Genomic DNA, 144,179 nt, shown 5'->3' with positions numbered 1-144,179 from the left:
AGATTAAATATAGGTTTGACACTTGGCACAATGTGATTGGGTCACTTAAACCTAGAGCTAATCAAAGGGTGACATGTGGCAAGGGTTTAATGTGTTAACCTAGCTATTTAAGTGTTGTTATGAGAAAATAAAATACAACCAGCAGCCACACTCCTTTGTCACGCCACTTTGAGGGTTTTTATCTCTTCTTCTTCATCTCTTATCAATTCAAAGAGATTAGCCATCAATCTCTTGAATTAAGAACACTAGAAATTATTTCTAGTGTCCTGTTTACATCTCTAATCTCTTAAAAGGCAGAACTTGATTTTCTAATTAATAGAAAAAGCTTTAAAAGCTATTCAAGGGCTGCCATAGGTTTTCTTGGTGTGGACAAGCTAGAGGGACAACATCTGGTGTCCTGAAGACGAATCTCAAAGCGCGACACATTGCGATTGCATCAAGAGGTTAATGTAATCGTTCTTGATTTAATCTAGGGTTCTAAAATTAATCTGATTAATTTTAAAATCTTAAATGGCAAATACAGATCCAAAAACATATTAAAAGAGTTTTAATATGTTGTTTATCATTGAAATCAAATAGATAAAAATAAATCTTGCATGATGCATGTGACCCTAGGTGAAAATTTTTGAATTCAATGGTATAAACTTGTGTTTTTCACGCTTCCGTTCCTTCCATTGGTATCATAGCCACTATATTTTCCATTTAGATTGATGTTTATATGATTTAATTGTGTGTTTGATCATGAGATCAAAAGTTTATTGCTGGTTGCAAAGTCAAGGTGGCGGCACAAATGATGAACACCATGGTGCGCATGGTTAATGCATCACAATGGTGTGCAAAGGTAAATGGATGGTGAATGTGCAATTGTTGTATGATCTAAGATCCATTTTATGTCTAATTAAATTGTTTAATTAGAATTTTAATCACACAATTAAATTATGATTCAAATCAGATTTTTAAAAATTGTTTGAATGTGATTCAAATCTGAATTTTAAAAGTTGTTTGAATGTGATTCAAATCTGAATTTTAAAGTTGTTTGAATCATATTTAAATCTGATTTTTTAAAATTGATTGAATAAAATTCAGATCTGATTTTTTAAAAAAGGTTTGAATGTGATTCAAATCTGATTTTTTAAAAAATGTTTGAATGTGATTCAAATCTGAATTTTTAAAGTTGTTTGAATGTGATTCAAATCTAAATTTTTAAATTTGTTTGAATGAGATTCAAATCTGAATTTTTAAATTTATTTGAATCATATTCAAATCTGGATTTTTAAGTTGAATATGAGATATTCAATTTAATTTAAGTATGTATGTTTTATTTAATTGTTAAATAGTGATATGCATGATGGATGATCATGGACTACAAAAGACCAATGTGATTGGATTTATTTCTTTTATGTTTCTTTGGGATTGTAAATTAATTAATTTATTTTAATTTATTTTGGGCATGTATTATTAAGTTTGTAATAATTTTTGGGTTGTAATTTCATTTATTTAAGTTCTTGTAAATTCGCCTTGGTATGCCAAGGATTACTATGTAATATTGGATTGTAAGAAGTTCAAGGAGGTCAAGAGCATTGGTGGGACCAGTGGGAGGAATTCAAGATCAAGTGTTGATTATGTACTCCTTCAGCAACTCTTGTAAAATGAATGAATGAAATGCACCTAGGAATGCCCTGATTCAATTCTTGGTGGCTCAGAATTGAATCCCTTAGAAAGTCCATGATCATACCATATTTACTGCTTATCCATGAATGCATGAGATGTATAGGAATGTATGCAATTATATGATATATGCATGCTAAATGGATAATGTGCAAAGTGAGACTTTAATAGTAATTAGAATGACCATAAAATCTTCCAAACAAATGATTAAGTTGGATATGCTATAATTAAAGTAATTATAACATAGGCCCTCCATTAGGGCAATTATTTTAAGAAATTTTAAATAGTTGCATGAGATGCAATTAATTTAAGAGATTTTCTTAAGAATAATTGTTAAGCATGAGATGTTGTAAATATGTAAATGGTTTAGTGGCCAATATTGGATGTACCTGAGGACATTAAAATTATTTGCATAATTACTGGCTCAATGGGATCAACTTAACTAATGCAAGATAAGTCAATAATGGATGTACCTGAGATTTTGAGCATTAGGGGCTAGGTAAAGGATTGAACCTCACATGAGATGTGATGGGCAAGGAGTTGCTCACTTATAGTTTATTGTAATTCCAATAATGGATGTACCTGAGGATGATCAATAGAATTATAAGAATTCAATCACCCACTAGAAATCTATCCAACTAGGATTTCCGTTTTCTACTTTGGAAGTGTAGGATTCGCTAAGTTAGTGGGAGGACCAATTTGATTAAAAGACCATAATCATTTTGGTTAATTACATGATACATTTACTAATTAATCTGGTTATTTTCTGCAATTAATTTTATTATAAAAATGAGCACAAAACAACCACCACCATCCAATATCCTTGAAAGCATACTTGATCACAACAGTTTTACAGGACCTAATCATGCGATTGGCTAAGAAATTTGAAACTTGTCCTGAACCTTGAACATATAGGATATGTTCTAGAATCAAATGTTCCTGGTCCCTTACCTCCAGAGGCCACACAAGAGGAACATGATACTTTGGACAAGTGGAAGGAGCATGATATGAGAGCTAAGTGTTACATGCTTGCTTCCATGAGAAATGAGTTACAGAAGCAACATGAGAACATGCAGAGTGCGAGTGAGATCCTCCTTCACCTACAAGAGTTGTATGGTGAGCACAAAGAGAATGCTAGGTATGAGATATCTAGACAGCTATTCCGTATGAGGATGTCTGAGGGACAGAATGTTGGGGATCATGTCCACAAGATGATTCGGCTGATTGAGCAGTTGGAACATCTTGACTTTAACATGGATTTCCAACTACGGACGGATTTGATCCTTCAGTCCCTTCCTGAGTCTTTTGGGAATTTTGTGACAAATTTCCATATGACTAAACAGGAATGCACCTTAGCTGGTTTACTCAACATGCTAGTTATTGCCCAAAAGAATATGCCAGGCAATAAAGGGAAAGAGGTAGCTTTGGTTGCATCTTCTTCTGCTGGAAAGTCCAACAAGAAAAAGGGCAATAAGAAAAAGAAATCTCATATTCCTGGTCCTTCTAAGAAAATAGCTAAACAGAAAAAACAAAGACCAAAGCTGACAAAGGCAAAGGAAAGTGTTTCCATTACCAACAGGAAAGTGTTTCCATTGCCAGTAAGAAAGTGTTTCCACTGCCCAGAGTATAGCAATCTAAATTAATGCAATGCCATGGTGAAAACCAACTCAAGTTCAAAATATATTTGGCACTTAAGGTTATGTCATGTTGCAGAAGATAGGATTACAAAATTGGAGAAAATGGGGATTCTATCCTCATTGGGCTCTGAGCCTACTCCAACTTATGAATCTTGCCTTCAAGGCAAAATGACTAGATCACCCTTTGTTGGACAAGGGCTAAGAGCTGAAAATATTTTGGAATTAATACATAGTGATGTATGTGGTCCATTTAAAGAAATGGCTAGAGGGGGTTTTCATTATTTTATTACCTTTACTGATGATAAATCAAGGTTTGGGTATTTGTATTTGATGAAATACAAACATGAATCTTTTGAAAAGTTCAAAGAATTTAAATCTGAAGTAGAAAATCAAACAGGAAAGAATATTAAAGCTCTTCGATCAGATCATCGAGGTGAATATTTGAGTACTGAATTTGATGAATACTTGAGAGAGCATGGCATTGTTTCTCAGCTGACTCCTCCAGGAACGCCACAGCTGAATGGTGTATCTGAAAGGAGAAATCGTACCCTATTGGATATGGTACGTAGTATGATGAGCTATACTGATATGCCAATCTCCTTTTGGGGATTTGCATTAGAATCAGCTTTGTATATTCTAAATAGGATTCCATCAAAATCAGTTTCTTCCACACCTTATGAGATATGGCATGGAAGAAAACCAAGTCTTAAGCATGTTAAGATTTGGGGTTGTCCAGCTTATATCAAAAAAAAAAAAAAACTGAACACTGATAAATTGGAGACCAGATCAGAAATAGGTCGATTTGTTGGATATCCAAAAGATGGTTTTGGATATTATTTTTATTTGCCTACTTCACAAAAGGTTGTGATAAGTAGAGATGCCACATTTCTTGAACAACAGTTTGTTCAAGAAGGAGGCAAAGGAAGGCAAATAGAGTTAGAATTGGAGAATTCTGACCAACCAACAGATCAGATGGATATAAATCCATCTAGTCAACCTATACCCATTGATGAAACATCTACAGCTGTTCCTCGTAGAACAACCAGGGTATCTCACCCACCAGTGAGATATGGTTTTCTTCATGAAGAAGAACAAGAGTTGTCTACTCATGATGAAGTAGATCAAGGAGATGATCCACTTACCTATGAAGAAGCTATATCAGATATAGACTCTTCAAAATGGATTGATGCTATGAAATCCGAGATTGATTCCATGTATAAGAATCAAGTTTGGGATCTTGTTGACCCACCTAAAGGTATTATACCTATAGGGAACAAATGGGTTTTCAAGAAGAAAATTGGTTCTGATGGAAAGGTAGAGACCTATAAGGCAAGGCTAGTAGTGAAAGGGTTTCGCCAAAGGCAAGGAATCGACTATGAGGAGACTTTCTGCTTTGTTGCCATGCTTAAATCAATTAGGATTTTATTAGCAATAGCTGCGTACTATGATTATGAGATTTGGCAGATGGATGTCAAAATAGCTTTTCTCAATGGATACATTGAAGAAAACATTTTCATGGAACAACCTAAGGGTTTTGAATCCCAAGATGGTTCCAAGGTATGCAAGCTAAAGCGATCTATTTATGGGTTGAAACAAGCTTCGAGGAGTTGGAACATCCATTTTGATGAAGCCATTAAATCCTTTGGTTTTATCAAAAATGAGGATGAGCCATGTGTATATAAGAAGGTTAGTGACAGTGCTATCACTTTCCTTGTCTTATATGTGGATGGCATACTGTTGATGGGTAATGACACAAGTATGTTGACGACTATAAAGGTATGGTTGTCAAATACATTCTCCATGAAATACTTAGGGGAGGCAACCTATATTCTTGGGATTCGCATCTATAGAGATAGAGCGAAAAGAATAATTGGTTTATCCCAAAGTCTATACTTGGAAAAGGTGTTAAAGAGGTTTAACATGCTTGATTCCAAGAGAGGATTGTTACCAGTGAGACATGGTATCCATCTTTCTAAAGAGATATCTCCAAAGACACCTGAAGAAAGAGATAAGATGGCCAGGATTCCATATGCTTCGGCTATTGGAAGTTTAATGTATGCAATGTTGTGTACTAGGCCGGATATCGCATATGTTTTTAGTTTGACTAGCAGGTATCAATCCAATCCAGGTTTGGAACACTGGATAGCTGTCAAGAATATTCTTAAGTACTTGAGAAGAACTAAGGATTTATTCTTGATTTATGGAGATGGAGACTTGCAATTGGATGGTTATACTGATTCTGATTTCCAATCAGATATCGATGATAGAAAGTCTACCTCTGGATATGTGTTCATTTGTAATGGAGGTGCAGTCAGTTGGAAGAGTTCCAAGCGAGCACATTGCAGATTCCACTACGAAGTGAGTATATTCTGCATCGAGATCGCAAAGGAAGTCTGTTTGGATAAAGAAGTTCGTGACAGAACTTACAGTAGTTCCTTCCATTGAGTCGCGGTTCCACTACCTTGTGACAACAATGGAGCGATCATCTGAGCTAAGGAACTAAGGTCTCACCCAAAATCCAAACACATAGAAAGGCACTACCACATTATCAGAGATATAGTTGGGCAAGGCAATATAGCCATGCAAAAAATAGCATCAGCTGAAAATCCAGCTGATCCATTCACTAAGCCTATGTCACAAACTCAGTTAGGCCGACATCTTGAGAAGATAGGTCTAAGATATTGTAATGAATGGCTCTAGTGCTAGTGGGAGATTGTTAGTAGTATGCCCTAGAGCATATCATTTAGTATGTATCTTGTACATATTTTATTAAAAAATGGCATTTCCACTTTTCTGTTTATATAATATATTTATGTGTAATAGAAAAGGTCCATTGATATTTTGTTAGAAATATTATTCTTAAGTTGTTAAGAATATGAGTGACAATATTTCTAGCACAAAGTATCATAAATAGGTTCACAATCGAGGATACTTCATAATAAGGACATGACTTATCCAGAAAGATTGTATTCATGTTTGTTCCCAAGTTATTTATATGAGATATAAATAAGATGGAATGGTGAGTCTCATGCCATATAACAAACATGATAGGCACTCATAAATGATAAGTAGGCCGAACTAGTGACACTTATGACAAGCACATGGAGTTTACTCTTGTCAATGTTTTGTCATAAATCATATCGATGCATATAATCTTTAGACTCGAGATAGCATGCTTATCTTGTATATAGGTAGTTTGAGTTTGATACTGCTTTCATACTTGTACTGTGTATGGGTATATGGGCATGTGTTGGCTCCTACTAGTTATATATGGAGGTAGGTGTTGATCAAGATGGAATCTGTTCCTCTAAGTAAATAGAGATAAAATCCTATGTTCATTTAATTGTTCTTGATGTTTCAAGTTCTGGCCAGACAGATAGATTTATTGAAAAGAGTTTACGATGAGAAAATCTTAATAATCAAGAACTGTAATTAATAGATAACATATTATTGATAGCAAATGGAGTTTGACATAAACCATGACTCCAGCTTGAGTTGGGATTTTGTAACAGAGAGATTCTAGTGCTTGGTAACATATGATTATAGGTTCATTTAAGGTAAGCCTTATTACTAATTGGGTGGCTATGGCATGCTATGCTAGGTGTTAACCATGGTCTATGAGGTTCATAAAATGATTTAGAGAAATCATTTATGGTAAGAAAGAGTTCTGATGATATTAAGAGTTGATATCATGTCTCATTGCCAATTAGTGATGAGCCTAGTAAGTCACACACATACACAAGTTATCACCTAATTAAATATGATTTAATTAATTAATTAAAGAGTTTAAATTGATTAATTAAATAGGTTTGGTTTGCAATTAGGTTGCAAAGTCCCTAGCATGACTTGAAACCAAATCTAGATTATTGGATGTATAATATAAGTTAAATTTATATTTAAAGTGTTTAAATATGAATTTAATTAATGAGAAATTAATTAATAGAGATTAATTAATTTATTTATATTTGATATAAATTAATTAGAAGAAGAAAATAATTATTTTGGGTTAAGAACTCAAAATTAAGACACAGGGGCATTTTGGTCATTTTGCAGTGTGACACGTGGTACCATGAGATGGTGACACATGGCACCATGAGATGGTGACACATGGCATAACACATAAGCTTGCCAAATGTTTTTTTTTTAATCATGTAAGATGATTAAAATCAAGATTAAATATAGGTTTGACACTTGGCACAATGTGATTGGGTCACTTAAACCTAGAGCTAATCAAAGGGTGACATGTGGCAAGGGTTTAATGTGTTAACCTAGCTATTTAAGTGTTGTTATGAGAAAATAAAATACAACCAGCAGCCACACTCCTTTGTCATGCCACTTTGAGGGTTTTTATCTCTTCTTCTTCATCTCTTATCAATTCAAAGAGATTAGCCATCAATCTCTTGAATTAAGAACACTAGAAATTGTTTCTAGTGTCCTGTTTACATCTCTAATCTCTTAAAAGGCAGAACTTGATTTTCTAATTAATAGAAAAAGCTTTAGAAGCTATTCAAGGGCTGCCATAGGTGTTCTTGGTGTGGACAAGCTAGAGGGACAACATCTGGTGTCCTGAAGACGAATCTCAAAGGCGCAGACACGCTGCAGTGCATCAAGAGGTTAGTGTAATCGTTCTTGATTTAATCTAGGGTTCTAAAATTAATCTGATTAATTTTAAAATCTTAAATGGCAAATACAGATCCAAAAACATATTAAAAGAGTTTTAATATGTTGTTTATCATTGAAATCAAATAGATAAAAAAAAATCTTGCATGATGCATGTGACCCTAGGTGAAAATTTTTGAATTCAATGGTATAAACTTGTGTTTTTCACGCTTTCGTTCCTTCAGTTCTTTGCACTTACCTCATATGTGTGACCCTTGCTGCCCCTGATAACTCCACTATTTCCTCTCCTAATGGCTGCCCAAGGGGAGTGAAAATAGACACCAAATAGGCCAACTTTCATGTAGAAATATTGCCAAAATTCTCCCTAGAAATTGACCTTAAAAAATGACCAAATCTGGATTAGTGACTTGGAAGCCTGAAAAACTGACCATTTGGACAGTAGTTAGTGTTTTGACCATAACTTACTGAAAACCGATCCAAATAACCTTAAATTTTTACCATGAATAGTTTAGACATAGATCTACAATTCTTATGAAGACACCAAAGCCCAAAAGTGGCCAGAACCAAGCCAAATAGCTTGCACAATTTCGGGTACCAAAACTGGCCGAAGTGAAAATTACCTAAAAATGACCTAAGCCTACCATTTTAGTGCATTCTATCTAGCATTGGTAAATTGACCATATCTTGGTCTACACAACTCAGAATGACCTGAAATTTTGCCCCGCATGCAATAAGACATAGACCTACAAGTTTGTAGTTTGGACCAAAATGAGAAAACTGAGGGAACTAGGCCGTCCAGCTTGGTCAAAATAGTGTACCGAAATCTGGTAAATTACAATAAAATGCAATACACTTGAAAATGAATTTGGTAACATATACCAACACTAAAGGCCTATAAAATGTGACATATTGGTAACATTAGAATTGACTCACTTATAGTGCATTAGGTTCAACATTATAAGTTGACTAATGAAATGAATTGAAGGGAATAGTACTAAGAAAATTTAGATATCGGATTTTATGGTTGGAAACAAATTCATTGAGTATTGAAACACTTTAAATTGTGTGTTTCTGTTGATAAGGATATTGAGAAGCATAAAGAACATTGAGTCAAGGCCTAGGAGCGACTCAAATCAGGTTTGTGCACAAACTAGTTTTTAACTGATTTTGTTCTGAATATTTCATATGATTAAATGACATATTTTTCTTATGTATTATGTTTAAACAAGCATTGGATTTAATTCAATGATTATTGAAATATTTATAGTTTTTATGAATTTAGCTTTGTGAAATGGTATTTCCACAAGTATTAAGCATTGTTGTGGATTGAATAAATTATATTTTGGAAAACTGTGATATAACATGTTTTGAATTGTGATGGGCAATTTGCATGGAAAAATGCAAATTTATGATTTGAATTTTGATGAGCATAAAAATTATTGGATATTGAAATTGACTTTGAATCGAATTGTATTGTGATTTATGCTCACTAAAAGGATCGTGATATTGTTTTATAACTCACTATAGATGCTTGACTAGGTTATTACCCGTCTCTCTCATTTGTTGAGAAGACAATGGAGTTAGTTGTGTTTTGATTACCATGGTACATGTACAGGCTTAGATTCTCCTCTTATTAGAGGTTAGATCTAAGTATTTTATGTTATGGCCCTTTTGGAAGATTCATTATTGTGATGTGTACTGTGCACAATGATTCGACCTCCCCGACCATAGGGAGTTAGAATCTGATTCGACCTCCCCGACTATAGGGAGTTAGAATCACCCTGAAGATGGCCCTTTCGGATTAGTCTTGCATAGTTAGTGAGATAAAAAATGGTTTTTGAGATAAAGAATGGCTTTTGAGATAAAGAATGGTTTTTGAGATAATGAATGGCTTTTGAGATAAAGAATGGCTTTTGAGATAAAGAATGGCTTTTGAGATAAAGAATGGTTTTTGAGAAAAAGAATGGTTTTTGAATAGTAAAGAATTGTGATTTCAATTATGATTTATGTATATTTGATTTTGTTGGAATTACCTTAAATGTTTGGTCGTGATTTGATAAATTGAATTTTGTGATCAAAAGTCATTTCATACAAATGATTATGTTATTGGCAATGAATAATTTGATTTTTGGAATTTGATGAGTATCCTGATTTCCAAATTATTTGCTGTAATTTTTCTATGGTATATTGAACTATGTTTTAAGTTATAGTTATGTGCCACTGAGTTCACCACTCAGCGATAGCTTTGTATGCTGTCGCAGGTGAAAAGAGCATAGAGCAATTGAGTAAGCTTCTTTGAAGACACATTCAGGTCAGCTCTAGGTATATCATAGGTATACCCATGTACATAGGTTTTGATGTATGCATGTAATAATATGTATGTAAATTGTTTGAGCAGTTGTATAAAAACTCTTGTAAAATATTTTGGTATGTAATTAAATGCAAATCATTATCGCAAGGTGTTTTGCAGTCGCCTGAACGAACCCTCACCGAAGTGGGAAAGAGTGAGGAGTCGCCACCTTAGTTTTAAGGGAAACTAAAGAAAACCATTTGTGAAAATAAATTGAAATGAAACCACTTCAAGACAGAGATTCTAGGTTCGGGGTCCGTAAACGGGTGGGGAAGGTGTTAGGCACCCCACCTCATCCCTTAATAAGGATAAGTAGATTTAACTTTGCATTAGTTAGGAGGGCTTGAATGGACATGTTAATCCTTTTGACTAAAGGAACATTTGATTTTTCACTAAATTTGGATCACCCAGGTACATAAGTAAATGAGACAACCTTAGTGAGTTACTGTTGTATGTTAATTTTATTTGAAAGGAATATTTTATTAAAATTTTAATTTAAGAATCGGATAAGAACTCTTCTCCGAACTCTTTAATATTTATTAAAATTCTGAGTTGAGACCGGATAAGAACTCTCCTCCGATCTCTATTTAATATTTATTAAAATTTTGAGTTGAGACCGGATAAGAACTCTCCTCCGATCTCTATTCAATATTTATTAAAATTTTGAGTTGAGACCGGATAAGAACTCTCCTCCGATCTCTATTTAATATTTATTAAAATTTTGAGTTGAGACCAGATAAGAACTCTCCTCCAATCTCTATTTAATATTTATTAAAATTTTGAGTTGAGACCGGATAAGAACTATCCTCCTATCTCTATTAAGTATTTATTTTAATTTTGAGTTGAGACCGGATAAGAACTCTCCTCCAATCTCTATTAAGTATTTATTTTAAATTTTGAGTTGAGACCGGATAAGAACTCTCCTCCGATCTCTTTTAAGTATTTATTTTAAATTTTGAGTTGAGACCGAATAAGAACTCTCCTCCGATCTCTTTTAAATTAACAGGAGCTTGAATGGGATCTTTCCGATCTCCCGAATTTTAATTCCAGCTACATGTCATAAGGACCTAAAGCTAAGGATTCTGGCGTTCAAAGGTGCTGGGGATAAGGCTTCTTTTAACTAATTGATATTTTGTGACTAAATAAGAGAAGCTGGACTGAATTTTGCTGACCTCCCCTAAGGTCACTTTACCTGTATCCTATCTGTACCCTTTTACTTATCTGAGTTTTGATTTTTATTCCGCCTTATGGCATTATGCTGGATCGCTTCCCATGTTAGCCTAGTGATTCAATTTTGCTATTTCCCTAACGTGTTATTTAGACCCTCTTTTTTTCAAAGAGACACTTTAAACACTGTTACCTACATTTTGTCTAACTGCTTCTACGTAACTCGGGGCTAGATGACTTGCGTTCAGAAATAATAAAGATTAACAAAAGTGTGGGTTAGCCAGCACGGGGGTATACTAGAGCATATCTTTTCTTTGTATTTTTTTTAGCGTGACATGAACTTGAAGAAAACAACAGGCATAAGAAAAAGAACGAAGGAAATACGTGAAACGAGAAGTAGACTTAATAAAATGGCGATATTAACACTGACCTGTAGGGAGTCGAGTCTATTGAACTAACTACAGAATCGCAAAAAGTAGCAAGATTGCAGGTTGGCAGCCGGAGGACTATGGTTTGCCTCGAAATGAAGTATTCTTTGTTAAAATGTAAACAGGTCAAAATAACCAAGCTTGAGTGGAGTTGAGCTTAGAAAATATGAATGGAAATAGAGGATAACAAAGACAGAAAGTGGGAGTGCCACAGGATAATGAACGAACTGAAAATGGAAAATTTGAGTATTCAAGAATCCCTTTTACAAGAAAACACTTCAGAAAACTAGTTTCAAAAGTTTCTTCCTACGAAAACTCAAAAAAAATAGCAGAGTAATAAACTGAATTAAGTTTCAGAGTTATTCCACTATAGCCACTGCCTCTTGTCTATATTTCTTTTTTTTCCGTCCTTTTGAACAGTTTTCAGGCAGGTATTTATAGGAATCAGGTGCTCCCCATGAAGGGTCAGGATTTATTTTGAGGGAGATGGAGGGTCTGGATTTTGAAGGACATGATCGGATGCTTGAGAATTAAAGAGAACCAAAATGAACGGCTGAGATTATTCTTCAGAATATTCGTCCTTTTCTTCTTTCAATCTGACGGTCTCAAATCTTCTTGTTTGGAACGATCCGAGGGCTAAGAGCGAAAGACGCTGGTCTTGTCGTCTTCTCTCTTGATCCAAGGGTTCCGGGTTTGTCCTTACAAGTGAGATCAACGGTGGAGATTGGGATGTACAGGACTGTCATGACATACCCTGGCACCTGTCAGCATTGCGGGTGATTCTTAGGCGTGCGGTGGAGATCTCGTCTGCCACGCTTTAACTACCTCGGCTCTGATTACGGCAGCGGTTATTTGGGATTTGTCTTATTCTTTTTGCCTTCCGATCCCTCCCACGCTTCTATTCCGATCTCTCATGCTGATCTCCCATCTTCCGATCTCTATTATTCCGATCCCTAGAGATCGCCCAAATGATGTAATCCGATCTTTTGGAAATAAAAGTCGATTATCATCTTATTATTATTGCATTGATTATTTTCCAATCTCTGATGTGTTTATCCGATCTGGTTCCTAACTGAACAACCCTTAACTGATCTGCAATTCGAAACATTTATCTTAATATGCCGATCTCTAATTAGTCGTTCTTTTTATGGAATTTGGAGTGTTCGAGAGACGTGTCAGAACAGCTGACGAATCCCGTTAACCGATGCATTGCCTGGGACATCGTGAGCATTAAATGCTCGGACGAGTATAAATAGGGGTAAAGGGTTAGCCATTTGCTCCTGTATGTCATTTTCAGTCTCTTGCTCATAACTTCAAAGTTCTCTCATTTTCTCAAGTTCTTCCGACGCCGATCAGACTCCGGTAAGGGTTTTAATCCTTCTTTTAGCTTTAAGTTCTTTGTTTTCCTTAAAAATGAGCGGCGCTGAAGGTCAGAGAGTGGCAAGCCCACCTTCCATCCATGTTTCATGGTCGTCTGATGAAGTAGAGGTGGTTGGGCCAAGCGCACGACCAGAACCTTCTAGGGTCTCCGTTCCAGCTCGGGGGCGAACCGCACCATTGAGGCTTGTACCTTCCTCAGGGAGGGAGAATCTTCCTATGGACGAGCTGCCATCGATCTTGTAAGAAATCGATCTGCAGTCGTTTAGCCAGGAGTATAACATTGAGCCCGATTCATATGAACTTATCCAGTGTCACGGCGATCACCGAGCCGATCACTTCTTTGAAGAGAATGACATGTTTATGGTATACGAGGAACAGTTAAAGGTCAGTCTTCGGTTCCCTCTGGACGACTTCTTCAAAGAGGTCCTAAAATATCACCGAGTGTGCATTGCCCAAATTCACCCTAACTCTTGGTGGATCTTGGTAGCCTTCCGAGGCCTGTGCCGAGCTAAGGGAATCAGACCTACGGCTAAGGTGTTCGCCGAACTGCACAGGCTAACTCACCGAAAGGACGACGAGCACTGATTTTTTCAGGCGAAGCCTCATAGTGGGCTCTTTACCGATCTGCCCTGCTCCCTTAAGAATTGGAAGAGTCGCTTCTTCATTCTGAAGAGCAAAAATCTGACCTGCTTTGAGGACTTCCCCCGTAGCTGGTGGCACCAGGGGCCCTTGATTCCGAAGCGTATTACCCTGAACAAGGAGGGAAGCCTAATAATGATGGAACTGAAGAATCAAGCTGCCACTTAAAAGTACTCCTGTTTAGATGCGATGACTGCCGAGCTGCATCATTGGACGATGGAGTTGATCACGGGCAAAAATCGCGGGCTTCAGCTCTCTGATCTTGGCATCGGTATTTTCTATTTCTCAGATCTTTGGACCTTAGCGATCTCACTGACCTCTTTTTTGTGCAGGTATGGCGGGTGGTGAAGGTTCCAGGAAGCGGAAGAAAGAAAGAGAGATTTCTCGGAAAATAAAGGAGATGAAGCGTTCGGCACTACTTCAAACACCCGGTCATGAATCTGGGGAGACGCAAGGAGGCCCGCCCCGACCTTCGGGGCCGCCGATCACAGAAGCTGTCCGATCTCCTCCTCAACGGGAAGAGCCGCCTCCACCTCCTCCATTTGCTCCAAATACAGAAGGGGGTCGTTCTCGACCTCCTGCTAGGCCCCCTTCTCATGGCGCCCAAGTGTTGATCGCTTCTCTGGAGAACAACCGGACTGTTCGGGAGAACCTCGATTTTGCCAAAGTCTTGGTGTCTTCCATCTGCCTCCAGGAGGATCGGGACAGACTGTCTCTAGACAATCTTGACGACATCCTGACCCGATCCATGAGTTTGAATGTAGAGTGCCTGGTGAACCAGCACGTAGTCCGGGAAAAGGCTCACCGCCTGGGTAAGAAGGTCGAGAAGAAAAGTCAAGAAGTGGCATCCCTCCGATACCAACTCTCATCCGCTCAGGATTACATATCTCAAATTGAGGGGCGCATGAAGTACTATGAGGATAAGCTGGCCGAACAGACTCATGTTCTGGCTGAAAGGGATTGTGCTCTTAGAGAAGTCCAAGCACTCCGGGCGAACGAGGCTGCTCAGGTCGCTCACCTTGCTGAGGAGCTTAAGGCAAAAGATGAAGAGATGGTGACAGGAATAGCCAGTGCTTATGTGAACGCTCACAAAGATCTCTTGGCCGAGCTCCAGAAGCATTACCCAGAGGAGGACTTCTCTTGGATGGCCGACCTGGCTCCCGGAGGCGAGGAGGAAAGCGAAGAGGAGGCCGAGGATGAGAGAGAAAATGAGCAAAATGTAGATCAGGCTGGGGGTGATCCCCCAGCCGAATGACTTGTACAAATTTTTGATATGAAATGAAGTGGAATGCCCTTTTTTGTTCGATGAATGGTTATGATCGGAAAATTTCTAAATTATTAAACACTTGATTGTCTGAGTATGTTGAAATAATTGAAAATGATTATTAACCTAAGTGTGAGAGATCGGAAAACACAATGAGCATGAGATCGATAAACGGGACTTGGTCAAAATTGGCTTAAACACTTAGGATCGGGGTCATCATTAAACCGGTGTGGAACCTTTAATTATCCTTAAACTTTTGAAAGAGAGATCGGCAATAAAACTGGTAAGAAGAGATCTATTGTCAGTTTATTTCGTTTGCCAACAGAGATCAGGAATATACTTGACAGGTCCGGAGATTCGACAATGGGTTTGAGAGATCGGTAAGGCATTGATTCAATTCTTTGTGAGGAGAGATCGGAAATGTGACTGTCTATTGAAGAGGGATCAGAAATGTGATTAGCTGTCAAAAGGAGACTTAGTACTGGGGGTCAGTTTCAAAGTTTTATTGATTTTGGGGATCGGCCAAAATATGGTGTCGACAGCTGCCCCTCTTTACATAATTTTTATTAAAGGGAGAATTTCCCGTGTAGGAATTATGTAAAGATTCAGACTCATATTTTGGACGATTAGGTTTTCGAAGTTAGGGAGCTAAAGCACACTTAAGTTGGTGACCTAAAAATTGGCAAGAGAAGTTGAACTAAAATCAACTTGGATCAAAGAACCAGAGGTTGATAGCAGGAAATGTAAATTGCAAGTAATTAAAATCAACTTAGATCAAGGAACCAGAGGTTGATAACAGGAAATTTAAATTGCAGGAAATTAAAATCAACTTAGATCAAGGAACCAGAGGTTGATAGTAGGAAATTTAAATTGCTGGAAATTAAAATCAACTTAGATCAAGGAACCAGAGGTTGATAACAGGAAATTTAAATTGCAGGAAATTAAAATCAACTTAGATCAAGGAACCAGAGGTTGATAGCAGAAAATTTAAATTGCAGGAAATTAAAATCAACTTAGATCAAGGAACCAGAGGTTGATAGCAGGAAATTTAAATTGCACGAAATTAAAATCAACTTGGATCAAGGAACCAGAGATTGATAACAGGAAATGTAAATTGCTGGAAATTAAAGTCAACTTAGATCAAGGAACCAGAGGTTGATAACAGGAAATGTAAATTGCTGGAAATTAAAATCAACTTAGATCAAGGAACCAGAGGTTGATAACAGGAAATTTAAATTGCAGGAAATTAGAATCAACTTAGATCAAGGAACCAGAGGTTGATAGCAGGAAATTTAAATTGCAGGAAATTAAAATCAACTTAGATCAAGGAACCAGAGGTTGATAACAGGAAACTTAAATTGCAGGAAATTAAAATCAACTTAGATCAAGGAACCAGAGGTTGATAACAGGAAATTTAAATTGCAGGAAATTAAAATCAACTTAGATCAAGGAACCAGAGGTTGATAACAGGAAATTTAAATTGCAAGAAATTAAAATCAACTTAGATCAAGGAGCTAGAGGTTGATAACAAGAAACTTAAATTGCAGGAAATTAAAATCAACTTAGATCAAGGAACCAGAGGTTGATAACAGGAAATTTAAATTGCACTTACAAAGCAAGCCTAATCCAGACACGAGCAGTTCTTCCCCAATGAAGTGTACTTAACAGAATCCCGAAGGCCGATGATGAATGGAGGACAAGTCGCAAGACTTGACCTATGGCCTCATTTCTTCAAATGCCCCATTTCTGTTTTTGACTTCCCCCGAAAAGCGTCCTTGCGGGTTTTTATTTCCCCTTCGTCTATATGACTAGAAGTGCCCTTCCGGGTTTTCACCTCTAGTTTTTTTTTTTTTTTTTTAAGTCATTCCCTGCAAATCTCATAGTAAAGTACGTGAGGTTATCAATTGTCAAATTTTAATCTTATGGCAAAAATTTTAACTGATTTAAATAGCGCATTAAATAACGAGATTGCAGAAAGATAAATATAAGGGAAAGATAGAAACATGGGGGATGAAGTGTAATTTTATTACGGTTTTAATAAAAACAAAGAAGAAGTTTCAAAGAAGAAGGGTACAAGGATAGCTCTCACATATTCCCTGTGGCTAATTTTGAAATCCCTTAACTGCCATTATTTCAAGTTCTCTGAAGCCTCATGCCGTGACATTTTCCCCTTCATCCTGGTTTCATGCCCCCCATTTCTTATTTCTCCCTTTTTGTTCTCAAGATGCCCTTTTGGGTTTTCACCCCTAGTTTTTTTTTTTTTTTTTTTTTTTTTGGAGAACTCACTTTTTCAGGATGCCCTTTCGGGTTTTCATCCTTCACTCATTTTACAAAAAGTGCCCCTTCGGGGTTTTCGCCTTCTTTCACACATTTTGCTAAGAGCGCCCTTTCGGGTTTTCGCTCCTACCCCCTTTTTTTTTTTTTTTTTTTGCGCTCTTTCAGGACGCCCTTTCGGGTTTTCATCCTTCACTCATTTTACAGAAAGTGCCCCTTCGGGGTTTTCGCCTTCTTTCACACATTTTGCTAGGAGCGCCCTTTCGGGTTTTCGCTCCTACCCCTTTCTTTTTTTTTTTTTTTTTTTTAGGCATATTATTTCTTAACGGTGTCAGCATTCACAGGTCTCGAAAACTCTTCACCGTCCATGTGGGTCAAGATCAAGGCTCCTCCAGAAAATGCCTTTTTAACCACATAGGGCCCCTCGTAGGTTGGTGACCATTTGCCCCAGGGATCGTTTTAATTCGGCAGCACTTTCTTCAGAACTAGGTCCCCGGGTTGGAATTCGCATGGGCGAACGCTTTTATCAAATGCTCTAGCCATCCTCATCTGGTATAACTGCCCATGACATGCTGCTGCTAACCTTTTCTCATCCAAAGAAGTTTAATCGATCCAACCTTGACTGGATCCATTCTGACTCATCAATCCCTGATTCCTTCAGAATCCTTAGGGAAGGAATTTCAACTTCAATAGGTGATACCGCTTCCATCCCGTAAACCAGTGAGTATGGAGTTGCCCCGGTTGAGGTTCTTACAGAAGTTCGGTATGCGTGAAGAGCATAGGGAAGCATATCATGCCAATCCCTATATGTGACTGTCATTTTTCGGATTATCCTCTTGAGGTTTTTGTTTGCAGCTTCCACCGCTCCATTCATTTGGGGACGGTATGGGGAGGAATTGAGGTGTCGGATTTTGTATTGATCACACAATTTCTAAATCCTTGGACCATTCAGATTCTTAGCGTTATCAGTGACGATTTCGTTAGGGAGGCCATGCTGGCAGATGATATTGTTTCTGAGGAATTTGAGAAACGTGTTCTGCGTGATATGGGCGTATGACATGGCTTCGACCCACTTAGAAAAATAGTCGATAGCTACTAGGATAAATCTGTGCCCATTGGATGCCTTAGGGTTGATGGGATCGATCACATCGATGCCCCACATTGCGAAAGGCCATGGTGAGGCGAGGTTGAACAATTTGTGAGGCGGCACATTTATTGGATTGGCATAGATCTGACACTTATGGCATTTCTGGAAATACTCGATGCAATCCTTTTCCATTGTAGTCCAAAAATATCCCCGTCGCATGATTTGCTTAGCCATCATGTGTCCATTGGCATGGGTTGCACAATTTCCCTCATGAGTCTCAAAAAGGATTTTCTTCGCCTCTTTTGCATCCACACATCTCAACAGTTCACCGTTGGACCCTCTCTTGTATAGGGTTTCACCACTGGGGAAGTATCCCAATGCTAATCTCCGAAGCATCCTCTTTTCATTTCGGTTTGCCCCTGAGGGGAATTCTCTGGTTCTACAGTAGACCAAGATGTCATGATACCAAGGTTTACCGTCGGGTTCTTCCTCAATCATGAAGCAATAAGCTGGCTCATTCCTTGCCTTAATCTTCAATATCTGAGCCATCTTCCCTTCTTCGATTTGAGCCATAACGGCTAGAGTAGCTAAAGCATCAGCAAATTGATTCTTGTCTCTACTAAGGTGAGTGAAAGAGATCTCTTCGAATTTCTTAATCAGCTCCAGTAAGTACTTCTGATATGGGATTAGCTTGGGATCCTTGGTTTGCCATTCTCCCTTGACTTGGTATATAATCAGGGCTGAGTCTCCATATACCTCCAACTTCCTGATTTTCATTTTGATTGCAGCCTGTAGACCCCTCACACAAGCTTCATATTCTGCGACGTTGTTGGTGCAGTCAAATCTCAACTTAATGGCTATCGGGAAGTGCTTTCCATCTGGGGATATCAATACAGCTCCAATTCCATTACCGGACAAATTGACAGCTCCGTCGAAATACATTTCCCATACATCGGCTGGCCCCTCTTCTTCGCAATCTACTTCATTAATATGCTCATCAGGGAACTCAAAATCCAGAGCTTCATAATCCTGGATAGGATTTTCAGCTAGGAGGTCAGCGATCACGCTACCTTTCACTGCCTTCCAGGTCATATAGACTATGTCATATTGGGAGAGTATGACCTGCCACTTGGCTATCCTACCTGGCACGAATGGGCTTTCGAATACATATTTGATAGGATCCATCCTGGAGATGAGTTATGTCTTGTGATTTAGCATGTAGTGCTTGAGGCGATTTGCTGTCCAAGCTAACGCGCAGCAAGTCTTTTCTAAGAAAGAGTACCTTGACTCACAATCATTGAACTTCTTGCTCAAGTAATAAATAGCCCTCTCCTTTCGGCCGGTATCATCATGTTGTCCCAAAACGCACCCCATCGAGTTCTGTTGGACCGCCATATACAGGATAAGAGGCCTCCCTGCCACGGGTGGAACCAATACTGGTGGGCTGGTCAAGTATTGCTTAATTTTCTCAAAAGCCTCCTGGCAAACTGAATCCCATTGGGTGGAATTATTCTTTGTCACACCCTACCCCTCTGTAAAGCATAACATGATCCCGTAGTATACCTAATGAATTACTAACTCTGTCTACTGATAACCCATTAAATACACTACAAGGGATTTTAAAAACTTTTCTTACTTCTTTTACAGTGGTGAGCACTATTTACAGGTGTTAAAGACTTTGGTGAACTGAAGTGAAATAACTAACTCATTTGGTTTATTTGGAATTTCTGTAAAAATTTTGGCAGAGTGCCATCTGTATTTTGGACAAAACAGTTATTCAGAAAACCTGTAAAAAGCACTTCAATAATTTTCCAAATCTCAACTCCAATACATTTCTCAACACAACAATTTATCAACTCAATTCCATAGAAATTTTTCAAAGTCTGAGATAAGGAAATATAATACAATTTTCACAAGTCAAATAACTCATAATTAATTTACAACTTCAAGGTACAATTTAAATTTACAACTGCTCAAAACCAAAAACAAAATGTACATACAGTGTCATACATTACAGTACAAAATGCAAAATACTGGTATACTCATTATACTAAGTAATCCTCATTGGATGTATATGCAGCCTAGTCTGCTATACTGTCTCTCTACTGCGCGACAATAAAAGCTATCACGAGACAATGTCTCAGTAGTGCACAACATTAACCAAATACAAATTTAAATCACAATTCATAAATCATGTAAATAGTGGATACTTAAAACCATAGTCAAATTCAAGACAATAAAGGTCGATAAGAATTTAAACTCCATTTCTCAATATCACAATAGATTTTCATAAGTCAGATCATGTTTGAATTCAAAAGACAATATATGTCGATGAGAGTTTAAATCCAATTCACAATCTCAAATTACACATCAATAAATCACACACAGCTTAATCATGATCCATAGTTCAATTCGTCCCAAAAGCCGATGGCTAATGAGGTATTCAATTCGTCCCAAAAGTCGATGACTAATGAGGAATAACATGGCTAGCTAGCAAAAATATGAGTACTCATCAATTCGTCCTCAACAGGCACACACCTCAACACTTCAGCCAGAGAGGGAATTCAATTCGTCCCACTAGACAAGCTAATGAGGAATACAATCAATATACATGATAGCTGTGGTTTCAAACCATTTCCAATGCTTTTAAATCAATAAGTATCCATCAATGTCATTCAAACAATTTTTCACAGTTACAAACCATTCACAATATTTTTCAATCAATAAGTGTCCATCAAACTCATTTCCACAATTTAAAACAATAATATACAAATAGTCAATATTTATTTCAATTGAAAATAATTCAAAAGAAACAGTTGTTGTGCACAAACCTCTGATATTTGTCTCCTGGTCCTGACTCAGTATTTCTTTCCCTTTTGCTGAGTCCTTGTTAACTGAGAAACACAATTTGAAGTGTTTCAGTGCTAAATTAATTTGTCTCTAACGATAATGTTCGATAAACAATTCACTGAATACCTTTATTTGCTAAGTCACCTAATATACCGACCCTCGACGTGTTCTAGGTAATTTAGGTCTTAGTGTCATTAATATGTCATATTCGATAGGGTTTTAGGTTTGGTATGTTTTACCAAAGTCATTTCCTTGTTTAGTGCATTTTAATGCAAATTGCTGGATTCCGGGACACTGGTTTGATCTAGCCGGACGATCTAGTTCCCTCGGTTTTCGGGTCTCGGTCGAAACTACAAACTTGTAGATCTATGTCTTACGGATCATGTGCAAAATTTTAGGTCAATCCGAGTTAAGTAGACCAAGTTATGGTCATTACACTATTGCTGGTCAAATGGTATCAATTAGGTCATTTTTTTGGTCAATTTGGTCAACTTTGGTTCGGCCAGTTTTTGGACCCGAACTTGTGCAAGCTTTTTGACTTGCTTATGGTCATTTCTAGGCTTTGGTGTCTTCATAAGACTTGTAGGTATGGGTCTTAACTATTCATGGTTAAAATTTCAGGTCAATTGGACCTGTTTTGAGTGAGTTATGGCCTAAAGACTCACTGCTGCCCAATTGGTCATTTTTCAGGTCCTAATTGCACCTAATCCGAATTGGTCATTTTCTTAGGTCACCTTGCAAGCAGAATTTTGGTATGTTTTCTCAATGAAAGTTGGCACATTTTGTGCCTAGTTCCACCTCCAATTGGTCTCATACCAATTGAGGTTACACATTTAAACTTATTGGCTAAAATGTACACTGCCCTCTATATGTCTTTCAAATCCCAATTCAAACACACATTTACCTTGCAATTTGTTCACTTCCCTACCAATCTGTTTTGGTACATTACCAAAATCATATTCTACTTTACATTAACATTACTTTGGGCAGATTACAATTACCCTCAACACACCAAATATAATTCACATTCACAAGTTCTAAATACCATTACATACACACCTAACCATTACAAATCTTACATACACTTTACAATATCAATCTACATACATATCCATCAATACTTCTAGGTCAATATTCTGCCTACACTTCCATGACTACATACATTTACTCAAGTTGTCCAAGCTGCCGAAAATTGTCCTCCAACATCAAAGTGCCCTACAAATTAACCAATTCCCATCCAAGTGCATAAATCAACATATATATGTGAAATAATTCACTAGGATATTAAATCACCATGATCAACATTATTTATCATCAATTATATGCATAATAAATCATCAAATGCGTGACCCCATGGCTGTCCAAAAATGGCTATCTCAATAACTATTTAAACTTTAAAATTTCCTTCACCAAACTAACACCCATAACATGAACATAAAGTTTAACAAAGGAATTCTCAAAAGTGTAAACTTACCTTTGATTGTAACTTGCTAAACCTTCACCAAACTTCTCAAATTTGGTGTCAATATCTTCCTTGTGATGTGTAGACAAAGTTTAATGAAGAACCCTAGGTGATTTGGGGTTGAAATGAGGGATTAGATGAGATTGGAGAAAACGTTAATGGTGGATCCCTTTCTCCTTCAATTCGGCTAGGTTAAGCCAAGTGAGGAAGATGACTTTTGAGTGGGAATAATCTGCCCACTTATTTTAATGTTCTTAGTGGTCCACTAAAAAAATTAAATCATATTTTAAGCTAAACTTTCACTTAATCCCACATTAAACCCATGATTTTAGCTATTTACTTTAGGTACCATCAAATTAATTTTTCATTTTATTTTCTAAGTGTAATACTATTTATTTTTAATGGACATTTAGGTCAAAGGACACTTCGGGATGTCAAATGACCATAATGCCCCTGTTCGGGTTACGTTCCCGATTTTTCGATATTACCGGGTTTTATCTGTTTTTCGATTTCTCACTTTTCTTTGTACTAATTATTTAATTTTTCTTTGATCTTTCTAATGATATTTATTCTTCAACAAGGGTCTATTTAAGTCCTAAAAATGTTTTCCAGGGTTCCCTGCAGTCCAGGGCTAGTCAACGGTCCACGCCGTGACTTCCCGGTGCGGTCACCCATCGTTAGGTTTCCCGGCTCGTTTAACTTGGTCACATTTCTTTGCTATCATTTTTCCTTTGTTTTTCTTGTACTTTCTTTTCTTGTATTTCATTATTTTATGTCTCCTCACTCTCATTGAAGTGTGGTTCTAGGCATCCTAGCTGTCCGGTCGGCACTGGTCACCGGAACAGCAGAACGCACTACCGAACTTAGGGGTGTTACAATTCTCCCCCCCTTAAATAAATTTCGTCTCGAAATTTTTACCTGGCATTAGTCTCTGAACAGCTGTGGGTGCTGTCTCCTCATATCCTCTTCACGTTCCCAAGTAGCTTCCTGGCCTGAATGATGGTTCCACAAAGACTTTAACCAGTGTATATGTTTGTTCCTCACCGCTTCACCTCATAAGCGAATTTTTATGAGTTCTTCCTCATATGAGAGGTATGGATTTACTTCAATCTCTTCAATCGATTACATGAGATGGGTCGATTTGTACCTCCTTAACATGGACACATGGAAGACACCGTGTATCCTTGCTAGCTCTGGAGGTAATGCCAACCGATATGCCGGAGGACCCACTCTTTCCGTAACCTCATATGGTCCGATGTAACGAGGACTCGGTTTCCCCCTTTACGCCAAATCTCATAATCCTCTTCCAAGGAGAAACTTTGAGGAATACCTTATCACCCACTGCATACTCAATATCTCTTCTTTTCATATCAACATAGGACTTCCGATCACTCGATGCACCTTTAGTCTATCTCTCGATCAATCGATTTTTTCCTCTGTCACTGGACAATTTACGGCCCAATCATCTTCCTTTCACCTACCTCATCCCAACATAAGGGAGTTCGCACTTTCTACCATACAAAGCTTCATATGGAGGCATCCCAATGCTTGATTGGTAGTCGTTGTTATAAGCAAACTCAATCAAAGGCAAGTGTGTATCCCAACTACCTTCAAATTCAATCACACAAGCCCGTAGCATATCCTCCAATATCTGAATAACCCTCTCGGTGGCCATCATGCGTGGGTGGAATCTTGTCTTTGAAGTTCAATCTAGTTCCTAGGGCTCTCTGAAGACTACCCTAGAATCTAGAAGTGAACCTAGGATCTCTGTCGGACACAATTGATCTGGCACTCCATGCGGTTTACAATCTCATATATGTACAATCGGCCAATCTTTCCGTGCTATAGTCCATCCGAATCGTAAAAGTGAGCAGACTTGGTCAATCACAACTATAACCCATCTTGCATCATGACTACTCTGTGTCCTAGGAAGTCCTGTAACAAAAAACATAGTTAATCGTTCCCAATTCCACTGCATCGACAAAGGATGTAACAAACCAGTGGAACTTGATGTTCGCCTTTTACTTGCTGACAAGTTAGGCATTTGGAAACGAATTCAGCTATATCTCTCTTCATACCCATCCACCAGTAATGTTCTTTCAGCCCTCTGTACATTTTAGTTCCACCAGGGTGCATAGCAAATGGAGACTCATGTGCTTCCTTCAAAATGGTTTGTCTCAATTCCACATCACTAGGAACGCACACTCTGCCCTGATGTAGCAATAAACCATCATCTCTCACAGAGAATTCAGGTTTCTTGCCCTGCTGGACTTCTTTCAGTAGCTTCTGATACTTTTCATCACTCTGAGCAGCCATTCTGATCTGATCAATCAACACTGGCTGTACATGCCAAGCAACTACTGTCTGTCCCTCATCATCAATCTCTAAACTGGCATGCTGTGCTTTCAATTCACATACCATGGACAAAGGAGAAACTCTGAGACTTGCCATAGTCTTGCGACTTAAGGCGTCAGCCACCACATTTGCTTTCCCTGGCTGATAGTCTATTAAGCAATCATAGTCTTTAATGAGTTCTAACCATCTCCTCTGCCTCAAATTCAATTCCTTCTGGGTACCTAAGTACTTCAAGCTCTTGTGATCTGTGAAAATGTAGCATTTCTCCCCATACAAATAGTGTCTCCAGATCTTCAGAGCAAAAACAATAGCTGCTAACTCCAGATCATGTGTTGGGTAATTCCTCTCATGCGGTTTCAGCTGGCGTGATGCATAAGCAATGACATTCCGATCTTGCATCAGTACACAGCCTAGCCCATTGTGAGAAGCATCACTATAAACTGTGTATTCTTTACCCGGAGTAGGTAAAGTGAGAACTGGAGCTTCAGTTAAGCACCTCTTCAACTCATCAAAACTCTGCTGACATTTATCAGTCCACTGAAATTTCACATCTTTCCGAAGCAGCTTGGTCAGTGGAGAAGATAACATAGAAAACCCCTTCACAAACCGACGGTAATATCCAGCTAAACCCAGAAAACTGCGAATTTCTGTGATGTTCCTGGGCGGCTTCCAATTAAGGATAGCTTCTACCTTGCTGGAATCTACCTTGATCCCTTCAGCTGACACAACATGTCCCAAAAAGGAGATTTCTTTCAGCCAAAATTCACACTTTGACAATTTGGCGTATAGCTGTTTCTCCCTTAAGGTTTGCAGCACAATCCGCAGATGTCTGTCATGCTCTTCTGCATTCCTCGAGTATATCAAAATGTCATCAATAAACACCACCACAAATTGATCAAGATATGGTCTGAAGATAGTGTTCATCAGATCCATAAAAGCAGCTGGAGCATTTGTCAACCCGAATGGCATTACTAGGAACTCATAGTGGCCATATCGAGTTCTGAAAGCTTTTTTTGGAATACTCTGCTCTTGCACCTTCAACTGATAGTAACCAGATTGCAAATCAATTTTGGAGAATATAGCTGCACCCTTCAATTGATCAAACAGATCATCAATGCGAGGCAATGGATATCTGTTCTTTATTGTCACCTTATTCAACTGCCGGTAGTCAACACATAAGCGGAGAGTACCATCCTTCTTCTTAACAAACAACACTGGTGCTCCCCAAGGTGACACACTAGGGCGGATGAAGCCCTTTTCAAGTAATTCTTGCAACTGTATCTTCAACTCCTTCAACTCTGCTGGTGCCATTCTGTATGGCGTTATGGAGATTGGATCCACACCAGGCATAACATTAATTTCAAACTGCACTTCTCTTTCCGGAGGTAATCCTGGCAATTCATCAGGAAACACATCTGGAAAGTCATATACTGTAGGGATGTCCTTCAACGCTGGACTCCCCACTTGGGTGTCTACTGAAGGAACGGAAGCGTGAAAAACACAAGATTATACCATTGAATTCAAAAATTTTCACCTAGGGTCACATGCACCATGCAAGATTTATTTTTATCTATTTGATTTCAATGATAAACAACATATTAAAACTCTTTTAATATGTTTTTGGATCTGTATTTGCCATTTAAGATTTTAAAATTAATCAGATTAATTTTAGAACCCTAGATTAAATCAAGAACGATTACACTAACCTCTTGATGCACTGCAGCGTGTCTGCGCCTTTGAGATTCGTCTTCAGGACACGGATGTTGTCCTCTAGCTTGTCCACACCAAGAACACCTATGGCAGCCCTTGAATAGCTTCTAAAGCTTTTTCTATTAATTAGAAATTCAAGTTCGCCTTTTAAAGATTAGAGATGTAAGCAGGACACTAGAAACAATTTCTAGTGTTCTTAATTCAAGAGATTGATGGCTAATCTCTTTGAATTGATGAGAGATGAAGAGGAATAGCTGGAGGCTCAAAGTGGCGTGACATATGAGAGGAGAGGCTGCTGGTTGTGTTTTCTTTTCATAACCCCACTTAAATAGCTAGGTTAACACATTAAACCCTAGCCACATGTCACCTTTTGATTAGCTCTAGGTTTAAGTGACCCAATCACATTGTGCCAAGTGTCAAACCTATATTTAATCTTGATTTTAATCATCTTACATGATTAAAAATATTTGGCAAGCTTATGTGTTATGCCATGTGTCACCATCTCATGGTGCCACGTGTCACAATCGTGAAATGACCAAAATGCCCTGTGTCTTAATTTTGAGTTCTTAACCCAAAATAATTATTTTCTTCTTCTAATTAATTTATATCAAATATAAATTAATTAATTAATCTCTATTAATTAATTTCTCATCAATTAAATTCATATTTAAACACTTTAAATATAAATTTAATTTATACTACACATCCAATAATCTAGATTTGGTTTCAAGTCATGCTAGGGACTTTGCAATTTTATTGCAAACCAAATCTATTTAATTAATCAATTAAACTCTTTAATTAATTAATTAAATCATATTTAAATAGGTGATAACTTGTGTATGTGTGTGACTTACTAGGCTCATCACTAATTGGCAATGAGACATGATATCAACTCTTAATATCATCGAACTCTTTCTTACCATAAATGATTTCTCTAAATCATTTTATGAACCTCATAGACCATGGTTAACACCTAGCATAGCATGCCATGGCCACCCAATTAGTAATAAGATTTACCTTAAATGAACCTATAATCATATGTTACCATGCACTAGAATCTCTCTGTTACAAAATCCCAACTCAAGTGAGTCATGGTTTATGTCAAACTCCATTTGCTATGAATATTATGTTCTCTTTTAATTCCAGTTCTTGATTAAAAGACTTTTCTCATCGAAACTCTTTTCGAATAAATCTATCTGTCTGGCAGAACTTGAAACATCAAGAACAATTAAATGAACATAGGATTTTATCTCTATTTACTTAGAGGAACAGATTCCATCTTGATCAACACCTACCTCCATATATAACTAGTAGGAGCCAACACATGCCCATATACCCATACATAGTACAAGTATGAAAGCAGTATCAAACTCAAACTACCTATATACAAGATAATCTGTGCTATCTCAGTCTAAAGATTATATGCATTGATATGATTTATGACAAAACATTGACAAGAGTAAACTCCATGTGCTTGTCATAAGCGCCACCGTTCGGCCTACTTATCATTTATAAGTGCCTATCATGTTTGTTATATGGCATGAGACTCACCATTCCATCTTATTTATATCTCATATAAATAACTTGGGAACAAACATGAATACAATCTTTCTGGATAAGTCATGTCCTTATTATGAAGTATCCTCGATTGTGAACCTATTTATGATACTTTGTGCTAGAAATATTGTCACTCATATTCTTAACAACTTAAGAATAATATTTCTAACAAAATATCAATGGACCTTTTCTATTACACATAAATATATTATGTAAACGGAAAAGTGGAAATGCCTTTTATTAATAAAATTATGTACAAGATACATACTAAATGATATGCTCTAGGGCATACTACTAACATCTACCACATGTGCCAAGTATGCTTCACACCCCTTTCTGATCATTTTTCTGGCTAGTGCAGCCGAAATGAGGTTTGATGGCAATAGCTGCCTCTCCCCTTGTATCACCACATCACTGTACTGAGGAAGGCCAAAAGTGACTGTCTTCAGCCTACAGTCAATCATGGCATGATGCCTAGCCAACCAATCCATGCCCAAGATGATATCATAATCTCTGAAGGGCATTTCAATGAAATCAGACAGAAAAGTGTGTCCTTGGATCACCAAAGGACAATCTCCATACATTCTATTAACCCTGACCTCCTGTCCTAACGGACTCGTTACTAGCACCTCAAAGTCCATTTTTGTACATGGAACAGCAATGCAATCAATGATGCTAGCACTCACATAAGAATGGGTAGAACCCGGATCAAATAACACAAACACATTCTGGTTAAAAGTTGAGAAGGTACCAGCCACAACATCAGATGTCTCTGCCTCTTCTCTCTGTCTCATGGCATAGACTCTGACTGGAGCACTATCTTGCTCTGATTGTTTTACTGTGCCTTGGCTGCCTGCTGGGTTACCTCTACCCCTGCCTCTACCTCTGCTAGGTGGTTGTGAGCTTCTGGTGACAGGGCTCTGAACTGACCCTTCTGCAGTAGTAGGAGGTGGTCCAACTCTGCGACTACTGGTGCAGTCCTTGGCAAAGTGTCCTGTGCCTCCACAGTTATAACAGGCTCCAATAGCCTTGTAGCAGATCCCACCATGATTTCTTCCACATGTTTCACATTGGCGGGGAGGATAGGAACCTCTGGTACTTTGCTGTCCAGATAGGGGAGGTCTCTGTCCTGAATATCTTCCCCTACCAGATTTCTTGCCACCTCTGCCATGTCCCCCATAGTTCTTCCTCTTTCCAGTATAACCACTGGAACTCTGTTCTGCTGATTTTCCCTCTTTCTCTGTCTTCTCTGATCTCTTTTTCTCTGGAGCAGTCTCAAACTCAACTCTTTCCAACTCTAGGGCTTGAGAAACAAGTTCAGAGAAGTTAGTGTGTTTGAAGCCGAGCACTTGTACTCTGATACTGGGCTTCAAGCCAGTTTCAAACCTCTTGCATCTTTCCCTGCTGGTAGCAAGCAAACTTACTGCATAATGGCTCAGGCGGGAAAATTCTCTTTCATACTCAGCCACTGATCTGTTCCCCTGTTTCAAACTTAGGAACTCTTGCGACACGGTCTACATAAGCATCAGGGATATATTTCTGCCTGAATTCCCTGAGGAAGTCATTCCATGTTAGCACTGCAGGCTCTACCAGACTGTGGGGAATGGTTTTCCACCAGTCATAAGCATCCCCCTGTAGTAAGGACACTGAGTATTCAAATCTAAGCTCTTCTGTACAATGTAGCTTCTTGAACACCCTATCCATCCTCTCTAACCATTGTTCAGCTTCTAGAGGATCTACTGTCCCCTTAAACTCTGTAGCCCCATACTTCATTAATTTGTCATACTGCCTTGTAGTAGACTGTGGTTGTACCACTGGTGTCTGTATTGGGACTTGAATAGGCACATTACCAGCCATTTGTTGGAATATTGCGACCATCTCACGAGCGAATCGAGCAGAAATCATGATGCAGGGGTCGTGTCTTGAACCACTGACATTTTGTAGGCCTAGGGCATCCCCTTGCACCTCAGCCTCAATAGATTGATCGACTGAACGATCACCCTCTTCCATAGTCAATGCGAGGATTCTGTATCTCCTGAACAAATAACATAAGGAGATTTCCTCCCGTTAGTGCATATTTATAATGTAATGTACTGTATGTATCAAAAATGATATTGAGCAGTTGTACTATGAAGAAAGAACATTCAAATAACAGGTGAAAACAGAATTCAAAAACCAGGCTCTGATACCACCAAAACATGTCACACCCTACCCCTCTGTAAAGCATAACATGATCCCGTAGTATACCTAATGAATTACCAACTCCGTCTACTGATAACCCATTAAATACACTACAAGGGATTTTAAAAACTTTTCTTCCTTCTTTTACAGTGGTGAGCACTATTTACAGGTGTTAAAGACTTTGGTGAACTGAAGTGAAATAACTAACTCATTTGGTTTATTTGGAATTTCTGTAAAAATTTTGGCAGAGTGCCATCTGTATTTTGGACAAAACAGTTCTTCAGAAAATCTGTAAAAAGCACTTCAATAATTTTCCAAATCTTAACTCCAATACATTTCTCAACACAACAATTTATCAACTCAATTCCATAGAAATTTTTCAAAGTCTGAGATAAGGAAATATAATACAATTTTCACAAGTCAAATAACTCATAATTAATTTACAACTTCAAGGTACAATTTGAATTTACAATCGCTCAAAACTAAAAACAAAATGTACATACAAATGTCATACATTGCAAGATAAAATGCAAAATACCGTATACTCATTATACTGTAATCCCTCATTGGATGTATATGCAGCCTAGTCTCGCTCTCTGTCTCTCTCTACTGCGATAAAGAATAAAGCTATCGCTGAGACAATGTCTCAGTGGTGCACAACATTAACCAAATACAAATTTAAATCACAATTCATAAATCATGTAAATAGTGGATACTTAAAACCATAGTCAAATTCAAGACAATAAAGGTCAATAAGAATTTAAACTCCATTTCTCAATATCACAATAGATTTTCATAAGTCAGATCATGTTTGAATTCAAAAGACAATATATGTCGATGAGAGTTTAAATCCAATTCACAATCTCAAATTACACATCAATAAATCACACACAGCTTAATCATGATCCATAGTTCAATTCGTCCCAAAAGCCGATGGCTAATGAGGTATTCAATTCGTCCCAAAAGTCGATGACTAATGAGGAATAACATGGCTAGCTAGCAAAAATATGAGTACTCATCCAATTCGTCCTCAACAGGCACACACCTCAACACTTCAGCCAGAGAGGGAATTCAATTCGTCCCACTAGACAAGCTAATGAGGAATACAATCAATATACATGATAGCTGTGGTTTCAAACCATTTCCAATGCTTTTAAATCAATAAGTATCCATCAATGTCATTCAAACAATTTTTCACAGTTACAAACCATTCACAATATTTTTCAATCAATAAGTGTCCATCAAACTCATTTCCACAATTTAAAACAATAATATACAAATAGTCAATATTTATTTCAATTGAAAATAATTCAAAAGAAACAGTTGTTGTGCACAAACCTCTGATATTTGTCTCCTGGTCCTGACTCAGTATTTCTTTCCCTTTTGCTGAGTCCTTGTTAACTGAGAAACACAATTTGAAGTGTTTCAGTGCTAAATTAATTTGCCTCTAACGATAATGTTCGATAAACAATTCACTGAATACCTTTATTTGCTAAGTCACTTAATATACCGAATCGACGCGTGTTCTAGGTAATTTAGGTCTTAGTGTCATTAATATGTCATATTCGATAGGGTTTTAGGTTTGGTATGTTTTACCAAAGTCATTTCCTTGTTTAGTGCATTTTAATGCAAATTGCTGGATTCCGGGACACTGGTTTGATCTAGCCGGACGATCTAGTTCCCTCGGTTTTCGGGTCTCGGTCGAAACTACAAACTTGTAGATCTATGTCTTACGGACCGCGGTGCAAAATTTTAGGTCAATCCGAGTTAAGTAGACCAAGTTATGGTCATTACACTATTGCTGGTCAAATGGTATCAATTAGGTCATTTTTTTGGTCAATTTGGTCAACTTTGGTTCGGCCAGTTTTTGGACCCGAACTTGTGCAAGCTTTTTGACTTGCTTATGGTCATTTCTAGGCTTTGGTGTCTTCATAAGACTTGTAGGTATGGGTCTTAACTATTCATGGTTAAAATTTCAGGTCAATTGGACTTGTTTTGAGTGAGTTATGGCCTAAAGACTCACTGCTGCCCAATTGGTCATTTTTCAGGTCCTAATTGCACCTAATCCGAATTGGTCATTTTCTTAGGTCACCTTGCAAGCAGAATTTTGGTATGTTTTCTCAATGAAAGTTGGCACATTTTGTGCCTAGTTCCACCTCCAATTGGTCTCATACCAATTGAGGTTACACATTTAAACTTATTGGCTAAAATGTACACTGCCCTCTATATGTCTTTTAAATCCCAATTCAAACACACATTTACCTTGCAATTTGTTCACTTCCCTACCAATCTGTTTTGGTACATTACCAAAATCATATTCTACTTTACATTAACATTACTTTGGGCAGATTACAATTACCCTCAACACACCAAATATAATTCACATTCACAAGTTCTAAATACCATTACATACACACCTAACCATTACAAATCTTACATACACTTTACAATATCAATCTACATACATATCCATCAATACTTCTAGGTCAATATTCTGCCTACACTTCCATGACTACATACATTTACTCAAGTTTTCCAAGCTGCCGAAAATTGTCCTCCAACATCAAAGTGCCCTACAAATTAACCAATTCCCATCCAAGTGCATAAATCAACATATATATGTGAAATAATTCACTAGGATATTAAATCACCATGATCAACATTATTTCTCATCAATTATATGCATAATAAATCATCAAATGCGTGACCCCATGGCTGTCCAAAAATGGCTATCTCAATAACTATTTAAACTTTAAAATTTCCTTCACCAAACTAACACCCATAACATGAACATAAAGTTTAACAAAGGAATTCTCAAAAGTGTAAACTTACCTTTGATTGTAACTTGCTAAACCTTCACCAAACTTCTCAAATTTGGTGTCAATATCTTCCTTGTGATGTGTAGACAAAGTTTAATGAAGAACCCTAGGTGATTTGGGGTTGAAATGAGGGATTAGATGAGCTTGGAGAAAACGTTAATGGTGGATCCCTTTCTCCTTCAATTCGGCTAGGTTAAGCCAAGTGAGGAAGATGACTTTTGAGTGGGAATAATCTGCCCACTTATAAGTATATTTAACCATTTTAATGTTCTTAGTGGTCCACTAAAAAAATTAAATCATATTTTAAGCTAAACTTTCACTTAATCCCACATTAAACCCATGATTTTAGCTAGTTACTTTAGGTACCACCAAATTAATTTTTCATTTTATTTTCTAAGTGTAATACTATTTATTTTTAATGGACATTTAGGTCAAAGGACACTTTGGGATGTCAAATGACCATAATGCCCCTGTTTGGGTTACGTTCCTGATTTTTTGGTATTACCGGGTTTTGTCTCTTTTTCGATTTCTCACTTTTCTTTGTACTAATTATTTAATTTTTCTTTGATCTTTCTAATGATATTTATTCTTCAACAAGGGTCTATTTAATTCCTAAAAATGTTTTCCAGGGTTCCCCGCAGTCCAGGGCTAGTCAACGGTCCACGCCGTGACTTCAGTCTTGATCACCCATCGTTAGGTTTCATTTCGTTTAACTTGGTCACATTTCTTTGCTATCATTTTTCCTTTGTTTTTCTTGTACTTTCTTTTCTTGTATTTCATTATTTTATGTCTCCTCACTCTCATTGAAGTGTGGTTCTAGGCATCCTAGTTTTCCGGTCGGCACTGGTCACCGGAACAGCAGAACGCACTACCGAACTTAGGGGTGTTACATTCTTTCGGAGTAGTCTGAAAATAGGCTCAGCTTTGGCAGTGAGATTAGAAATAAATCTCGAAATGTAGTTCAACTTTCCCAGGAAACTGCGCACCTCCCTTTCTGTTTTTGGGGATGGCATTTCTTGAATAGCTCGAACCTTTTCTGGATCAACCTCTATTCACCTCTCGCTTACTATGAATCCCAACAACTTTCCCGATCTAGCTCCGAATATGTATTTGGCAGGGTTCAGTTTCAACTGGTATTTCCTGAGCCTTTCGAATACCCTCCTCATCACCTGTACGTGGTTTTCTTTTCCTCTGGATTTAATGATCATATCATCCACATACACTTCCACCTCTTTATGTTAGTAGTATGCCCTAGAGCATATCATTTAGTATGTATCTTGTACATATTTTTAATAATAAAAGGCATTTCCACTTTTCCGTTTACATAATATATTTATGTGTAATAGAAAAGGTCCATTGATATTTTGTTAGAAATATTATTCTTAAGTTGTTAAGAATATGAGTGACAATATTTCTAGCACAAAGTATCATAAATAGGTTCACAATCGAGGATACTTCATAAGAAGGACATGACTTATCCAGAAAGATTGTATTCATGTTTGTTCCCAAGTTATTTATATGAGATATAAATAAGATGGAATGGTGAGTCTCATGCCATATAACAAACTTGATAGGCACTTATAAATGATAAGTAGGCCGAACCAGTGACACTTATGACAAGCACATGGAGTTTACTCTTGTCAATGTTTCGTCATAAATCATATCAGTGCATATAATCTTTAGACCTGAGATAGCATAGTTATCTTGTATATAGGTAGTTTGAGTTTGATACTGCTTTCATACTTGTACTATGTATGGGTATATGGGCATGTGTTGGCTCTTGCTAGTTATATATGGAGGTAAGTGTTGATCAAGAAGGAATCTGTTCCTCTAAGTAAATAGAGATAAAATCCTATGTTCATTTAATTGTTCTTGATGTTTCAAGTTCCTGGCCCGGACAGATAGATTTATTCAGAAAAGAGTTTCTGATGAGAAAAATCTTTTAATCAAGAACTGGAATTAAAAGAGAACATAATATTCATAGCAAATGGAGTTTGACATAAACCATGACTCCAGCTTGAGTTGGGATTTTGTAACAGAGAGATTCTAGTGCATGGTAACATATGATTATAGGTTCATTTAAGGTAAATCTTATTACTAATTGGGTGGCCATGGCATGCTATGCTAGGTGTTAACCATGGTCTATGAGGTTCATAAAATGATTTAGAGAAATCATTTATGGTAAGAAAGAGTTCTGATGATATTAAGAGTTGATATCATGTCTCATTGCCAATTAGTGATGAGTCTAGTAAGTCACACACATACACAAGTTATCACCTATTTAAATATGATTTAATTAATTAATTAAAGAGTTTAATTGATTAATTAAATAGATTTGGTTTGCAATTAAATTGCAAAGTCCCTAGCATGACTTGAAACCAAATCTAGATTATTAGATGTGTAGTATAAATTAAATTTATATTTAAAGTGTTTAAATATGAATTTAATTGATGAGAAATTAATTAATAGAGATTAATTAATTAATTTATATTTGATATAAATTAATTAGAAGAAGAAAATAATTATTTTGGGTTAAGAACTCAAAATTAAGACACAGGGGCATTTTGGTCATTTCACAGTGTGACACGTGGCACCATGAGACATAAGCTTGCCAAATGTTTTTTTTTTTAATCATGTAAGATGATTAAAATCAAGATTAAATATAGGTTTGACACTTGGCACAATGTGATTGGGTCACTTAAACCTAGAGCTAATCAAAAGGTGACATGTGGCTAGGGTTTAATGTGTTAACCTAGCTATTTAAGTGTGGTTATGAAAAGAAAACATAACCAGCAGCCTCTCCTCTCATTTGTCACGCCATTTTGAGCCTCTCCAGCTATTTCTCTTCATCTCTCATCAATTCAAAGAGATTAGCCATCAATCTCTTGAATTAAGAACGCTAGAAATTGTTTCTAGTGTCCTGTTTACATCTCTAATCTCTTAAAAAGCAGAACTTGAATTTCTAATTAATAGAAAAGGCTTTAGAAGCTGTTCAAGGGCTGCCATAGGTGTTCTTGGTGTGGACAAGCTAGAGGGACAACATCTGGTGTCCTGAAGATGAATCTCAAAGGCGCAGACACGCTGCAGCACATCAAGAGGTTAGTGTAATCGTTCTTAATTTAATCTAGGGTTCTAAAATTAATCTGATTAATTTTAAAATCTTAAATGGCAAATACAGATCCAAAAACATATTAAAAGAGTTTTAATATGTTGTTTATCATTGAAATCAAATAGATAAAAATAAATCTTGCATGGTGCATGTGACCCTAGGTGAAAATTTTTGAATTCAATGGTATAATCTTGTGTTTTTCACGCTTCCGTTCCTTCACTTTATGCATCATATCGTGGAATAATGTGAACATTGCGCGCTGGTAGGTAGCACCAGCATTCTTCAACCCAAAAGGCATGACCCGATAGCAAAATACTCCCCATTGAGTGATAAAAGCGGTTTTTTCTTTGTCTTCCTCATCCATTGGGATTTGATTGTACCCAGATGCCCCATCAATGCATGAGCACCTGCACAATCCCGCAACATTGTCTACTAACACATCAATGTGGGGGAGAGGGAAATCATCTTTTAGACTTGCTTTATTAAGATCCCTCTAGTCAACGCACACCCTGACTCACCCGTCCTTCTTCATTACCGGGACGACGTTAGCCACCCATTGGGGATATTTGACCACTTCCAGGAACCCAGCATCATATTGTTTCTTGACTTCATCCCGAACTTTGAGCAGTGTGTCGGGATTCATTATCCTTAATCTCGCTTACGGACTGCCCCTAATTAGGGGAATTTTGTGTGTCACTATCTGAGGGTCCAAACCCACCATATCATCATAGCTCCAGGAAAATACGTCGAGGAATTCTTTAAGCAGACTGATCATATCTCCCAATTCTTCACTCTCCACTGCCTTAAGTTCCCTTTTTACTTCTTCTGTGCCTAAATTTATGGTGTGCATTTCGTCTCCACAAGGCACTAGGGAGGGTTCATCCTTTTCATTGCTTTTTTCTATAAGGTCTTCCTCAGAATCACTTGAAGTAATGGCAGTTATGGGGATTTCAAAATTAACCAGAGGAATTTCTGAGTCTATTGGATTATTAGGTGTTAGATGAAAGGTCTCGAAATTGAGTACAGGGATGTCCTCTGCCGTCCAGTTGTCTAGTTCTTGCCCCTCAGCTATTGGAGAGACCAGAGCCTCATACAGGGAATCCATGGATGGTTCTTCAGGGGACTCTTTCCTTTCATCCCCAAATTCTATCATGTTCACACCATTGCCTGCATTATGGTTGGGCAATGGGTCTGAGGTAACATTGGGGAGGGAACCATTTCCCTCAATTTTCAGCCACCCGTTTTGGATTAAAGCGTGCACTCTCCCCCTGAGTGCACCGCAGTTGTCAGTTGAATGCCCTTGTGCCCCTCCATGGTACTCACAACGGGCAGTGGCATCATACCACCTGGGGTATGGCGGCTAGATCGGGTCTAGGGGAACTAGTACAATTTGGTTTATACCGACAAGGTATCGGTATATTTCATTGAGAGGGAGGGGAAGAGGTGGATCAGGGTTTCTTGGGGGTGTTGGGTTGTTTTGTGGTGGTCTTGGTTGAGCAGGAGGAGGAGGTGGTCTTGGTTGGTAGTTTGTAGGTGAAGGGTATTGTGGGCGTGGGTGTGGATAATTTGGAAAAGGCGGTGGAATGTTTGCGATGGTTTGGCCATGAGGGGAAGGATATGATTGGTAGTTATTTTGGTGAAGTGGGGAGTAATTACTCTGTCGGGTGATGGAATGCACATCACCCTCCTTCTTCTTGCCAAAATTTGTAGTCTTCCTTGCAGGGTTTTCAGCTGACTCCTGCAGTCGTCCCAACCTTAAATTGCCCTCAATTCTCTCACCTGCCTGGATGATGTCTGAAAAGCTGTTGGAAGTATTCCCGATCATTAAGTTGAAGAAAGGGGCCTTCAATGTCTCAATGAACAAAGAGCACAGCTCATTGTCAGTCACCAGAGGGTGTACTTCTGCCGCCTTTTCTCTCCATCTCTGGGCATACTCCTTGAAGCTTTCCCTGTCCCTCTGCACCATGTTTTGAAGATCCCTCCTTGTGGGGGCCACATCGCAGTTAAATTTGTACTGCTTTAAGAAGGCATCAGCTAAATCCTTCCAGGAGCACAGTTTGCTCCTGTCCAACTGAATACACCACCTCAAAGCTGCCCCGGAGAGGCTCTCATGAAAGAAGTGGACCAGCAGTCTGTCATCCTCTGTCAGAGCAGACATCTTGGCGATATAGGTGGCCAAGTGAATGCGAGGATCTGAATTCCCTGTGTACTTGTCGAAATCAGGGACCTTGAACTTGGGTGGCACCACCACATCGGGAAGCAATCTAAGTGATGCCACATCAACTGAGCCATACATATTCAGCCCCTCGATTGCCCTTAATCTCTCCTCTAGAGCAGATAATTTCTCGCTTTCTTTTGTCTTATTTTCCCCTTCCACTGCATGATATGCTCCCCCGGCCGAGAACTGAGGGGTGGAGTAAACTGGAGGGATTAGGATTGAAGGGTGAGGCTCGGCATTTGAGATAGCCGGGTAATAAGAGAAAGGCAGGTCATTATTCATGGCGACCGGATTGACAGTGACTGTCGGGTCTGGGATAGGTGATTGAAAGGTGAAAGAAGTTGTAGCTTGATGGGGATCCATCGTTGTAGGTGGTGGAGGAGGTAGTGGTAAGCTAGGTTCTGAGGTAGGTTTATTTTGGGACATTTCCCTCATTAACCTCATAAGTTCTGAGACCTAGTCTTTAAGTTCAGATACTTGCCCTTGTAGGTTCTGTACTTGTTCCTGGTCTTCCATTATCTTCTTTGTCCGGGATCTTGTTAAGTACACTCTCTTGGGTTGAACCGTGTGCTTGGTCAGACTTGCCTTGTTTGAAGCAATGTTGGCTTCCTGTAGGGAGTCAAAAAAAAAGGATTTTTAATGAGTTTTGAATTTTGTAAAGAAACTAAAAGTCCTGGTCTGGACGAAGGATACAATGGCATTTGGAAGCCAGAATGAAATCTGCGAAAGGATAATTGCATCAACTTTATCATGGCATCGTTCGATAGTCTGACTGTGAATGACTGGATTGAATGCGCGTTTATGATACCTGTCCATATAGCGCATTCAATTTTTCATATAACCCTAGCGAGGGAGTTCCTACGGGAGTCATATTATTCATTCATAAATTTGCTAAACAATGGTCCAAAAATCATTTCATTAACTGAATAATTTGTACACCGTATTCTTTTACATTGGCCTAGGCTCTGGAAGGTTTTTTATAATGAGATGACATTTTCTGAGATACTCATATAACCTTTCTTCTTGTTTGGCAGGGTTGAATGCTTTTAGAGCATACTCGGATTTAGATAGGAGTTCTTGCTTTCCCTGTGCTATCGTTCTCTCCAACTGGTCAACATTCTCTTTCAGCTCTTGATAGAGAGCAGCTTGTCTTTCTTTCTCCTTCCTTTCCTTAGCACATTCTTTCAAGATATCGTTGATGAGTAGTGCCTGTTCTTTTAATTCGAGCTTCTTCTTTTTGTTTTCCTGTTTATACTCTTCAACGAGTATCTCTTGGTATTTCATTTTTTTCCTGAAGCTTATTATTCTGTGCTTCTACTTCTTTCATTACAGCGTGGAGAGAGTTTTTTTCCTTTTCCCACCGTATCTCTTGCTCTTCAAAACCCATCTTTTCGGCCCTTGCCTCTTCCCTGAGCCTTCTTACTTTCCTCTTGAGAATCTGCTGTTTGTCCTCCAACTGTTTATTTGTTCTTGTAGTTGTGAGTTCTCGGTATTTGCCTTTTGTAGCGAGTCAACCAGGCGATCATCAGCTTCTTCTAATAGGACGTCTTGGCGCGGATCGCTGTCTTCGAATTCTGTAGTTGAGTGTTCTCGGTCCCTGCCAGCCCTCCATTCAAGATAATCGCGTGTGGCACTTGGACCTTTAGGCGACCTCTCCATCAGAGAGATGTTTTCCCAGGATCTGCGAGCCATTTTCAACCCTTCCTCTTCCTTGAGCTCATGGTAGAAATGACCTTGGTGATATTCTTCAATGTCGATTCTGGTCTGTGTTGAGCCAAACTGCCTCATTACCAATGCCGGAGTGTAACTTGTGTATCCGGTTACTCCGATCAGGGACACTGACTGATTACCTCCCGTGTTGATCAAAACGGATTGGCCTGACGCCCACAGCTTCCTCCAACAATAATCATGGCTATTGAAACTCAAAATCTATTCCCACCACTGCTGTTCATTCTTTGGACTGATTATTAACCGGGTCATCTTCTCGATGGGAGGCTGGTCAAGGTACCAAGTCAATCCCTTTGTCTCCACAGGGCATATGTGACTGATAATCCAGAGATATAACAGTTGAGAACAACACTTGATGGACCCTTTACCCTGTTGTCTGCAGTAGGTAAGGGTTAATAAGGTCTCCGCAAGAATTGCCGGTATCGGATTGACCTCCTGCCTTTCTACCGCCCAGACTACTTCCACCGTGCTGCAGGTTATGATTCCTAATGGTCCCGGGAACAAAATCAGGCCATAGATTCCTAATGCGAGTGCTACTGAAGCTTGATCCCACTGTTTCTCTTGGAGGTATTGATCTAACCGCTTCTCGAGGTAGTTCCAATACCATCCATGCGTGTTCCCTTTGACCGTTTCTTTTGACTTTGCCTCCTCCGAAGGAATACCCAACAAATGTGTTAATCGTTTCCAGGTCTGCCTATGCTTAAGGTGTAGGTAGATCCTGTAACATCCTCACTTTAGCTAGTCCGTACAGTCTACTGTTCCGGTGATCGGTGTCGGTCCGGACAGCTAGAATGTATGGAAAAATATTTAAACTAAAGTGAGGGACTATAATTAACTCAAATATTAATAAGAAAAATTTAGCAAAAATTTTAGAAATAAAATACAACCAAATTAAATGAGCCGGTGCCCTAGCGATGGGTAACCTAGTGAGAAGTTGCGGTTCTCGCAACTAGGAGCCCTAGACCCGGGGGAAAAATTATAAAATAATTTTTGGGACTCCAGAGAAGGGTTATTGAGGTTCTTATGGCATTAGAATGCCAAGAAAATACTTAGAAAAATTTTTCAATTCCAGACAGACAATTTTGGCCCGTTAAGCCAAACGGAGGGCATTTTGGTCATTTCGCCTTCAGAGGTGATTTTTGACCGACTTGTCCAGTTAAGTAAATAATTATTATGACATAAAATGTGAATAAATATTACTAAAAGTTGAATTGAAAATGAGTAGAAAAGAAAAGAAAAAAAAATGAATTAAATGGGAATTTATGACATCACATGATGTCATTAGTGTGCCTTCACCCACTCAAGTGTTGACACATGGCATAAATATGTTTAAAAAGACAAAATGGGCTGAAAAATGAGAGAAAGAAATCAGATTTCCATTTCGTCTTCTTCCTGGCCGTCACCCACTTTTCCCTAACCTCCATGGACAAGCTTTTTCAAGCTTGATTTTCCCTAGCTTCCACACCATAAAAGCCCTAGTTGTCTTCACAAAAAATTCACCTCACACCTTGAGGAAGCTTTGGGCAGCAAAATCTTGAAGAAAAATTAAAGTTTTGGTTGGCTTGGATTTGAGCTAAAAGAGGTTAGTGACCAAAACCTTAAATTTAAATTCAATTCCATGTTTAAGCATTATTTTGGTGATTAAATGACAAAGAAACTTGATGAAAGACATTGGTATGCCATCCCTTATTTTTGGCAGCCATGGTTAGGGTTTGATGGTGTTGAGTTTAATGAAGTTAAAAGGGTATTGGGGCTGCCCACAATGTGTATTTGCTAAGTAGATTGAAGAAATAAAGTGAAAATGCAAGTTTGATAATGTTGAGTTAGGGTTTGGAGGGGGGAAAATGAGACTTTGATCTTGTGATGATAGAAGTAGGTTTTAATGGTCAATTAGTGACCATTTGGTTTGGTTTGAACCAGAAATGAAGTGAATTGGGTTGTGGGATTTGAGGTTGGAGTGGCTGCCTTGGGTGACCTGCAGGTGTGGCTGTGAGTCCAGCCTGTTTGGACAGCCATAACTTGAATTGTAGAGGTTCAATTGGTGTTTGGCCAATTGGACATAAAACTAGACACATAATGGCACAACTTTGATGAAGAAACCATGCCCAGAAAACCAAACCAACTTGACCAAAAGCTTGCCCTAATTCGGGTGACCTGCACTCTGCCTGGGCAAAATGACCAAATGAACAGTGTTTGGTCATTTGGCCATAACTCAATGTAGAAAGGTCCAATTGACCTGAAATTTTACCAGCAACAAGGTGACATATAGACCAACAACTTTCATGAAGAAACCTGACCCAAATTATGATCATAACCTAGTCAAATTGCCAACCAAACTTGAGACACCAAATCTGGCAGAATCAGTTTTGCCCAGAATTTTGAATCTTCCCAATCAGTCCATTTATTTTGTTTAGTCAATAACTTGAGTTACAAAACTCCAAATTGATTGATTCACAAAAAGAAATTCATCTAGACAAAATAAGGAACAACTTTCATGTTGATCACTTTTCCAAAATACCACTGTAAAGGTGACTAATGGAACAGTAAAGTTAAAGCATGAAAACTGAAAATTTTGTCTAATTATCATTAAGCTTAGAGATGGTGTTGGCAACCAATACCAACAAGTTTAAAATGTAAAATGTGGTATGTTGATGATATTTAACCTAATTTACCTATTGTCAATGCAAAAGTCAACATTTTGGTTGACTAATGAAATGAATAGTAATCATTAAAATTTCAATTTCAAAGAATTACACAAATTAAAAGTGTTAAATGCCCTAGTAGTCCTAATGTGATTGGCTTGGATAGGTTGGCATGCCAATAGGGTTCTCATAGCGATCGCATATGGCTTCATGCCGTTCGTATTTCATGGCATCCCATGCCATTCAGAACATAATAGCCTTTGGCTATGATGAAGTGAGTTGTTATACTTGGGTTTAACCCCGATAATTATTACCTTATTAGTCGCTCATTGCACACCGGAGACACAATGTGACCGATGGTGTGATGGTCCGAGGTACTTAGTACCTGTGCGGTTACCCGCTTATCCATCCGATCAACTAGTATAGGTTAATCTGGAAGTGTTAATAAATCTTACTCAACTTTAATCGAATAATATTGCAATAAATATTTGAAATTTAGTCCACCCAAAAATGTAAACCTACATTCTGCATATTTTATTATATTTTATTTTATTCTATTTTATATTGTCACCACTAAGCAGAATTGCTTAGCGCGTCGCTTTTGCCACGCGCAGGTACTGGAGATTTAGCTGGGGAGTCCAGTAGACCGCATACTGGGTGAGCCATCATATCTGCACACAGAGTTCAGAGTCACCTCACATTGCAGTGCATTTGGTAGGACATTAGGCCATCTGGGATATTTTGATATTTTGTTATTTTGTATTTTGTAAACTTTTGTTATGTACATTATAAACTCATGTACTTATATTTTTGCTGTAATTATCTATGAACTGTGTTCATAATTAAATATGAGTATTTCTCATTGAACTTGGTGAATATGAGTTGAATGTAAATTTTGGAATACTGAATTGATTGAGATTGAGATTGTAATTATATTGGGAGTGTTTTTAAACAGGTGCAGAAGAACTGTTTTCCAAAATATAGCCGGCACTCTGCCGGATTTTCTATAAAATTTGCGGTAAATATAGATTTTTTTTCAAAAATTGTAAATAAATAAATAATAAGGGATAAATTGAAATTAAAACATGAATTGATGTTCCGACACACTGAGTGGCATAACTTGCTCGGCTACATCAGAGACGGGTAAGGGGTGTCACATTTAGTGGTATCAGAGCTTCGGTTTAGGCGTTTCTGGGCCTAGATAGAGTACATACCATTGCATTGCATTTGTAAATGTTGAGGTGACACTGATGCAGTCTGTTTGTCTTCTTATTTTGAATAGGACATGGATCCGCCGCAAAGAGCGCTTGATGAAGAGGTGGAGAGTCATGCTCCACCAAGGGCCGAGTCCGGGCAGGGAGAATCTGCCCACCAAAGAATGAGGCACCCGCTCAACCTCGCCATGCTTATTTCAACAAATGACCGAATTCTATCGGCAAATGATGGGGCAATTCCACCACCACAACCACGACCACAACCTCCACTAGCACCACAAAAATCTCATCCGGAGAAATTACTAAACATGGGGTCAGACTTCTTTGGGAAGAGGAAGGATGATCCCATGGCTGCGGAAAATTGGTTGGACAGAACCATCGAGTATCGAACAAAGCCTAAACCGCACTCGAGCGTAACTCGGTGGGTGCTGTGTCCCTACTTCAAGATGACGCGTATCAGTGGTGGGACACAGGAACCAGTGAGGTGCAACCGGAACGAATTACCTGGGAATTCTTCCTTGCGGAGTTCAGAAGAAGTATATTAGCAAAGTATATATAGAGGACCCAAGAAGGGAAAATATAAGTCTGAGAAATAGAAAGTTGTCAGTATCTTAGTAAGAGCGTGAATTTGTCATACTGAGCAGTTATGGGAGGGAGATAGTTCATACTGAGGCAGAGAGGTGCAGACGGTTTGAGGAATGTCTAAATGATAACATCAAAGTCATGATCACATAAATGGAGAGTACAGATTTTTCTAAAATAGTGGATGCTTCATCAAAAGTGGAAAGAGTTAGAATTAATGAACAAAATAGAAGGGAAAGACAGCAGAAGAGAGGTCCGGTCACCAAAGGCATTCTCTCGCTCCCAAAGAAGAAGAGTAAGGGTCCTCCCGCCAGAGTTCAGACCACCACAGTGGTCGTGGTCGGGCCTCAGGGCCTGCACTACGCTTACACCTAGGAGAGGCCAGTCCACACCATCAATGGGCAGCTCTCCAGGGACGGTGTTTAGGGGACCAGCCCCTGCATCTTCTGCCTGTCAGTACTGTCAGAAGTGGCATAAGGGGGAATGTTGGCGAGTGACTGGTGCATGCTTACGGTGTGGATCAACAGAACATCAGATCAAGAATTGTCCGAAGAGGATTACTACAGTTGCTCCAACACAAACTAATGCACTGCCTCCGCACCACAAAGAGGTAGGAAGCCCGTAAACCCGAGGTAGCCGGTCCATCACTAAGGCCTCGCATCCGAAGCCACCGAGAGGCCGACACTAGAATGCCGGCTAGGGCTTATGCCATCGAGCTCGGGAGGAGCAAGATGCCCTAGATGTCATCAGGTACGCTTTCCTCTACAACACTTCAGACATGCATTGGTGGATCCAGATCCACTCATTCCTACATTTGCATTAAACTACCCATAGAGAGGAGTTTCATGAGAGGAGAGTGATCAAGACATTACGTCACAAATCCACTAGGCCACAGTGTGGTAGTGAATAAGGTGTATAAAGGTTGCCCGTTGAGGATTCAGGGGTATGAATTCTCGGCAGACCTAATTGAATTGCCCTTCCACGAGTTTGACGTGATTTTGGGAATGGACTGGTTGTCACGTCATCAGGCAATAGTTGATTGCAAATTGAAGAGGATTTCTCAAAACTTATGAGGGTAATGAGATCATCATAGGTGAAAGGACAGATTTCTGTCAATGTTATCTCAACCAGCTTGCAAGAAGATTGATGAGAAAGGTCGTGAAGCTTACCTTGCACACGTGGTTGATACTAGGCAAGCTAAGCCAAACTTGTGTGATATACCCACAGAAGAGACTTCCTGCATGTGTTTCGAGGAGTTGCCCGTTTACCACCAGAAAGGGAAGTCGAGTTTGCTATTGAGGTAATGCCGTACAAAGACCTATTTCTATTGCTCCTTATAGTATGGCACCCACTGAATTGAGGGAGTTGAAAACTCAGTTGCAAGAGTTGCTTGATAAGGGTTTCATACGCCCCAGTGTGTCACCGTGGGGAGCTTCGGTGCTATTTGTGAAGAAGAAGGATGGAACCTTGAGATTGTGTGTTGATTAACGGCAGTTGAATAAAGTAACTGTGAAGAATAAATATCCATTGCCTAATCGACGATCCGTTTGATCGGTTGAAAGGAGCCGTGTATTTTCAAAAATTGATCTCGATCGATATCATCACCGAGGGTAAAGGATACAGATGTGTCAAAATCGCATTCGTAACTCGGTATGGGCACTATGAATTTCTAGTGATGCCGTCTGGGTTAACAAATGCACCAAAGAAAGATTTATGGACCTTATGAACCGTATCTTCCATCCATACTTAGATCGGTTTGTAGTGGTCTTTATTGATGATATTCGTGTATTCCAAGACCAGGAAGAACATGATGAACATTTGAGGATTGTTCTACAAACCTGCGAGAAAAGAAGTCAGATGCTAAGTTGTCCAAGTGTGATTTTTGGATGAGTGAGATCTCCTTTCTTGGACACATAGTGTCACCGAGGGGATTAGAGTAGATCCCAAAAAGATAGAAGCGTTGATGGAATGGAAGCCTCCTAGAAATACAACCGAGGTCAAGTTTCTTGGGCTAGCTGGATATTACTGACGATTTGTGAAGGGGTTCTCTCATAGCTCCCAATGACCAAGTTATTGCATAAGAATGTAAAATTTAGCCGAACGACAAGTGCCAAGCCGCTTTGAGAGATTGAAGGCTATGTTGATGAAGCACCAGTGTTAACACACAAGGTCGTGAAAAGACTTTGTGGTCTATAGTGATGCCTCGCATAATGGGCTAGGTGTGTATTGATGCAAGAAGGGAAAGTGGTTGCCTATGCTTCCAGTGATTAAGGCCACATGAACAGAACTACCCTACTCATGACTGAATTAGCAAAGAATAATCTTCGTGATCAAGATATGGAGGCATTATCTATATGGTGAAAAATGCTACATTTATACAGACCACAAGAGTCTAAAATATTTGCCAACCCAGAAGGAGCTCAACCTTAGACAAAGGCGATGGATTGAATTCCTGAAGGATTATGATTGTGTGATAGATTATCATCCTGGGAAGGCAAATGTAGTGGCTGATGCTTTGAGCAGGAAGTCCATCACAGCTTTAAGATCACTAAATGCCTGTCTGTCCTTAGCTCAAGATGGAGCTATTTTGGCTGAGTTGCAAGTGAGGCCAACCCTACTACAAAGAAATACAAGATGGGCAGAGGCGATAATAAACTAATGGCCATTGTGGGAAAAATTTCGAGGAAGGAAAGCGAATATGAGATGAAAGCAAATGGGTGTCTATACTACAGAGGAAGAGTGTGTACCAGATGATGGGGAATCAAGACTAATATTCTGAATGAAGCACACACTAGTGTTTATGCTATGCACCCAGGGAGCACAAAAATGTATAATGATTTGAAGCCTCATTATTGGTGGCCTGGTATGAAGAGGGATATAGCTGACTATGTGACTAAGTGTTTGACATGTCAGCAGGTTAAGGCAGAACATCAAGTTCCATCGGGTTTGTTACAGCCTATAAACATACCTGAATGGAAATGGGACCGGGTCACTATGGATTTTGTTAGTGGTCTACCCCTCACCCAAAGAAAGCATGATGCAGTATGGGTAATAGTGGATAGATTGACGAAGTCAGCACATTTTCTGCCAGTTAGGACTGACTACTCACTGGAGAAGCTAGCAGAATTGTATATCAGTGAGATAGTTAGACTGCATGGAATCCCACTTTCTATCATATCTGATCGAGACCCAAGGTTTACATCAAGATTCTGGAAGAAGTTGCATGAATCCTTGGGTACACAACTCCATTTCAGCACAGCTTTTCATCCTCAAACGGATGGGCAATCAGAAAGAGTAATCCAGGTAAACAACAGAAACCAATTGAACTAATGCAAATATTGAACTGAAATGATAATAATAATATGAAATATATGTCAGGTCCTTGAGGATATGCTGAGGAGTTGTGTCATTGAGTTTGAGGGAAGTTGGGATAGATATCTTCCACTGGCAGAATTTGCATACAACAATAGCTATCAAGCTAGCATCCAAATGGCCCCGTATGAAGCATTGTATGGGAGGAAATGTAGAACTCCAGTGTGCTGGACTGAATTGGGCGAAGATAAGCTGGTAGGGCCAGACCTGGTGAAACAGACTGAGGAAAAAGTGAAAATAATCAAAGCTAACCTGAAGATTGCCTCCGATAGACAGAAGTCTTATGCCGATCTGAAGAGAAAAGAGATAGAGTATACCGTTGGTGATAAAGTGTTTCTCAAAGTCTCACCATGGAAGAAAATATTGAGGTTCGGAAGAAAAGGTAAGTTGAGCCCTAGGTTTATTGGCCCATATGAAGTCATTGAACGTGTGGGACCAGTAGCCTACAGGCTAGCTTTACCACCAGAGCTGGATAAGATCCACAATGTGTTCCACGTGTCTATGCTGAGACGATACCGCTCAGATCCTTCACATGTCATCTCCATGGAAGAAATTGAAGTACAACCGGATTTGACATATGAAGAGGAACCCATACGAATCTCGGCTCTGAAGTAAAAGAGTTGAGGCAAAAGCAGATTCCACTGGTGAAAGTGCTTTGGAAGCACCACAACACCGAGGAGGCAACTTGGGAAAGTGAAGAGATGATGAGGCAACAGTTCCCTCAACTATTTGCATCAGGTAAATTTCGAGGACGAAATTTTTATTAGAGGGGAAGAGTTGTAACATCCTCACTTTAGCTAGTCCGTACAGTCTACTGTTCCGGTGATCGGTGTCGGTCCGGACAGCTAGAATGTATGGAAAAATATTTAAACTAAAGTGAGGGACTATAATTAACTCAAATATTAATAAGAAAAATTTAGCAAAAATTTTAGAAATAAAATACAACCAAATTAAATGAGCCGGTGCCCTAGCGATGGGTAACCTAGTGAGAAGTTGCGGTTCTCGCAACTAGGAGCCCTAGACCCGGGGGAAAAATTATAAAATAATTTTTGGGACTCCAGAGAAGGGTTATTGAGGTTCTTATGGCATTAGAATGCCAAGAAAATACTTAGAAAAATTTTTCAATCGGTACAGACAATTTTGGCCCGTTAAGCCAAACGGAGGGCATTTTGGTCATTTCGCCTTCAGAGGTGATTTTTGACCGACTTGTCCAGTTAAGTAAATAATTATTATGACATAAAATGTGAATAAATATTACTAAAAGTTGAATTGAAAATGAGTAGAAAAGAAAAGAAAAAAAAAATGAATTAAATGGGAATTTATGACATCACATGATGTCATTAGTGTGCCTTCACCCACTCAAGTGTTGACACATGGCATAAATATGTTTAGAAAGACAAAATGAGCTGAAAAATGAGAGAAAGAAATCAGATTTCCATTTCCTCTTCTTCCTTGTCAGAAACCAATTTTCCTAACCTCCATGGACAAGCTTTTTCAAGCTTGATTTTCCTAGCTTCCACACCATAAAAGCCCTAGTTGTCTTCACAAAAAATTCACCTCACACCTTGAGGAAGCTTTGGGCAGCAAAATCTTGAAGAAAAATTAAAGTTTTGGTTGGCTTGGATTTGAGCTAAAAGAGGTTAGTGACCAAAACCTTAAATTTAAATTCAATTCCATGTTTAAGCATTATTTTGGTGATTAAATGACAAAGAAACTTGATGAAAGACATTGGTATGCCATCCCTTATTTTTGGCAGCCATGGTTAGGGTTTGATGGTGTTGAGTTTAATGAAGTTAAAAGGGTATTGGGGCTGCCCACAATGTGTATTTGCTAAGTAGATTGAAGAAATAAAGTGAAAATGCAAGTTTGATAATGTTGAGTTAGGGTTTGGAGGGGGGAAAATGAGACTTTGATCTTGTGATGATAGAAGTAGGTTTTAATGGTCAATTAGTGACCATTTGGTTTGGTTTGAACCAGAAATGAAGTGAATTGGGTTGTGGGATTTGAGGTTGGAGTGGCTGCCTTGGGTGACCTGCAGGTGTGGCTGTGAGTCCAGCCTGTTTGGACAGCCATAACTTGAATTGTAGAGGTTCAATTGGTGTTTGGCCAATTGGACATAAAACTAGACACATAATGGCACAACTTTGATGAAGAAACCATGCCCAGAAAACCAAACCAACTTGACCAAAAGCTTGCCCTAATTCGGGTGACCTGCACTCTGCCTGGGCAAAATGACCAAATGAACAGTGTTTGGTCATTTGGCCATAACTCAATGTAGAAAGGTCCAATTGACCTGAAATTTTACCAGCAACAAGGTGACATATAGACCAACAACTTTCATGAAGAAACCTGACCCAAATTATGATCATAACCTAGTCAAATTGCCAACCAAACTTGAGACACCAAATCTGGCAGAATCAGTTTTGCCCAGAATTTTGAATCTGCCCAATCCGGCCAGTTATGGTGTTTAGGCCATAACTTGAGCTACAAAACTCCAAATGGAGTGATTCAAAAAAAGAAATTCATCTAGACAAAATAAGGAACAACTTTCATGTTGATCACTTTTCCAAAATACCACTGTAAAGGTGACTAATGGAACAGTAAAGTTAAAGCATGAAAACTGAAAATTTTGTCTAATTATCATTAAGCTTAGAGATGGTGTTGGCAACCAATACCAACAAGTTTAAAATGTAAAATGTGGTATGTTGATGATATTTAACCTAATTTACCTATTGTCAATGCAAAAGTCAACATTTTGGTTGACTAATGAAATGAATAGTAATCATTAAAATTTCAATTTCAAAGAATTACACAAATTAAAAGTGTTAAATGCCCTAGTAGTCCTAATGTGATTGGCTTGGATAGGTTGGCATGCCAATAGGGTTCATTAGCGATCGCATATGGCTTCATGCCGTTTCGTATTTCATGGCATCCCATGCCATTCTCAGAACATAATAGCCTTTGGCTATGACAGTGAGTTGTTATACTTGGGTTTAACCCCCGATAATTATTACAGCTTATTAGCTGTTCTGTTGCACACCGGGAGACACAATGTGACCGATGGTGTGATGGTCCGAGGTACTTAGTACCTGTGCGCTTACCCGTTTATCCATCCACCAACTAGTATAGGTTACTCGGGCAGTGTTAATAAATCTTACTCAACTTTAATCGAATAATATTGCAATAAATATTTGAAATTTAGTCCACCCAAAAATGTAAACCTACATTCTGCATATTTTATTATATTTTATTTTATTCTATTTTATATTGTCACCACTAAGCAGATTGCTTAGCGCTACGCTTTGCCACGCGCAGTAATCGAGATTTAGCCGGGAGTCCAGAGACCGCATACCGGGTGAGCCATCATATCGCACACGAGTTCGAGTCACCTCACATTGCAGTGCATTTGGTAGGACATTAGGCCATCTGGGATATTTTGATATTTTGTTATTTTGTATTTTGTAAACTTTTGTTATGTACATTATAAACTCATGTACTTATATTTTTGCTGTAATTATCTATGAACTGTGTTCATAATTAAATATGAGTATTTCTCATTGAACTTGGTGAATATGAGTTGAATGTAAATTTTGGAATACTGAATTGATTGAGATTGAGATTGTAATTATATTGGGAGTGTTTTTAAACAGGTGCAGAAGAACTGTTTTCCAAAATATAGCCGGCACTCTGCCGGATTTTCTATAAAATTTGCGGTAAATATAGATTTTTTTTCAAAAATTGTAAATAAATAAATAATAAGGGATAAATTGAAATTAAAACATGAATTGATGTTCCGACACACTGAGTGGCATAACTTGCTCGGCTACACTATAGACGGGTAAGGGGTGTCACAGATCCGATTCTGTGTTGAGTAAGGAATCTCTAGTAATGCCTGATATTCTTCCATAGTGGGAACTATATCAATGTCATTGAAAGAGAATACCCCGTACTTAGGATTCCAAACTGACAGCATGGCCTTTAATGCCGGGATTTGGACCTTGACTCGCATTAGGGTTGCAATTTTCCCGTATTTCCTTTCAAATCGTGCCTTGACCTGATCGGGAAGCGACCTCCATCCATTAGACAGACCCTCGAGGCTGTTCATTCTGACCTCAATTTTATTCAGATCCCATGAGGGTAGTAAGCTAGCATGTGCCTTGGAAACATTATTTTGCGAGGGTACTGGAGTATGAGTTGATTTGGACCAAAGTTTAGCATTCTGAACTTCTTCTACCGACTGACTTGAGGATGCCATGATAAAAATGATGCCTTATCCTTTTCACAGACTCTTGGTTTGATGATGCCTGCGGAAAAACTCGTTAGCAAGATAAATTTGGGTAATTTTGAATCATACTGTTGGCAGGGTGACACATACACATTTATCAAAGTAGGAAAATGTGTAGGTGTTTCAGTAGAATTCAAGATTACCCTCACAAAAACGAATAAAAGGAAATTAAAGCAGTACAGGGTAAGAGTAAGTATGCCCCTTTTGTCCTAGCATAGGGAGACTCCTGATACCGGATGAGTGCTACCTAATTGGATAGTTCTATCTTATAAGGTAGCGTACTACGGCTTTCAGCTATTGTGATAGTTTAGCTCAAGGTCTAATTTTCTAAAAGCCACAGGTTCCCAAATTGCCCCCATCAGAATAAGAGAGCCCCGTTCTATAACCATGATATTATCGGGAAAATTCCACGAGTATCACAGTGGATAGAACGAGTTTCAATCTGAGCAGAAGCCTTCACGGATACTAACGGGGTAAAACCCACGGGTACCACTACATGACCCCCTCCTACTTTCCTAAAAGGGTAAGAAAGCCCGGGTATAGGACCAAAGTGTATGAGGACATCGTGTGAGTGTTTAGTGTGTGAAGGGACACCTTTACCTCTTCCCAATTCAGGGGGATTTTATTCTTTCCATTTTTTCCTTTTTCCTTTTTTTTTCGAAACGAAGAGCACTGTAGGAGGATAAAACAAACAAAACAAGCAAAACAAGCGGATCAGTTAGTAGGAATAAACAAAAATTAACACGTAAACTATCGCCGGGTGAGCCCACCTAACTATAATTTGATTGGAAAATTAAATCTACTTTTTAGACCTCTAGACCGGGGTTAAATTCGGATATTAATTTCCCCAGTGGAGTCGCTAAGCTGTCGCAAGGTGTTTTGCGGTCGCCTGAACGAACCCTCACCGAAGTGGGAAAGAGTGAGGAGTCGCCACCTTAGTTTTGAGGGAAACTAAAGAAAACCATTTGTGAAAATAAATTGAAATGAAACCACTTCAAGACAGAGATTCTAGGTTCGGGGTCCGTAAACGGGTGGGAAAGGTGTTAGGCACCCCACCTCGTCCCTTAATAAGGGTAAGTAGATTTAACTTTGCATTAGTTAGGAGGACTTGAATGGACATGTTAATCCTTTTGACTAAAGGAACATTTGATTTTTCACTAAATTTGGATCACCCAGATACATAAGTAAATGAGACAACCTTAGTGAGTTACTGTTGTATGTTAATTTTATTTGAAAGGAATATTTTATTAAAATTTTAATTTAAGAATCGGATAAGAACTCTTCTCCGAACTCTTTAATATTTATTAAAATTCTGAGTTGAGACCGGATAAGAACTCTCCTCCGATCTCTATTTAATATTTATTAAAATTTTGAGTTGAGACAGGATAAGAACTCTCCTCCGATCTCTATTCAATATTTATTAAAATTTTGAGTTGAGACCGGATAAGAACTCTCCTCCGATCTCTATTTAATATTTATTAAAATTTTGAGTTGAGACCGGATAAGAACTATCCTCCGATCTCTATTAAGTATCTATTTTAATTTTGAGTTGAGACTGGATAAGAACTCTCCTCCGATCTCTATTAAGTATTTATTTTAAATTTTGAGTTGAGACCGGATAAGAACTCTCCTGAGATCTCTTTTAAGTATTTATTTTAAATTTTGAGTTGAGACCGGATAAGAACTCTCCTCCGATCTCTTTTAAATTAACAGGAGCCTGAATGGGATCTTTCCAAGCTCCTGAATTTTAATTCTAGCTACATGTCATAAGGAACTAAAGCTAAGGATTCTGGCGTTCAAAGGTGCTGGGGATAAGGCTTCTTTTAACTAATTGATATTTTGTGACTAAATAAGAGAAGCTGGATTGAATTTTGCTGACCTCCCCTAAGGTCACTTTACCAGTATCCTATCTGTACCCTTTTACTTATCTGAGTTTTGATTTTTATTCCGCCTTATGGCATTATGCTGGATCGCTTCCCACGTTAGCCTAGTGATTCAATTTTGCTATTTCCCTGACGTGTTATTTAGACCCTCTTTTTTTCAAAGAGACACTTTAAACACTGTTACCTACATTTTGTCTAACTACTTCTACGTAACTCGGGGCTAGATGACTTGCGTTCAGAAATAATAAAGATTAACAAAAGTGTGGGTTAGCCAGCACGGAGGTATACTAGAGCATATCTTTTCTTTGTATTTTTTTTAGCGTGACATGAACTTAAAGAAAACAACAGGCATAAGAAAAAGAACGAAGAAAATACGTGAAACGAGAAGTAGACTTAATAAAATGGCGATATTAACACTGACCTGTAGGGAGTCGAGTCTATTGAACTAACTACAGAATCGCAAAAAGTAGCAAGATTGCAGGTTGGCAGCCGGAGGACTATGGTTTGCCTCGAAATGAAGTATTCTTTGTTAAAATGTAAACAGGTCAAAATAACTAAGCTTGAGTGGAGTTGAGCTTAGACAATATGAATGGAAATAGAGGATAACAAAGACAGAAAGTGGGAGTGCCACAAGATAATGAACGAACTGAAAATGGAAAATTTCAGTATTCAAGAATCCCTTTTGCAAGAAAACACTTCAGAAAACTAGTTTCAAAAGTTTCTTCCTACGAAAACTCAAAAAAAATAGCAGAGTAACAAACTGAATTAAGTTTCAGAGTTATTCCACTATAGCCACTGCCTCTTGTCTATATTTCTTTTTTTTTTTCGTCCTTTTGAACAGTTTTCAGGCAGGTATTTATAGGAATCGGGTGCTTCCCATGAAGGGTCAGGATTTATTTTGAGGGAGATGGAGGGTCTAGATTTTGAAGGACATGATCGGATGCTTGAGAATTAAAGAGAACCAAAATGAACGGCTGAGATTATTCTTCAGAATATTCGTCCTTTTCTTCTTTCAATCTGACGGTCTCAAATCCTCTTGTCCGGAACGATCTGAGGGCTAAGAGCGAAAGACGCTGGTCTTATCGTCTTCTCTCTTGATCCAAGGGTTCCAGGTTTGTCCTTACAAGTGAGATCAATGGTGGAGATTGGGATGTACAGGACTGTCATGACATACCCTGGCACCTGTCAGCATTGCGGGCGATTCTTAGGCGTGCGGTGGAGATCTCGTCTGCCACGCTTTAACTACCTTGGCTCTGATTCTGACGACGGTTATTTGGGATTTGTCTTATTCTTTTTGCCTTCCGATCCCTCCCACGCTCCTATTCCGATCTCTCATGCTGATCTCCCATCTTCCGATCTCTATTATTCCGATCCCTAGAGATCGCCCAACTGATGTAATCCGATCTTTTGGAAATAATAGTCGATTATCATCTTATTATTATTGCATTGATTATTTTCCGATCTCTGATGTGTTTATCCGATCTGGTTCCTAACTGAACAACCCTTAACTGATCCGCAATTCGAAACATTTATCTTAATATGCCGATCTCTAATTAGCCGTTCTTTTTATGGAATTTGGAGTGTTCGAGAGACGTGTCAGAACAGCTGATGAATCCCGTTAACCAATGCATTGCCTGGGACATCGTGAGCATTAAATGCTCAGACGAGTATAAATAGGGGTAAAGGGTTAGCCATTTGCTCCTGTATGTCATTTTCAGTCTCTTGCTCATAACTTCAAAGTTCTCTCATTTTCTCAAGTTCTTCCGACGCCGATCAGACTCCGGTAAGGGTTTTAATCCTTCTTTTAGCTTTAAGTTCTTTGTTTTCCTTAAAAATGAGCGGCGCCGAAGGTCAGAGAGCGGCAAGCCCACCTTCCGTCCATGTTTCATGGTCGTCTGATGAAGTAGAGGTGGTTGGGCCAAGCGCACGACCAGAACCTTCTAGGGTCTCCGTTCCAGCTCGGGGGTGAACCGCACCATCGAGGCTTGTACCTTCCTCAGGGAGGGAGAATCTTCCTATGGACGAGCTGCCATCGATCTTGCAAGAAATCGATCTGCAGTCTTTTAGCCAGGAGTACAACATTGAGCCCGATTCATATGAACTTATCCGGTGTCACGGCGATCACCGAGCCGATCACTTCTTTGAAGAGAATGACATGGTTATGGTATACGAGGAACAGTTAAAGGCCGGTCTTCGGTTCCCTCTGGACGACTTCTTCAAAGAGGTCCTAAAATATCACCGAGTGTGCATTGCCCAAATTCACCCTAACTCGTGGCGGATCTTGGTAGCCTTCCGAGGCCTGTGCCGAGCTAAGGGAATCAGACCTACGGCTAAGGTGTTCGCCGAACTGCACAGGCTAACTCGCCGAAAGGACGACGAGCACTGGTTCTTTCAAGCGAAGCCTCATTGTGGGCTCTTTACCGATCTGCCCTCCTCCCTTAAGAATTGGAAGAGCCACTTCTTCATTCTGAAGAGCAAAAATCCGACCTGCTTTGAGGACTTCCCCCATAGCTGGTGGCACCAGGGGCCCTTGATTCCGAAGCGTATTACCTTGAACAAGGAGGAAAGCCTACTAGTGATGGAACTGAAGAATCAAGCTGCCACTCAAAAGTACTCCTGTTTCCTGTTTAGATGCGGTGACTGTCGAGCTGCATCATTGGACGATGGAGTTGATCACAGGCGAAAATCGCGGGCTTCAGCTCTCTGATCTTGGCATCGGTATTTTCTATTTCTCAGATCTTTGGACCTTAGCGATCTCACTGACCTCTTTTTTGTGCAGGTATGGCAGGTGGTGAAGGTTCCAGGAAGTGGAAGAAAGAAAGAGAGATTTCCCGGAAAATAAAGGAGATGAAGCGTTCGGCACTACTTCAAACACCCGGTCATGAACCTGGGGAGATGCAAGGAGGCCCGCCCCGACCTTCGGGATCGCCAATCACAGAAGCTGTCCGATCTCCTCCTCAATGGGAAGAGCCGCCTCCACCTCCTCCAGTTGCTCCAAGTACAGAAGGGGGTCGTTCTCGACCTCCTGCTAGGCCCCCTTCTCATGGCGCCCAAGTGCTAATCGCTTCTCTGGAGAACAACCGGACTGTTCGGGAGAACCCCGATTTTGCCAAAGTCTTGGGGTCTTCCATCTGCCTCCGGGAGGATCGGGACATACTGTCTCCGGAAAATCTTGATGACATACTGACCCGATCCATGAGTTTGAATGTAGAGTGCCTGGTGAACCAGCACGTAGTCCGGGAAAAGGCTCACCGCCTGGGTAAGGAGGTCGAGAAGAGGAGTCAAGAAGTAGCATCCCTCCAATCCCAACTCTCATCCGCTCAGGATTACATATCTCAAATTGAGGGGCGCATGAAGTACTATGACGATAAGCTGGCCGAACAGACTCATGTTCTGGCTGAAAGGGATCATGCTCTTAGAGAAGTCCAAGCACTCCGGGCCAACGAGGCTGCTCAGGTCACTCACCTTGCTGAGGAGCTTAAGGCAAAAGATGAAGAGATGGTGACAGGAATAGCCGGTGCTTATGTGAACGCTCACAAAGATCTCTTGGCCGAGCTCCAAAAGCGTTACACAGAGGAGGACTTCTCTTAGATGGTCGACCTGGCTCCCGGAGGCGAGGAGGAAAGCGAAGAGGAGGTCGAGGATGAGAGAGAAAATGAGCAAAATGTAGATCAGGCTGGGGGTGATCCCCCAGCCGAATGACTTGTACAAATTTTTGATATGAAATGAAGTGGAATGCCCTTTTTTGTTCGATGAATGGTTATGATCGGAAAATTTCTAAATTATTAAACACTTGATTGTCTGAGTATGTTGAAATAACTGAAAATGATTATTAACCTAAGTGTGAGAGATCGGAAAACACAATGAGCATGAGATCGGTAAACGGGACTTGGTCAAAATTGGCTTAAACACTTAGGATCGGGGTCATCATTAAACCGGTGTGGAACCTTTAATCATCCTTAAACTTTTGAAAGAGAGATCGGCAATAAAACTGGTAAGAAGAGATCTATTGTCAGTTTATTTCGTTTGCCAACAGAGATCAGGAATATACTTGACTGGTCCGGAGATTCGACAATGGGTTTGAGAGATTGGTAAGGCATTGATTCAATTCTTTGTGAGGAGAGATCGGAAATGTGACTGTCTATCAAAGAGGGATCGGAAATATGATTAGCTATCAAAAGGAGACTTAGTACTCGGGGTCAGTTTCAAAGTTTTATTGATTTTGGGGATCGGCCAAAATATGGTGTCGACAATCATTGTAATATAAATTTGAGATTTCATTTACCTGTATAGTTTTGTAATATTAATTTTTGAGTCTCGTAATCAATGAAATATTTCTTTTATGATGAGGTTGGTTTGAAAATGAAATGATTTGATTATTGAGATTGAATTATGAGATGAAATGAAGTTTATTGGAGTTGTATTTGAGAAACATATTGGGAGTATTTTCCTTTGCTGGATTGAAGAACTGTTTTCTCAAAATACAGCCGGCACTCTGCCAAAATTTTAAAAAACTTTTATAACACTAGATTTTAAGCTATGTTTTAAATTTCACGAAAATTGTTTTAAAATCCCTTGTAGTATATCTAATGTGTTATCGATAGGCGAAGTACGGTAATTCATTATGTGTACTACGTGATCATGTGACATCTTATGGAGGAGTAGGGTGTGACACTGCATTTGGCACTAACCATAACCATTCATTACCTTACAATATAAGTTAACTTGGACAGAATATAACAATTTCTCAATGCACCAAATGTAGCTATAATTCACAAAGTCCAAACCCAACAATATATATACATTAACTACCATGGCCAAATTGAAGAAACCTCCATGCACCCATGATTTACACCTCTTTTCCACTTGGTTTTTTCATTAAAGCTTGCACACTCACCTTAAGGAAGCTTTTGGGAGCAAGAAAGGAAGAATTTGGTGAGGTTTAGGGAAAGCTTGCAAGAGGTAAGTGTCCAAATCCCCTCCCTTGCTTTAGTAAACTTCATGTTTAGGTTGAGGTGAGTTGAATGGTGAAGAGAATGGAAGAATTTATTGAGTTATGGTATTGTTCAATTTCGGTAGCCATGAGAACCTATGTTTCTTGAGTTTTTCTTACCTCTAATGGATGGAAAATAATGTTGATTTAGTCATTTTAAAGTTGTAGCAATTTAGTTTCCATGTATATGTACATTGAGTACTTGAATTTGAAGGTTTGGAAAGCAATTTGTATATCTTAATAAATTGCCACTTTTGGCAGCCTTTAAATTCACAAATTAGTGTTTTGTTTCGTGATTTTTCTTGATGAATTATGGTGAAGATGAATTGAGGGCAGTGTATGTGAAGTAATGGTTAGGAGGTATATGTTATAATCAAGTGTTTTCATGTATATATTATGTTGAATTTAACTTTGCAAATTAGGGTTGTATAATGTACATGGAGCACTTGTATATTCTGTCCAAGTGGACATGATTGAGATATGATGAATGGTATAGAAGTGTCATGAATGTATATATGTAGTTTTGGGAGGAGGAGAAGTGTTATTTGGAAGTGTTCTTTGTGTGTAGATTTTGTGTTGTGAAGGCAGTAGGTAAATTAAACCATAAGTGACAATTGGTGACCTGAATTGGTATGAGGCCAATGGGAGGTGAAACTAGACACAAAATAGGCCAACTTTTATGTAGAAATGTTACTAAAATTCTACTTAGAAACTGACCTTAAAAATGACCTAATCCGGAATTGGTAAGTGCAAGCCCAGATTTTTAACCATATGAACAGTAGTCACTAAGATGACCATAACTCACTCAAAACAGGTCCAAATAATCTGAAATTTTTATCATGGAAAGCTTAGACATAGACCTACAATTCTTATGAAGACATGAAAGCCCAAATGTAACGATCGGGAACCAGCCACTAGTGATTAGTTCCCCCATCTTATATATCATTACTTTTGAGCCCAAGACCATCACCGTGCTTTGCCGATGTGGGATTTCCCTAAGGGACCTTTCTCCCCCCCTTTCGGGACTCAGCGTCCTCACTGAGGTTTGCCCCACCATCGCCTAAGAGGACACGCGAGTGGCTCTGATACCACCAAAACATGTCACACCCTACCCCTCTGTAAGGCATAACATGATCCCGTAGTATACCTAATGAATTACCAACTCCGTCTACTGATAACCCATTAAATACACTACAAGGGATTTTAAAAACTTTTCTTACTTCTTTTACAGTGGTGAGCACTATTTACAGGTATTAAAAACTTTGGTGAACTGAAGTGAAACCACTAACTCATTTGGTTTATTTGGAATTTCTGTAAAAATTTTGGCAGAGTGCCATCTGTATTTTGGACAAAACAGTTCTTCAGAAAACCTGTAAAAAGCACTTCAATAATTTTCCCAAATCTCAACTCCAATACATTTCTCAACACAACAATTTATCAACTCAATTCCATAGAAACTTTTCAAAGTCTGAGATAAGGAAATATAATACAACTTTTACAATCCAAAACACTCATAATTAATTTACAACTTCAAGGTACAATTTAATTTACAACTGCTCAAAACCAAAAACAATATGTACATACAGTGTCATACATTATAGTACAAAATGCAAAATACTGGTATACTCATAATACCAAGAAATCCCTCGCCTCTGTAAGGCATAACATGATCCCGTAGTATACCTAATGAATTACCAACTCCGTCTACTGATAACCCATTAAATACACTACAAGGGATTTTAAAAACTTTTCTTACTTCTTTTACAGTGGTGAGCACTATTTACAGGTATTAAAAACTTTGGTGAACTGAAGTGAAACCACTAACTCATTTGGTTTATTTGGAATTTCTGTAAAAATTTTGGCAGAGTGCCATCTGTATTTTGGACAAAACAGTTCTTCAGAAAACCTGTAAAAAGCACTTCAATAATTTTTCCAAATCTCAACTCCAATACATTTCTCAACACAACAATTTATCAACTCAATTCCATAGAAACTTTTCAAAGTCTGAGATAAGGAAATATAATACAACTTTTACAATCCAAAACACTCATAATTAATTTACAACTTCAAGGTACAATTTAATTTACAACTGCTCAAAACCAAAAACAATATGTACATACAGTGTCATACATTACAGTACAAAATGCAAAATACTGGTATACTCATAATACCAGGAAATCCCTCGCTGGATGTATATGCAGCCTAGTCTGCTGCCCTGTCTGTCTCTCTACCTGCGACAGCAATAAAAAGCTATCGCTGAGACAATGTCTCAGTGGTGCACAACATTAACCAAATACAAATTTAAATCACAATTCATAAATCATGTGAATAGTGGATACTTAAAATCATAGTTAAATCCAAGACAATAATTGTCAACAAGAATTTAAATTCCATTTCTCCATATCACAATAATTTTCCATAAGTCAGATCAGGTTTGAATTCAAAAGACAGTATATGTCAATGAGAGTTTAAATCCATTTCACAATCTCACAATACACATCAATAAATCACACACAGCTTAATCATGATCCATAGTTCAATTCGTCCCAAAAGCCGATGGCTAATGAGGTATTCAATTCGTCCCAAAAGTCGATGACTAATGAGGAATAACATGGCTAGCTAGCAAAAATATGAGTACTCATCCAATTCGTCCTCAACAGGCACACACCTCAACACTTGACGGAGATGGAATTCAATTCGTCCCACTAGACAAGCTAATGAGGAATACAATCAATATACATGATAGCTGTGGTTTCAAACCATTTCCAATGCTTTTAAATCAATAAGTATCCATCAATGTCATTCAAACAATTTTTCACAGTTTCAAACCATTCACAATATTTTTCAATCAATAAGTGTCCATCAAACACATTTCCACAATTTAAAACAATAATATACAAATAGTCAATATTTATTTCAATTGAAAATAATTCAAAAGAAACAGTTGTTGTGCACAAACCTCTGATGACTGTCTCCCTGGTCTGGACTCAGTGTTTCTTTCCCTTTTGTTGAGTCCTTGTTAACTGAGAAACATAATTTGAAGTGTTTCAGTACTAAATTAAATTGTCTCTATCGATGGTGTTTGGTAAATAATGCACTGAACTCAATTATTCACTTAATCACCTAATATACCGACCCTCATTGCGTTTTAGGTAAATTAGGTCTTAGTGTCATTAATATGTCATATTCGATAGGGTTTTAGGTTTGGTATGTTTTACCAAAGTCATTTCCTTGTTTAGTGCATTTTAATGCAAATTCTTTGGATTAGGACCTTTGGTTTGACCTAACCGGACGATCTAGTTCCCTCGGTTTCGGGTCTCGGTCGAAACTACAAACTTGTAGATCTAGGTCTTATTGCATGCGGGGAAAAATTTCAGGTCAATCCGAGTTAAGTAGACCAAGTTATGGTCATTATACTATTGCTGGTCAAATGGCATCGATTAGGTCATTTTTTTTGGTCAATTTGGTCAACTTTGGTTCGGCCAGTTTTTGGACCCGAACTTGTGCAAGCTTTTTGACTTGCTTCTGGTCATTTCTGGGTTTTGGTGTCTTCATAAGACTTGTAGGTATGGGGCTTAACTATTCATGGTTAAAATTTCAGGTCAATTGGACCTGTTTTGAGTGAGTGATGGTCTAAATACTCACTGCTGCCCAAATGGTCAGTTTTTAGGTCTCAAGTGTACCTAATCCGAATTGGTCATTTTTCACATCACCTTGCAAGCAGAATTTTGGTATGGTTTCTCAATGAAAGTTGGCACATTTTGTGCCTAGTTTCACCTCAAATTGGTCTCATACCAATTGAGGTTACACATTTCAGGTTATGGGCTAAAATGTACACTGCCCTCAATATGCATTTCACACCCCACTTCAAACACACATATACCTTGCAATTTGGTTCACTTCCCTACCAATCTGTTTTGGTACATTAACCACAGTATAATCTACTTTACATTAACATTATTTTGGGCAGATTACCATTACCCTCAACACACCAAATATAATTCACATTTACAATATCTCAATACCATTACATACACACCTAAACACCACTAATTCTCACATACACTTTACACAATAATTTCATACACATATCCTTCATTCCTTAATGCCACAATTCTGCCAACACTCCCATGAATATACACATTTATTCAAGTGTCCCCAAGGCTGCCGAAATTTGTCCTTCAACATCAAAGTGCCCTACAATTTACCAATTCCCATCCAAGTGCATAAATCACCATATATATTTGAAATAATTCATTAGGATATTAAACCACCATGATCAACATTATTCCTCATCAATTATATGCATAATAATTCATCAAATGCATGACCCCATGGCTGTCCAAAATGGCTATTTCAATAACTAGTTAAACTCTAAAATTTCCTTCACAAAACTAACACCCATAACATGCACACAAAATTTAACAAAGGAATTCTCAAAAATGCAAACTTACCTTTAATTGTAACTCGCTAAACCTTCACCAAACTTCTCAAAATTGGTATCAATATCTTCCTTGTGATGTGTAGACCATTTTTCATAAAGCTACTTAAGGGATTGGAGTTGAAAATGGGGAGATAAGAAAGCTTGCATGAAAACGGCTATGGAGGATTTCTTTTCCTCTTCAATTCGGCATGGGTTATGGAATGAAGAAGATGACCCTTTTGAGTGGGAAGAATCTGCCCACTTATAAGTATTTTTAATCATTTTAATGTTCTTAGTGGACCACTAAACAAATTAAATCATATTTTAAGCAAACTTCCCACTTATTCCACATTTAACCCATGATTTTAGTTATTTTCTTTAGGTACCACTAAACTAATTTTTCATTTTATTTTCTAAGTGTAATACTATTTATTTTTAATGGACATTTAGGTCAAAAGACACTTCGGGATGTCAAATGACCATAATGCCCCTGTTCGGGTGGCATTCCCGATTTTTCGGTATTGCCGAGTTTTGTCTGTTTTTCGATTTCTCACTTTTCTTTGTACTAATTATTTAATTTTTCTTTGATATTTCTAATGATATTTATACTTCAATAAGGGTCCATTTATGTCCTAAAAATGTTTTCCAGGATTCCCCGCAGTCCAGGGCTAGTCAACGGTCCACGCCGTGACTTCCCGGTGCGGTCACCCATCGCTAGGTTTCCCGACTCGTTTAACTTGATCACATTTCTTTGCTATGATTTTTCCTTTGTTTTTCTTGTGTTTTCTTTTCTTGTATTTCATTATTTTATGTCTCCTCACTCATATCGAAGTACGGTTCTAGGCATCCTAGCTGTCCGGACAACACTGGTCACCGGAGCAGCAGAACGCACTACCGAACTTTGGGGTGTTACAATTGCCCAAAACATGTCACACCCTACCCCTCTGTAAGGCATAACATGATCCCGTAGTATACCTAATGAATTACCAACTCCGTCTACTGATAACCCATTAAATACACTAAAAGGGATTTTAAAAACTTTTCTTACTTCTTTTACAGTGGTGAGCACTATTTACAGGTATTAAAAACTTTGGTGAACTGAAGTGAAACCACTAACTCATTTGGTTTATTTGGAATTTCTGTAAAAATTTTGGCAGAGTGCCATCTGTATTTTGGACAAAACAGTTCTTGAAAAACTGTAAAAGCACTTCAATAATTTTCCCAAATCTCAACTCCAATACATTTCTCAACACAACAATTTATCAACTCAATTCCATAGAAACTTTTCAAAGTCTGAGATAAGGAAATATAATACAACTTTTACAATCCAAAACACTCATAATTAATTTACAACTTCAAGGTACAATTTAATTTACAACTGCTCAAAACCAAAAACAATATGTACATACTGATGTCATACATTACTGATACAAAATGCAAAATCTTTGGTATACTCATAATACCGGAAATCCCTCATTGGATGTATATGCACCTAGTCTGCTGCCACTGCTGTCTCTACTGCGCGGCAATAAAGCTATCATTTGAGACAATGTCTCAGTGGTGCACAACATTAACCAAATATAAATTTAAATCACAATTCATAAATCATGTGAATAGTGGATACTTAAAATCATAGTTAAATCCAAGACAATAATTGTCAACAAGAATTTAAATTCCATTTCTCCATATCACAATAATTTTCCATAAGTCAGATCAGTTTGAATTCAAAAGATGATATGTCAATGAGAGTTTAAATCCATTTCACAATCTCACAATACACATCAATAAATCACACACAGCTTAATCATGATCCATAGTTCAATTCGTCCCAAAGCCGATGGCTAATGAGGTATTCAATTCGTCCCAAAAGTCGATGACTAATGAGGAATAACATGGCTAGCTAGCAAAATATGAGTACTCATCCAATTCGTCCTCAACAGCACACACCTCAACAATTCAGCCAGAGAGGGAATTCATTTCGTCTCACTAGACAAGCTATTGAGGAAGTCAATCAATATACATGATAGCTGTTGTTTCAAAACATTTCCAATGCTTTTCAATCAATAAGTATCCATCAATGTCATTCAAACAATTTTTCACAGTTTCAAACCATTCACAATATTTTTCAATCAATAAGTGTCCATCAAACACATTTCCACAATTTAAAACAATAATATACAAATAGTCAAGATTTATTTCAATTGAAAATAATTCAAAAGAAACAGTTGTTGTGCACAAACCTCTGATGACTGTCTCCCGGGTCTGGACTCAGTGTTTCTTTCCCTTTTGTTGAGTCCTTGTTAACTGAGAAACACAATTTGAAGTGTTTCAAGATTAAATTAAATCGCTCTATCGATGGTGTTTGGTAAATAATGCATCGAACTCAATTATTCACTTAATCACCTAATATACCGACCCTCGCTATGCTTTTAGGTAAATTAGGTCTTAGTGTCATTAATATGTCATATTCGATAGGGTTTTAGGTTTGGTATGTTTTACCAAAGTCATTTCCTTGTTTAGTGCATTTTAATGCAAATTCTCGGATTCCGACACTGGTTTGACCTAACCGGACGATCTAGTTCCCTCGGTTTTCGGGTCTCGGTCAAAACTACAAACTTGTAGATCTAGGTCTTATTGCACGCGGGGAAAAATTTCAGGTCAATCCGAGTTAAGTAGACCAAGTTATGGTCATTATACTATTGCTGGTCAAATGGCATCAATTAGGTCATTTTTTTTGGTCAATTTGGTCAACTTTGGTTCGGCCAGTGTTTGGAACCGAACTTGTGCAAGCTTTTTGACTTGCTTCTGGTCATTTCTGGGTTTTGGTGTCTTCATAAGACTTGTAGGTATGGGGCTTAACTATTCATGGTTAAAATTTCAGGTCAATTGGACCTGTTTTGAGTGAGTGATGGTCTAAATACTCACTGCTGCCCAAATGGTCAGTTTTTAGGTCTCAAGTGTACCTAATCCGAATTGGTCATTTTTCACATCACCTTGCAAGCAGAATTTTGGTATGGTTTCTCAATGAAAGTTGGCACATTTTGTGCCTAGTTTCACCTCAAATTGGTCTCATACCAATTGAGGTTACACATTTCAGGTTATGGGCTAAAATGTACACTGCCCTCAATATGCATTTCACACCCCACTTCAAACACACATATACCTTGCAATTTGGTTCACTTCCCTACCAATCTGTTTTGGTACATTAACCACAGTATAATCTACTTTACATTAACATTATTTTGGACAGATTACCATTACCCTCAACACACCAAATATAATTCACATTTACAATATCTCAATACCATTACATACACACCTAAACACCACTAATTCTCACATACACTTTACACAATAATTTCATACACATATCCTTCATTCCTTAATGCCACAATTCTGCCAACACTCCCATGAATATACACATTTATTCAAGTGTCCCCAAGGCTGCCGAAATTTGTCCTTCAACATCAAAGTGCCCTATAATTTACCAATTCCCATCCAAGTGCATAAATCACCATATATATTTGAAATAATTCATTAGGATATTAAACCACCATGATCAACATTATTCCTCATCAATTATATGCATAATAATTCATCAAATGCATGACCCCATGGCTGTCCAAAATGGCTATTTCAATAACTAGTTAAACTCTAAAATTTCCTTCACAAAACTAACACCCATAACATGCACACAAAATTTAACAAAGGAATTCTCAAAAATGCAAATTTACCTTTAATTGTAACTCGCTAAACCTTCACCAAACTTCTCAAAATTGGTATCAATATCTTCCTTGTGATGTGTAGACCATTTTTCATAAAGCTACTTAAGGGATTGGAGTTGAAAATGGGGAGATAAGAAAGCTTGCATGAAAAACGGCTATGGAGGATTTCTTTTCCTCTTCAATTCGGCATGGGTTATGGAATGAAGAAGATGACCCTTTTGAGTGGGAAGAATCTGCCCACTTATAAGTATTTTTAATCATTTTAATGTTCTTAGTGGACCACTAAACAAATTAAATCATATTTTAAGCAAACTTCCCACTTATTCCACATTTAACCCATGATTTTAGTTATTTTCTTTAGGTACCACTAAACTAATTTTTCATTTTATTTTCTAAGTGTAATACTATTTATTTTTAATGGACATTTAGGTCAAAAGACACTTCGGGATGTCAAATGACCATAATGCCCCTGTTCGGGTGGCATTCCCGATTTTTCGGTATTGCCGAGTTTTGTCTGTTTTTCGATTTCTCACTTTTCTTTGTACTAATTATTTAATTTTTCTTTGATATTTCTAATGATATTTATACTTCAATAAGGGTCCATTTATGTCCTAAAAATGTTTTCGGTGGTTCCCGCAGTATGGCTAGTCAACGGTCCACGCCGTGACTTCCTCTGATCACCCATCGCTAGGTTTCCTACTGCTTAACTTGATCACATTTCTTTGCTATGATTTTTCCTTTGTTTTTCTTGTGTTTTCTTTTCTTGTATTTCATTATTTTATGTCTCCTCACTCATATCGAAGTACGGTTCTAGGCATCCAAGCTGTCCGGACAACACTGGTCACCGGAGCAGCAGAACGCACTACCGAACTTTGGGGTGTTACACCAAAAATGGCCATAACCAAGTCAAATTACTTGCCTAAGTTCGGGTACCAAAACTGCCATAACTGAATTTGACCTAAAATTGACCAAATTTTGCACTAAAGATGCAATCTGTCCAGCTTTAGTAAATTGACTATATCTTGGTCTATACAACTCAGAATGACCTGAAATTTGTGCCAAAAGTTCAATAAGACATAGAGCTACAATTTTTCTTCTTTGACCAAAAGCTATAAACCAAGAGAAGTAGGACATTAAGCTAGACCAATCTAGTACACTAAAACTAGAAATTTGACATTTACATACAATGAAACTTGAAGTAATTTGGCAATAAATGCCAACTTGTAAAAAGGGTAAATTGCACTATATTGGTAGCATATTGAATTACAAATTGTGACATGTTGATACTAGAATCAACTTATCCATATTATCTATAAAGGTCAACATTTACATTAACTTGTGAATTACATGATAGCTAGTCAACTCAAAAAAAAAATAAAGAATTAAACAATTAATTTGTAATGCACCCTAGTTTGCCTAGTTGACTAGTTTGGATAGGTTGGCAAGCCAATAGGATTCTGACAGCTATTCTGTAAATGGCTTTATGCCATACTATATTTTTATGGCTTATTATGCTGCACTGTGATTTTAATAGCCTACAGCTATACAGATTGTGTTATTATACTTAGGTTATCGCCTGATTGACTATATAGCTTTTTAGCCACACTGTTTGCACACCAGGAGACACTTTGTGACCGATGGTGTGATGGCTCGAGGTACTAGGTACCCAGTGCCAGTATATCTATTTATCCAGTTTAATCAGTGTATAGGCTGCACGGGCAATTAATTTAAGCATTATTAAATTCAAATATCTAAATTCAGTTTATTGACATATAGCACCACCAAAATTAGTAAAAATGAAAAGTTAGCAAATAAAAGTAGAAATAGCAACTGCAAAGAATATCGATGTCGTAAATTGATAAACAATTCATTTATTTTATTTTAGTGTATATTTCTTTGAATTTGGTACCACTAAGTAGAATTGCTTAGAGCGTTGCTTTTGCTACGCGTAGGTATTGGAGACACAGCTGGGAGCCCAACAGACCTACAACCGGGTGAGACATCAGATCTGCACAGGAGTCTAGAGTCATCTGCACTACACTACATACATGGTAGGACTTAGGATCTTGTGTAATGACTATCAGCTGTATTTTGACATTTTGTTATATAATATGTATATCATAAAACTTTAAGGTTTGTAATAATTTGTACATATTAATCTCCTATGGAGAGTGTTTGGATGAATATAAATTATGATGGATTGTATTTTGAAACTATGAAATTTTGAGATTGAAAAATTAGTTGGAAGGTTGAGATTATCATATTAAACTGTTTTTAACAGGTTTAGAAGAACATTTTGTTCGAAATACAGGCGGCACCTTGCCGGATTTTTATTACCATTTTTTTTTTGAAATACTGATTTTATTAAAGTATGAAAATAGAACCAGTATGATATTAATTTTACATAAAAGACTTCTTAAATCAAATTGAGTTCAGAAAATGAGATAATCACAGACTAGGTGCTTCGGTACGCTGTGTAGCATGCCTTGCTAGGCTATACTGTAGACGGGTGAGGGGTGTTACATGTAATTTCTTAAATACTCTCTCCATTCTCTCAAGCCATTGTTCTGCTTCCAATGGGTCCACTGTACCCTTGAACTCTATTGCCCCATACTTCATTAACTTTTCATACTATCTGGCTGGAGGTGGTGGTTGCACTGGAGGTGCTTGTACAGAAGCTTGGACTAGTATATTGACAACCATTTGTTGAAATATGGCAGCTATTTGTTGAGCGAACTGTGTAGGAAATTGCATGGGTGGGACTAGTACAGCTGACCCACTGGCATTCTGAGGAGCTGGGGCCTCCCCTTGTATCTCAACTACTACAGATTGCTCTACTATGTGATCCCCCTCTTCCATGATGAATCACAAAGAATTCTACTCCCTGAACAACCAACACAAGGAGGTTTCCCTCCATTAGTCCATATTCATGATGTAATGCACTATATGTATCAATTTATGACAATTGAGCTGTAACATCCTCATTTTCGTAGTCCGTATATTCTACTGTTCCGACGGCTAATGTCTGCCCCGGAAAGTCAGAATGTCTAGAACTACACTTCGGTGATAATGAACAGACATATAGTGATGAAATAAATAAGAAGAAAATGCAAGAAAAATCAAAGACAAATGAAAGAGAGAAAATGAAGCTAAGTTAAACGAGCCGACACCGCAGCGATGGGTGACCGCATTGGGAAGGCCGTTGCCGACCCCAGGACTGCAAGGAACCCTCAGAATTTAATTTCGATACGTAAGTAAAGGTCTATTGAAATATAATTGACACTAGAATTATTAAAGAAAAATTAATAAATTAGTACAAAGAAAAACGAAAAATCGAAAAACAGATAAAAATTGGTTTTATCGAAAAATCAGGAATATAACTCGAAGTGAGGTATTTTGGTCATTTGACACCTAGAGTTGCCTTTTGACCTAAATTTCCATTAAAAATAAATGATATTGCACTTAGGAAATGTCATGAAAAATTAAAATGGGATACAATATGTAAACAGTGAAAGAATTTAGCTAAATGTGCAAATTAGGAAACTTTTAAATCATTAAACATTAATTTATTGGTTAGTGCTCCACTAACCTTAAATAAATGGGATATATCAAAATGGAATTGGGCAGAAATCATCATCTTCAAGCTTGGGAAATAACTAGCCAAAATTACCTCCATGGAAGTCCACCATGGCCAAACTCCCTCTATCACCATGCAACCATGATCAAGCCTTCATTTCACCATAGTTTCTTCATCAAAGCTTGCACACACACCTTGAGCAATATGTTGGAAGAAAAAAGAAGAGGATTTGATGAAGTTTTGGTGAAGCTCAAAAAAGGTCAGTGCTAGTTTTTCATCCCTTGCTTCATTAAAGTTTGTATTAAGGTTGAGATGAGTTGGATGGTGAAGAAATTTGAAGAATTCGATGAGTTATTGATATATTCAATTTTGGACAGCCATGAAAGTTTATTGTAGTTGAGTTTGTCTTACCTCTAATGGATGGAAATTAAGGTTGATTAACTTAAATGGAAGTGGTATTAAGTTAATATCCAATGATGTGCATGTTAGTGCTTAAATTAAGGGTTTGAATATGGGTCTTGATGCTTTGGCAAACTGCCATGTTTGGTAGCCTATTAAATCATGAATTTGTGTGTGAATATGTAGTTTATTAATGAAATATGCTAGTATTAAATTGTGGGCAGTATGTGTAAGTGATATTGAAGTATGATTATGTTGAAGTGTATGTGTAATATTGACATTGAGATATATTGAATTTTGGTGGAAGTGAATGTTGAACTTAATGGTGAATTGTGTGCATTGAGCACTTGAATATTCTGCCCAAAATTATTGCTCGAATTGTTTACAATATATATGGAAGTGTTATTGATTGAATATTGAAGCAATGAGGAGGAGAAGGAATATCAAATTAGAAGTGCATGTGCTTTGAGCTGGTTCTGTATTGAAGGCAGTACTTAAATTAGGCCATAAGTGCCAAACTGTGAACCCAATTGGTATGAGGCCAATGGAGGGTGAAACTAGACACTAAATAGGCCAACTTTCATGTAGAAATGTTGCCAAAAATTCTGCCTAGAAAATAACCTTAAAAATGACCAAATTCGGAATAGCAACCTTGTAACCCAGATTTTTGACCATATGAACAGTAGTCCTTGGGATGACCATAACTCACTCAAAAGAGGTCTAATTGACCTGAAATTTTTACCATGGTTAGTTTAGACATAGATCTACAATTCTTATGAAGACAGCAAAGCCTATAAATGGCCAGAACCAAGTCAAATGGCTTGCAAAAGTTCGGGTACAAAAACTGCCGAACCAAAAGTGACCTAAAATTGACCAAATTTTGCACCAAAGGTGCAATCTGTCCATCATTGGTAAATTGACCATATCTTGGTCTACAGAACTCAGAATGACCTGAAATTTTGCCCCGCGTGCAATAAGACATTGACCTACATGTTTGTAGTTTGGACCAAAACCCAAAAACCGAGAGAACTAGGTCGTTCGGCTAGGTCAAAATAGTACACCGAAATTTGATAAATTACAATAAAATGCAATACACTTGGAAATGAAATTGGTAATATATACCAACACTAAAGGGCTATAAAATGTGACATATTGGTAACATTAGAATTGACTCACGTAGAGTGCATCAAGGGTCAACATTATAGGTTGACTAATGAAATGAATTGAAGGGAATAGTACCAAGAGAAATAGGACTTTAAGCTAGACAAATCTAGCACACAAAAATTGAGAAATTAACCAAATTTTGCACCAAAGGTGCAATCTGTCCAGCTTTAGTAAATTGACCATATCTTGGTCTATACAACTCATAATGACCTGAAATTTTACCCCGAGTGCAATAAGACATAGAGCTACAATTTTGCTTCTTTGACCAGAAGCTAAAAACCAAGGGAAATAGGACTTTAAGCTAGACCAATCTAGCACACTAAAATTGAAAATTGGTAATTAGAAGTGATTTGGCAATGAATGCCAACTTGTGAAAAGGGTAAATTGCATTATATTGACAACATATTGAATTGTAAATTGTGACATGTTGATGCTAGAATCAACCTATCCATGATGCATAAAAAGGTCAATAATTTTGTTGACCAGTGAAAGGCATAAAGATGTATAAACCCTATGAATAAAGAATTAAATATGTAACATTGTAATATGCCCTAATTTGCCTAGTTGACTAGTTTGGATAGGTTGGCATGCCAATAGGATTCGGCAATATTGCTCAGAAATGACTTTACGTCATATTGTGTTTTATGGCTTATTATGCCATACTATGATTTTAATAGCCTATGGCTATACAGATTGTTTTATTATACTCGGCTTAATGCCTGATTGATTATATGGCTTTTTAGCCACACTGTTTGCACACCGGGAGATACTTTGTGATTGATGGTGTGACGGCCCGAGGTACTAGGTACCCAGTGCTAGTATATCCGTTTATCCAGTCTAGTCAGTGTATAGGCTATATGGGCAGTCAATTAAAACATTATTCAATTCAAGCAGTTAAGTTAAGTTAAGTATACGAAAATTTCAGTACAATTAAATTTAGCATTGAATGAAATGAGTAAAAGAGATTAGCAACAGAAACATAACAAAGATACAATTTGCAGAACCTTAGAGACTTAAAATATAATACAGTTAGAATAATTGATTCCTGGATATCCGAATTATGAGTTATTTCTTTCTTCATTTGTATATATTATTTCTTGTTATACTATTGCATCACTAAGCAGAAATGCTTAGCGCGATGGAATTGCTTCCTCGCGCAGGTACTGAAGGTAAAACCAGTAGACTGTTGACTGAGATTTTTGGAGTCCAGATCTGCAGCAGTGTCAGAAGAGTTCAAGATTATCACCTCCTCAGCAATGCATGTAGTTAGGGCTCATAATTATACATGTTATGTATTTTGTTTATTCTAAGTATATTGTAATTTCATTTGTATATCCTGTACTTGACAAATTTATATACTTAATGGGAAAATTATATAAGTTAATGAAATGTAAGAATTCTAATGTCTGAATTGATTGTCTAATCATAATGATTCTGAATGAGATTGAGTTTAAGAAATTTTGAGAAACTGATGAGATATTATTAAGATAAATTGAGCTATGAATTTGAATATGTTGTGAATTGTCTTTGGCAGTTTCAAAAGAACTGTTAGTCCAAATTACAACAGACACTTTGTCAGATTATTATTAAAATTTTTGAAATTTCCAAATTAGTTAGATTTTGATAAAAGTAAAAATAGCCTAAACCTTAAATAAAGTTTTTGAATAAATAAATCAAGAACTGTAATGAAATCAGATAAGATCAGGTGTTCCGACACTCTGTGTGACATGCCTTGCTCGGCTACACTGTAGACGGGTGAGGGGTGTTACATGAGCAGTTGTACTTATTAAAATTTTTCAAATATGCAATTCAAAATTTGTATGAAAACCAAAGCTATGATACCAATTGTAACAGACAGGCTCCAACCACTAGAAGAATTGTCCACTTTGACCATAAGCCTCATGGTTTTATCCCATAGGTGAAATAGAGAACTTCCCAAGAGGTCACTCATCTTAGGATTTCTCTCAAGTGAGCACGCTTAACCCTAGAGTTCTTCCAACTCTCTAGGCCATTCCACCAAAAGGCGCCTCTAGTGATTAGTTCCCCCATTTTATATATTATTACTTTTTACTCTCATTCCGATGTGGGATGAGTTTCACATCTTTCAGGGAGCTTTTTTAGCCCTCGTCCATCCTAAGCGAGGGTCTACCACTTCTATGACGTACCAATCGATCTTTCACGATGGCCTCTCCTCCTCCGTAAGACTCGAGTGTCGTCGCTCGACACACCATACTAGGGGAGCATTCGACTCTGTTATGAGCCCTAAAATACGTCACACCTTATCCCTTGTAAGGTATGACATGTTCCCATCGTATACCTAATGAATTACCAAACTACACTTACTGATAATCTATTAAATATACTATGAGAGATTTTAAACAAAACATAGCATTTTATTTTATTTTCGTTTTGCAGAAAACTGCATGGTTGTGGTGGTTAAAACTTTAACAAAACTCATATTTATAACCTATTGAAATCATAAAGTAAACCAAGTAAAAGATTTTTCTCCAACCCATTTCACAAGCATAATAAATTCAATTACATATCAAGTAGACATTCATTAGAGGAAATAAACTTATTATTTCAAAAGGTATATTTTGTATAAGTCTTAAAATGAAGTTTAAATATGTACAACTCAAAATGCTAGAGCAATGTAATGCTTTTTAATACAAACTGCTCAATGTCCATACATCCATACATATAGGTACAAAATACATCAAAAGGAATTATAAGGGTATACCTAATGTAAATACCCACAATCAATACAAAAACTGCTCTAAGTCTCTCACTCAGTAACCTTCTCCTTTTCCTTACCTGTGAAAGCATAAATAAGCTATCGCTGAGTATATCACTCAGTGGTGCACAACTAATAACTTTAAAACTTAAGGTAAAACACAACTTGTCAAAATATAAGAAATCATATATTTGCAAAATCATGATAGCATCACAAAACTTTCTAAGTCCATAAGAATCATTTATTGAAATCATATTTCGAATGAGAAATCATACTTCACAAATCGCAATTCACAAATATAAGTGTTGCCAATATCAACACACAGTTTAGATCATGACACAAAATTTCAAGATTAATGTTGTGTTATACACTATGACAAAGCAATCTCAACCTCACTAACCATTATTAATGAGGGAAGGGCTAGCTAGCTAATGAGTGCTCATATAATCTCACCCCACTAAACGTTATTAATGGGGGATATAATCATAATCAAATATCAAATCCCAAGTAGCCATTACTGCTGGGGAGTTCTGAAAGAGACTGTCATGCTAACTGTGGTTTCAAAACAATTTTCAAAAGTTTCCCAATCAATAATCACATTTGCAAACCAATAAACACATTCAAATCATCATAAAACCCATATAGAGGTGGCAACACCCAAATTTTATCAAATGCAAGAGAAAAACCATATCTCATTCAAATTAAACTCATTCAAAGCAAACTCATTCAAATAAACTCATTCCAACCAATTTACAAGTTTAAAAACAAAGAAAAATGTTAGTTGTGTGCAAACCTTCAATAATTTTCCTTTCTCGTTACTTACTTCTCCTTGTCCGTCCCAACTTCGTTTTCTACTGAAAACACACAAGTATACTGTTTTACTACTCATCTCAACTCTTCTCAAAACTCATTTCATAAATGTCTAATGCCTCCCTAAGTTAGATTGGCATTTTTCAAAGAGTTTTGAATTTTTAACATCTTGGTGTCCTAATATTTGAACAAAATTTTTATCTAGTTCCCATCATAATTTGGTGAGGTGTTCTTCATGGAAATTGTTCATATAGTTCTTAACTTTATTTTCATTTTTGAATTACCTAATTTGGAGTTGTGTAGCTCAAGTTATGACCAAAATAATAATTACTATTCACATAAGTTGATTCTAGCATATTTGGTGACTTAACTTTGTCCAATAATTTGATTGAGTTAAGTTCATAATTTGGCCTTACATTCTTCGTGTGAAATGTTCCAATATGTTTTAGGTTTCCATCGGTTTAAGAATCACTTAAATCAGAGTTTTTTAGAGAATGTTATGGCCATACAAAAATTACTATTTACATGACTATTTTAGTTCTGGCAGATTCATTGACTCAACTTTGCTTAGTAATTTGGTTGGGTTAAGTTCATAATTTGGCTTCAAGTTTTGCATATGAAATGTTCTGCTATGTTTTAAGTTTCCATCAGTTTAAGAATCACCTAAATTGAAGTTTTCTAGAGAGATTTATGACTATGCAAATTTTACTATTCATATGGTCAATTTGCATATTTCTAGATTTTGGCAGATTTGTTGACTCAATTTTACTTAGCAATTTGATTGGGTTAAGTTCATAATTTGTCCTTAAGTTCTGCATATGAAATGTTCTAATATGTTTTAGGTTTCCATTGGTTCAAGAATCACCTAAATTGGAGTTTTTTAGAGAGAGTTATGACTATGTAAAATTTACTATTCACGTGGTTCAAATTCTGCAGATTCAGAATTTCACTCCCAGTTTCAAGGTTCATTTAGGGCAGTTTATGGTCATTTTCTGGGTAGGGTATCTTCATAAAAATTCTAGCCCTATGTCTTAAGTTTCATTTTCAATCAGTCTCACACCAATTGGAGTTTTGTAGCTCAACTTATGAGCTTCCAAGCACACTAGACTCAGTGTGCAGAAATTCTGCCTAAGGTTTAATTTTCATTTCTTTAATTACTTCCACTAACCAACCTCAATTCATATTTAATTCACCCAAAATAACCATAATTTAACATTAAACACATCAATGGTACTTTCTAGCACAAAACCCCTAATTTTCTAAAATCCTAGTTTGCAATTTCCCCATCCCTACAACTCCATCAATTCCTTTCATCCAATTAATGTCAATTCTCATTCTAGGAACTTCAATGACCATAACTTGTCATTATAAATACTAATTATACTTCATACAATAAAACCCCAGTTTCCCCATGAACCTTAATATTTCATAATTCAATTTATGCAAATCTCATGCAATCTCACTACCCCAATCATGCATACTACTTCAACTAAGCTTAATTTTATCATCAATTTCATTAATATATATCAAACCCTAAGTTTTTCCTAAGTTAGCCAAAAACCCTAGTTTAGGTTCCATGCCTGATTCTCATGCTTCCTCATGAAATTTTCCCATAATCAAGCTTAATTCAAAACTTGTACAACTAATTTAGCATGCAAACAAACTTACCTCAATTGTGACCTTCCTAGTCTTCAATTTCTTCCAAATCTCTTGTTCTCCTTACTTTTAATCTCTCAATCAAAGATTAATTTGATATTCTCTACCAATTAGATGGAAAACTCATGGAGAAAAAGTAAGGAATTGAGTTTTGAGAATGGGTGTCAAAAAAGAAAGAAGGAAGAAGAAGAAAGAAAGAAAGAGAGAGGGAGAGGGAAGGTGGGGTGGCAACTAATAGGGGAAAAGAAGAGGGTTTGTTCCTTTATATATTTACCCCAAATTTTGATTTATTTAATTAATTTTAATTTAGTTGTCCAAAGCCCATTGGTCCTAAAATTTTAATTTTTGTTATAACGGTAATTAAACTTAAGTTTTTATTTCTTTTCTTTTCTTTTAACATTTACACTTAATTTTACCCAAAAATTACTCCATAATTTATCTCATTAATTTTATTTAATTTAATTCACATTTTGGTCAAAAATCAACTCTTGAAGTGAATTGACCAAAATGCCCCTCATCGGGTCATAATCCTTCTTTTTCATAATACCTGATGAGTCCTTAGGTCTTTGGTTCACTCGAATTTTTATTATGCCTATCTCAATTAATTTTCCTTTTATTTTTTATCCTTAAGGTGTCTTTGCATAGTACTAGTCACAGACCAAAAATGATACTATTCAGAGCTCGGAGGTTCGGGATGTTACATTAAAGGTCTATCGAGGATAAAAACATTTATGCAAAAATACAACATATTCATGTTACAAATACGTACACCCTAATGAACAATGAAATAATGCATGTAGATGATCATGAGTTCAAATTAAATAAGTTACATTCATTAAGGTTAATTTTACTCACCTTTTGTAGCTTATCAGACACCTTACTCAAATAGTAGCTAGCTTTGGATCCTTTGCTTTCTGAATCTCTCAAGTCCAATCCTATAACATCGAAAATTAAAGTGTTACTCGAAGCTCTAAAACTCTATATATACATCAAACAAAAACTTCTAGATCTTATTTCGAGCAGTAGCTACTATGACTATCGAAGTCTTGGACTTTGGCTAACGAACCTAGAAATTGTTTAGATTTTCTTGAAGAACTGCATCTTTTTTTTGTCAAACTAATGGTTTTTGGTAACCAAACTTGGGAATTTCTAGAATTCCCAAGTTGAAATCCTACAAAAACTCATCCCTTAATTTTCCTAAAACTCATATCCATGCTTCAAAACACAATTCAACTATCAAAGTACAATTCTAAGATTAAAAAATAAAAAAAATAAAAAAAAACAACTTAAGCAACTCCAATAAACCCACATGCAATCAAATTTGAGGTGAGTAAATGGAGATTTCTCTAAGTTTCCTTTAAAACATCCAAATACAACACATTCCCAAAGACTCACTTAACATGACTTGTTCAAAATCTAACCAAAACATGCTTACCGACTTCTTAAACTTGTCAAGAATAAGTTTAAAGCATATCATTGCAATTTATGTTAAGGTTCCCCTACATGCAACTCTTTTTCCCAAAACCAAAAACTTAAAACCATACAAAAACCATTCAAAAATCAAATGCACTCAAAACCATACTCTTCTAGTCATGAATTCATACCAAAAACATGCAGGAAACTCAATTGAAAAGAGGAAAAATCACCTTTCTCCTATGGAACTAGGTAGAGAGGTTGGAGGAAATCTTCAAGATCCTTTGAATTCTTGAACTTCCTAAACAATCCAAGACTTCTAGCTTTTAAAAGATCAAAACAAAAGAATTCAAGGAGGAAACTCCCATTGCATGCAATAGAGGTTGAGAGAGAAAAGAGAAATTCACTTTTCTTTTTAAATTTAAACTGAAATGACTATTTAGACCCCTACTGTTGAGGAGATTTTCGACTGTCGAAAGCCCAACTTTTAGCTGCAGGAGTCCATACTATCAAAAAAGGGTATTTGAGCAGTAACAGAGACTTCAGCTGTCGAAAGTTTATACTTCGGCTGCTAAAGTTCCTTTTGCCTAAAGTAGCACTTAGAAACTTTTCTTGATCAAATCCTTTAAAACATTTTCATTCTTAAATACATTTTAACACCTATATATTTATTTATTTATTTATTTATATTTGTGGAATCTTGAATTCTGCCTGAATATTCCATCAATAATATACTGAAAAATGGTGGGTGTTACATGTTCCCTCATCCACCTCAAATAACATCTCCCACCAATCCATCCATCAATTGGTTTGTTGATTTGATGCATCTCACTCAATGTTCCTCGAATGTCTAGCCACATGAAGTTGCCAATATTCTTTCCATACCAATTTCTCTATTCAGAAAGGAAGACAACCTAATCTTACATTATAGTAAGGATGGGAATTATAATGTTAATTCCGAGTATTATGTTGCTTGAATCTTTATAATGATTCATCTAGACATTCGAGAGCTGGTCTAGGTCTAATCTCTGCTACTATGACTGTTAAATTTTGGAAAGATTTATGGAATAAACTACCTACCATTTATTTTTTTTTATAATGGAAATTTTTTCATGAAAGACTCCCTTGTGGAGAATTACTATATCATAGAATTTTGGATATTCTAGCAAAATGTAAAACTTACATAGCGATGGAATCTTTACAACATATCTTTTTCTAATGTTCTAAAGTTATGGAAGTGTGGATTCATTCCCATTTTAGGGATGATCTCTTTTACCCCATAGTAATCATTTAGCTGATTATTAGCTTGAGCTTTCTAATGTTATTCAACCTCATGTTGATGCTAAAGCATTGTTACAACTATTAGCCTACATTTTGTGGTACATTTGGAAATGTTGTAATGCCATGGTCTTTGAAAATGTGGTTTAGCCTTTCTAAGATGATCTTACAAAAGCTTCTGCATCTTTGGAAGAATTTCAAATGTCTATGCAATTATCATCCCCCCTGCAGCATACTACAATCCAATATCCATCCACTTGGACTCCACCTTTATTTCCTCATATCAAAAACAAATTTTATGCTATAGTCAATAAGCAATATGGCTTTAGGGCTATTATAGGTATCGCTCATAGCAATTTGGGTCACCCTATTGCTTGGTTTTGCAAAATGATACTTGGCATTATTGATCCTATGGTTTTGGAGTCACTTATTTACCATGAAGCTGCTCTCTTGGCTAGAAACAAATCCTTTCATCTTGTTTGTTTAAAAGGTGGTGTTTAATTAGTGATTCAAGCAACTAAGGATGGATTTATTCAGGGTGATTTTCATGGCATCTTTAATGATATTGCTCATTTATCTTCTGAACTCTCTGATATCACTTTTAATTATGTTCTTAGAGCTTGTAATAGTGTTGCTCATCATTGATGTAGTCACATCATAGAGGCATTTTAGAATCATATTCATTGTATTTTGTTAATATTTAATTACTTATTCTTTTATTTTTTTATGTTTTTAGTTATCTATTAAATTTTATTTGTATTTGTTTTGATCCCATGATTTTTGGCCTTTAGCAAGTATGTTTCAATAATTCAAGAAGGCATGGATGGAATTAGTTTGAGCATTAAAATGCAATTTTGTTGTCACACCTTACCCCTCTGTAAGACATAACATGATCCCGTAGAATATCTAATGAACTACCAAACTTCACCTACCGATAACTCATTAAGTACCCTACAAGGGATTTTAAAACCATTTTCTTACTTTTTGGAAGTGGTGAGCATTTTCTTACATTTAATAGAAGTTTAAAAGCTAGTTAAAATTTTTATCTATTTTTATTTGTTCTCAAATTTTGAAAAATTTCGGCAGAGTGCCGTCTATATTTCAGAACAATAGTTTTTCCAAAACCTGTAAAAACACTTCCTATAATTCTTTTCATCAAAACCCATCACTACTATAACACCATCAACACAATTTTTTCCAACTTCAAAATTCAAAATAGTTCTCATATAAATTGTCTTCAAAATATATCACTAAATAACTTCATTCATTTTTCATTACTGTAAAATCAAATTACATTCATCATCCAAATATACATGAGAAAATCCAAACTAATTTTATTGCAAACTCTATACAAACTGCTTATGACCAGTTTATATATGTATATACATTTACATACATCAAAATAAGTATTATAATCAGGGTATAAATTATACTCGACAAAACTTCAGGTTGTAGCTCCAAGATCCTCAGTAGCTCACTCTGCTACTCCTTTAGTCTCTATATCTGCAAAAGCAATAATAGCCATCGCTGAGTACTATGACTCAGTGGTGCACAATATACTAAAATAATAGTTATGCATAATTCAACTCACATTTATTCAAATACAGTACTGGAAATGAAAGATAGATGCAAAACATGATTTATAAATTTTAGTTCAAACCATTTCATTTAGGAAGTCTCAAAACGAATTTCATAAAAACACACAGTTATATCACGCCATTCGAAAAAATATTCATCTCAATAGCCAGAGGTTTATGAGAAATCACAAGGCTAGCTAGCTCAAATATATGGGTACCCATTCAAATTTCTTCTTCTACTGGCACACACCTCAACACTTCAGCCAGAGAAGGAAAAATTCAAAACTAATTTCCCCCACTAATCATGTTAGTGAGGCATTTAAATATATGGTCATGACATTGTGGTTTCAAAATTGTCTTAGCAATTTACTAAACATTTATTGCCATTCCAAACACATACAAGTAAACTTTCATCAATTTAAGTCAAAAGCATAATAAACATTTCAATACAATTAAGTTATAATTTAATATCACAATTCATTCAAAACAATTTGTAGAAGAAAATTTACAGAAATTTCTATATTGTGCACAAACCTTATACGAGTAGCCTCTTGGTCTTGACTCGATGCCTCGGGTTCTTTCCCAGTATTCTTTTCAACTAAAACACATAGTTTCACAGTGTTTCAGTAGCATAATTTATCATAAGTCCAAAAAGAAACTAAAATATGTTTAACTTAAATATGTTTAACTTGACATTCTTTAAAATTTGTATTTCGGGTTTACTATTATGACACTATTCAAGTTAATTTGTTGACTTTCTAAAGCTTAATAGGTATGGGAATTCTAATTTCACCCATACACCACATTTTGGTTACCTAATTTGTTTGTTTTGGTTGTTTCCTCAAATCTTAAGTCTTTTAGGCACAAATTTCAAATTTTCAGTTTTGGTATCCTGTTTTGCATTGTTCCATTGGTCATATTGCTGTGGTAATTTGACTAAGTTTTCTTCATAGAAGTTATTCCTTATTGTCTTAACTTCATTTCCCTTTTTGAATCACTCCAATTGGAGTTTTGTAGCTCTAGTTATGGCCATTTGAACATAGCTAGTTAGATTTGGTGTTACCTAGAATTCTGGGCAAATTCCTGATTATTGGCAGTTTTTGTGGGTTGATTGTAGGTGGTTTTTCAAACAGGTTATGGTCAAAATTTGGGTTTCTTTTCTTCATGAAAGTTGTAGGGCTATGTCTCATCTTTCTTTTGGTATAAAATTCAGGTCATTTGGACCTTCCTAGGCCAAGTTATGGTCATTTATGTAACTACTGTTCATTTGGTCATTTTTGCACAGGGCAGTGTGCCCAATTTCGGCTTTGGTCTAATTGTTCACTAAGTTATGGTCACTTTCTAGGTATGATTCCTCAATGAAAAATGTGCCATTTTGTGTCTATTTTCATTCTCAATTAGCCTCACACCAATTGGGTTGGTAAATTTTTAGTTTTGGTCCCTGAAAGGGACTTAGGTCAAGCTGCCTACTGATTGACCCTCACCAATCCAAATTGGAATTCATACACATTACAAATGGTCACAATTGACCATTTCTCAACTCAAATAAGGTCAATAACATCAATTGACCAATTCTCGACTTTTTCTCTAATTTTTCACAAGCTCAAAACCCCAGCTACACATAAAGTTCAATCTAATGCAATTTAAAGTGTGTATTTATGTTTTATACACCTAATTCATCTCAAATAACTATTCAAACACCTCAAACTCATTCATTTCAAACACTAGCCCTAGCTGGCTGAATTTCTTGTTTGGTCCCTCAACAATTGTTTTTGTTTGATTTTACACAATTTCTAAATTAACTAAGCTACAAACACAACAAATAAACTAAGATTTTAAAATTCAATTACTTACCTCCACTTGAACTTCAATTTTTCAATTTCTTCCCTTTTCCTAATTTCTTTTTGTAACACCCCTCACCCAACTACAGTATAGCCGAGCAAAGTGTGCTAAATTCGGTGCCGGAGCACCCTATCTTATCTTACTTTATTCCTTTCATAATTTGATCTCATTATATTTTAATATTAATTATTTTTGTGAGAGAAACCAGTGAGTTTCCCTATTTTATTACCAGTTGACGTATTTTACTATTTACCTGTTTGAAAATTTCAATAATATTTTACAAATAAAATCTCATCAATTATTTTCATAACCATCTCATTCATATATCTCAATTTCATATTCATTTCCATGCATTATCTATATATTTCAAATCTGTCTTCAAATCCATACAATCTCATTCATGCTCAAATCACATAAATAAAATTTTCAAATTTCTTTAATTTACATAATTTCATAATTTACATGATATATAAATTAATTACATATGAAAAAGCTAATTTATTAAATTACATTACATTTCTATTAATTACCTGCTCATAATCTACATTATAATACAATATCTAGCATTTTATATTAAATACAAATATGATCTATATGGGCCCTATCTACATGCATTACTGAGGAGGTGACAACCTTGAATACTTCAGGCACTTCTGCAGATCTGGACTCCAAAAATCTTAGTCAGAGTACCTGCGCGAGGAAACAAATCCATCGCGCTAAGCATTGCTGCTTAGTGGTACAATAATAGAACAAGAAAATAAAATATACAAATAAAGAAAGAACGAAGCATAATTTGAATATTTAAGAATCAATTTAATTTAATACAATGTGTCTAATATTAATTATCTTTTGTTCTCATTTGTTTCGCTTTGGAAGCGTTGAATTCCGAAATTCACAGTAATAATGTACAACATACAGAATTAATAAAAATACTCAGTTTATATTTATATGGCAATAGAAGGTAAATTTAAAATATTTAGTTAAGTTATACCTATTTTTGCAACTCTTTTATCATTTTACTTAACAATTTTTATGTGGTTTGGATCATTTCATAATTGTAACTAATTCTTTTGAAGTCTTATTAACTCATTTATTTGATTTCTAATATTTTTAATTACTAATAGTCTTAATTTATTTTAATAAATTACACTGCCCAAGTAACCTACGACACGCTGACTAAACTGGATAACGGGTCGTTGGCACCGACACCATGATTGCCTCGGGCGTCATACCATGGGACCTTGAGCGTCAACCACGTATCACGATCGGTATGGCTAAAAAGCCATGATAACACATAATCGGGCATAAAAGCCATGAATGTTGGCATAAAGCCATGAATACGGGCACAAAGCCATGAATACAGGCATAAAGCCTTTCGCAGTACTGCTAAAACAATACCCTATTGGCATGCCAAACTATCCAATCTGACACACATCTCTAGGCAATACAAGGGCACATAATATCATTAAACATTAATAAATTGTGTTTTATGACTTCATTATTTCATAATAAATTTCAATTATAATTCATACATTCATTTGATCATTTATATGATCACAATTCACATCAATTATCCTTTTTATACCATTGTACTCAAAATACTTCTCCTTTCTACAATAATGAGAACTAATGTCTCATTCATACATTAATATGGTTCATTTATTCATTCTTTATGTTATTCATATTAATCACAATTCTAAACAATGGTTCACATGTACCATTGTATTCAAAACATTTTTACTTTTCTCATTTATACATTCAAGAATCTACTTATGTAATTGCAAATTTTATATTTCAAGTTGAGTTATTAATATTTTATAAATTCCATTTGTGATGGGCATATAAGCCCTAACTATCTATTCATATCAATTAGGTGACTTATTTTTCATGTTTCAAGTAATCCATAAATATTTCATGAATTTCAAATTTATGGCCTTAATTTCTTTTTAACAATTTTGACTAGGATGCATAGTCCACATTTGTCATACAATTCTAAGCATTTAAGCTTAGAATTGGTTCTAGGTCTTCATCTTAATTTACTAATCATTTTGATTACTATTCACCTTACTAGTCAACCAAAATGTTGACTTTTTTATACTTAATGGATATATTAATTCTAATTACACCAAGATCCCACATTTTGAGTTTTACATTTGCTAGTATTAATTGCCAATTGCAATTTAAAGTCCCCTAAATGCATTTCTAATTTCACATTTGAATTTCAAGTTTTGGTGTCACTATTCACCTCATTGGTCAACAAAAATGTTGACTTTTGGATAGAAAATAGGTACATTGGTTTTTACACTCCAAACATACCACATTTTGCATTTAAAACTTGTTGGAAGTGATCACCATTACCATTTCTAAGCCTAACACTAAGTAGCAGAATTTTCAGTTTTTGTACCATAAGTTTACTGTTCTATTAGGGACTGTTAAAGTGGAAATTTGAGGAAATGGTAAACATTAAAGTTGTTCCTTATTTTGTCTAGTTGAATTTCCTTTTTTGAATCACTCCATTTGGAGTTTTGTAGCTCCATATATGGTCTAAAAACCACAGCTGGCCGGATTTCAATTCTGCAGAATTTACCAAATTACAGTACCATGAACGGTGACTGTGACTGCCATTTTGATTAAGTTATGATCATAATTTGGGGTAGGTTTCTTCATGAAAGTTGTTTGTATATGTCTTAACTTGTTTCTGTAAAAATTTCAGGTCAATTGACCATTTCTACAGTGAGTTATGGCACTGTTCATTTGGTCATTTTGCAGTTTCTGGGTGTAGGGTATCCGGATTGGGGCCAACTTTTGGTCCTCTTGCTTTGGTCTTTTGGGCATGGTTTCTTCAGCAAAAATGTGCCATTATAAGTCTAGTTTCATGTCCAATTGGACAAATACCAATTGGACCTACACAGCCAAAGATATGGCAGTCCAAGTGGGCTGGAATCACAGCCATCCTGCTGCACTCACTAGGCAGCATACTCATTCACTTTGCCATGCTATATTTCAGTCCAAATTATGGTCAAATTTCCTCAAATGGTCACTAATTGACCATTACAATGTTCTTTAACAATTTCATAAGCCAAGTCAAATTTTCACCCCCAAACCCTAGCCCAAATTCAAGGTTCACCCATATTACCTTAGTTTAACTCACTAATTCATTATCCACATGTATATATTCTTTAATCATGATCTTTAGTCCACTTTAAGTCCATCAAAACAATCACTCTTATCCCTTCCTTAGGGCTGCCAAAATTCAGGGCATGCATAAACATAAATTTCATTCATTTGGCTTTCAAATTCTTACTCCCTTTTAAGTCTTTAACATGAAAATAAAGAGTTCTAAGTATATATGTGCACTAACCTTTAAGTGGCACTTCTTGGACTTGTATTCTTCTTAGAATTTCTCCTCTTTGTGGCTGCCTAGAGCTTCCTTAGGGTGTGTGGATAAGTTTTAGTGAAGGTGACTTAGGGTTTGGGGGTGAGGAAAGCATGGAAATTGAAGCTTTAGAAAGTTTGTTAATGGAGGAGTGAGGGAGGAGGTGTAAAACGTTTTGAAGAAGAAGGAAAAGGGCTGTTGTTTTTTTCACTTCAATTTTCTGCCCACTTGACTCATTTTAATTGGTTTATGGACATGTGTCACAAGGTGATTTGGTGAGAGTGCTTAGTGACATAAGCATGAGGTCAAAATTACAATTTTAATTCATTTTCTTTTCTTTTCTTTGCTACTCATTTTCAATTCAATTTTTAGCAATATTTATTCACATTTTATGTCATAATAATTATTTACTCAACTGGACAAGTCGGCCAAAAATCGTCTCTGAAGGCGAAATGACCAAAATGCCCTCCATTTGGCTTAACGGGTCAAAATTATGCATGCAGATTGAAAAATTTTTCTAAATATTTTCTTGGCATTCTAATGCCATAGGAACCTCAATGACCCTTTTTTGGAGTCCCAAAAATTATTTTATGAATTTTTCCCCAGGTCTAGGGCTCATCGTTGCGAGAACCGCAACTTCCCTCTGGTTACCCATCGCTTGGGCACCGGCTTGTTTAACTTGGTTGTATTTTATTTCTAAAATTTTTTCTAAATTTTTCTTATTAATATTTGAGTTAATTATGGTTCCTGACTTTAGTTTAAATATTTTTCCGGACGTTCTAGCTGTCCGGACCGACACCGGTCACCGGAACAGTAGAATGTACGGAGTTGCTACCGGGAGGGTGTTACACTTTTCTTCTTCAATAGTTGAACTAAAGTGCTAGAACAAGGTTTAATTTAATGGATTGGGAAAATTATGGCCAAAGTAAGGGTTTTGAGAAGCTTTAATCAAGCTTCCATGGAGGTCTAGTGAGTGAAGGGAGAGAAAGTGAGGGTGGATGTCCAAAAGAAGAAAAAGGAAACAATTTTTTTTTTTGAATATTCAACTTTATTAATTCATAATTATCCCAAAATTTTAATTTTTAAATATTAGATTTAATGCATCATGCTTATGTCATGCATGATGTCATAAACTTTTTTATTTTTGGATTTTTTTCATTTCTTTTCCATTTACTTCTTTAACTTAATTCTTGATCCTAAAATTTTCTTTTCTTCGATTTTATTTGACAGTTAGGCCAAGAGTCAGATCCAGGGGTGAATTGACTAAATTGCCCCTCGCTGGTTCAATTCGATTTGCAAGTTATTCGATATTTCTTCTGGATCCCTGACCTAATTATTTGACCTACTTAACAATTTTTTTTATGATTTTCTTTTTTTCACTGTGTTCGCTGAAGGAAGGGAAGCGTGAAAAACACAAGATTATACCATTGAATTCAAAAATTTTCACCTAGGGTCACATGCATCATGCAAGATTTATTTTTATCTATTTGATTTCAATGATAAACAACATATTAAAACTCTTTTAATATGTTTTTGGATCTTTATTTGCCATTTAAGATTTTAAAATTAATCAGATTAATTTTAGAACCCTAGATTAAATCAAGAACGATTACACTAACCTCTTGATGCAACTGCAGTGGCGTATGCGCCTTTGAGATTCGTCTTCAGGACACCAAATGTTGTCCCTCTAGCTTGTCCACACCAAGAACACCTATGGCAGCCCTTGAATAGCTTCTAAAGCTTTTTCTATTAATTAGAAAATCAAGTTCTGCCTTTTAAGAGATTAGAGATGTAAACAGGACACTAGAAACAATTTCTAGTGTTCTTAATTCAAGAGATTGATGGCTAATCTCTTTAAATTGATGAGAGATGAAGAGAAATAGCTAGAGAGGCTCAAAGTGGCGTGACAAATGAGAGGAGAGGCTGCTAGTTATTTTTTCTTTTCATAACCACACTTAAATAGCTAGGTTAACACACTAAACCCTAGCCACATATCACCTTTTGATTAGCTCTAGGTTTAAGTGACCCAATCACATTGTGCCAAGTGTCAAACCTATATTTAATCTTGATTTTAATCATCTTACATGATTAAAAAACATTTGGCAAGCTTATGTGTAATCCCATGTGTCACCATCTCATGGTGCCACGTGTCACACTGTGAAATGACCAAAATGCCCCTGTGTCTTAATTTTGAGTTCTTAATCTAAAACAATTATTTTCTTCTTCTAATTAATTTATATCAAATATAAATTAATTAATTAATCTCTATTAATTAATTTCTCATCAATTAAATTCATATTTAAACACTTTAAATATAAATTTAATTTATACTACACATCCAATAATCTAGATTTGGTTTCAAGTCATGCTAGGGACTTTGCAATTTAATTGCAAACCAAACCTATTTAATTAATCAATTAAACTCTTTAATTAATTAATTAAATCATATTTAAATAGGTGATAACTTGTGTATGTGTGTGACTTACTAGGCTCATCACTAATTGGCAATGAGACATGATATCAACTCTTAATATAATCAGAACTCTTTCTTACCATAAATGATTTCTCTAAATCATTTTATGAACCTCATAGACCATGGTTAACACCTAGCATAGCATGCCATGGCCACCCAATTAGTAATAAGATTTATCTTAAATGAACCTATAATCATATGTTTCCATGCACTAGAATCTCTCTATTACAAAATCCCAACTCAAAATTTGAGTCATGGTTTATGTCAAACTCCATTTGCTATGAATATTATGTTCTCTTTTAATTCCAGTTCTTGATTAAAAGATTTTCTCATCGAAACTCTTTTACGAATAAATCTATCTGTCCTGGCCAGGAACTTGAAACATCAAGAACAATTAAATAAACATAGGATTTTATCTCTATTTACTTAGAGGAACAGATTCCATCTTGATCAACACCTATCTCCATATATAACTAGTAGGAGCCAACACATGCCCATATACCCATACATAGTACAAGTATGAAAGCAGTATCAAACTCAAACTACCTATATACAAGATAACTGTGCTATCTCAGGTCTAAAGATTAAATGCAAAGATATTATATATGACAAAAAATTGAAAAGAGTAAACTCAAAGTTCTTGTCATAAGTGTCACTTGTTTGACCTACTTATCATTTATAAGTGCCTATCATGTTTGTTATATGGCATGAGACTCACCATTCCATCTTATTTATATCTCATATAAATAACTTGGGAACAAACATGAATACAATCTTTCTGGATAAGTCATGTCCTTAATATGAAGTATCCTCGATTGTGAACCTATTTATGATACTTCGTGCTAGAAATATTGTCACTCATATTCTTAACAACTTAAGAATAATATTTCTAACAAAATATTAATGGACCTTTTCTATTACACATAAATATATTATGTAAACGGAAAAGTGGAAATGCCTTTTATTAATAAAAATATGTACAAGATACATACTAAATGATATGCTCTAGGGCATACTACTAACAATCTCCCACTAGCACTAGAGCCATTCATTACAATATCTTAGACCTATCTTCTCAAGATGTCGGTCTAACTGAGTCTGTGACATAGGCTTAATGAATGGATCAGCTGGATTTTTTAGCTAATGCTATTTTCTGCGTGGCTATATTGCCTTGCCCAACTATATCTCTGATAACGTGGTAGTGCCTTTCTATGTGTTTGGATTTTTGGTGAGACCTTAGTTCCTAAGCCTATATGACTGCTCCATTGTTGTCACAGTGTAGTGGAACTGCAGACTCAATAGAAGGAACTACTGTAAGTTCTGTCACGAACTTCTTTATCCAAACAGCTTCCTTTGCAGCATCTGATGCAGCAATATACTCAGCCTCTGTAGTGGAATCTGCAGTCGTGCTCTGTTTGGAACTCTTCCAACTGACTGCACCTCCATTACAAATGAACACATATCCAGAGGTAGACTTTCTATCATCGATATCTGATTGGAAGTCAGAATCAGTATAACCATCTAATTGCAAGTCTCCACCTCCATAAATCAAGAATAAATCCTTAGTTCTTCTCAAGTACTTAAGGATATTCTTGACTGCTATCCAGTGTTCTAAACCTGGATTGGATTGATACCTGCTAGTCAAACTAACAGCATATGCGATATCTGGCCTAGTACACAACATTGCATACATTAAACTTCCAATAGCCGAAGCATATGGAATCCTGGCCATCTTATCTCTTTCTTCGGGTGTCTTTGGAGACATCTCTTTAGAAAGATGGATACCATGTCTTACTGGTAACAATCCTCTCTTGGAATCAAGCATGTTAAACCTCTTTAACACCTTTTCCAAGTATAGACTTTGGGATAAACCTATTATTCTTTTCGCTCTATCTCTATAGATGCGAATCCCAAGAATATAGGTTGCCTCCCCTAAGTCTTTCATGGAGAATGTATTTGACAACCATACCTTTATAGTTGTCAACATACCTGTGTCATTACCTATCAACAATATGTTATCCACATATAAGACAAGGAAAGTGATAGCTCTGTCACTAACCTTCTTATATACACATGGCTCATCCTCATTTTTGATAAAACCAAAGGATTTAATGGCTTCATCAAAACGGATGTTCCAACTCCTCGAAGCTTGTTTCAACCCATAAATGGATCGCTTTAGCTTGCATACCTTGGAACCATCTTGGGATTCAAATCCCCTAGGTTGTTCCATGAAAATGTTTTCTTCAATGTATCCATTGAGAAAAGCTATTTTGACATCCATCTGCCAAATCTCATAATCATAGTATGCAACTATTGCTAATAAAATCCTAATTGATTTAAGCATGGCAACAGGCGAGAAAGTCTCCTCATAGTCTATTCCTTGCCTTTGGCGAAACCCTTTCACTACTAGCCTTGCCTTATAGGTCTCTACCTTTCCATCAGAACCAATTTTCTTCTTGAAAACCCATTTGTTCCCTATAGGTACAATACCTTCAGGTGGGTCAACAAGATCCCAAACTTGATTCTTATACATGGAATCAATCTCGGATTTCATAGCATCAATCCATTTTGAAGAGTCTATATCTGATATAGCTTCTTCATAGGTAAGTGGATCATCTCCATGATCTACTTCTTCATGAGAGACAACTCTTGTTCTTCTTCATGAAGAAAACCATATCTCACTGGTGGGTGAGATACCCTGGTTGTTCTACGAGGAACAGCTGTAGATGTTTCATCAATGGGTATAGGTTGACTAGATGGATTTATATCCATCTGATCTATTGGTTGGTCAGAATTCTCCAATTCTAACTCTATTTGCCTTCCTTTGCCTCCTTCTTGAACAAACTGTTGTTCAAGAAATGTGGCATCTCTACTTATCACAACCTTTTGTGAAGTAGGCAAATAAAATAATATCCAAAACTATCTTTTGGATATCCAACAAATCGACCTTTTTCTGATCTGGTCTCCAATTTATTAGTGTTCAGCTTTTTGATATAAGCTGGACAACCCCAAATCTTAACATGCTTTAGACTTGATTTTCTTCCATGCCATATCTCATAAGGTGTGGAAGAAACTGATTTTGATGGAATCCTATTCAGATTATACAAAGCTAATTCTAATGCAAATCCCCAAAAGAAGATTGGCATATCAGTATAGCTCATCATACTACGTACCATATCCAATAGGGTACGATTTCTCCTTTCAGATACACCATTCAGTTGTGGCGTTCCTGGAGGAGTCAGCTGAGAAACAATGCCATGCTCTCTCAAGTATTCATCAAATTCAGTACTCAAATATTCACCTCCACGATCTGATCGAAGAGTTTTAATACTTTTTCCTGTTTGATTTTCTACTTCAGATTTAAATTCCTTAAACTTTTCAAAGGATTCATGTTTGTATTTCATCAAATATAAATACCCAAACCTTGATTTATCATCAGTAAAGGTAATAAAATAATGAAAGCCCCCTCTAGCCATTTCTTTAAATGGACCACATACATCACTATGTATTAATTCCAAAATATTTTCAGCTCTTAGCCCTTGTCCAACAAAGGGTGATCTAGTCATTTTGCCTTGAAGGCAAGATTCACAAATTGGAGTAGGCTCAAAGCCCAATGAGGATAGAATCCCCATTTTCTCCAATTTTGCAATCCTATCTTCTGCAACATGACATAACCTTAAGTGCCAAATATATTTTGAACTTGAGTTGGTTTTCACCATGGCATTGTATTCTTTTAGATCACTTGCATTCAATTTGTGTTTGTCATTATTATCCAAATAATAAAGACCATCATTCATATAACCTGAACCAACATATTTATTTCCAAAATAAATATTGCAAACATCATCTGAATGAAATTCATAGCCATTTCTAGTCAAACTAGATATAGAAATGATGTTCTTAAAAGCATCAGTACATATAAAATATTATCCAAACACAAAACATGTCCAAACATGTAAAAGATTTAGATCCTATGGCTAAAGCTTCAACGGTTGAGCCATTGCCAATCAGGACTCTAATATCTTGAGAACGCAAGTCGCTACTATTTGCTAGTTCTGCATATCATTAGAAATGTGAAGCGGCACGATATCTAAAACCCAAGTGTAGATGAACTATGAGTATCATCATGATCTAAATAACAAGATATGGACATACCTTAGAAGGTGTATCCTTCTTGTCCTTCAGAGAAGCAAGATACTGCAGGCGGTTCCTTTTCCGGTGCCCATCCTTTTGGCGGTGGAAACACTTTCCTTGCCTCCATCGACTTTAGTCTTCCTTTTCTGTTTAGCTATTTTCTTGGAAGGACCAGGAATCTGAGGTTTCTTTTTCTTATTGCCCTTCTTCTTATTGGACTTTCCAGCAGAAGAAGATGCAACCAAAGCTACCTTTTTCCTTTATTGCCTGGCATATTCTTTTGGGCAATAACCAGCATGTTGAGTAAACCAGCTAAGGTGCATTCCTGTTTAGTCATATGGAAATTTGTCACAAAATTCCCAAAAGACTCGGGGAAGGGTGAAGGATCAAATCCGTTTGTAGTTGGAAATCCATGTTGAAGTTAAGATGTTCCAACCGCTCAATCAGAATCATCTTGTGGACATGATCCCCAACATTACATCCCTCGGACATCCTCATACGGAATAGTTTGTCTAGATATCTCATACCTAGAATTCTCTTTGTGCTCACCATACAACTCTTGTAGGTGAAGGAGGATCTCACTCGCACTCTGCATGTTCTCATGTTGCTTCTGTAACTCATTACTCATGGAAGCAAGCATGTAACACTTAGCTCTCATATCATGCTCCTTCCACTTGTCCAAAGTTTCATGTTCCTCTTATGTGGCCTCTGGAGGTAAGGGACCAGGAACATTTGAATCTAGAACATATCTTATATGTTCAAGGTTCAGGACAAGTTTCAAATTTCTTAGCCAATCAGACAGATTAAGTCCTGTCAACCTGTTGTGATCAAGTATGCTTGCAAGGATATTGGATGGTGGTGCTTGTTTTGTGCTCATTTTTATCAGAAAATTAACTGCAGAAAATAACCAGATTAATTAGTAAATGTATCATGTAATTAACCAAAATGATTATGGTCTTTTAATCAAATTGGTCCTCCCACTAACTTAGCGAATCCTACACTTCCAAAGTAGAAAACGGAAATCCTAGTTAGATGGATTTCTAGTGGGTGATTGAATTCTTATAATTCTATTGATCATCCTCAGGTACATCCATTATTGGAATTACAATAAACTATAAGTGAGCAACTCCTTGCCCATCACATCTCATGTGAGATTCAATCCTTTACCTAGCCCCTAATGCTCAAAATCTCAGGTACATCCATTATTGACTTATCTTGCATTAGTTAAGTTGATCCCATTGAGCCAGTAATTATGCAAATAATTTTAATGTCCTCAGGTACATCCAATATTGGCCACCAAACCATTTACATATTTACAACATCTCATGCTTAACAATTATTCTTAAGAAAATCTCTTAAATTAATTGCATCTCATGCAACTATTTAAAATTTCTTAAAATAATTGCCCCAATGGAGGGCTTATGTTATAATTACTTTAATTATACCATTTCCAACTTAATCATTTGTTTGGAAGATTTTATAGCCATCCTTATTACTATTAAGGTCTCACTTTGCACATTATCCATTTAGCATGCATATATCATATAATTGCATACATTCCCATACATCTCATGCATTCATGGATAAGCAGTAAATATGGTATGATCATGGACTTTCTAAGGGATTCAATTACGAGCCACCAAGAATTGAATCGGGCATTCCTAGGTGCATTTCATTCATTCATTTTACAAGAGTTGCTGAAGGAGTACATAATCAACACTTGATATTGAATTCCTCCTTTGGTCCCACCAATGCTCTTGACCTCCTTGAACTTCTTGCAATCCAATATTACATAGTAATCCTTGGCATACCAAGGCGAATTTACAAGAACTTAAATAAATGAAATTACAACCCAAAAATATTATAAACTTAATAATACATGCCCAAAATAAATTAAAATAAATTAATTAATTTACAATCCCAAAGAAACATAAAAGAAATAAATCTAATCACATTGGTCTTTTATAGTCCATGATCATCCATCATGCATATCACTATTTAACAATTAAATAAAACATACATACTTAAATTAAATTGAATATCTCATATTTAACTTAAAAATCCAGATTTGAATATGATTCAAATAAATTTAAAAATTCAGATTTGAATCTCATTCAAACAAATTTAAAAATTCAGATTTGAATCACATTCAAACAACTTCAGAAATTCAGATTTGAATCACATTCAAACATTTTTTAAAAAATCAGATTTGAATCACATTCAAATATTTTTTTAAAAATCAGATCTGAATTTTATTGAATCAATTTTAAAAAATCAGATTTGAATCACATTCAAACAACTTTTAAAATTCAGATTTGAATCACATTCAAACAATTTTTAAAATTATGATTTGAATCATAATTTAATTGTGGGATTAAAACTACTAATTAAACACTTTAATTAGTCAAAGAATAGGCCTTAGATCATACAACAATTGCAGAATTAAAAGCCAAACCTTGAACCACCCATGGAACCAATGTTGCCGCCACCAATGGTGGCTTCACCATGTGTACCGCCACACCTCTTGATCCAACCAGCAATGAATCAATCATCTCATGATCAAATCACACAATTAAATCATATAATCAACAATCTAAATGGCAAATATAGTGGCTCTGATACCAATTGAATAATGGAAGCGTGAAAAACACAAGATTATACCATTGAATTCAAAAATTTTCACCTAGGGTCACATGCATCATGCAAGATTTATTTTTATCTATTTGATTTCAATGATAAAAAACATATTAAAACTCTTTTAATATGTTTTTGGATCTGTATTTGCCATTTAAGATTTTAAAATTAATCAAATTAATTTTAGAACCCTAGATTAAATCAAGAACGATTACACTAACCTCTTGATGCACTGCAGCGTGTCTGCGCCTTTGAGATTCGTCTTCAGGACACCAAATGTTGTCCCTCTAGCTTGTCCACACCAAGAACACCTATGGCAGCCCTTGAATAGCTTCTAAAGCTTTTTCTATTAATTAGAAAATCAAGTTCTGCCTTTTAAGAGATTAGAGATGTAAACAGGACACTAGAAACAATTTCTAGTGTTCTTAATTCAAGAGATTGATGGCTAATCTCTTTAAATTGATGAGAGATGAAGAGAAATAGCTGGAGAGGCTCAAAGTGGCGTGACAAATGAGAGGAGAGGCTGCTAGTTATTTTTTCTTTTCATAACCACACTTAAATAGCTAGGTTAACACACTAAACCCTAGCCACATGTCACCTTTTGATTAGCTCTAGGTTTAAGTGACCCAATCACATTGTGCCAAGTGTCAAACCTATATTTAATCTTGATTTTAATCATCTTACATGATTAAAAAACATTTGGCAAGCTTATGTGTAATCCCATGTGTCACCATCTCATGGTGCCACGTGTCACACTGTGAAATGACCAAAATGCCCCTGTGTCTTAATTTTGAGTTCTTAACCCAAAACAATTATTTTCTTCTTCTAATTAATTTATATCAAATATAAATTAATTAATTAATCTCTATTAATTAATTTCTCATCAATTAAATTCATATTTAAACACTTTAAATATCAATTTAATTTATACTACACATCCAATAATCTAGATTTAGTTTCAAGTCATGCTAGGGACTTTGCAATTTAATTGCAAACCAAACCTATTTAATTAATCAATTAAACTCTTTAATTAATTAATTAAATCATATTTAAATAGGTGATAACTTGTGTATGTTTTTCTTCTTTATACTTAACTATTTGGCAATTACTAATTATTTGTTTTCAGGGCTTAACTAAGTGTCTTAGATGTAGTTCTAATTCTCTTAATTGTCTAGACCAACACCGGTCACCGGAACAGTGAAATATACTAGGCTATGCAATTAGGGGTGTTACATTTGCGACCATTTAAAATGACACGGCTCGCGTAATTGGAGACATAAAATTACATGACTTGTGTAACCTTTTAGAGCTAAAACTTCAAAAATTCAAGCAGCAGCCATTTACATGGGGCTAGGCTATGTAAATAACTAAAGCAATTACACGACCCATGCAATTCTCATAGACAGAAAATCAGACCTGATCTCACATAATTCCTTGCTATTCTTGGAGGTTTTCTAAGGCTTATAAGACTCTAAAACAAGGGTTTTTAACTAGATATAAATACTATAAGTCAGGGGGTTCAATCGAGATAAACCTTTTTACATTCAATAGAGCACATTACCTTTGAGAAAGGCGAGAGGAGAAAGGGTTCTACAAGAATTTAAGGGAAGTTCTAGTTGAAGTTCCAAAAGTTTTTTAATGTTGTGATTCTCCATCTGGGTTCTTTCATTTTATTTCTTCTCATGTCCTTTCTTTTTTATTTTATAAACTTAACTATAAAACTCACCATATGTGAGTAGTTCCTTATTCTAGGTTTAGGGATGTAGCACTTTCAATTCAATTATGGATTTGATTTGATCATATTTAATAAATTAGGTATTTTGTTCTTTGATTTAATCTCTTATGTTCTTAATGCATGCTTTGTATTGAGCTCCACTTAGCATTGATTTTAGATATTAATTGAAGGATTGAAAGATAAAGATTGATATTGGAATAAATAGGATTTTGAGCTTAGGATTTTTAATCTAAAGATAGGCTAGAATTCTATGTGGATTTAACAATTAATTAAGATATATAATGGGTTTTAATTAATTTAATCGCTACAAAGTAGGGTTTGAGTTGATTAAAATACAACTTGAATGTTATGAGAAAGGACTTAAGATAATTTAGAATTAATTTCCCTCAAAGTAATAATTTTCCATTTATTGAATGAATTGGATTAGGTTTATAATTGATTGAAGTGTGAACCCCTAGCTCTGGAATGCTTTTATTAATTGATATTCAAGTTTAGTTAATTACTTTTAATTTAATTTCATTTAATTAGATTTAATTGCTACTTTTCGTGAATTCGATAGTTTAGATAATTATAATTATAATTATTATGTAGTTTGGTTCTTAACATAGTCCTCATAGGAACAATACTCTACTCATCACTTTATTATAAGTTTTTAGTGCCATTGTCAAGGATAAGTGCTTGATATTGAACGATTAGTGATTTGATTAATCTAGACATTTTTATTTCTTTTATGGTTTCTTTTTTTTAATCTTTATTTTTATATGTCTAATTTTATTTTTACTTATTTTTCTTGAAAGGTACATTTAGATGTTTCATTAACAAGTCTTCGCAAGTTTTATTCAACACGATGAACCCTTTTATGCTACTTGGGGGAGATTTAATGAATGGATAGGGAGATTTCCTCATCATAATCTTTCAAATCACTCTCTAACTCTTTATTTCTACAATGGTTTGAATAAAGTGATAAGAAATTGGGTAGATTGTGGAGCTTGGGTTACTAGTGGTCACATTTTTCAAGAGGCAATGAGGATGCCATTCACTTGTTGAATGACATGGCAAATTTTGATTACCATTGGTGTTGGGATTCTTCACTATAGGGTTAGAGTCACCAATATCTTTCACACATCTATCAACCTAATATTTCACACCAACAATTTGTGCTTTAAATAGAGGAGGGAGTGGGACTTGAAAATTTTGATAACCCAATGGTGAACAATAAGTTATCACTTTATGAGGAGGACAGATAGTGAGTTTAATGGAAAAAAAATATCTTCATGGGAATTTTAACCTATAGAAGAAGTTAAGCCTCAATTGCAAGAGCAAAATTCCTTCGAAAATGATTTATTGGTATTGTAACACCCCCTTACCCGATCTACAGTGTAGCTAAGTAAAGGAATGTCACATTTTGTGACAAAGCACCTAATCCTATCTTATTCCAATTATGATCAATTTTATTTCATAATAATTTAATAAAAGAAATTTTTAAATGGAAACTGCAAGAATTTCCTCGTATTATTAACATTTGACCTGTCAAAGATTTGACCTGCTAACAATATTCATATCATAAAGTCTCATCTTTATAATAATTTCAACATCACAATTCATATTCTCAATTCTCATCCATTTCTATACATAAATTTCTTTCTCCACATTCATTTCCAAAACATACAAATTTATCATACATCTCAAAATTTAAATTACAAATTTTGTATTTAATTACAATGCATCATGAGCATGCACTACTGTGGCCCATATGGTATCTACCAGAATTATGTGATCAGGTGACAATGATTTCTACTGTAGATCTATGCTAAAATCCTTGTCCAAGTCTACTGGATCTTATCTTCTGAACCTGCGCGAGGAGAAATCATCGCGCTAAGCATTTCTGCTTAGTGTTGCTCTAACATATTGAAAATACCATATACAAAATAAAAATAATTTTATGCTTGTATGAAGTAAGAAAATGCTTATTTAAATATTCATAAATCATTTTAAGAAGAATGGAGAATCTATAACATCTAATCTTTGTAGTCATTTTACAATATTTTATCATATTTTATTCAAAATTATTGTCTTTATGATCACAACTGGAAGCTTCACTCTGGTACTCATTGCAACATATGATTTACGGCATATAGATTGTATAATGGGGCTCATGACACTGACCACTCGGTGGTTCTTGTCGATTTAGTAAAGAATTACAATCTCAGTACAAACCACTCGGTGGCTTTGACTGGTCTAATATGCCCACTTATCCAATAATATCCCATTATTTAGGCTCACTTAGCTCATCTTTCATACATTCTAGATTTGGTACCTTAACTTCCTTAATAAATTTGACTAAGATACAATAGGAATTAGTCTATACCTCCTCATAAGAATTGTAGATCTATGTCTTACGCTTATTTTGGCTTTGGAATCATTCAATTTGCATTTTTGTAGCTTGAGTATAACACCCTCACTTTAGCTAGTCCGTGCATTCGACTGTTCCAATGATTAATGTCTATCCGAACAGTTAGAATGACTAGAACTATATGTAAACTAGAGTAAGGAGTCATAAATAATTCAAATAAGTGTAAAAAAAATTAAGAAAAAATTTTAGAAATAAAATACAATGAAGTTAAATGAGCCGGTGCCCCAGCGATAGGTGACCTAATGGGAAGTTGCTGTCTTCATAGCTAGTAACCCTAAACCCGAGGGAAACCTAGTAAAATAATTTTTGGGATACCAGAGAAGAGTTATGGTGTCCTAGGTAGCATTAGAATGTCAAGAAAAGGTTAGGAGAATTTTTAAGATCGGTACAGACAATTTTAGTCCATTAAGCAAAACGAAGGGCATTTTGGTCATTTCGTCTTCAGAGATGATTTTTGACCAACTTGTCTAATTGAGTAAATAAATTATATGACATAAAATGTAAATAAATATTGCTAAAAATTTAATTGAAAATAAGTAAAAAAGAAAAGAAAGGAAAATGAATTAAAATTGAAATTATGACATCATTATGATGTCATTAAGAAGGCCTCCACCAATCAAAACTTAACATCCACATTTAAATCAAATAAAAAGAGATAAATAAGATAAAAATTAAAAAGCAAATCTGTAACACCCCTCACCCATCTACAGTGTAGTTGAGCAAGGCGTGCTACACGTCATGCCGGAGCACCTAATCTTATATGATTTCATTATAGTTCTTGATTTACTTGTTCAAAAACTTTATCTGAGGTTTAGGCTATTTTTACTTTTATCAAAATCTGACTAATTTACAAAATTCAAAAATTTTAATGATAATCTAGCAGAGTGCCGGCTGTAATTTGGACTAACAATTCTTCTGAACCTGTCAAAAATAATTTCAATATATGCTCAAATTCATAACTCAGATTCAATCTCAAAATTTCTCAAATTCAATCTCATTCAGAATCATTATAATTAGATAATCAATTCAAATATCAAAATTCTTATATTTCATTAACTTATATAATTTGCCAATTAAGTACATAAATTTATCAAGTATTGGATATACAAATGAAATTACAGTTACTAATTCACATTGCAATAGAAGCAGTAATTATAATGTACATATTGGAAAACATGCTTAAAATGAGCCCTATCTACATGCATTGCTGAGGAGGTGACAACCTTGCACTCTTCTGACACTTCTGCAAATCTGGACTCCGAAAATCTCAGTCGATAGTCTACTGGTTTTACCTTCAGTACCTGCGCGAGGAAGCAATTCCATCACGCAAAGCATTTTCTGCTTAGTGGTGCAATAGTATAAAAAGAAATAATATATACAAATAAAGAAAGGAATAAATCATAATTTGGATATCCATGAATCAATTATTATAACTGTATTATATTTTAAGTCTCTATGGTTCTGCAAATTGTATCTTTATTATGTTTTTATTGCTAATCTCTTTTACTCATTTCATTCAATGCTTAATTTAATCGTACTGAAATTTCCATGTACTTAACTTAACTGCCTGAATTGAATAATTTTTTAATTGACTGCCCGTGTAGCCTATACACTGACCAGACCGGATAAACAGATATACTAGCACTGGGAACCTAGTACCTCGGGTCGTCACACCATCGGTCACAAAGTATCTCCCAGTGTGCAAACAATGTGGCTAAAAGGCCATATAATCAATCAGGCATTAAGCTGAGTATAATAACACAATCTGTATAGCCATAGGCTGTTAAAATCATAGTATGGCATAATAAGCCCTAAAACACAATATGATGTGAAGCCATTTACAAAACAGCTGTCAGAATCCTATTGGCATGCCAACCTATCCAAACTAGTCAACTAGGCAAACTAGAGCATATTACAAGATTAAATATTTATTTCTTTCTTTTTAGGGTTTAGTGGTCATTATACAATTCACTGGTCAATGAAAATGTTGACCTTTTCCTACATCGTGCATAAGTTGATTCTAGTATCAACATGTCACAATTCACATTTCAATATGCTGCCAATATAGTGCCATTTACAATTCTCACCAGTTGGCATTTATTGCCAAATTACTTCAAGGCTTCATTGTATGTTAATGTCAAATTCTCAATTTTTGTGTGCTAGATTGGTCTAGCTTAAAGTCCTATTTCTCTTAGTTTTTAGCTTCTGGTCAAACAAGCAAAATTATAGCTCTATGTCTTGTTGCACTCTGGGCAAAATTTCAGGTCATTCTGAGTTGTATAGACCAAGATATGGTCAATTTACTAAAGCTGGACAGATTGTACCTTTAGTGCAAAATTTGATCAATTTTCAGTCACTTTTAATTCTGGCAGTTTTAGTACCCTAACTTGGGCAAGCAATTTGACTTGGTTCTGGTCATTTCTGGGCTTTGGTGTCTTCATAAAAATTGTATCTCTATGTCTTATTGCACTCCGAAAAAAAAATTCAGGTCATTCTGAGTTGTATAGACCATGATATGGTCAATTTACTAAAGCTGGATAAATTGCACCTTTAGTGCAAAATTTAGTCAATTTTAGGTCACTTTTAGTTCTGGCAGTTTTGGTACCCTAACTTGGGCAAGCAATTCGACTTGGTTCTGGTCATTTCTGGGCTTTGGTGTCTTCATAAGAATTGTAGCTCTATGTCTTAGCTATCTATGGTAAAACTTTTAGGTCATTTGGACTTGTTTTGAGTGAGTTATGGTCATCCTAATGACTACTGTTCATATGGTCAAAAATCTGGATTGCAAGGTTACCATTCCGGATTTGGTCATTTTTAAAGTCAGTTTCTAGGCAGAATTTTGGCAACATTTCTACAAAAAAGTTGGCATATTTGGTGTCTAGTTTCACCCCCATTGGCCTCATACCAATTGGGTTCACAATTTTGCACTTATGACCTAATTTAGGTGCTGCCAACATACACAACCTGCATTTGAACATTACACTTCCAATTTTGACAATCCTCCTCCTCCCAATACTTCAACATTTAATCATGGCACTTCTATATATATTGTACAAAATTCCAGCAAGGTATTTTGAATAGAACACTCAAGTGTTTAATGAACACAATACACCATTCAAGTTCAACATTTACTTCCACCAAAATTCAATATACCTCAATATCAATCCTACACATACACTTCCATGGCAATTACACAAACTGCCCACCATTCAACACTATCATATTTCATTGTTAAATTTCATAAACTCACACACAAATTCATGATATTTAAGGCTGCCTAACATGGCATTTTACTAAAGCATCAAAGTCCCACTATTAAACACTTAATTCAAGCGCTAACATACACATACTTGGATATTAACTTACTACAACTTCCATTTGAGTTAATCAACCTTAATTCCCATCCATTAAATATAAGAATAAGTCACTAACCATGCATTTTCATGGCTGCCAAAACTAAGGTTCACCAATACTCAATCATTTCCTCAATTTTTCTTAGCAATTCAACTTACCCAAAGCTCAACACAAGGATTAGTAAAGGAACATGGGAAGATTAAGCACTAACCTTTATTTGGAGCTTGCTAAACCTCACTAAAACTTCCTCTTTTTGCTTCCTACATGCTACCCATGATGTGTAGATCAACTTTAGTGAAGGAAGTTTGAAGAATATGGCTTGAAGATGGGTGGATGAAGATTGCTTGTGGGACGCCCATGGAAGAAACTTGAAAGCTCCAATTTGGCCATGGGAGAAGAATTGAAGAAAGTGAATTGAAAGTGGATGAAATCTGCCCTTAGGTGTCCTTTTTATAGTCCCACTAATCTCCATTAACTTAGGTTAATATTATTATATTTAAAGTTTTGATATTTGCAAATTAATCTCCCTTTTCTCTTTTAATTGCACTTCATTTTTAATTTCTTTTTTCATGAAATTTTCAAAATTTAATACCACTTATTTTTAATGGACATTGAGGTCAAAAGTCAACTTTAAGTGTCAAATGACCAAAATGCCCCCTCTTTGGGTCAAATTCGGACTTTTTCGATAACACCGATTTACTCATTGTACCGCCGATTTCTTTAATTTTTGTTTTTCATTTATACAAACTTATTAATTTTTCTTTGACATTTCCAATATCAATTACACCTCAGTAAACCTTTAATTATGTCTCAAAAATATTTCTCGAGGTCCTCCGTAGTCCAGGGCTAGTCAAAGGTCCTCGTCATAACTTTCCAGTGCGGTCACCCATCACCACGGGTTTGGCTCGTTTAACCTAGTCACATTTTATCTCTTTTATTTTTCCTTAATTTTTCTCAACACATATTTCCTTATTTAATAGTTTCTCACAATCATTACAGTGTAATTCTAGACATTCTGACTTTCTGGGGTAGACATTAGCTATCGGAATAGTAGGACGTTATACGTCCTACGAAAATGAGGATGTTACAACTCTTCCCCTCTAAAAAGGAATTTCGTCCTCGAAATTCATCAAATTTAAACAACTGGGCTTATCGTTATCTCATAATTTTATTCACTCTCCATCATTGTTTTCTTTTGCCTTTATTATCTTTACTCATGAAAGTCTATTATTCATTAGTTCTCTAATTTCTCATACTGGAATCCTTACTGGTTTTTCAGTTTCTTTTACCAATTCCAACTCTGTTAAATTACCCTTTGTTTAGGTATTCTACATTTATCTCATACAAGACCTTATACCTTGGTATCTTCATGCTTATTTAATAAATATCACTATCCACAAACTCCATCAATGAAAAGTATCTATTCTTACTTCCAAAGGGAATAGCACTACAACTTTTAAATATATTTTCAAATACCTAAATCATTCTTTTCCGACAAAAATATCAAAATAATTATAAGACTCTATATCAATGTCTAGATATCTTTTCCCAACTTAGTTCAACATACTGGTATTTTGCACTTTTTCCCTTACAGTGTTTCATAGGGTACCATTTGTATGCTTGCTTGACACTTATTATTGTATACAAATTCTGTTAGTAGGAGTTATCTATCCCATCTCCCCTTGGATTCAATGACACAAGTTCTCAATATATTCTCGAGGGCTTATCACATATTACAAGTTATTATTATCATTTCATTTCATTGTTTACAGGAACTCAATGAGTTTCAGAATTTATCTGAATTACTCGTTTCGACTGTCCATCTGTCTGAGGATGATAAGTCGTACTGATATCTCTAAGCTTATAGCAATTACTGTAGTACAGGTAGTTCACATTAATGTAATCGAGTCACTGACTCTAGCTACCTTACAAGTGTAGTTTTTTGATAGGCTAGTTCTGAAGTTTTAAATTTCTGACTAAAATTTTCACATTTATTTCTCGTAATAGTACTCTATTCGGGCGTAACTGTATTAATTTATGGATTACTTATAAATAATCTTAGTTTATTGTGCCAGGAGGAAGCACGTAGCTCTATACAATAATCCCATGTCGGTATTATAATCTGCAGCTTACAATACAAACATCGAGAATATTACATAGTCACTATGTTATAAACTCATGAACTAGGTTTTCTACTTCTTTTTCTAATGCCCTCTGCGACTCTGAGTCCATATCTTAACTTTGAATAATCAAAAGTAAACAGATCTGCATTAATGTCACCTCGACTCATATGAATGCAATGCATGTATGCACACTAGTTCTTTCTACTTATCTGTGCTGAGGAATGCCTAAACTGTGTTCTGATACCACTAAATGTAACACTTCTCACCCGTCTACAGTGTAGTCGAGCAAGGCGTGCTACACGGCGTGCCGGAGCACCTAATCTTATCTGATTTCATCATAGTTCTTGATTTACTTGTTCAAAAACTTTATCTGAGGTTTAGGCTATTTTTACTTTTTATCAAAATCAGACTAATTTAGAAAATTTAAAAATTTTAATGATAATCAAGCAGAGTGCCAGCTGTAATTTGGACTAACAGTTCTTCTGAACCTGCCAAAAACAATTTCAATATATGCTCAAATTCATAACTTAGATTCAATCTCAAAATTTCCCAAATTCAATCTCATTCAGAATCATTATGATTAGATAATCAATTCAAATATCAGAATTCTTATATTTCATTAACTTATATAATTTGCCAATTAAGTACATAAATTTATCAAGTACTAGATATACAAATGAAATTACAGTTACTAATTCACATTACACTATAAGCAGTAATTATAATGTACAGATTAGAAAACATGCTTAAAATGAGCCCTATCTACATGCATTGCTGAAGAGGTGACAACCTTGTACTCTTCTCACACTTCTGCAGATCTGGACTCCAAAAATCTCAGTCGACAGTCTACTGGTTTTACGTTTAGTACCTGCGCGAGGAAGCAATTCCATTGCGCTAAGCATTTCTACTTAGTGGTGCAATAGTATAACAAGAAATAATATATACAAATAAAGAAAGGAATAAATCATAATTTGGATATCCAGGAATCAATTATTATAACTGTATTATATTTCAAGTATCTACGATTCTGTAAATTGTATCTTTATTATGTTTCTATTGCTAATCTCATTTACTCATTTCATTCAATGCTTAACTTAATTATATTAAAATTTTCGTGTACTTAACTTAACTTAACTGCCTGAATTGAATAATGTTTTAATTGACTGCTCGTGTAGCCTATACACTGACCAGACTAGATAAATGGATATACTAGCACTGGGTACCTAGTACCTCGGGCCGTCACACCATCGGTCACAAAGTATCTCCCGATGTGCAAACAGTGTGGCTAAAAAGCCATATAATCAATTAGGCATTAAGCCGAGTATAATAACACAATCTATATAGCCATAGGCTATTAAAATCATAGTATGGCATAATAAGCCATAAAACACAATATGACATAAAGCCATTTACAGAACAGCTGTCAGAATCCTATTGGCATGCCAACCTATCCAAACTAGTCAACTAGGCAAACTAGGGCATATTACAAGATTAAATATTTATTTCTTTATTTTTAGGGTTTACTGGTCATTATACAATTCACTGGTCAATGAAAATGTTGACCTTTTCATACATTATGCATAAGTTGATTGTCACACCCTACTCCCCCGTAAGATGTAACATGATCCCGTAGTACACCTAATGAATTATCGTACTTCGCCTACCGATAACCCATTAGATATGCTACAAGGGATTTTAAAACAATTTTCGTGAAATTTTAATCATTGATTAAAATCTGGTGTTATAAAATTTTTTCAAAATTTTGGCAATGTGCCGGCTGTGTTTTGAGAAAACAGTTCTTCAAACTTGTAAAGGAAAACACTCCCAATATGTTTTCTCAAAAATAACTCCAATAAACTTCATTTCATCTCATAAATCAATCTCATTATAAAAGAATTATTTCATTTATTACAAGACACAAAATTAGTATTACAAAAATATTCAGGTAAATAAAATCTCAAATTTACATTTACAATAATTTACATTTAATTACATACCACAATATTGTACAAAAGTTTTTATACAACTGCTTAAATAATTTACATACATATTATTACATGCATACATCAAAACCTGTGTACATGGGTATACCTGGAGCTGATCTGAATGTCTCTTCAAAGAAGCTTACTCAATTGCTCTATGCTCTTTTCACCTGCGACAGCATACAAAGCTATCGCTGAGTGGTGAACTCAGTGGTGCACAACTATAACTTAAAACATAGTTCAATATACCTTAGCAAAATTACAGCAAATAATTTGGAAATCAGGATACTCATCAAATTCCAAAAATAAAATTATTCATTGCCAATAACATAAATTATTTGTATGAAATGACTTTGATCGCGAAATTCAATTTATCAAATCACAACCAAACATTTAAGGTAATTCCAACAAAATCAATTATACATAAATCATAATTGAAATCACAATTCTTTACTATTTAAAACCATTCTTTATCTTAAAAGCCATTCTTTATCTCACTAACTATGTAAGACTAATCCACAAGGGCCATTTTCGAGGTGATTCTAACTCCCTATGGTCGGGGAGGTCGAATCGGATTCTAACTCCCTATGGTCGGGGAGGTCGAATCATCGTGCACAGTACACACCACAATAATGAATCTTCCGAAAGGGCCATAACATTAAAAAAAAAAAAAAAAACTTAGATCTAACCTATAATAAGAGGAGAATCTAAGCTTGTGCACGTACCATGGTAATCAAAACACAACTAACTCCATTGTCTTCTCAACAAATGAGAGAAACGGGTAATAACCTAGTCAAGCATCTATAGTGAGATATAAAACAATATCACAATACTTTTAGTGAGCATAAATTACAATACAATTCGATTCAAAGTCAATTCCAATATCCAATAATTTTTATGCTCATCACAATTCAAATCATAAATTTGCATTTTTTCATGCAAATTACCCATCACAATTCAAAACATATTCTATCACAATTTTCTAAAACATAATTTATTCAATCCGCAACAATGCTTAATACTTGTGGAAATACCATTTCACAAATCTAAATTCATACATACTATAATAATTTCAATAATCATTGAATTAAATCCAATGCTTGTTAAACATAATACATAAGAAAAATATGTCATTTAATCATATGTAATATTCAGAATAAAATCAGTTAAGAACTAGTTGTGCACAAACCTAATTTGAGTCGCTCCTAGGCCTTGACTCAATGTTCTTTATGCTTCTCAATATCCTTATCAATCGAAACACACAATTTAAAGTGTTTCAGTACTCAATGAATTTGTTTCCAACCATAAAATCCAATATCTAAATTTTCTTGGTACTATTTCCTTCAATTTATTTCAATAGTCAACTTATAATGTTGACCCTTAATGCACTCTAAGTGAGTCAATTCCAATGTTACCAATATATCACATTTTAGAGCCCTTTATTGTTGGTACATGTTACTAATTTCATTTTCGAGTGTATTGCATTTTATTGCAATTTACTGGATTTCGGTGTACTATTTTGACCTAGCCGGAGGACCTAGTTCCCTCTATTTTCGGGTTTCGGTCTAAACTACAAACTTGTAGGTCTATGCCTTATTGCACGCAGGGCAAAATTTCAGGTTATTCTGAGTTGTGTAGACCAAGATATGGTCAATTTACCAATGTTGGACAGAATGCACTAAAATGGTAGGCTTAGGTCATTTTTAGGTCACTTTTGGTTCGGCCAGTTTTTATACCCGAAATTGTGCAAGCTATTTGGCTTGGTTTTGGCCATTTCTGGGCTTTGGTATCTCCATAAGAATTTTTAGATCTACATCTAAACTATTCATGGTAAAAATTTCAGGTCAATTGGACCTGTTTTGAGTAAGTTATGGTCAAAACACTAACTACTGCCCAAATGGTCAATTTTCAGGCTTTCAAGTCACTAATCCGGATTTGGTTATTTTTCAAGTCACTTTCTAGGCAGAATTTTGGTAAGCTTCCTTCATGAAAGTTGGCACATTTTGTGTCTAGTTTCACCTCCAATTAGTCTCATACCAATTGGAGTCACACACTTAAGGTTCTAAGCCAAAACACACACTGCCCTACTACACACTTCTCATCACTTACCAATTACATATTCAACACTTACCAAATTACTTCCTTCATGCCAATTCTGGTTTGTACCTTACCATTAACACATTTAACAACACATTTAGGTCATTTTGGACAGCTTGTAACCATTTTCAATATGCACACTATAACACAGAATTTTTCAAAGTCCATTTACATCATTTAACCACATGAACATACCCCATTTACATACCCAATTCCAAACCATATACACATCCATGCTGCCATCAATAACAACATCTTAAACAACCATAAACAAGTAAAAACAAGCTACATATACTGAATTTCCATGGCTGCCAAAATGTACATATCCATTAAAACATCAAACTTCAAAAATTCTTCCATAAATCAACTACCCACATCCTTGGTTACACTTTTAATGAAACAAGAATTGAAAACACTCACTTACCTCTTTTGAAGTTCTTCAAAACCTCACCAAAACTTAACTTTCTTGCTCCTAGTATGCTGCCCAAGGTATGGTGGTCAAGTTTAGTGAAGGAACCTAATGGAAAAAGTGGCTAGAACATGGTGAACTTGAGCTCTCACCATGGACGGCCATGGAGTTTTCTCTCAATATTGATTTCGGCTGGTTCTCTTCCTAAGGTTGAAGATGAGTGCTGCACCTCCCAAGTGTCCCTTTAGGTGTCCAAATGCTGAAGTTAGTGGAGCACTAAGTGAGTTTATGTTTTATTTAATTCAAAATTTCTAATTTCCCACATTTAGCCTCTTTTCTTTTATTATATAGATTATGTACCACTATTTTAATTTTTCATGACATTTTCAAAGTGTAATATCATTTATTTTTAATGGACATTTAGGTCAGAAGGTAACTAAGGGTGTCAAATGACCACAATGCCTCTATTCGGGTTGCATTCCCGTTTTTTCGGTAACACCGAGTTTCATCGTTTTCTCGATTTCTCGTTTTTCTTTGTACTAATTAATTAATTTGTCTTTGATATTTCTAATGAAATTTATAATTTAATAAGTCTTTAATTATATCTCGTAACTAAATTCTGAGGGTTCCTCAGATCCTGGGGTCGCTATTGCACTGTAGTAACTTCCGTCACGGTCACCCATCGCGGTCTTTGGCTCGTTTAACTTGGTTACATTTCATTGCTATTATTTTTCCTTTGTTTTTCTTGTATTTTCTTTTCTTGTATTTCATTATTTTATGTCTCCTCACTCATATCTAAGTGCAGTTCTAAGCATACTAGCTGTCCGGACAACACTGGTCACCGGAACAGTAGAACGCACTACCGAACATAGGAGTGTTACAATTCTCCCCCCCTTAAAATAAATTTCATCTCAAAATTTTACCTGGCATCAGTCTCTGAATAGCTGTGGGTGCTGTCTCCTCATGTCCTCTTCACGTTCCCAAGTAGCTTCCTAGCCTGAATGATGGTTCCACAGCACTTTCACTAAGGGTATCTGTTTATTCCTCAGCTGCTTCACCTCATATGCCAGAATTTCTATGAGTTCTTCCTCATATGTGAGGTCTGGATTTACCTCAATCTCTTCAACTGATAGTATATGAGATGGGTCAGATCTGTACCTCCTTAACATGGATACATGGAAGACACTATGTATCCTTTCTAGCTCTGGAGGTAATGCTGATCGATATACCAAAGGACCCACTCTTTACAGAACCTCATATGGTCTGATGAAACGAGGACTCAGTTTCCCCTTTCTGCCAAATCTCATAATCCTCTTCCAAGGAGAAACTTTGAGGAATACCTTATCACCCACTACATATTCAATATCTCTTCTCTTTAGATCAACATAGGACTTCTGACGGTCTGATGCAACCTTGAGTCTATCTCTAATCAATCTGATCTTTTCCTCTGTCTGCTGAACAATTTCTGGCCCAATCATCTTTCTTTCACCTACTTCATCCTAACATAGGGGAGTTCTATCTATCTATGCCTAAGAACGCCTAAACCGTGCTCTGATACCAATGTACTGTAACACCCCTCACCCGACTATAGTGTAGCCGAGCAAGGCGTGCTACAATCGGTGCCGGAGCACCCTAACTTATCTTACTTTATTTTTTTAATAATTTTGAATTCGTTTAATTTAACATCAATTATTTTTCGATGGAGAAACCAGCGGAGTTTCTCCTAATTTATTATCATTTGGCATATTTCAATATTCACCTGTTTGAAATTCAATAATATTTTCAAAATAAAATCTTATCCATGCTAATCATAATTATCTCATCAATCATTCTCATAATTTTCTCATATTTCAAATCTCATCCATGCATTTCCATTCATACTCAATTCATATGTAAACATTCTCAAATTACAGAAGAAAAATTTTCAAATTTCCTTAATTTACATAATTTACAAAATAATTACAAATTTTCATAATTTACATGATATATAAATTAAATGCATATGAAAAAGCTAATTAATTAATTTACATGGCATTCCTATTAATTACTTGTTCATAATATACATTACAATACAATATCTAAGCATTTTATACAAAATATAAAATATAATCTATATGGGCCCTATCTACATGCATTGCTGAGGATGTGACAACCTTGAATACTTCAGGCACTTCTGCAGATCAGAACTCCAAAATCTCTGTTTAATATTTTTATCTGGGCTTTACCTTTAGTACCTGCGCGAGGAAACAATTCCATCGCACTAAGCATTGCTACATAGTGGTGCAATAATATAACAAGAAAATAATATGCAAATAAAGATAGAAATAAAACATAATTCAAATAACTAAGATTTATTTATACTTCACATGCGGTTTCTAAAATTTAATATGTTTTATCCTAATTTAGTCTTCTTTAGAAGTGTTTATTTTGCCAATGTACAGTAATAATGTACATAGAAAAATGATCTAAAAATAATAAATTTATACTTATATTATTATGTAAGTCACATTTGCAATATTTATGTATGCTATAATTTTCTTTGCTAATCTTTTAGCATTTTCTCAATACTTTATAGTTTGTCTCAGTTTATTTCATAATAAGTAAATTTTAATATCGGTCCAGTTTATTTCGATTCTTTCTAATAAATAACTATTCTAATTTATTTTAGGTCATCTTACTCATTTATTTAATTTCTAATATTTTTAATTACTAATATTCTTAACTTATTTCAATAAATTTTACTACCCAAGTAACCTATGACAGGCTGACTAAACTGGATAACAAGTCGTTGGCACTGGACACCGCGGTGCCTCGGGCCGTCATACCATGGGACGCAGAACGTCAACCACGTATGCAGCCAGTATGGCTAAAAAGCCATGATAATACATAATCGGGCATAAAAGCCATGAATACGGGCATAAAAGCCATGAATACGGGCATAAAGCCATGAATACAGGCATAAAGCCTTTCGCAGTACTGCTAAAACAATACCCTATTGGCATGCCAATCTATCCAATCTGACACACGTGTCTAGGCAATACAAGGGCACATAATATCATTAAATATTAATATATTATGTTTTATGACTTCATTATTTCATGATAAATTTCAATTATAATTCATACATTCATTTGATCATTTATATGATCACAATTCATATCAATTATCCTTTTATACCATTGTACTCAAAATACTTCTCCTTTTTACAATAATGAGAACTAATGTCTCATTCATACATTAATATGGTTCATTTATTCATTCATTATGTTATTCATATTGATCATAATTCTAAACAATGGTTCACATGTACCATTGTATTCAAAACATTTTTTCTTTCTCATTTGTACATTCAAAAAATCTACTTATGTAATTACAAATTTTATATTTCAAGTTGAGTTACTAATATTTTATGAATTCCATTTGTGATGGGCATATAAGCCATAACTATCTATTTACATCAATTAGGTGACTTATTTTTCATGTTTCAAGTAGTCCATGAACATTTCATGGATTTCAAATTTATGGTCTTAATTTCCTTTTAACAATTTTGACTAATGCATATTCCACATTTGTGGTTCTAGGTCTTCATCTTAATTTGCTAATCATTTTGATTACTATTCACCTTACTAGTCAACCAAAATGTTGACTTTTTCATACTTAATGGACATGTTAATTCTAATTACACCAAGATCCCACATTTTGAGTTTTACATTTGCAAGTATTAATTGCCAATTGTAATTTAAAGTCCCCTAGATGCATTTCTAAATTTTTAGTTTTTATTACCTAAGTTTACTGTTCCATTGGACAATTTTAGAGTGGAAACTGGGCTAACTTTTCTTCATCAAAGTTGTTCCTTTTTGTGTCTTCTTTAATTCCCTTTTTGAATCACTCCATTTGGAGTTTTGTAGCTCAAGTTATGGTCATTTTACCATAACTCGCCGGATTGACCTGTACCCAGATTTTCTGGGCAATTTGGTTCTGCCAAATTTGGTGACCTAAGTTTGGTTGGCAATTTGACTAGGTTATGGTCAGAATTTGAATTTGTGTTCTTCATGAAAGTTTTAGGTCTATGTCTCATCTTTCTGCTGGTAAAATTTCAGGTAAATTGGACCTTTCTACACTGAGTTATGATCAAATGACTAAACACTGTTCATTTGGTCATTTTGCCCAGGCAGACTGCAGGTCACCCGAATTAGGGCAATTTTTATGTCAACTTGGTTTGGTTTTCTGGGCAGACTTTCTTCACCAAAGTTATGCCATTATGTGTCTAGTTTCATGTCCAATTGGCCTTGCACCAATTGATTCAAGTTATTGCTACCCAAACCTACTGGACTCATGCCTAGTCCTACAGGTCACCAAGGGCAGCCACACTACACTCAAATCCTACTACACAATTCACTTTATTTTTTATTTAAACAGAACCAAATGGTCACTAATTAACCATTAAAACTTACTTTCACCATTGCATGATCAAAGTCTCAATTTCATGCTCAAACCCTAACTCCAATTTCCAATTCATGGCATCCACACACCAAACTCATACCAAATCACTTTATCCATCATCTATACTCATCAATAACATAATTAAGACACTTAATTTCATCAAAAACCAACAATACTTAAACTTTCTCATGGCTGCCAAATTTAGAGATTTCATTTACTCAAGTTTTTCTTTTAATTTCACACAATTTCTACTTGATTTAGCATGCTTACAAGATTAAAGAAAGAAAAGAAATTGTTTAGTGCACTAACCCTTTTTGAGCAGAATTTTCCCAAGCAATTCCTTCACTTTCTTGGCTTTTCTTGGCTGCCAAACACTCCTCCAAGGTGTGGGGGTAATTTTTATTGAAGGGATCTAGGGTTTTTGGTGCAAGATAAGCAAGGTTTCCAAGCTTGGAAGCTTGAACTATGGTGGAAACCCTCTCCTCTATCTCTCTACGTTTTGGCTGCCCAAGGGATGAAGATGGGAGTACAGATTGGTCTTTCATTTTGTCTCCTTTTAATTAGTTTTTTATCCCTTTTAATTAGTTTGTCAAGTTGTGATTGGGTGGGGGCATGTTAATGACATCATGTGATGTCATAATTCCCAATTTCTTTCATTTTCTTTTCTTCTTATGTCTACTCATTTTCAATTCAATTTTTAGCAATATTTATTCATATTTTATATCATAATAATTATTTACTTAACTGGACAAGTCGGCCAAAAATTATCTCTGAAGACGAAATGACCAAAATGCCCTCCGTTTGGCTTAACAGACTAAAATTGTCTGTACCGATTGAAAAATTTTTCTAAACCTTTTCTTGGCATTCTAATGCCATAGAACCCTCAATGACTCTTCTCTGGAGTCCTAAAAATTATTTTATGAATTTTCTCTCGAGTCTAGGGCTCCTAGTTGTGAGAACCGCAACTTCCCACTAGGTTACCCATCGCTAGGGCACCGGCTCATTTAACTTGGTTGTATTTTATTTCTAAAATTTTTCCTAAATTTTTCTTATTAATATTTGAGTTATTTATGACTCCTCACTCTAGTCTAATTATTTTTCCAGATGTTCTAGCTGTCCGGACCAACACTAGTCACCGGAACAGTAGAATGTACGTAATTGCTACAGTGAGAGTGTTACAATTCTTCCCCTCTAATTTAAATTTCGTCCTCGAAATTTACCAGGTGTAGGTGTCTGAGATAATTTCTTTACCTTTCTATTACTCTCTTTGTCTACTCCTTTTCTATATATGGTATTATTTAGCCTTTTCGAGTCTATCATTATACACTTAGGTATATCATAAAGGAAATACTTTACCTCAAATTCACTTCTGGGGCTTCTTGCTCCTCTCCGACTTGGGTGACATTTGGAAGTGGTGTTACTATTGTACTTGGTCCTTCCATAACCTCTGGCTGGGTCCATGGTAAATTCCTCTTAGGACAATCTTTCAGACGATGGTCTATGGCCCCACATCTATAACAGGCTCCAGTCAATCCCCTACATTCACCTTTATGCCACTTGTTACAATGGCCACATTTTCTTGCTAGTCCTGGCGCACTCATTACTAGTGTTTCTGGTTGATCTCTTCTGGGTATAGGCCTGGGTCTAGATCTCTTGCTTTAATCAGATGTTTGACTTAACTGTTCTCTCAGCCTTTTATTACTAGACTGTCCAAATTTCCTCTTTTGCTGATCACCACTCCTCTTCTGTTCCTCTTTATGAACACAGCTAATATATTTCTTTCTGAACTCTATCAGAAAGAATTCCCAAGTTACGTCGGCTAGTGGCACTACCTTGGTTACGACATCCCACCATCGATATGCAGCTTCTTGTAACAATGAAACTGCACACTCCAAACTCTATTCTGGTGTGCAATGGAGCTGTGCAGGACTCTTTTAGTCCTTTCTAACCAATACTCAGCCGCTGCAGAATCGTCTTCCTTTCTACCATTGAAATCTAACTTTCTTGCTACTAGTATGCTGCCCAAGGTATGGTGGTTAAGTTTAATGAAGGAACCCAATGGAAAAAGTGGCTAGAACATGGTGAACTTGAGCTCTCACTATGGACGGCCATGGAGTTTTCTCTCAATATTGATTTCGGTTAGTTCTCTTCCTAAGGTTGAAGATGAGTGCTACACCTCCCAAGTTTCCCTTTAGGTGTCCAAATGCTGAAGTCAGTGGAGCACTAAGTGAGTTTATGATTTATTTAATCCAAAATTTCTAATTTCCCACATTTAACCTCTTTTCTTTTACTATTTAGATTATGTACCACTATTTTAATTTTTCATGACATTTTCAAAGTGTAATATCATTTATTTTTAATGAAAATTTAGGTCAAAAGGTAACTCGGGGTGTCAAATGACTACAATGCCCCTATTCGGGTTACATTCCTGATTTTTCGGTAACACTGAGTTTCGTCGTTTTCTCGATTTCTCATTTTTCTTTGTACTAATTAATTAATTTTTTTTTAATATTTCTAATGAAATTTGTACTTTAATAAGTCTTTAATTATGTCTCGAAACTAAATTCTGAGGGTTCCCTGCAGTCCTGGGGTCGGCTATGGCCTGCGCCGTAACTTCCCCTTGCGATCACCAATCGTTGCGGTGCTGGCTCGTTTAACTTGGTTACATTTCATTGCTATTATTTTTCCTTTTTTTTTTCTTGTATTTTCTTTTCTTGTATTTCATTATTTTATGTCTCCTCACCCATATCTAAGTGTAGTTCTAGGCATACTAGCTGTCCGGACAACACTGGTCACCCGAACAGTAGAACGCACTACCAAACATAGGGCTGTTACATTGATTCTAGTATCAACATGTCACAATTCACGTTTCAATATGCTGCCAATATAGTTCCATTTAAAATTCTCACCAATTGGCATTTATTGCCAAATTACTTCAAGGCTTCATTGTATGTTAATGTCAAATTCTCAATTTTTGTGTGCTAGATTGGTTTAGCTTAAAGTCCTATTTCTCTTGGTTTTTAGCTTCTAGTCAAAGAAGCAAAATTGTAGCTCTATGTCTTATTGCACTCTGGGCAAAATTTCAGGTCATTCTGAGTTGTATAGACCAAGATATGGTCAATTTACTAAAGCTGGACAGATTGCACCTTTAGTGCAAAATTTGGTCAATTTTAGGTCACTTTTAGTTCTGGCAGTTTTGGTACCCTAACTTGGGCAAGCAATTTGACTTGGTTCTGGCCATTTCTGGGCTTTGGTGTCTTCATAAGAATTATAGCTCTATGTCTTATTGCACTCTGGGCAAAATTTCAGGTCATTCTAACTTGTATAGACCAAGATATGGTCAATTTACTAAAGCTGGACATATTGCACCTTTAGTGCAAAATTTGGTCAATTTTAGGTCACTTTTAGTTCTTGCAGTTTTGGTACCCTAACTTGGGCAAGCAATTTGACGTGGTTCTGGTCATTTTTGGGCTTTGGTGTCTTCATAAGAATTTTAGCTATATGTCTTAGCTATCCATGGTAAAAATATCAGGCCATTTGGACCTGTTTTGAGTGAGTTGTGGTCATCCTAATGACTACTGTTCATATGGTCAAAAATCTAGGTTGCAATGTTGCCATTCTAGATTTGGTCATTTTTAAGGTCAGTTTCTAGGCAGAATTTTGGCAACATTTCCACATAAAAGTTGGCCTATTTGGTGTCTAGTTTCACCCCCCATTGGCCTCATACAAATTGGGTTCACAGTTTTGCACTTATGACCTAATTTAGGTGCTGCCAACATATACAACCTGCATTTGAACATTACACTTTCAATTTTGGAAATCCTCCTTCTCCCAATACTTCAACATTTAATAATGGCACTTCTATATATATTGTACAAAATTTTAGCAAGGTATTTGGAATAGAACACTCAAGTGTTCAATGCACACAATACACCATTCAAGTTCAACATTTGCTTCCACCAAAATTCAACATACCTCAATATCAATCCTACACATACACTTCCATGGCAATTACACAAACTGCCCACTATTCAACACCATTGTATTTTCATTGATAAATTTCATAAACTCACACACAAATTCATGATATTTAAGGCTGCCCAACATGGCAGTTTACTAAAGCATCAAAGTCCCACTATTAAACACTTAATTCAAGCGCTAACATACACATACTTGGATATTAACTTACTACAACTTCCATTTGAGTTAATCAACCTTAATTCCCATCCATTAAATATAAGAATAAGTCACTAACCATGCATTTTCATAGCTGCCAAAACTAAGGTTCACCAATACTCAATCATTTCCTCAATTTTTCTTAGCAATTCAACTTACCCAAAGCTCAACACAAGGATTAGTGAAGAAAAATGGGAAGATTAAGCACTAACCTTTATTTGGTGCTTGCTAAACCTCACTAAAACTTCCTCTTTTTGCTTCCTACATGCTGCCCATGATGTGTAGATCAACTTTAGTGAAGGAAGTTTGAAGAATCATGGCTTGAAAATGGGTGGATGAAGATTGCTTGTGGGACGCCCATGGAAGAAACTTGAAAGCTCCAATTCGGCGATGGGAGCAGAATTGAAGAAAGTGAATTGAAAGTGGATGAAATCTGCCCTTAGGTTTCATTTTTATAGTCCCACTAATCTCCACTAACTTAGGTTAATATTATTATATTTAAAGTTTTGATATTTGCAAATTAATCTCCCATTTCTCTTTTAATTGCACTTCATTTTTAATTCCATTTGTCATGAAATTTTCAAAATTTAATACCACTTATTTTTAATGGACATTGAGGTCAAAAGTCAACTCTAAGTGTCAAATGACCAAAATGTCCCTCTTTGGGTCAAATTCGGACTTTTTCGGTAACACAGATTTACTCCTTGTACCGTCGATTTCTTTAATTTTTGTTTTTCATTTATAATAACTTATTAATTTTTCTTGGATATTTCCAATGTCAATTACACCTTAGTAGACCTTTAATTATGTTTCAAAAATATTTCCCGGGGTCACCAGCAGTCCAGGGCTAGTCAACGGTCCTCGCCGTAACTTCCCGGTGCGGTCACCCATCACCACGGGTTTGGCTCGTTTAACTTAGTCACATTTTATCTCTTTTATTTTTTCTTAATTTTTCTCATCACATATTTCATTATTTTATAGTTTCTCACTGTCATTATAGTATAGTTCTAGACATTCTACCTTTCCGAGACAGACATTAGCTGTCGAAGTAGTAGGATGTTATACGTCCTACGAAAATGAGGATGTTACAAAATTTTCCTTCTTCATCCCCAAACCAGCCGAATCAGATAGAGAGAGAGAGAGAGAGAGAGAGAGAGAGTGAAAACCTCCATTGGAAGCCATCCCAAGCTTGATTTCCACCATTTTTCCAACATAAAATCCCTTCTTCTCTTTACCAAAAATTGTCCACTCATTTGGTGAAGTTGTTTGGTAGTCAAGGAAACTAAAGAAAGTGAAGGAAAATTGAAGATAGGGTGAGGAAAAATTCTACTCATAAGGTTAGTGCACTATCCAAGTCTTTTCTCTTCTATAAGTGTTGTAGGTACGCTAAACTAAGTTGAACTCTTATGGAATTAAAAGAATATGAGGAGGAATTGAAAGATCAAATTTTGGCAACCATGAGAGGATTAGGGTTTTGAAGATTTAGTTGTAATTAAACTTGTAGATTAATGTTAATTGAGGTGTATATTGAGTTAGATAATGTTGTATATGTGTTGCATGAGATTTACAAAAGTTATAAGTTAGGGTTTAGTATGGAAATTGGGAATGTGATGATATGTTAACAAATTGATGTTGTTAAGATCAATTATGGACTATTTGAAGTGCATGGAATGTGATTTGAGGTTGGTAGTAGTGTGGAAGGTGGTATTGGAAGTGTTGTTCTTGTGTAAGAAATTCTGGACCTATGAGTCCAGTGTGTTTAAATGAATATAAATAGAGCTAGACAGCTCCAATTGGTGTGAGGCTAATTAGAGATGAAATTTAAGACCTTAAGCCACATTTTTCATGAAGAAACCTGTCTTAGAAAACCAAACTAAGTGGCCCTAAAAATTGCTTCAATCTGGGTAATACATAAGTTGTCCCTGGAAAATGACCAAATAAACAATGTTTGTTCATTTGGTCATAACTCAGTGTAGAAATGCCCAATTGACCTAATTTTTATGTCAATGGAAAGCTTAGATAATTGAGGACAACTTTCATAAGGACCATAACTCTAAATTATGACTAGAACTAAATGAAATTGTCCATCAAGTTTAGGACACCAAAACTGCCAGAATTGATTCTGCTCAGAAATTCTGAAAAAATTGCAATCCGACCAGTTATGGTAAATTAACCATAACTTGAGCTACAAAACTCCAAATGGAATGATTCAAAAAGGGAATTAAAGAAGACACATAAAAGAACAACTTTGATGAAGAAAAGTTTGCCAAATTCTCACTGTAGCTTAGACCAATGGAACAATAAACATAGGACACAAAAACTAAAAATTTAGAAATACTTCTAGGAGGCTTTGAATTGCAATTGGCAATTAATGCCAACAAATTTAGAACCCAAAATGTGGTATAATTATGTATCAAACATTTGCATACATATTATGTATGAAAAAGTCAAGAATTTGAGTGAATAGTGATATGTGAATAGTAATCCCAAAGACGTAAGAAATAATAAAAGAAATTAAAGAAGCCATTATGAGTACTAATATATATAGTGTAATTAGTGAATTGAATAAATGAATCAAATGAATGTAAGCATGAGACATTAGTTCTAATTATTGTAGAAAGGAAAAATACTTTGTGTACAATGATATAGAAGGATAATTGATGTGAATTGCGATTATATGAATGATCAAATGAATGTATAAATTATAATGAAATAATAAAATATAATAACACTCAATGGTACTAATGTGCCCATGTATTGCCTAGACATGTGTGTCAGATTGGATAGATTGGCATGCCAATAGGGTATTATTTTAGTAGTACTGCGTAAGGCTGTATGCCTGTATTCATGGCTTTATGCTTGCACTAATAGCTTTTATGCCCGATTATATGTTATCATGGCTTTTAGCCATACTGGTATGTTATCATGGCTTTTTAGCCATTCTGACTGCATACGTGGTTGACGTTCCGTATTTCACATCCCATGGTATGACGGCCAAAGGCACCACGATGTCCAGTGCCAACGACCCATTATCCAATTTAGTCAGCCTGTCATAAGTTACTTGGGCAGTGAAATTTATTGAAATGAGTTAAGAATAATAGCAACTGAAAATATTAATAATTAAATAAAAGAGTAAGAATATTTGAAATAAATTAGATTAGTTATTTAGTAGAAAGAATTGAAATGAATTGGAATGATATTAAAATTTAGAAAGTATTAAATGAAATGATAAAAAAAAATTACAAAAGAGATATAAGTATATTACTACTATAAATTTAGGAATAAATTGCTTCTTAAGAGGAATAAATTAGAACGAAAGATAATTGATACTAGAAGTATATTAAAGTAGATTAAATTTCAGATATCCAAAGTATAATCCATTTCTTTCTTTATTTGTATATATTATTTTCTTTGTTATATTATTGCACCACTAAGTAGCAATGCTTAGCGCGATGGATTGTTTCCTCGCGCAGGTACTGAAGATAAAACCCAGTGGATATTAGACTGAAATTTTGGAGTCCGAATCTACAGAAGTGTCAAAAGTGTATAAGGTTGTCACCTCCTCAGCAATGCATATAGATAGGGCTCACAAAAGTTATTTTATGTATTTATAATTAGTTATTATGTTGAAATGTAAATTATGGAATTGTAATTAATTTATATATTATGTAAATTGCAAATTTATGTAATTAGTTTGTAAATTACGTAATTAATGGAAATTTGTGAATTTTGATATATGAAATGAGCATGAATGGATATGCATGGTAATGAATAAGAATCGAAATGTATGGACACTATCAGAAATGATGAGTATGGATAAGATCTTTATTTGAAAATGTTATTGAAAATTACAAACAGGTATAATGACTCACGTCAAATGATAATGAAATAGGGGAAACTCCACTGGTTTCTCCTTAGAAAAATAATTGATATTAAAAGATAATGAGTTTAAAATGATTAAAGGAATAAAGTAAGATGAGTTAAGGTGCTCCAGCATAGAGTATGACATGCCCCACTCGGCTACACTATAGACAGGTGAGGGGTGTCACATTGAGTTATAGCCATTTTGCCAAAACTGTTCAGGTGACCAAATCTCAAGTTTTCAAGTCACTTTTAGAATCTAGGCATATTTTTGAACTCACTTTATTAAGCAAATTTGGATAGGTTAAAATCATAATTTAGCCTCATGATCTTCATATGAATTGTTCCTTTGTGTCTTAAGATTACACAAGTTCAAGAATTACTCAATTTGGAGTTTTATAGACTGAGTTATGCTTAATTAATTATGTACTATTCATTTGGTCATTTTTCAGGTTTCAGAATTTGCACTTCCTGATTCCAGTCCTAATTCAAATATCTTCTAGTCAGTTTCAGGTCAAGTGTTCTCCATTAAAATTATTCCTCTATGTCATAGCTTTCCAACAAGGTAAATTTTACCTCATTTAAAATTATATACAATGAATTATGTCCAGGTAAATAGGACAGGTTCAGATGCACTGCTTAACTAATTACAGGATAGGTTCTGGGCAATTTTTGGAGTCTGGATTTGAATAAGTTACACTTTGAATTTGTCATTTTGTTTTATAGGAAAGTTGTTCCTTTATGTTTTAGCTTTTCAACAAATTAAGAATCACCTAATTTGAAGTTTCATAGAGTGAGTTAGACTCATTCTAATCCAGACTATCTAGGGTGCCCTGCACCTAGGTTTTAGGTGTTGTAACTCAAATTTTAGCAAATATTTCAAGTGTCTACACATAAAATTAGGGTAACTTGTCTTCATAGAAGTTTTAACATAATGTCTTATCTTAAATTTTCCATTGGTTTCACATCAATTGGAGTTATGTAGCTCAAGTTATGAGTATTTAACTCCACTAGACTCAAGCTGTTCAGATATCACTCTTAATGCACAAAATCAATTCATTTAATTTCTTCAACAAATCATTAATGTTTCTCAATCAATACACATCAAATACTCTTAATACAACCATAATAGTATTAAAAAGGCTCCATATCAAGAAAACCCTAATTATATAAAACCCTAACTTAATAGTAGAAACTTTGAAAGTTTAAGGAATTTCTTAGCACTAACCTTGATTTCAAGCTCTAATCACCTTCAATCAACCTATAATTTACCAAAACTTTGATTTTCCTTCTTATTCTCCCCAAACCAAAATTCCTTCCTTCATTATTCTTTCAAGTTTCTTTGATTTCTTGCTTGCTTTCTTTAATTCAAAGCTCAATCCAAGGTTTTCTCTTGATTTGCTATAAAATTTATGGAGGAATTCAAGGGTTTTGAAGCTTGAAAATGAAGCTTCAATGGTGGATTAGAGAGAGAAGGGGATGGCAAGAGGGAAGAAAAGAAGATGAAGATGATGTTTGTCATCTTTTAATGGATATTTATATTAATTTAATCCCTAATGGCAATGTTGTAAATATTGGGAAATGGTAAACTTGTAAATATATCGAAATCTTTAATCATTAGGTTTGACTAATTAAATATTTATGTTTAATTTTTCATAATCATGATTAATTAATTTAATCCACTTCATTAACTTAATTACTCACATCTTTGGTCAATATTTGACCTTTAAATTTTATTGACCAATTTTGCTCTTACCAGGTTTCTGCTCATCTTTTCCCAGTGGAGTTACCCATCGCTAGGACTTGTGCTCATTTAACTGATTATACTCCACTTCTTTTATTTGTTCTTTAACTTTACTTGATCTTTATTAATTTAAATTATGGCTCCTTGCTTAGATTTAAGGATAGTTCTAGACATCCTAGCCTTCCGGACATATGTTAGTCGCTGGAACAGTAGAATGTACGGATTACCTAAAGTGAGGCATTATAGGTATGTTGCCACTAGAAAATAAGTTACTTGAAGAAGGAGTGGTACCTAAAGGTGAAGAAAACAACTCCTTTGCAGTTGGGGGTTATTGGAAAAGTGCTTACATAAAGACAAATAAAAAATGAAAGTGGTGGATGAAGAAATTGATAAAACTATCAATTTGAGTTCATTGATGGTGCTTACAAATACACCACCAGAAGACCCTTTTCTATCATGGACACCTCCTGCATCATCATATGTCCTCCATGAGCTAAAGTAGTCCTCATTCCAAGAATAGCATTCCAAGCCAAATGTTGTTCGTGCTGCATGCAAACTTATTTCAAATCTTGCTAATCTTGAGGGAATTCTAAATCAAGACCCAATGTGGTGTTATATGACAATTACTATGGGTGGAAGCTGCTTTTCGATTAATACTTCTGAAAGGAGTCAAACTAATAAACTTAAAATAGCATTTCTTAGGAGGCAACCCAAGTTTTACTTGTAAGTTTTGCATTTGTTTATTTCTTTTGTTTTATCACCCTTCCAAACTTGTTTTGATATTTATTCACTTTGTAGGTTCAAGAAGCACTTGAAAGGAGCAATGGAGAGCAAGCATACAAATCTTTGAGGGTAGACATGCTTCAAAGGGGGGTATTTTATATCCATTAGCTTTGTGACACCCCTTACCCGTCTACAGTGTAGCCGAGCAAGATATGCAACGCAGTGTACCCGAACACCCTATTTTAATTCAATCATTTTTTTTTATTCTTCCTAATTTATTTTTTTCATAGTTATGAAGTACAATTTATGAAATATAATTCATTTTAATCATTTATTGAAATCATAAATTTATTTAAGGTTCCACAAATTTTATAGAAAATCCGGCAGAGTACCGGCTAAAAATGGAGAAAACAGTTCTTCGGAACCTGTGAAAAACACTTCCAATATTTTCAATCAATCCCAAACTCTATTTCGTCAACAAAATCTCAATATTTTTTTCAACAACATTTCCATTTCTCAATCATTCATCTCATATGATAATCATGTAAAAGTCATAAATAAATATTCACTTTTTCATTCATAAACACAATTTCCACTATTTACATTAATACCAAAATACATTACATAAGTTTCAATTACATATGAGAAAATAAAAGTTAATTACAAAATACCTAAAATGAAACCTAGTGTCCTACCAATGCACTGACGTAAGTGAGGTGACACGGACACTATGCAGAGCTGCAGAAGGTCTCACCCAGTCTGTGGTCTACTAGGCTCTCGGTCAGTCTCTCTAGAACCTACGCGTGGGAAAAGCAACGTGCTAAGCAATAATGCTTAGTGGTGCCAATAATAAAATAAAAAGAAATAATAGAAAATAAATATGCAGTGAATGTATTGATGTCTCATTGCAAACAAATTTCCGATGAGTATTTGTAGTCTTACTTATTTTGTACTTGTTATATTCATTATTTTATTAAATTTATCCACTTTCATTTTTGGTTGCCCAAGTAACCTATACTGGATGACTGGACTGGATAAACGGATAAACTAGCATTGGGTATCAAGTACCTCAGGCCATCACACCATCGGTCACATATGTGTCTCCCGGTGTGCAATAGAACAGCCAATAAGCTGTAATAACATTAGGCACAAGGCCAAGTCTCAACACAATGTCAGAATGGCTAAAAGCCATAAAATCACAGAATGACATAATGCCATGTGCAGTATTGCTAACAGAACCCAGTTGGCATATCAACCTATCCAAACCTGTAACACCCCTATTTGTATAGCCTGGCATATTTCACTGTTCCGGTGACCGGTGTCAGTCCGGACAATTAAGGGGATTAGAACCACACTTAAGACAACTAGAGAAGCCATAAATATAAATAATTAGTAATTGCCAATTAGTTAAGGATAAATAAGAAAAACAGAACATGAGAAGTTAAACGAGCTGAGAGTCACAGCGATGGGTGACCGTCTCGGGAACGACTACGAAGCCATTTTAAACTCAAATTTCGAACTGTAAAATATGACGTTGTGGTCCTTAGGACCATTACGAACACAGTGGAAAAAAGAAAATCATGAAAAAGAACTATTAAGCCAGTCAAATAATTAGGTCAGGGAGCCGAAAGAAATACTGAATTATTTGCAAATCGGGATGAACCGGTGAGGGGCAATTTGGTCAATTGACCCCGAGAGCTGACTCCTGACCTAACTGTCAAATAAAATCGAAGAAAAAAAATTTCAGAATCGAGAATTAAATTAAAGAACTAATAGAAAAATAAAAAAATAGAAAAGTCAAAAAGTGATGACATCATGCATGACCTCATGCATGATGCCATAAAAATAATACTTAATATATTTACTTAATTGAAATTTTTGGGTCTTCCATAAGTAAATAAAAGAAAAGAAAAGAAAAACAAAAATCATTGTCTTCCTAATCCCATCCAAGCCGCCCACTTCTCTCTCCCTTAGCTCTCTCTCTCAAACTCCATTGAAGCTCCCAATTTAAGCTTCATACACCTCAATTTCACCATAAATTCCCCTAAAGTCCTTAAGTAAATCTTACCTCTAGACCTAGATAAACACTTTGGGAGCAAGAAAGAAAAGAAAACTTGGAGAATTAAAGAATCAGGAAATCTACAAATTGAGGTAAGTGCAATTTTAAGTTTAGATTCTTATTGAATTCATGAATTTAAGTTTATGTGTGATGAAATTGCATTAGAAATAAAGGAAACCATGCTTAAATAAGGGAAGAGAGAATGTGGCAGCCATGGAACCCTAAGGTTTTGATGGTATTTAGTTCGGTTAAACATGAAATCTTGGTGAATAGATGTTATATATGTGAATTGTATATTTAGATTACATGAATTGTGAAGATTGGACAAACTTAGGGTTTTGGACATTAGGGTTTAGAGACAAAAAATGTGAGAAACTTGTAAATGGTGTCTTTGACCTAATGTAAAGTGAGAAATGGTCATTTGTGACCTAATTAAGTGTGTTAGAAGTGTTGGAATTAAAGTCAAATTCGGAGGGAGTGTGGTCATGCTGCTGCAGCATGACCAAGTCAACTTTGAGGGACCAAAATGAAATTTTACAAGTCCAATTGGTATGAGACCAATTGGGAATGAAAATAGGCACTAAATGACACAATTTTCATTTAGGAAACATGCCCAAAAAGTGACTAAAACCTAGTGAACAAATTGACCAAAGTTGGAAAATTGCAAGCTGCCCTGTACAAACTGACTAAATGAACAGTGTTTGTTCATTTGGTCATAACTCGAGCTAAGCAGGTCAAAATGACCTGAAATTTTACTAGTGATTAGAGAGATATAGACCTAAAACTTTCATGAAGAACACAAACCCAAATTATGCCACTAACCCAATCAAATTACTGAGCAAAATTGAATCACTGAATCTGCAAAACTGCAGATTTATCATATGAATAGTAAAGTTTCAATGGCTATAACTCTCTCTAGAAAACTCCGATTTAGGTGATTCTTGAACCGATGGAAACCTAAGGCATAGTAGAACATTTCATATGAAGAAAATTAGACCAAATTATGGACTTAACTTGATCAAATTGCTAAACAAAGTTGGATCAATAATCTGCCAGAACTAAAATCTGCAGCATGAATAGTAACCGTAATTTGGATATAACATGAGCTACAAAACTCCAATTGGAGTGATTCAAAAAGGATAATAAACTTAAGACAATAAGGAAAATTTTCTATGAAGGAAGTTTTGCTAAATTCCAACAGAAAAGTGACCAATGGAATAGTGCAACCTTAGACACCAAAACTGAAAATTTGGCAATTTTGCCTAAAAGACCTAAGTTTTGAGAAAATGACCAAAACCAACAAGTTTGGTGACCAAAATGTGGTATGTGGGTGAAGTTGGAATTCCCATACCTATTAAACCTTAGAAAGTCAACAATTTGACTTGAATAGTGTAGTGAATAGTAACCCAAAACACAAAAATTTCAAGAACGTCGAGTTTAGTACATTAGAGCTAGGTAAAAGTGAAGTTAAATTTATTTTTGGATTTATGCTAAGTTATGGTACTGAAACACTATGAAACTGTGTGTTTCAGCTGAAAAAGACTTGGAAGGTCTGAGAGACTGAGTCAAGGCCTAAAGGCGACTCACGTCAGGTTTGTGCACAATAAACCTTATTTGAGCCTTTTGTCATTGAAAAATTGATTTAATGTGATTTATGTAAATTTGAAGTTAATTATGAATTGTGTTGCCATCTTGTGAATGAAATTATGACTTTGGAAATTTATTGGATTTCTCACGAATTATTTGAATAAAATATTTGAAATTGATTTTTGATTCACACTTAGCATGACAGTATCTTATTATTCCTCCTCCATTTATGGGGTGAGATCGGTTATTTTTCCTCCCTCTCTAGTTTACCAGTTGAGGTTGTAGATCGGATGAGTACTCATTAGCTAGCTAGCCACCTCCCTCATTGATTTCGATTAGTAAGGTTGTAGATTGCTTTGTTGTGGTGTACAACGCGGCATTGATTGGAAATTTTGTGTCATGGCTTAAGTTGTGTATGAATTGGTAACACTGTGTTCTTACATTATTTGACTAAATTATGTTATTATGAGTTTTGATAATTTGTGAAATGTGATTGAGAAATATTTAAATTATGTTTTGGCAATGAATGATTTATGTATTGTATTTAAAAATTTTATTGTGTACCGCTGAGTATTTTTTTTATACTCAGCGATAGCTTGTTTTGCTGTCACAGATAAGAGCAAGGAGAAAGCAGCAGAGTGAGCTGCTATCAATATTGAAGATTCCATTGATCTTTTTGTACGGGTATTATTTTATACCCTTGTAGTTATTTTGATGTAAATATTGTGATGTTGTATGTATCAATGTAAAGTGAGCAGTTATATGATAAATTGTAATAATTTTATTTTTGGATTGTATATCTGTAAATTTAATTTGTGCATACAATATGATGGAATGATATGAAATAGTTTGTTTCGAGAATTTTGAGATGACAAATTTTAGATTAAATTATGGAATTGATTTGAGATGTGTTGACTTGAGAATATTTGGAAATTAGGAGTTATGAAAAATTTATTAGAAGTGTTTTTTACAGGTTTTTGAAAAACTGTTTTCTCAAAATACAGACGGCGCTCTGCCAAAATTTTTATAATTGCAGAGAAAAAAAAAATGGACAAAATTTTTACTAGTATTTAAACTTTGAATAAACGATTTTAATTCCTACCAAAATGCTCATCACTTTCAAAATGTAAGAAAATTGTTTTAAAATTCCTTGTAGAGTACTTAATGAGTGATCGGTAGGTGAAGTTCGGTAGTTCATTAGGTAGTCTATGGGATCATGTTATGCCTTACAGAGAGGTAAGGTGCGACAAAACCAATATTGCTAGGTGTATTAGGGCATGTTACACTTTTAAATTGTACAATTCTTGAAATTTAAGTTTAGGTATTACTATTCATTTTATTAGTCAACTAAAATGTTGACTTTTGCATAGACAATAGGTACATTGGTTCTAATACTCCTAACATACCACATTTTGCATTTTAAAATTGTTGGTATTGGTTGCCAATACCATTTCTAAGCTTAGTGTTAGTTATTCAAAATTTTCAGATTTCAAGCCTCATATTTACTGTTCCATTGGTCATTTATACGGTAGAAATTTGGCAAAATTGTCTTTATGAAAGTTATTTCTTATTTTCTCTAGTTACATTTCCTTTTTTGAATCACTCCATTTGGAGTTTTGTAGCTCAAGTTATGGCCTAAACACCATAACTGGCCGGATTAGACAGAATCCAAAATTCTGGGCAAAACTGGTTCTGCCAGATTTGGTAACCTAAGTTTGGTTGGCAATTTGACTAGGTTATGGTCAGAATTTGGATTTGTATTCCTCATGAAAGTTGTAGGTCTATGTCTTAGCTTTCTGCTGGTAAAATTTCAGGTCAATTGGACCTTTCTACACTGAGTTATGACCAAATGAATAAGTACTGTTCATTTGGTCATTTTGCCCAGGCAGAATGCAAGTCATCTGGATTAGGGCGATTTTTAGGTTAACTTAATTTGGTTTTCTGGGTAGGGTTTCTTCACCAAAATTTTGCCATTATGTGTCTAGTTTCATTTCCAATTAGTCTTGCACCAATTGAACCTCTACAACTCTATTTATAGCTGCCCAAACCTGCTGGACTCATGCTCAGTCCTGCAGGTCAGCCAAGGCAGCTCACCCATACACAAATGCCAAGCCTAAACTCACTTCAATTCCTCATCATACACAGCCAAATGGTCACTAATTGACCATTTAAACTTTCATTCACCAACACATGAACAAAATCCAAGTTTTGTGCCTCAAACCCTAACTCCAACAACTAAAATTTTTATACACATACAATCCATGAATTTCAACACCAAAATCATGTTTAATGGCAGCCATACACAAAGTGTTTAGAAGAAATTGGCACTAACCTTGACTTAGGCACTTTCCAAGGCTTCAAACCTTCACTTTCTTCCTTTCTTTTTGCTGTCCAAAGCTTGCTCTAGGTGTGAGGATGAGTTCTTGTGAAGGGAGGCTAGGGTTTTAAGGTAGTTTGATGGGTGAACCAAAGCTTGGAAAAGCTTTAATGGAGTTTTCCTTCCTCTCTCTCTCTCTCCACGTTTTTTGGCTGCCCAAAGGTTGAAGAAGCAACTGATTTTTCTTTCTTTTTTTCTGCCCATTAAGTCATTTTAAATAAGTTAATGCCATGTGTCAAAGTTTGATTGGGTGAGAGGATTTTTAATGACATCATAATGATATCATAATTCTAATTCCTTTAATTTTCTTTCCTTTTCTTATCTACTAAATTTAATTTAATTTTTAGCAATATTTATTTATATTTTATGTCATAATAATTATTTACTTAACTGGACAAGTCGGCCAAAAATTATCTCTGAAGACGAAATGACCAAAATGCCCTCCGTTTGGCTTATTGAGCCAAAATCGTCTGTACCGATTGAAAAATTTTTCTAAGCATTTTCTTGGCATTCTAATGCCATAGAAACCTCAATGACCCTTCTCTGGAGTTCCAAAAATTATTTTATGAATTTTTTCCCGGGTCTAGGGCTCCTAGTTGCGAGAACCGCAACTTCCCATTAGGTTACCCATCGCTAGGGCACCGGCTCATTTAACTTGGCTGTATTTTATTTCTAAAATTTTTTCTAAATTTTGTATTTTATTTTTAAAATTTTTTCTAAATTTTTCTTATTATTATTTGAGTTAATTATGGTTCCTCACTTTAGTTTAAATATTTTTTCGGACTTTCTAGCTGTCCGGACCGACACCGATCACCGGAACAGTAGAATGTACGGAATTGCTATAGGGTGGGTGTTACAACTCTTCCCCTCTAATTTAAATTTCGTCCTCGAAATTTACCTGATGCAAACAGTTGAGGGAAATGTTGCCTCATCATCTCTTCACTTTCCCAAGTTGCCTCCTCGGTGTTGTGGTGCCTCCAAAGCACTTTCACCAGTGGAATCTACTTATTCCTCAACTCTTTCACTTCCCGAACCAGGATCCGTATGGGTTCTTCTTCATATGTCAAATCTTGTTGTACTTCAATTTCTTCCATGGAGATGACATGTGAAGGATCTGAGCGGTATCTTCTTAGCATAGATACGTGGAATACATTGTGGATCTTGTCCAGCTCTGGTGGTAAAGCTAGCCTGTAGGCCACTAGACCCACACGTTCAATGACTTCATATGGACCAATGAACCTAGGGCTTAACTTACCTTTTCTTCCAAACCTTAGTACCTTCTTTCACAGTGACACCTTGAGGAACACTTTGTCACCAATCACATATTCTATTTCTATTCTCTTTAGGTCAGTATAAGATTTTTGTCTGTCTCAGGCAACCTTCAGATTGGCTTTGATTAGTTTTACCTTCTCCTCAGTCTATTTCACCAGGTCTGGCCCTACCAATTTATCTTCGCCCAATTCAGTCCAGCACACTGGAGTTCTACATTTCCTCCCATACAGTGCTTCATACGGGGCCATTTGGATGCTAGCTTGGTAGCTATTGTTGTATGCAAATTCTGCCAGTGGGAGGTATCTATCCTAACTTTCCTCAAATTCAATGACACAACTCCTCAGCATATCCTCAAGGACCTGACATATATTTCATGTTATTATTATCATTTCAGTTCAATATTTGTATTAGTTCAATTGGTTTCAATTGTTTACCTGGATTACTCTTTCTGATTGCCCATCCGTCTGAGGATGGAAAGCTGTGCTGAAGTGGAGTTGTGTACCCAAGGACTCATGTAACTTATTCTAGAATCTCGATGTAAACCTTGGGTCTCGATTAGATATGATGGAAAGTGGAATTCCATGCAATCTAACTATCTCACTAATATACAATTCTGCTAACTTCTCCTGTGAATAGTCAGTTTTAACTAGCAGAAAATGTGCTGACTTCGTCAATCTATCTACTATCACCCATACTGCATCATGCTTCTTTTGGTTGAGAGGTAGACCACTTTCAAAATCCATGGTGACCTGATCCCATTTCCATTCAGGTATGCATATAGGCTGTAGCAAACCCGATGGAACTTGATGTTCTGCCTTGACTTGCTGACATGTTAAGCATTTAGTCACATAGTCAGCTATGTCCGTCTTCATACCAGGCCACCAATACTGAAGCTTCAGATCATGATACATTTTTGTACTTCCTGGGTGCATAGCATAAACACTGGTGTGTGCCTCTTTTAAAATACTGGCTTTTAATTCCCCATCATCTGGTACACATACTCGTCCTTTGTAGTACAGACACCCATCTGCTTTCATCTCATAGTCAGTTGCTTTCCCTTCTGAGATTTTACTCACAGTAGTCATTAATTTCTCATCTACCTTTTGCCCATCTAAAATCTGCTGTAGCAGGTTTGGCCTCACCTGCAACTCAGCCAAAATAGCTCCATCTCGAGCCAAGGATAGATGGGCATTCAATGATCTCAAAGCTGTGATGGATTTTCTACTCAAAGCATCTGTAACTACATTTGCCTTCCCAGGATGGTAGTCAATTACACAATCATAGTCCTTCAGGAACTCAATCCATCGCCTCTGTCTAAGGTTGAGCTCCTTCTGGGTTGGCAAGTATTTCAGACTCTTGTGGTCTGTGTAAATGTAGCACTTTTCACCATATAAGTAGTGCCTCCATATCTTCAGTGCGAAGATAATTGCTGCAAGTTCTAAATCATGGGTAGGGTAATTCTGTTCATGTGGCCTTAGCTGCCTAGAAGCATAAGCGACCACCTTCCCCTCTTGCATCAATACACACCCTAACCCATTATGAGAGGCATCACTGTAGACCACAAAGTCTTTTCCCGACATTGGCTGTGTTAATACTGGTGCCTCTGTCAACATAGCCTTCAACTTCTCAAAACTAGCCTGACACTTGTCATTCAAGTCAAATCTGACATTCTTGTGTAACAACTTGGTCATTGGAGCAGCTATTAATGAAAATCCCTTCATAAATCTTCTGTAATACCCAGCTAGCCCCAAGAAACTTCTGACCTCAGTTGTATTTCTGGGGGCCTTCCATTCCATCACCACTTTTATTTTCTTAGGATCCACCCTAATCCCATCAGCTGACACTATGTGACCAAGGAATACAATCTCATTCAACCAAAAGTCACACTTGGACAACTTAGCATACAGTTTCTTTTCTCTTAGGGTTTGCAAAGCAATCCTCAAATGCTCATCATGTTCTTCACTGGTCTTGGAATACACCAAAATATCATCAATAAAGACCACTATGAACCGATCTAGGTATGGATGGAAGATACAGTTCATAAGGTCCATGAATGCTGCTGGTGCATTTGTTAGGCCAAAGGGCATCACAAGGAACTCATAATGCCTATACTGGGTCCTGAATGCAGTCTTTGGCACATCTGCATCCTTCACCCTCAACTGATGATACCCTGATCTGAGATCAATTTTGTAAAATACTGCTACTCCCTTCAACTGATCAAACAGAACATTAATTCTAGGCAACGGATATTTATTCTTCACAGTTACTTTATTCAACTGTCGGTAATCGATGCACAACCTCAAAGTCTCATCCTTCTTTTTCACAAACAACACTGGAGCTCCCCATGGTGACACACTGGGGTGTATGAACCCCTTATCCAGTAACTCTTATAACTGGATTTTCAGTTCTTTCAATTCTGTGGGTGCCATCCTATAAGGAGCAATAGATATTGGTGCTGTACCCGGCAGTATCTCAATAGCAAATTCAACTTTCCTTTCTAATGGCAAGCCAGGCAACTCTTCAAGGAATACATCTGAGAAGTCTTTTACTGTGGGTATGTCACATAGATCTGGCTTAGCCTACCTAGTATCCACCACATGTGCTAGGTAGGCTTCACAACCTTTTCTCATCAGTTTTCTTGCAACTGTGGCTGAGATGACATTGGAAAAGAAATCTGTCCTTTCCCCGACAACTATGATCTCATTACCCTCAAGAGTTTTTAAAGAAATCCTCTTCAGTTTACAATCAACCATTTCCTGATAACGTGACAACCAGTCCATTCCCAAAATCACATCAAACTCATGGAAAGGTAACTCAATCAGGTTTGCCAAGAATTCATACCCCTGAATCCTTAACGGGCAACCCTTGTACACTTTGTTCACCACTACACTGTGGCCTAATGGATTAGTGACCAGGATGTCTTGATCACTCTCCCTTACTAGTATCCCCCTTTCTACGGGTAGGTTGATGCAGATGTATGAATGAGTGGATCCTGGATCCACCAATGCATGCACAGATGTATTATAAAGGGAAAACGTACCCCTGATGACGTTCGGGGCATCTTGCTCCTCCTGAGCTCTCATGGCATAGGCTCTGGCAGGTGGTCTGCCCTCAAGCCTCTCTGCTGGCTCAGATGCAGGCCTCTGTGATGGTCCCACTGCCTCAAATTTGCCAGATTTCCTATCCCTTTGTGGTGTAGGAGCAAGTCTGTCTGCTTGTGTTAGAGCAGTTGTAGTAGTTCTGCGTGGACAGTTCCTCAGCTGATGCTCTATCGACCCACACCTTAAGCAGGCACTAGTCAATCTCTAACACTCCCCCTTATGCCACTTCAGGCAATGTGGACATGCAGAAGATGCTAGGGCTAGTCCCCTGAACCCCATCCCTAGAGACTTGCCCACTGATGGTGTGGACTGACCTCTCCTAGGGGTGAACTGTGGCCTGGGCCCCTGAGACTGACCCTGACCTTGAGGTTGACCTGAACTCTGTGCAGGTGGACCTGAACTCTGTGCAGGTGGACCTTTGAACCTTTTTCCTGGTGTAGGAGATGAGCTAAACTGACCCGAGCCCCTCTTCTGCTGTCTCTCTCTTCTGGTCTGATCACTTATTCTAACCTTTTCAACTTTTATTGCAGCTTCCACTAACTTGGTGAAGTCTATGATTCCCAAAGCAGTGATCATGATCTTTATGTTGTCATTTAATCCCTCTTCAAATCTCTTACACCTTTCGGCTTCATTAGGGACTATCTCCCTTCCGTAGCGGCTCAGTCTGACAAATTCCTTTTTATACTCGGCCGTTGTCAACTGTCTTTGCCTCAGGTTAATGAATTCTCTTCTTCTCTCTTCTAGGTATACACTAACCACATACTTTTTCTTGAATTTTGAGAGAAAGAAGTCCCAAGTTATTACTTATGGCTGTACTTCACTGGACACCGTATCCCACCATTCATATGCATCATCTTGCAACAGAGATACAACAGCTTCTAGATTTTGTTCTGGAGTGCAGTGGAGTTGTTTTAAAACCATTCCTGTTCTGTTCAACCAATTTTCAGCTGTAACAGAATCATCTTCTCTCTTGCCAAAGAAATCCACTGCTCCAAATTTTCTCAGTCTTTTCAGGTGTGATTTTCTGTTGTGGAGGTGGTAGTGGTGGTGGTATTACCCCTGCCATTTGTTTGAAGAATTCGGCCATTTGCTGGAACATGGCTTGTGGAGGCTGAGCAGGCTCTGCTTGAGCTGGTGGAGCAGGTTCTCCCCTACCCCCAGTCTCAGCTACTGCAAGTGGAGCATGACTCTCCACTTCCTCCTCAACTGCCCTCTGAGATGAAGGGTCCATATCCTATTTAACAAAGACAACAGATCTGCATTAGTGTCACCTCGACTCTTACAAATGCAATGCATAGTATGGACTCAATCTAGGCCCAGAAACGCCTAAATTGTGCTCTGATACCACTAAATGTAACACCCCTTACCCGTCTACAGTGTAGCCGAGCAAGATATGCCATGCAGTGTACCCGAACACCCTATTTTAATTCAATCATTTTTTTTTATTCTTCCTAATTTATTTTTTTCATAGTTATGAAGTACAATTTATGAAATATAATTCATTTTAGTCATTTATTGAAATCATAAATTTATTTGAGGTTCCGCAAATTTTATAGAAAATCCGGCAGAGTACCGGCTAAAAATGGAGAAAACAGTTCTTCGGAACCTGTGAAAAACACTTCCAATATTTTCAATAAATCCCAAACTCCATTTCATCAACAAAATCTCAATATTTTTTTCAACAACATTTTCATTTCTCAATCATTCATCTCATATGATAATCATGTAAAAGTCATAAATAAATATTCACTTTTTCATTCATAAACACAATTTCCACTATTTACATTAATACCAAAATACATTACATAAGTTTCAATTACATATGAGAAAATAAAAGTTAATTACAAAATACCCAAAATGAAACCTAGTGTCCTACCAATGCACTAACGTCGGTGAGGTGACACGGACACTATGCAGAGCTGCAGAAGGTCTCACCCAGTCTGTGGTCTACTGGGCTCTCGGTTGGTCTCTCCAGAACCTACGCGTGGCAAAAGCAACGCACTAAGCAATAATGCTTAGTGGTGCCAATAATAAAATAAAAAGAAATAACATAAAATAAATATGCAGTGAATGTATTGATGTCTCATTGTAAACAAATTTTCGATGAGTATTTGTAGTCTTACTTATTTCGTACTTGTTATATTCATTATTTCATTAAATTTATCCACTTTTATTTTTGGTTGCTCAAGTAACCTATACTGGATGACTGGACTGGATAAACGGGTAAACTGGCACTGGGTATCAAGTACCTCGGGCTGTTACACCATCAGTCACATATGTGTCTCCTGGTGTGCAATAGAATAGCCAATAAGCTGTAATAACATTAGGCACAAGCCCAAGTCTCAACACAATATCAGAAAGGCTAAAAGCCATAAAATCACATAATGGCATAATACCATATGCAGTACTGCTAACTGAACCCAATTGGCTTGCCAACCTATCCAAACCAATCTTGCTAGGTGTACTAGGGCATGTTACACTTTTAAATTGTACAATTCTTGAAATTTAAGTTTAGGTGTTACTATTCATTTTATTACTCAACTAAAATATTGACTTTTGCATAGACAATAGGTACATTGGTTCTAATACTCCCAACACACCACATTTTGCATTTTAAAATTGTTGGTATTGGTTGCCAATACCATTTCTAAGCTTAGTGTTAGTTATTCAAAATTTTCAGATTTTAAGCCTCATATTTACTGTTCCATTGGTCATTTATACAGTAGGAATTTTGCAAAATTGTCTTCATCAAAGTTGTTCCTTATTTTCTCTAGTTACATTTCCTTTTTTGAATCACTCCATTTGGAGTTTTGTAGCTCAAGTTATGGCCTAAACACCATAACTGGCCAGATTGGATAGAATCCAAAATTTTGGGCAAAACTGGTTCTGCCAGATTTGGTAACCTAAGTTTGGTTGGCAATTTGACTAAGTTATGGTCAGAATTTGGATTTGTGTTCTTTCATGAAAGTTGTAGGTCTATGTCTCAGCTTTCTGTTGGTAAAATTTCAGGTCAATTGGACCTTTTTACACTGAGTTATGACCAAATGAATAAGCACTATTCATTTGGTCATTTTGCCTAGGCAGAATGCAAGTCACCCGGATTAGGGCAATTTTTAGGTTAACTTAGTTTGGTTTTCTGAGCAGGGTTTCTTCACCAATGTTATGCCATTATATGTCTAGTTTCATGTCCAATTGGTCTTGCACTAATTAAACCTCTACAACTCCATTTATAGCTGCCCAAACCTGCTGGACTCATGCTCAGTCCTACAGGTCAGCCAAGGCAGCTCACCCATACACAAATGCCAAGCCTCAACTCACTTCAATTCCTCATCATACAAACCCAAATGGTCACTAATTGACCATTTAAACTTTCATTCACCAACACATGAACAAAATCCAAGTTTTGTGCCTCAAACCCTAACTCCAATAACTAAAATTTTTATACACATACAATCCATGAATTTCAATACTAAAATCATGTTCAATGGTAGCCATACACAAAATTTTTAGAAGAAATTGGCACTAACCTTGTCTTAAGCACTTTCCAAGGCTTCAAAACTTCACTTTCTTCCCTTCTTTTTACTGTCCAAAGCTTGCTCTAGGTGTGAGGATGAGTTCTTGTGAAGGGAGGCTAGGGTTTTGAGGTAGTTTGATGGGTGAACCAAAGCTTGGAAAAGCTTTAATGGAGTTTTCCTTCCTCTCTCTCTCTCTCTCCACGTTTTTTGGCTGCCCAAAGGTTGAAGAAGCAACTAATTTTTTTTTCTTTTTTTCTGCCCATTAAGTCATTTTAAATAAGTTAATGCCATTTGTCAAAGTTTGATTGGGTGGGAGGATTTTTAATGACATCATAATGATTTCATAATTCTAATTCCTTTAATTTTCTTTCCTTTTCTTGTCTACTAAATTTTAATTTAATTTTTAGCAATATTTATTTATATTTTATGTCATAATAATTATTTACTTAACTTGACAAGTCAGCCAAAAATCATCTCTGAAGACGAAATGACAAAAATGCCCTCCGTTTGGCTTATTGAGCCAAAATCGTCTGTACCGATTGAAAAATTTTTCTAAGCATTTTCTTGGCATTCTAATGCCATAGAAACCTCAATGACCCTTCTCTGGAGTTTCAAAAATTATTTTATGAATTTTTCCCCAGGTCTAGGGCTCCTAGTTGCGAGAACCGCAACTTCCCATTAGGTTACCCATAGTTAGGGCACCGGCTCATTTTAACTTGGTTGTATTTTATTTATAAAATTTTTTCTAAATTTTTCTTATTTTTATTTGAGTTAATTATGGTTTCTCACTTTAGTTTAAATATTTTTTCGGACGTTCTAGTTGTCCGGACCGACACCGGTCACCGGAACAGTAGAATGTACGAAATTGCTATAGGAGGGTGTTACAAGCTTTTCCTTATTGATTGCATTTATGATGTTTCTCTTTAGCAGATTGTGCTATCTTGATGACATTGAAAACAATGTCCAATTTGAGTTTGGGTGTGCAATAAAATTTACATTTTAAGTTTTGTATTTTGGTTATAATATCAATAAAATTTTTGCATTTTTTTCTACTCTTTTGATATGATGAGAATTATTTTGATGGATGATTAAAGTGACTTTGAGAAGTTTGATGCTTTGATTTCTTAAAAAAGTATAAGGGAAAGAATGTTCATAATGGAATTAATATTTACCTTTGTGTAGATTATTTTTCCTAGACATGTGTGCATCATTTTATTGCAATGAAATTATGAGTTCTTAGAGCAAGTATATGTGCATGAAAGTAATTTTCTAATTGTCTCACTAGTCCTAGAATAGATCTTTTAAACTTATTGAGGTGAAATCCTGGCATACACTTGATGAAGAGATGATTTAGGCATTCTTTGATTGTAGCCTCATTATAACTATAGCCACCCTTGATTAAAATACATCTCTTGTAGCTAACTTGAGCCTATATTTTTATCTAGATATTTTCCCTTTTTTTTTACCCACATTATTCACCAAGCCCTTAGCCTAAACACTTAACTTACCCTTATGAGAGAGGTGGTCTATTAAAGTGAGAAATATTCTAGATTAAAAAAAAATGAGAGGAAAAGACAAAGGATGAAGAAATAAAATAAAAGTGCTAGTGTATGAAAATAAATCATAAAGAAATAATCTACCAAAGTATTCAAAGAATGAGTTTGGGGGTGGAATAAAAAAAGGGGACAGGTGTAATAAATCCAAGAGAATAAAAAAAAAACGTCCCTATTCAATTATCAAAAAGTATGCTAACACTAGAGTCAATTTGTAAATTTCTTCTCTTTATAAATTAAAAAAATATATTTAGTGGGTCTTAATCTTTTATAAATTAATTACTCTCATACTTTAATTATCTTTTATCCCTTTCTTTGATTGCCATATTATTATCCTTTAACACCATTACAATTTTATGAAAAGCCCTTTTGATTTTTTTTAAAGTGTGTGCTATATTAGTGGAGATAGAATAGAAGGTCCACCTATGAGACTTAAATTCGATATATTCATATAAAGGCATTAGAAATTGCTAAGTGTACATATGCTTATTTAAGTAAAGCAATTTTCTGTAACTGGAGTGTGAACATATGTTTTGGGTTCACAATTTGCGCTTTGCTAAATATTGGTACATACAAAGGCTATTTGATTTCTTAGTATTTTGATCAACTATTGACATATTAATCATTTTCAAGTTATCTTTACAAAGTCAAGAATTTCAATTCTTGTTTACCAAAAGGAAAAAAACCTCTCATAAGTATTTAGTTTTCTTTGCTTGAGGACAAGAAAATATTTAAGTTTCAGGGTATTTGATGTAGTCATATCATATAGGCATTTAGGAATCATATTCATTAGATTTTGTTCATATTTAATTACCTATTATTTTATTCTTATATTATTTGGTCTGATCCCATGATTTTTTTTCCTTTATCAGGTATGTGTCGATGATCCGGAAAGGTATGGATGGAATTAGTTGGAACATTGAGATGCAGTTTTGGGGCTATTCAAAATACATGGCCCGTTTAACTAGAGATATAAAATTACACGAGCTGTGTAACCTTTTGAGCTTAGAAACTTTAGAGATTCAAGTGGTAATGAGTTACACATGGCAAGACCGCGTAAACTAGAGCAATTACATGGCCCATGCAATTCTTAGAGACAGAAAATTAGACCCGACCTCTCACGATTCTTGGAGGTTTCTAAGACCTTTAAAATTCTGAAACAAGGGTTTTTCATCAGATATAAATCCTATAAGTTAGGGTTTTGAATCAGGATTAACCTTTTACATTCAAGAAAGCGCATTACCTTTGAGGAAGGCAAGAGGAGAAAGGGACCTGTAAGATTTTCAGTGGAAGTTCCAACTAAAGTTCTAAAATTCCAAGGCTGTACTTCTTTATCTGACTTCTTTCATTCTATTTTCTTTTCATATCTTTTCTTTCTTATTTTATAAACTTGATTGTAAACCTCACTATGTGTGAGCAGTTTCTTTATTTAGGGTTAGGGATGTAACACTTTTAATTCAGTTAGAGATTTGATTAGATCTTATTTAATAAATTGGATATTTTGTTATTTGATTCAGTCTCTTAAATTATTAATGCATGTTTTGTGCTAAGCTCCACTTAGTATTGATTCTATATATTAATTGAAGGATTGAAAGGAGGAGATTAATATTGGAATAAATGGGATTTTGAACTTAGAATTCTTGATATAGAGATAGGCTATAATCCTATGCAGATTTAATAATTAATAAAGAAATATAATAAGTTTTAATTAATTTAATCACCATAAAAGTAAGGTTTGAGTTGATTAAAATACAACATGAGTGCCTTGAGAGAGCACTTAAGATAATTTAGAATTAATTTCCTTAATAATTTCTCTTTTATTGAATAAATTGGATTAGATCCATAATTGACTGAAGTGTGAACCCGTAGCTCTGAAATCTTTTATTAATTGATATTAAAGTTTAGTTAATTGCTTTAGATTTTATTTTATTTTATTAGATTTAATAGCTACTTCTCTCGAATTTGATAGTCTAGATAATAGTGTATTTTGGTACTCAACATGATCCTAATGGAAACGATACTCTACTCATCACTTTATTAGTTGTTAACTGTTGTCTCTTGTAGCAACTCAAGAGAAGGGTGAATTGGGTTCTAATAAAAATTTGGCAGTTAAAAGAAATTTGAGGGAATTAGAACACAAGAAGGGAGGAAGAAGAATGAAGACACAATCAATTTATAAAGGTTCAGCTATCCCAAGCTTACGTCCTCTCGTCAAGGCCTTCCTTGAGAGTTAACAACACTAAGCATCTTCTTTTACAATCCACAAGAGCAAGCCCTTGCTCTTTTATAATCCCTTTTACACACAAGAGCAATTTAATGCTATAGAATACTCTTAGTACAATAAATACTCCCAATAACCTTAGTCTCAATCTCAGAAGACAAGAAATTACAACTCAAACACAAGTTGTCAAGAAATTAATTGCAAATGCTCAAGTTCTAGAGAGAGAACAACTAAAAAAGCTTAGAAATCAATAAAATCTCAAATAGATAGTTGTTGTAACTCTTCTCCAATAAATAACCCTATTTATAATTTTGGCAATAAAATGATCGTTAGGGATGCATCAAATATAAAAATAGTCATTCAACAACTTAAAATCCCATTATTTTAACTTTCAGAAACTCAAGTTCGGCTGTCAAAGTCCCTTACTACGGCTACCAAAGTTTAGTTTACTAAAATATCAAATTAAAAACTTGACTTCGGTTACTAAAATCTATTCTGCCCAGAATATTAAGTTACTTAACATCAGTATAACTTTTGATCTCGAAGTCGGATTTTCGATTTATTTTAAGTGTTAGAAAGCTAATTCAATAAATTTTCCAACTAAAATATTTTCAAAAACTAACTTTGCATCATTCGAAAATGAAAAATTAATTTAGCTCCCCCTTAGTCAAGAAATAGGTAAAATATAACAATAAAAAATTTCTTAGATATACTTAGACTTGAACAAACACAATTAATTAATTAC

Source organism: Hevea brasiliensis, chromosome 11, assembly GCF_030052815.1.
Source record: "Hevea brasiliensis isolate MT/VB/25A 57/8 chromosome 11, ASM3005281v1, whole genome shotgun sequence".
Taxonomy (NCBI): Eukaryota; Viridiplantae; Streptophyta; class Magnoliopsida; order Malpighiales; family Euphorbiaceae; genus Hevea; species Hevea brasiliensis.
This window is presented reverse-complemented; position numbering follows the sequence as displayed.